This window comes from Taudactylus pleione, unplaced genomic scaffold (genome assembly GCF_031769625.1).
Source record: "Taudactylus pleione unplaced genomic scaffold, aTauple2 ptg000073l, whole genome shotgun sequence".
NCBI classification, from domain to species: domain Eukaryota; kingdom Metazoa; phylum Chordata; class Amphibia; order Anura; family Myobatrachidae; genus Taudactylus; species Taudactylus pleione.
This window is the reverse complement of record NW_028284475.1, coordinates 4538161-4682339: the sequence shown is the minus strand read 5'-3', so window position 1 is coordinate 4682339 and position 144179 is coordinate 4538161. Positions and strand designations below refer to the sequence as shown.

Genomic DNA, 144179 nt, shown 5'->3' with positions numbered 1-144179 from the left:
CACACCCTGAATCAGAGCGAGCGGCTTTGAATCACGCCCAGAGTGCGCAAATTACTCCGTAGTTGCCGAGTGTCAATTCACTCTGCAATGCAGAACTTGGGATCCATGGTGTCCACCTCTGACATGGTGGAGTTCGCTCAATTTCACTCCAGACCCCTACAACACCTGATCTTCTACAGGTGGAACGGCCTGCCTCAACGCATCAGATCCCAGATGATGGACCTCTCTCCATAGGTTCACCTGTTCCTATCCTGGTGGCTACAGATGTCTCACCTAAACAAGGGTCGCCCCTTTTGGAACCCGGACTGGGCACTTCTCACAACAGACACAAGACTCCGCGGGTGGGGCGCAGTGACCAGCCAGCACTCCTTTCAGGGGCGCTTTACTCTAGCCGAGGCGGTCTTACCAGTCAACGTACTGGAACTCCGAGCCATTTACAAAGCCCTCACTCTGGCTCAGGATATTCTTCAGAGCAAGCCTATACAAGTATAGTCCGATAACACCACGGCAGTGGCCTACCTCAATCACCAAGGAGTCACTCGAAGTCGGTCAGCAATGGCAGAAGTGTCCCGCATTCTCACATGGGCCGAACGCCAATTCCACAGTGTTCATCCCGGGGATTCTCAATTCGGAGGCGGAGTTCCTCAGCCGTCACGACGTGCATGCAGGGGAGTGGTTTCTCAATCCAGAAGTTTTTCAGCACCTGGTGGACAAATGGGGTCTACTGGATGTGGACCTCATGGCCTCGCTACACAATCACAAGCTTCCACTGTAAGGGCCAGGACAAGGGACGCAGCCTTCGTGGACTTATCTGTAAAGTGGACTTTCCATTTGGCGTACCTCTTTCCTCCGGTCTCCCTTCTGCCTCGAGTTCTTCAGAAGTCCAAGCAGGAAGGGGATGTGGTCCTGTTGGTAGCTCCGGCTTGGCCCAGGCGGTACTCCGATCTTCAAACATTCCTCTCCAACTTCCTCTATGACCAGATCTGTTGTCTAAGGGTTCCTGTACATCTGGACCTGGCCCGTCTGTCTTTTAACGGCTTGACTCTTGAGACATCCCCCCCCTAAGGTCTAAAGGGTTTTCCAGCTCTGTGGTTCAGACCATGCTCAGGGTGCGTAAACCGGCCTCTGCCAGGATTTATCACAGTGTGGCCTACATATTTCCAGTGGTGCACTACTAGAAACTATGATCCTCCAGGTTTTTAGGGTTTCTAGAATCCTTGCTTTTCTTCAAGCTGGATTGGAGCCAAGCCTCTCTAAAAGTGCACATCTCTGCTCTGTCCATCTGGTTCCAGTGCAGAATTGCTCCTCTACCAGATGTTCACACCTTCCTGCAAGGTGTTCTACGTATAAAACCTCCTGTGGGATTTGTCTGTGGTTCTCCACACACTTGAGGAACCTTCATTTGAACCCCTGGATTCAGTAGATGTCAAATGGCTCACTGTGAAGACTTTCTTCTGACTATAAGCATCTGCCCGTAGGGTATCTGATTTAGAGATGCTTTCCTGTCTCTCCCCATTTCTAATCTATCTTCCGGACAGGGCTGTTCTTCTATAGCGCCCTGGCTTCCTTCACATGGTGGTCTCTCGTTTCCACCTCAATTAGGAAATTGTGGTTCCAGCCTTTCAATCACCAGACCTCTTAGCAGGTGAGGCCTCTTTTGGATGTGGTCTGTGCTCTGAAGATCTACGTGGACCGTACTAGTTCCATCAGAAAATCAGACTCCCTCTTTGTCCTATATGGATTCCATAAGGGATGGCCAGCTAACAGATTCTCTGGCCAGATGGCTTCGCATGACTATCTCACAGGCTTCCTGTGGCGGCTATCGTTTCTACTCATTTTACTCGCTCTGTGGGTCCCTCGTGGGCAGCCCGCCATGGTGGCTCTGCTGAACAATTATGGAAGGCATCCATGTGGTCTTCTGTCCACACATTTCTTATTTTTTAGGTTCTCTGCCCCTTGCTACATTTGTCTCTCAGGATGCTTCCTTAGGGCACCGGGTTCTCACCTCCGCTTAGGAGCATCCCCTCCCTTGAACAACTGCGTTGAGACATCCCCATTGACTCCCTGTGGAGCCCTATGGACCCTGAAGAAGAAAAGTAGAGTTATGGTAAAACTTACCCTTGTTAACTTTCTTTTTGAAGTCCATAGGTTCCGCAGGGCACCCACCCTGACGCACCTGGCTTCTATGGGTTTCTTCTCTTGGTCACTTGTTTGTTTCTCTGTGTGATTCTTCAGTGTACCAGTCTTCCTTATCTCCTATCCTGCTCCTGCCTTGGGCTTGTTAAGAAAACAGAGTTGCCCTCGGGATGTGTAGGGGGAAGGACCGGAGCATCCTGGGACAGGAAAAGCTTTGCCGTTGGTGTCCGGTTCTAAAAGTACCACCTACACCCCATTGTCTCTCTGTGGACCCTATGGATTTCGAAGAGAGTTAACAAGGGTTTTACTATAACTCACCTTTTTAAGTTAATTCTAAAGGTGCCCACACACACACCGACTTTTCATCCAATTTGGCCGATTTCGACGAATCGTGTAAAAAAAAAATGGCCATAATCGTGAGTTTCTACTCTTGATCACGATGCCGATGCTCGTCGTACCTCGCATCTGCAGACCGGCCGTGCTGTAGGGCAGATTAGCCAATCTGGGATACAATGCATTGGCTGCAAGATAGATCTTAGTCAGATTGGACATTTTTAACTCCAAATCGTGACCACGACTGCCTGGGGAGAGTTCAGGCAAAGTTATGGGGAAATTGTGCACATCGGTTGATTGGGAGCAACTCTGTATGTGTGTGAGCACCTTTTACGATTTCATAAGATCAGCAGACCCAGCCAGGCTCAAAGGAGGATAAGTGTGCCCGAGTGGATTCTGGGTCATAAGTAAAATACTTGGATAAATGAGGGTTTATCCGAGAACCCCCCCCCCCCCCCCCCTCCCCTCTGATAATCCCTAATTTTTCCTGATACTATACTTCTGTCCCTCTGTGCACTCGCTGGATGGGCCTGGTTTATACTACCAACGTTCACTCTCCAGTGGTCAGGTCGGCCAGATCTTAATACTACTCACTTTCCTACCCTAACTGTGGGTGGTCCCCTGTTCTCTGTACAACCACATTTGTCTTGAAACTCCTGATCACTCTGTAGCTGGTGACCCGTGAACCCCCAGCATATGGATTATGAAATGCCCTCATACTCTTCTCTCTCTTTGTGCAGCTCCCCAAAGGTCCAGCTCCTCTGCTTGCACAGACCAGGAAGATTACCCAGCATGCACTGCTAAAGGCTGCGCCATACAACAGCTGCTGCTCTAGAAAAAGGTACTAACTTGTGGAGAGGGAGTGAGCACTAGAGGCCCAACCGCTGCCTGGTGCAAGTGGTCCACCATTGGTTAGATGAGCTGTTCAAAATTTCTTTACAGCCTGTACAGTTGGCTAGGATTTACTAAACCTTCCCATGCATGCTATTTGTCCCATCCCCTTGCTGAAATCTCTCATATAAGGTGTATGAGGTGGGGCTTCTCTATCTTCTGTCCCTGTCTGTGTACTGAAGCTATAATCGTCACATGGCTGCGTGCTTGCTCCCCAGTATTTTATGCAGCACATCGGAAGGGATTCGGTCACGTTTAGCATGTTGACGTTTCAGAATACTAAATGTAGTAACTAAACTGTATTAAGAAGAGCACAGATGGTAATGATGACTTTTCAATAGTATAATTTCTATTTATTTTAAATGATGTTACTGTTTGATTTTGACAGATCTAATTTTTATTTCTTTTGCCAATCATTCACTTTTGAGACTTCAGAATAACTTCAGGAAACTATTTGCCAATTAACAATTACCAAAACAATGTCCCTTTTTAATGCCTATTAAAGAGAGAAAAATCTTGTTACCTATGAGTCAGCAAGCATGATTTAGAGTGAAGCCAGCATGCCACCCAAATCTTTACATGTTTAGAAAACTGACAGTTCTTTAATTTGGGAATTAACCTTTCGCCCGAAGTGATGCTGTACGAAGCTTAATAAAAATGACAGCTGTCTGCAAAGGGTTGGGAGCAGCGTATATATAGTGTGTATATATGTGTGTATGAAAACACACACACACACACACACACACACACACGTTTACTTTTATTTTGTTATAGGCCGGATGCCGGAAAGATCGGCTCTTCTGAGTTACCTCATTCTCCTGCCTCCTTATTGACCACAGAGCGCTGCCATCCAGTGACTTCACAGCCCGGTCCCTCCGAATCCACAGCAGGGGTGTCCCATGCTGGCCCAGGTAGCAGCTCAGGTGAGAACACCCAGGATTTATAATTTTCTCTTCTGACCAGTGGAAAATTTTATATTTTGTTACCCCTCAAATTAGCTGCCTATATGGGCATATACAGTACAATATCAGTTGTTTCTACTTCAGGGTCCATAGGGGGTCCACAGGGTTGACCTTGGGGTATAGGTTGGGAACCAAATCCGGGCACCACGCAGTTAAAGCTTTTAGCTCCCAGGATGCACTGGGTCCACTCTCCCTATAACCCCACCCCCAAGCCAGAGGCACCTCAGTTTAAGCTGGTGCCCGGCCGGAGTCGGGTCACCGTTAGCGCAGGGGGAGCTGATTAGCAGCCCCTAAGCTTATTTTATTTTTTTTAGGGACAAAGTTTTTTCCATGGACTTTGGACTCTTCAGAGCGGCAGCGTCGGACTGTCCATAGGACGTCTAAGCTGCCGCTCCGTCACCCCGCTGGCGCTGAGACGCCAGTACAGATCTGGGGATCTCAGCGGGACCCCAGAGTCTGTACTAGCCGGACTCTGTGGGCGCCCAGGACTGCTGCCGGATCCACGGGGAGCAGGTAAGGTCGCGGATCACCGCTTGCGGTGATCCGCGCATTTCAAATGCAGTCCTGTGCCTCCGGTCTCAGGGGACAGACCGGAGGCGCCGGCAGTGGCGGCGGGCCCCCCATACCCCGTGTGTCCACTAGACCACCAGGGACTTAACGATCGGTGCAGGGAGCCGGCGTTCCGGGGGTTAATAGCCGGCCAGGGGAGGCAGCCTTCCCTGTTACAGCGGCTCCTCCCCTCAGCTCAGCGCGCCTTTCAGTATCCATAGTCTGGCGTCGCTGAGCTGCTTCCTCCGCGGGCCACGCTTCCTCTGAGGTCTCCAGCGGCCATTTTATCTCTGTGGTGCAGCAGAAATCTCTCAGGATGGCAGTGAGTCCAGTCCCCCTGCGTACCTCACCATCAGGTCAGTGTACACAGCATTGTAGCCTTCCCAGACACTGAATCTGGGCAGTTGAATGCAGTGTAATAGTGCAGTATATTATATGACATGTTTATGTATATATGTATATATCTGCATTGTATGTGACTTATGCTAGTGCTGACTGTACTTTATTCTCTCACCTGTCAGTGTATATCTATCCCTTTTCTTTATCTGCCCTAATACAGCTGTACTTAGGGTGGTTCTGAGACCTCACATTTATATACTTGTTAATATTTGTGTGGTTTGTCACATACTGTTGCGTGCTGCACGTTGCCATATTTTAGATGGAACTGTGTGTTGCATACGCTGAAAATGGGTCCCTGCAGCTAATTTTTGGCATCAGTCAGGACCAGTATAGCGCTGCTTAATATTTCCGCCAAGATGGGTCAGATATGTCTGACCAGGAGATAGAGCGTTATACTGCACCCATTTTTACTATCCTGCAAGTCATGTGCTGCAGGTGTTAGTGCGGAGGATTTGACTCATAAAGGGTTCTGTATGTGGCGTCATCTGGTGCCGGCCTCTTTCACGACCCCCTTGGGCGGTTTGTTTTCTCGGGATCCTCTCAATTGCGGATCGCCGGGCGGGCCCCATTGTTGTACCTCACTTGGGGTTACTTCACCATACTGCCCTTTTCATCTCAGGGTATCTCGCAGCTTCTTGCTCTCTTCCCCTGTGACACAGACTACCGCTCCCTGCAGGGGTTTTTCGCAGTATATGAATTCCCCCTGGTGCCACAATAGTCTGTCATTCCCCTTGCAGGGATTACCACAACAGCCACCCTGGGTGGATGTCGTTTTCTACGAAACGCTAATTGGCGTGGTTGACGCCCTGTGGTTACTTCCCAGTTGGCTCTGCCGTGAACTGGGTACTGTTCGGGGCTCTTTCCCTCTTATGGTGCATACACACGATCAGATTTTTTCTTCAGATATGGACGATAACGATTTAAAAATCGTTCAGTCGTTCATATCTGATGAAAAATCGTTCATATCTGACATGCCTGAACGATGGACGATCAACGATGCGCGTTCCCGTTTGTCAGATAACGATATCTGACATCTGATGGGTTTGCAGTCAGACTTGGACGATTCCATTCATTTTAATGCAGTTAAAAATCGTTCAATCGTTCAAATCGTTCAAAACTTTGGTCAAATCGTCCAAATCGTTCAAATCGTTTAATCGTTCAGTCGTTCATCTGACAAATCTGACAAGTCTGACAAATCTGACCGTGTGTACGCTCCATTACACGGGGGGAAGCCTATTTCAGGTATTATTATCCCTGCTTTAGGGCTGGTAGCAGGTCCATTCTGGTTAGAGTGAATGTTGACCTGCACCTGTATCATACACCCTCAGTATTGCGTGCCTTCGGGTTCCCTGTTGCTGACTAGCGGGTGGATCGCATAGCGGGACTCTGGCTGTTGCCAGATAGGTGTTACAACAGTGTTTGGCCTCCTGTCCCAAATTCCCTGAGGGTCATCACGAGCCCCTCCTGGGGGGGATGGGCGTGTTACTCGTCTGATTACAGACGTTACTACGCCTCCCATTCCTGCGTGGTCGGATTCTTCGGATCCGTAGGTGGTAACTCTGCCTGAAATCAGTATACTTGCTTTCAGGAGTTGTTATCCATCCTACCATGGCTATAGCATGGTTGGTTAATACTATTGCATATTGGGTTGATGCATTTGTAACGTTTTTTCCCCTCCAACACGTCGGGGGTTCAAATGTATTTGGTCGCTCACGTAATATATGCTGTTGTCATAGGTGGAAATGCCTATATTGGATACCAGTCTCCTAACTTTCAGAGTTCCGGCTGCGACTGTATCCTCCGTAATACCCTATGGCTGCGCTCTGGGAATGCAGAGGTGCAGATACCATCTTTAGGGTTGATATTGTTTGGTCCTGACCTTGACAAGATTGTAGTAACATTGGCAGTATTACTAACGACAAGTTTACCGCTTTCAGCTATGCCCACTACAAGGCCTCAGACTAAGTCTGTTAAGTCTTTTTTGTCCTCTGGGTCAGCCTAAAGGTCTGTTTCTTCGTAGACTGTCGGCATCTACAAGGGCCGACATATCCAGTACCGAGCAGGCCTGGACTGCCAGCCGATCCTGCTTCTGAACCTACGGATATCTCTTCAGCCTGACAGGACAGGCCTACAACTGGGAGATACCGATTTTCTCAGTTCGCCCGGTATTAGTGTCAAGTTGCCGCGGCTACGTGGGTAGGAGGGTACGCCCTCTTTACAAGGGCCTTACAGATCCAGAAAGCTATGCAGTTGTTGCGGTAAGCGGAGCTAATTAGGCCATCCCCACTATCTCAGTGAGGGACTGGTTGTTCTGCTTTCTTTCTGGTGCGGTAGCTGAATGGTCCTCTTTGGCCTATTCTCTGTCTCAATTCCCTGAACCAGTTCTTAAAGCTACCTGGGCTCAGGAGGAAATCCCTATGCTCCATCATACGATGTTTGGAACCTGGGGACTTTATGGTATCACTGGATATACAGGACGCGTGCCTACGGGTACTTACAGAGACCTTTCCTCAGCATGGGCTGAGGTTTGCTGTATCACAGCAACACTTACAATTTTTCGGGCTCTGCCTGTTGGGACTGTCCTCAGCCCCACAGGGGTTTACCAGCGTTTTGGATTTTCTGACAGTTCTTCTGTTCAGTATATCCCAATGCTCCTGTACCTGGACGGCCTCCTGCTCTTAGCGGGATCACCGGGGTACTTTACGGCCAGGTCAGGATGACTGTGGCTTCTTCAGGGTGCAGACGTTTAATCAACGGGGAAAAAGTCCTCCCTGCATCCCTCTCTGGGTATTCTTCATCTAGGATCCCTGCTGGATTCTCAGAATCTGAGAATTCTTCTGGCGTAAGACGGAATCTCCTCTCTTCCATTAGGAGTACATGGTTGTCTGCGCAGTCGACAGATGTCTTTACACTCTGGGATGCATGGTGGAATGGGCTCAGTTCCATTCCAGGCCTTTCCATAATTGGCTCATCTCCAGATGGAATGAGTTTTTTCTGTCGGATAACTGTTCAAACGATGATGCTCTCTCCGGAGGCAAGTCGGTCCCTGTCCGGGTGGCTATGGCCATCTCGTCCAGGGTTTTCTTTGCTATGGACAGTGTCTGGATCGAATCCTTTTCAGTGCAGTTGGACGTCTGTCGATTCCACCCTGTCAATTAACTTACTCTGGCATAACTCTTGTTTCCCGGTGAACCTGAAAAGGTTCAGTCCGACAGGGTCAGGACAGTGGCTTCCTTTTTAGCAACACTGTTCGTTGGGTGGCAATGACAGGTATGTCACATATTCGGACATAGTCCGAGGGTCTCCTCCCGACCATCTCGGCAGCGTTCATTTCAGGAGCTCTCCATTGGGAAGCGGGAGTCCTCAGCCGTCACGACGTGCATCCCGGGGACTAGTCTCTTCCCCAAGAGAGGTTTCATCTCCTGGTGAGCAGGGGGGGCCCCCCTGAGGTGACCCTCATGGCCTTCTGACTTTATCACACTATGGTGTTACAGTTCAGCTTTGGGGATTCTGAAGCAACCTTCAGCGACTCTTTGTCGGTGAAGTGGTCCTTCCACTTTGTGTACCTGTGTTCTCCGGTCTCCCTTCTTCCTCAAGGTCTTTGGAAGTGTTTTCAATCGAGACGGAGATGCTTTCCTGCTGGTGGCTCCTGATTGCCCCAGATGTCAGGGGTACTTGGATCTTCGGAGTCTCTACATCGATACTCCATCCCTGATGCTTCACTGCCCGGACCTGTTGTCTCAGGGTCTTTGGTTTTGCCTTGGACCTGGGTCGTTTGTCTTTGACTGTGTCCTTACAGTGGTCTTACGGCTTCCCTGGCTTTGTCATCGTTGGAATGATTAGAGCACATGGATCAGCTTTTGCTGGGACCTACCACAAACTGTGGCAGCCATAAATCTTATGGTATTGTACCTGTCGATACAATCCTCCGGTGTCCAGGATTTCCAGATATTCTGGCATTCCTTCCGGCTGGCTTGGGTTTCACACTTGGCCTGGTCTTCCTGACAGTGCGGATCTCTACACTGTCAGTATGGTTAAGATATGGAATTGCTCCACTCTGGTATCCAGTTCATCCTTTGGAGTGTTTTCTTGATTATGCCTCCATTTGTCCTCCCTAGGGACTCCTGGGGAGTAAGTAGTGGTTCTTCGTTACCTCCGGGGACAGTCAATGGAACCGCTGGTTGTGATAGCCATTACATGGTCTATTGCTTAGGCTCTCTCTTTCTCTCAGGGTGTTTATATCAACCAGGAGAGTGTCTGAATTGGGAGCGTTCTCATGTGGCTCCCTCTTCTGGAGGGCATCATGTCAGGGTGGGAGTTGCTCTCGCCCTGTGTTGCTGCTTAGTGGTTTTCAGGTTCCATATTGCTCTGGAACTTATGGTACGGCCATTCTGTCCCCAGTCCTCTCGGCTGGTGTGGCCTCATTGACTGTGGTCTGGCCTCTTTGGATTTTTGTGATCCGTTCAGGTTCCTTACGGAAATCGGACTCCTTATTGGTGGTCTGAGATTTCTGGTTTTCACAGGAAAGGATGGCCGGCCTATAACCAAATGTTGGCTGGATGGCCTCGTAGGTCTTCCTCAGGGGCCTACCCATGGGTAGGCCTTCCTGTTGTTGATGCTTGTTTTTTCTCGGGCCATGTGTGCGGCTCGCTGTGGCGCCTCGGCTGTTTTACCTTACTAGGTGGCCACGTGGTCTTCTGTCCACACCTTTTTAAGGTTCTAGGCATTGGTTTCCTTTGCCTCTCAGGATGCTTCCTTTTTGGCGACGGATTCTCCTCTCAGCACAGGAGCGTCCCCACCCTTGGTTGAACTGCTTTGGGACATCCCCAAGGTCAACCCTGTGGACCCCCTATGGACCCTGAAGTAGAAAACAAGAGATATGGTAAGAACTTACCTTTGTTATCTCTGTTTCTACGAAGTCCATAGGGTCCACAGGGCGCCCGCCCTGACGCACCTGGCTTCATATGGGCTGTGTGGCTGGTCACCGGTTTTCCGTCTCCCATTTCGGTGAGTATGGTTATTGAGTGTTCCAGTTTTCTCTCTCTTTTTCTCTCCTCCTCCGGCCTTTGGCTACTTACAAACTGAGGTGCCTCTGGCTTGGGGGTGGGGTTATAGGGAGAGTGGACCCAGTGCATCCTGGGAGCTAAAAGCTTTAACTGCGTGGTGCCCGGATTTGGTTCCCAACCTATACCCCAAGGTCAACCCTGTGGACCCTATGGACTTCGTAGAAACAGAGATAACAAAGGTAAGTTCTTACCATATCTCTTGTTGTGTATGTGTGATCTGACATCCAAGAGGAAGCGCATGATCTGGATCATTATTTGTATTTATTACTCAAATTATGTCTGACCGCCTGGTCTGGTGTAGAACAAATTAATACAATTCGCACTCCTGCATTGTGCTCAATCTTCTGCAAATGGTGGATCATAGGCCACTGATCAGTGTAAGACACATGGGGCTAGATATACTAACCTGTGGATTTGACCTTGACATTTAAAGCAGCATTAATATTAAGTGCAAAGGGTGCTGTTTTGCACTTTGTAATTGCGCCACTATAAATTTCTAGTTTAAATGCGCTGTGATTCTTTCTGTAGAAGGGAAGGAGATGTGTACTGGGGCCACCTATCACGTGGCCTGTCCCTTTATCCCATTGCAGCCACCTTTCTATATAACCGGAGAACGACAATTGTTATCCCTTAATCACTGAGCTATTGTATAGAGGGGAATATGTGAATCTTCAGGAAAAGATGTGCTAAGCTCATTGGCAGATACACATTTTTGAATTGTACAATGTGATCCAGCTTTAATTGCTGTAGATATCTAAAGGTGCCCACACACGGCGATATTTTACACGATCTGGCCGATGAAGACGCATTGGAACGACAGATCGTGTAAAATATGGCCAAATCGTGAGTCCCCACTCACAATCACGATGCGCGTCCCCCCTGGTGGCACATCACATCTTCAGATCTGCTGTGCAGTAGGGCAGATCTGACAATCTAGGACACGATGCACTGTGACAGTCTGGCTGCAGGAGAGATCATATGAAGGTTGGACACCAGATCGTGTGGAGATCGTGTGCAGAGCTGCCGGGGAGAGTTTCAAGGGAAATCGTACACATCGGCTTATCGTGGGCAGATCGCTATGTGTGTGGGCACCTTAACAGACAGGATGATGCTGCCTTACCTAGAGGTGCTGTGCGATCTACCCACTCTGCACAGTGACACCACTTTTCTACCCAAAATACGGAACTCGTAGAGATCACTGATTACCGTGGTGTGGAAAGAAGAGGCAATTATCTTCTAAGCTTATCCTTACGGTCCTTTGTTTGTTTTAGGTCTTGTTTTGTTTTTAGGACGATCAATTGTACTATGCAGTGACCGCTTACAGGTACTGTACCTACATTTAGGTGAATGAAGCACATTTATGTGCCAGGTAGTTTAGAAATGTTATAAGTATTTGTCATTATGTTGTATGGTCCTATAGATTGTAAGCTTACGAGCAGGGCCGTCCTACCTCTGTCTGTTATTACCCACTTTTGTTCTATTAACCTTTTCCAATAGTGAATTGCATCGGAATGTGTTGTGCTGTATAAGAAACTGTTTATAAATAAAATAAATAATAAATGTGTCTGGTGTTGAGGGTACTTGGATTCAGCAGTTTGTATAACCGGTAACTTATCCACAACTATTCCACCGCCCAGGTGTCTTCAAGTCATCTCCGCAGCAGAAATGCAGCAGGCGCAAGAAGACGCGGAAGAGCTCAGAGAAAGCGGGGGAGCTGGGCGATGACCCTGATAGAGGTCGGGCGATGCAGCACTACCTGTTACTGAAGAGGTGGGTGATGGCTTGCTGGGAATGCATTGCTGCCAGGGAATGCTTGTGGTGTCGTTCTTGGCAACGACGAGACACCGGCTTTGGTCTGCCTCTATATATACTTAATCAGATAGTGATATTTAGTTTGGATATGTTGCAGAGTGAATCGGGCAAAAACCAAATACAGCTAGATATATGGGTCATCTCATAGAATTGATGTTTGTGTAAGACAATGAGTGGGCACAGGTGTGGGGGTCTCTTATCTGGGAACGATCTTCAGAAAGATCCAAAATCTTGAAAGTCATGATCACACAGTGGTTCTTTCTGTGGTCACTATGAGGAGCACTGCTAAGCTGTATAATAGATGAATGGCAGGAACAGTGTGGCTTTGTTCTATAGCATGTGTCAAGACTGGATCCCACTTTATACAATGGGGGTGAGGTTGATCCCGCAGCCCTCTTCCCCCTTGAGGCACTGACCTGGTACGGTCCAGAAGTCACACCATCTGTGTATATGAGTTGTTGCCCTTTATTGTACTTTTTCACACGTCAATCCCTTCCTCTGCAGTTCAGGCTGGATCCCGGATGGCACAGGGAAGTGGGTTAAGGATGAAAGCGTTGAGTTTGACTCTGACGAAGAAGAGCCTCCGGCCATAGCGCCACCCTAAAAGCTTCAGGTTGTCCAGGCCTGGCTATGGACGTTTATTACTCTGACCATCGTCTGCTCAGGCGGAGAAGAAGCAGCAAAGATCTTTACTGGAGCAGCCCGCAGACACCCAAGGACAGCTAGCCAGACATGGGCTGTACGGAAGCTCGCTGCCTTGCCTGCAAAGGGGCTGCTGTATGCTCAGGAATTCTGTGTGGCATTTGGTGTTATTACCTCTGACCTAAACAATGCAAATAGAGGATTTATACTTCCTGACTTGTCAGTGCTCCACATCAATGCACAGTACATAAAATACCCTGCCAGGAATAACCGTAGACAGGGGCACTACTTTACAATTTGTATTATTCATCACCATCTCTGAAAAGTTATTGGTATAAGATAATGGCCTTGGTATGACTTTCCTATTCTAGTGTAGGAGTGGGTGTGAGACCTTGCTGGTGGAGGCCTCAGATTCTGTTGCCTGTTTTTATTTTTCTGCTGCCAACATGTCTAGGACACTGGGGTGAGAGCTTGTATTGCTATTGGCTTGTTTGAAGAAATGTATTTTTTTCTTATATCTATTTTGTTCCATTTGTGTGGTGTTTTGTGGTTCTTTATACTGGATAAAGTTGAGCTCTAACAATTTTTTTTCTTTTTTTAACTAAAGGAACATGTCTCTAAACTGCTCTGAATGATGCAGTTAATCTGACACCAAACCGGCTGCCACAGCGACCCCTTTGCTTCCTGTACCTTTTTTAGATTTTTTTTTTTAAAAATATTTGGCCCTTTTATTGTGTCCAGTAGGCCTCCCCTTGTGTCACGTTCCTGCCTTGACTGTAAAGTACCCTTTGTTATTGTCCTGGAATTAATTTACTGGGTGTCAAGGAATCCAGCGTTCCTCCTGCTACAATAATGGTATTTTAGATTTAGTTAGGAGTAACACACCTAAACGTATTTGGCAGGGCCATTTCCTACTGGCTGGATTGAATTACTATTGATGGGTGTAGCTATTTTAACCAGATTCAGATTTTGCTCCCATTACAGCCTGAAGTCTTTACCCAGACCTATTTTGTATCCATGCCACATTCCTTAGACTGTCAGGTGCCCTCATGTGAAAAGGGAGGCCAATGTGTCAGTATGTGGTGTAAAATCAATAGGTGGCAACCCCCATTGTGGGTGACCCAACACCCTGTGTGGATGTGGGAATAACTGACATGATACAGAGAGCATCCTAGTGCCTACACAACAATTCTGGCTGCCCAAGGCTCGTTGTTTCGTGGGTGGGCAGAGGCGAGCGTATCTGGTCCAGATCCACAAAAGCTATAAATAAAAAGTTGAATGCTGCCTATGATACAAAGGTGTCAGAACACACAGTGCATCGCAGCTTGTTGCTAAGTTGCAGACCTGACAAAGTGCCCGTGTTACCCCTGGCCATCACCGAAAGTGCCTTCAAGGGGCTCATAAGCTTCAGAATTGGACCATGGTGCCGTAGAAGAAAGTGGCATGGTCTGATGAAATGAGTTTTCAATTAAATCGTGTGGACCGCTGGCTGCGTGTGTGTCTTTTACAAAGAAAAGAGAGAACTAAGTTGGTGGAGGCAGTTTGATTCTCTGGGCAATGTTCTTCCGGGAAAGCATTGGTCCTGGCATTCATGTAGATGTCAAGAGTAACATGTACCTGGGGCAGGTGCAAGGTTTCTATTAACAACCTAAATCAATCTGAAACATTCAGTACCATTTTACCTTGACCTCTAAGAAAATAAAGTTGACACAAGTTTAGATGAGGCATAGAAACCGCCCCCTCCTCTCTCCCCCCTTTTTGACATTTTCAAACCTCTTGATGACCCTGTGTACACCCCGGGCAATGTAGAACAGTACCACGGAACCCACCTTATGAGCACTCAGACCATCAGAAAGGGTGAGGAGCGGGATGTCACACTACACTGAAAAATCCTCCTTATTAAGTACTTTCAGCAGTAACCCCAAGTAACTTTATCACATCACCCTCCGCCACCAAAGGAACGGTATGACTTTTCATTACAGCCCCATTTCTTTGGCTTGGCCGTAGTTCCTGCAGTCCAGGGCCACAAGGAGATATGTCAAAACTTTCCACAACCTGTGTATATACAAACTATACTGATATATGCCCAAATATGGGTAGGTTACACTAGTCTGTATTATCAAACTATGTAATAAATAAATGTATATATTTATTTGTGTGGTGTTGTTATCTACCTTTTATTGTTTTTAGACCTTATTAGTAGTAGGATCTATATAATGTTATCATATTCCTTTATAAGTAATGTTATCCAGTATACGTGCTTTCATTTACCTCTTTCACACAATAGTGACTTACTACATTAGGGGCTTTGAGCGCAGTTTATTCTTATTTTTAGATATGCAACCAACTGATTTATAATACATTTGTTTCTGGGAAAGTGTTTGTGTTGGACTGATAGAACAACTGTCTTGAGACAACAAGGTAGCACCCGTTAGGTCACTGACAGCTAGGGACCGTGCTCCATGATTGGGAGTCCTGGCTACAGCCAGAAGAGCAGATAAATGATTAGATCTAGCGGCAGGAGTAATGGAGGGGAGTACCAACCCCATAGGATAACCAAAGAATGACGTGTACAACCAAGGAGAGTTCAGAGCCAGGTCCGGGGGAGAGATGGAGCTAGATACCCGGCCAGAAGAAGAAATAAAGCAAGAAAGTGAAGGCTCACCCAGAGAACAAGGCAATAGGCCACATGTAATTCCAGTAGCCTTTTGTTTGTCTGGTCTCTTTGCTGTTATTCCAAGTTCCTCCTACTAATATTGTTAAATTACCCTTGAAGTGTTTGTGTTGGAAACAATTAACCTTTTAAAGCTTCATGCTTGGACATCACTTACACAAACTTGCCGTTACGGGTCAAGCGAAAAGCCACAGGGCAAGTGGCTTATCCGCTGTGCCTGTCAGTGTGCGTCCCTACAAGTGAGTTCTGGTGGGTTAGGTTGTAGTTTCCCTAATCAACTCCTGGCGGAACCGAAGCGTGGAACCCGGATGCTAGTCTAACTGTGAGGCTCCCTCCAGTTACAGGATGTCACCCAGAGGAGCAGGGACTACAATTAATAAATAAAAAACATCAGCGAAAGCTACATGGGGACTAGAATCCAGGTCACCACTAACATCACCTTTAATGCAGCAGAGTATTAGTGCTCTGAGCTATCCTGTTCTTATGTACAGCGCAGCATTTAAATAAATACGCCATTAAATTTTTTTTTTTATTATTTTATTTTAAAGATTTACGCCCAGGTAGGGAAAAGAGTCATATGATAAGGATAGCAGACATAAGAAACAGCATACACAGGCACATATATAAAGGAAATTGGAGAACAAAAGAAAAGAGTAGCCAATAAGACATCGGATATAGAAAAATGTTGAAAAAATAATCGTACCTACAGGATGAGTACTTTACAAAATACCCCACAACCAATGGCGGATGATCGCATAACAACCAGAGGTGCCATTCAGGTGCGCTCAAAAAAAAGGAAATTGAAACAGCATTGGGGTTCATACAATGTACATGATTATAAAAAAAATACAAAAATTATGCACCCATCATAAATATATCAAAAATATTACCTCCTGTAACCCCCCTATCCCACACAGCCCACCTCTACATATAAACGAAACAAATATACAAAAAAAAACCCACCCAAAACAAACCTCCCCATAACCCCGCCACCCTGCCTAACCTATCCCCGACCTAGGTATACCTGGATTTCCCCCTAAATATACTATAAAGGCACACATCCACTTGCAGACATCAAAACGACTGCACGATTAAGACATTGTAATCGTGCAGTCATTTGTCAGTCTATGCTGTGCTTACGCTGAACGTTCAGTGCAGGCTCATCAATCATTCCCTACCATGCTGTACAGCATTTTCATGCGATGATTGATGTCGGAAATGACCAGCAGGTCGTTTCCGACATAAAAGTGCACGAATACTGAGCTCAGTATTATCGCTAAGTGGATGTGTGCCTTAAATTAATCACCCCCAAACTAAAATTCTAAATTACTGAAACCTAACCTAACCCCCCCAAACCCAAATAAAGGATAATATAGCAACATTAATTGACAAAGGCAGTAAAATAAATTGCCTTACACTAGGCTAGACCAACCCCAGCTCTCCCGCAATGCTTTAGAAATGAGTACATTGCTTTTGAAAAATGGTAGTATGTTACAGGCCTAGATATATCCATAAAGGATAAAAGATTTGAACATAGCATACAAAAACAGGGTATACAACATTACAAAATAACACGCTTCAAGATATTAGTCCGGCCAGGTCTCTATCCCCTGGAAAAACAAAGTTGATGAGATAGTCCCATTACAGCACAGATGAAGATAAACAGGGAAACCTCCAGTTTATGTATATAAACAGTAAATCCTGGTATTTTGGCACATATAATAAATGTAGATATCTTAAGTGGTGCAACAGCAGTGTCGGAACACCGAGGAGTGAGGTGGAAAATAAAATCAGGATTAATCACATTCAGTGAGTGAAATATATTCAGGATAAAGTCAGTCGTAAAAGCTGTGAGGGTCACAAACTCTGGAAACTACCGCACAACTGGCTCATCCACAACACAGCACTTCCCAGGAGCAGTACACAAAGGTATGGTGTCCACCCTCAGATTATCAAGCTGTGTGAGGAGCCTTTCAGTACAGGCACTAACAGCCTGATTGGTTCTTTGCAGGGAGATAGCCATATTTAGGAAAATATATCTTGCAACAGGATCTATAGTGTCACTGTAAGTAAATGTAAAATAGCAGGAGAAAGTGTCCCAGTGCAGGAACTCACAACAGGACAACAGCTGCGAGGGAGCCCTGCGGAAAGACGGCGGCGGCTAGCACACCACCAGAGCTCACCAGCAGACGCCACCAAGGAAACAGGTAAGTAAAAGTTACCAGGCTACAAAGAAGGGAAATCCGGAGGTTGAATCGGTGCAGCCGCAGCTTCATCGTTGTTATACAGAGCAGTACACTTCCAAAATGGCGGCCGCATCACTCAGTTTGTCTCACAACGCCCGGGAAAAAAATCAGACAAATCCAGAGATCATTACTAACGGAGAAGGATTGAGGGCACTTCCAGGAATTTAGCTGTCAGCCGGATGTAGCACAAAAGAACAGCCACCGGAGCCAAAGCACCACAGCGCGAGAGCCGGTCGGAGAAATAACCAGGCAGCAGGTAAGCACACAATGGACGGAAAGCACACCGGAGTACCCCAACAACTTTAGGAGAGGATACCCCACAGGTATATCAAGGCTGGATGGGATACTGCCACAGTATAAATAACCAGGATTGAGCAGGAGAACAGCTCAGCAATTTTTAATGTCATTAATCAGCCATGTGCACCATTTAAGGTGATGTAAGGAAGCCGGACTGGGGACTTTGCCCATGAAAAACCCAAATGAGGCTCCTGGCTACATGGATGTACTCGGTTTATGTAAGCGGGGAGACTCTTGTCATCCAGCAGGGTGCAATGTCCACGGTGCTAAAATGATGCCCCTCAGGGGATTTGAACCACAGACACCACATCACTACCAGGAAGGTAGCTGACTATTAGCCTACAAAGCTACACCAGCTTCTGCAAGCTTGTGTGCTTTTTCTCAGTGTCATTAATAAGCCTTGTTTTGCTATATATTGACCATTGCACTGGATAAATTGATGACATTGTGGATTTTGCACTAACCTAAGTGATGAAAGTGGGAAATATCTGTCTGTATGGTTGAATCCCTTGTGGCTTAGTGGCTTAGAAGCTGCTCTCCCTACTGGCAATAGTGGTGGGACCCCCGGTTCTAATCCCCGTATAACTTTGTGTTTTGTATTGTGGATTTTGCGCTAGGCTCGTTGATGAAAGTGGGAAATATCTGCCTGTATGATTGAAGCCCGTGTGGCTTAGTGGGTTAGACGCTGATCTCACTACTGGCAATGTTGGCGGAACCCCTGGTTCAAATCTCCTGAAGGCCTTCCCTTTAGCACAGAGTTTCCCTAACTCTGCTATTACGGTCCAGATGGTTAAATCAAATTGACTGATGTAATATTTCAGTCACATGCACTCATGCATGGCTATCCTTAATACCTGGACTCTAATGGCAGAGTTTCGGAAACCTTGCTTTAGCCCCCTGTATGTCTGCATGCTGTATGTGGATGAATGCGGCATGTGTATGAATGTAGTATGTGGCTGGATGATGAATGGCTCATGTAGCTAGGTGCCTCTATAGGCACGTCGGTGGAGGATGCTCCCAGCAGCTCTGATGTGCATAAAACACAATCAGAGCTTGCAAGGAGTATCCCCCACCAGGAGCTCTGAGACAGGGCATCCGCCAGCATTGCCAGTAGGGAGGTCAGCGATGGGAAGCCCGGGCTTGGTTTTTTAAACTATTTTTTTGGAGTACCATAAAAAGTAACAAACTGCTCCGTACAAGTTCACCATGGGATTAGAACCCCAGACTCCAGCACCATAGAGGACCTGCCAACCAACTGAGCCATCTCAGGTCTTACAGCAAGAAGAAGATTTTTCTCAATGATATCAGTCACCCAAGTGCAATGGGCAATATACAACAAAACAAGACCACCATGGTATTAGAACCCCAAACTCCATCCACATAGAGAACATGCCGACATGCAGACTGAGCTATCTCAGGTCTCAGCATTAAGGAAATATTTTTCTTAATGTCATCAATCACCCCAGTGCAATGGCCGATATACAGCAAAACAAGATCACCATTGGATTAGAACCCTAGACCTCTTCACAATAGAGGGCCTGCCAACATACAGACTGAGCTATCTCAGGTTACATCAAGAAGAGACTTTTCTCAATGTCATCAATCACCCCAGAGCAATGGGCAATATATAGCAAAACAAGATCACCATGGCATTAGAACCCCAAACCTCGTCACCATAGAGGACCCACCAACAAACAGACTGAACCATCACAATTTAGATAGAAATGAAGACATTTTTCTCAATGGCATCAATTAAACCAGTGGAAAGGCCAATATAAGTTCACTGTGGGATTTGATCCCCAGCCTCCATCAAGATAGAGAACCTGCCAACACACAGACTGAGCCATCTCAGCATAGATAGAAATGAGGAGATTTTTCTCAATGATGGATGCTGGGGTTCAAATCCCATTGTGTACCTGTATTGTTATATATTGGCCTTAATTGATGGGTTAATTAATGACATTGAGAAAAACCTCATTACTATGTAACCTGAAGTGGCTCAGTCTGCAGTCAGCAGGTTCTCTCTAGCTGTGGAGGCTGGCGTTCAAATCCCATGGTAAACTTCTTTTGCTATTTATTGGACTTTGCACTGAGGTAATTGATGACATTGAGAAAATTCTTCTCTTCACTCAAACCCGAGGTGGCTCAGTCTATATGACAGCACGTGTTTGATGGGGGCTGAGGTTCAAATCGCATGGGGTACTTGTTTTGCTATTTATTGGCCTTAATTGATGGGTTAATTCATGATATTGAGAAAAATCTACTGATTGCTATGTAACCTTAGGTGGCTCCGTCTATATGTCTGCTGGTTCTCTGTGGATGTTGAGGTAGTGGATCGAATCCCATGATAAGCTACTTTTGCTATCTATTGGCCTTTGCACTGGTTTCATTGATGACATTGAGAAAATTCTCCTCATTTCTGTCTAATCTGAGACGGCTCAGTCTGTATGTTGGCAGGTTCTCTATTGTGATGGAGGCTGGGGTTCAAATCCCATGGTGATGTGGTTTTGCTATATATTGGCCTTTGCAGGGGGTAATTGATGTCATTGAGAAAATAAATGTATTCACTCTTTAACCTGAGTGGCCCCGTTTAGGTTTCCATTTAGTATTATACATTTTGCACTAACCTAAGTGATGAAAGTGGGAAATATCTGCTATTCTGATTGAAGACTGTGTGGCTTAGTGGTTTAATCGCTGATCTTTCTTCTGGCAATGGTGGTGGAACTCCTGGTTCTAATCCCCGTGTAGTTTTGCATTTTATATTGTGGATTTTGCTCTAGGCTCGTTGATGAAAGTGGGAAATATCTCCATGTATGCTCGAAGCCTGTGTGGCTTAGTGGGTTAGAAGCTGCTCTCACTACTGGCAATCTTGATGGAACCCCCGGTTCTAATCCCCGTCTAGCTTTGCATTTTGTATTGTGGATTTTGCACTAACCTAAGTGATGAAAGTGGGAAATATCTGTCTGTATGATTGAAGCCCGTGTGGCTTAGAGGGTTAGACGCTGCTCTCCATACTGGTGATGATGGTGGAACCCCTGGTTCTAATCCCCGTGTAGCTTTGAATTTTGTATAGTGGATTTTGCACTAGGCTCGTTGATGAAAGTGGGAAATATCTCCTTGTATGCTTGAAGCCCGTGTGGCTTAGTGGGTTAGACGCTGATCTCACTACTGGCAATGTTGGCGGAACCCCTGGTTCAAATCTCCTGAAGGCCTTCCCTTTAGCACAGAGTTTCCCAAACTCTGCTATTACGGTTCAGATGGTTAAATCAAATTGACTGATGTAATATTTCAGTCACATGCGCTCATGCATGGCTATCCTTAATACCTGGACTGTAATAACAAAGTTTCGGAAACCTTGCTTTAGCCCCCTGTATGTCTGCATGCTGTATGTGGATGAATGCGGCATGTGTATGAATGTAGTATGTGTCTGGATGATGAATGGCTCATGTAGCTAGGTGCCTCTAGGGGCACGTCGGTGGAGGATGCTCCCAGCAGCTCTGATGTGCATAAAACACAATCAGAGCTTGCAAGGAGCATCCCCCACCAGGAGCTCTGAGACAGGGCATCCGCCAGCATTGCCAGTAGGGAGGTCAGCGATAGGAAGCCCGGGCTCGTTTTTTTAACCTTTTTTTTTGAGTACCATAAAAAGTAACAAACTGCTCCGTACAAGTTCACCATGGGATTAGAACCCCCAACTCCAGCACCATAGAGGACCTGCCAACCAACTGAGCCATCTCAGGTCTTATAGTGACGAGAAGATTTTTTCTCAATGTTATCAATCACCCAAGTGCAATGGGCAATATACAACAAAACAAGATCACCAGTATCATCATCAGACTAGTGCAACATTAAATATACTTAGGGGAATATGTATCAAAGCTTGATGCGAGATAAAATTATGAAATATATATCGCAATTTTATCTCATATCAAGCTTTGATACATATGCCCCTAAAAGCAGGAAATTCAAAGATTAGACCCAGGAAACCCACCTGCCCCACCATCAACACATCTGACTAGCAGCGCACTGAGCCAACCTTTGCTCTTTGGAATGTTTTAGGCATTTGTTAATGTCATTATCTTAACTGGTGCCACAGACAAGGAATAAAAAGGCAGCTACATGGGGATTTAAACCAGGAGCAGCCCCATCACCAGCAGCAGGGGACCTGGTTACCTGATGACTGTGCCAGCTCCTGATTTGCATAATTGGAGACACTGCAAATATTATAGTTATGTAGCATTGAGCAACATACAGAAGTCTAACAGGGAATTGGAAAAAGGCCCCAGAGCAATACTGCTGAGTGGAGGAACTAACTTCTACTATAAATCAAAGGGAATATTCTCTCTGTGTCATCAGTCAGTTTATTGCATCGTGCATGGGGATTCAGTCCAAGGACCCCACTATAATGCCAGAAGGGAACAGCTGCAAGTCAGTGCTCAGTGTCCAGCATCCAAAGTACAATGAAGGAATACAGCTTCTAAATTCAAAGCAGGGATTTTACCAATGCAGTCAGCCTACCTCCATGACCACGGAGACAGACTATGCTCAAGGGAAGAGAGAACTAATGTCATTATCCAATCAGGTGCAATAACCAAGTCTTTCCAGGGGATCAAAGACGGGACTCCACAATTGCTAACCCACTGATCCTCCTGTCACACCTAAGGATGGCAAGTAAGCACAATTTATTTGAATATCATGTTTTAAACATATATATATATATATATAATCATACAAACTCGGCACTCACTTACTGTAATTACTTTGAATACAGGGAATGTTAGTTCCAAAATATTGCAATAATTTGTTAAGCTGACCAAACACTTCACGGTCATTCCCATCTGGCCAGTCCCTACACTGACTCTCAGATAAATGATCTCTGATCGGCCACATTTGGCTCAGGCTTACACACATTTCAATCGTGAATATGGCTCCTGACTTAGAGACAGGACCACACCCAGGAAGATCAGTTAATAAGCACCTGGGGATAGGCAAAGTTTGTCTTGCATTTGAAAAGCAGGTTCCTCTCTGTAAGCCAGGACCCATGCTCATGTGTGTAAGCCTGAGCCAAAGGTGGCTGATCAGAGATCATATATCTGAGAGTCAGTGTAGGGACTGGCCAGATGGGAATGACCGTGAAGTGTTTGGTCAGCTTGACAAACTATTGCAATATTTTGGAACGAACATTCCCCGTATCATCGGAATTACAGCTTGAAAAGTAAGTGAGTGCCGAGTTTGTATGATATTTTTTGTGTAGATGCTGTGGTAATCTAACAAGGGCACCCCAGATTGTTGAGTGCTGTGGATTAAGCCTGTCTCTCTATATATAATACTCATGTGACATTCTATCTGTATTTTATGTATGTGTTTTTTCTCTATGTATATGTCTTATGGAAAGGCCTGATGGCATGTGGTAATAACACAAATCTGCTGGTGCTATATCCTTGTATGCCCTGAAGGATAGGGTATCTGATGGTATTTAGGGAGACCTAAGGGGCAGTAGTGAGGAGGTTTTTAGGGTAATTGGCTACACCCTTGGTGGTGGTGTGGGGCCCTACCTGTGTAATTAGTACTGGGCCCAGCAGTTCTGGTGACAGACCTGCACATGAGGCAAACACTGTCAGCTGCTACATCTAATTACAGGTACATAATGGCTTTCATGTCACTGCTGAGCTTCTCTGATGTGTTTTTTATTTTACTATCAATATTTGAATTTTAGAGAACCGTTTTCAAAGGCAGACATTTATTTGCCCGGGGCGCCATCAACCCCAGTTACGCCTCTTGTCAAATACATTATATACTCATACTTCTCAACTCATACATGGATTATTTGCAATTTAATATTAATAACTTCCTGCTGTCTTTTCCTGGACTCAGAACAGTCTTTTGTTCCTCCTATATAATCTGTACACAAAATTGGGACAAACTAAGTCATACCCTTGATTTGCATTCAATTGCGTCATCCTAGACTGCTGCAAATTGTGACTATGAACAGCAGGGGGTAGGGTCGCAATAATGAGCATGTGCAAGCCAGTGGGAATTAATTTTGGAGAAGTTAGAGCTGCAAAATATAATTGTACCACTAGATGGCGTTGGTGTATGTGTTTAACAAATATAGTGGAAGTTAAAAGTACTGTTCTTTAGGGACCTATTCATCATGGGGGTGCTGTATGAGTGAGTTGCAGCAGTGGATACCTAACTACTGGAGCAACTCAGTATTGCTCTGGTGCGGGGCAGCTGCTCTGGAAAGCTGCGGTCTCCATGATGTATAACACTGCTGCCGAAGTAACAACAGTGATACTTACCACCTGACTTGAGTTCACGCATGCGCACAACCGTTTAGAGACGGCGGAGGAACATGCTCGGATACCTCTTCGCAACCCTGGAGATCCTTCTTATAAGAAGGAGCGGGACAATGGGAATGGTTCCCACAGGCAAACTCTTTATAAAAAAAAAAAAAAAAAAGAAACTCCTTACAGCGATAAGGGATCTTCATTTTTGAGGGTGGACCGCCCTTTATACCAAGTATGCCCCGCCATCCCTCTGCTGATGCTTTGCATTATTGTTCTCCAGGGCATGTGATGGAGATCATTTTGGCAGAACCTATAGATGTTGATATAGGTGCCAGCAGTGTGTGATGGAGGTCAGTTTGGTTAATAAACCAAAACCAGTTCATTGTGCAGACAGAACAGGCTGCAGGATAACACGGGGTTAATGCTGGTGTGCAGCCAGGAACGTATGGGGTTAATGTGGTGACAGAGGCAAATCAGGGTCTCTCGGTGTAACATAGTGTCTCCGCTCAGGTGATGCTCACGGGTACGCCCTCTGCTGTGCAGGACAGAGAACTGAAGATGTGCGGGCAGGCCGCACACAGTAGCGCGTTTTGGCTGGTCGGGTTGGTGGTCAGCGCACCCCCGTGCAGTACTGGCAGGGCAGAGCGCTCTCCTACAACATTGTGCCATCCATCCGCACCAGTATTAATATGAAATATCTTTAACAGAGAAAATGTTTTTTTGTTTTTTTTATCCGACACTCCTCATATAAGTCATGAGATTTTTAATTTATTTATTATTATTTATTGCTTGAGGTGCTACCAACAACTCTGAATAGAATACATCATGTATAGTTGAAAGAAAAGAGCAGAGTGTTAAGTTACGGTGCACTTTCTGATTAATATTCATTTAAATCTGTCAACCAATCAGTCAAATCGTTAAATACTGTTTTACAAAATGTGTTCCATGAAAAAGGCGAATTATTAATTAAAATAACAGGTCGTGCATATAGTAAGAATACAAGCTAAGTAGAAAGAGGTGTTTAACAGAAATGTCCCCTCTCACTGCTGGTTGTATGGATAATCTTTTCAATGCCAATTTAATAATAATCTCAAAATATGGGACCTGCACTTATTCCACATGCTGTAATAGCGGTTTTATATTATTTATAATTCTCCCAGTGAATATATATATATATTTGTCACTGTTATGTCTTAGTTTAATAGGGCTATTAAAAGTGTGATATTAACATTAACCCCATGTAATAATTTCACTACGTTATGTTCTCCCGTGAGGATATAATATCATGCCAACCGTAAACTTTATCATGTGCTGTGAGTTTGTCACTTTGCTCAGTTCACTTCAAGCTATGCAACTTGGTATCAATCACTTGCACAGTATCTGATTCATGGCTTACTATGTATCAATCACACTGGATACAGACTCACACTACCACTGTATCAAATTGCATAACCCTTTTATACGAGTCTCTCTCACAATCCCAGTTTTTACTGCATAGGGCTTGTTCGTTAGTATTGGTAATCATCCAATCACACTGTCCCTATTTTCCGATTCAGTCAGTATTGATATAACAATTATATAATATATGTTCCTATATTAGGAATCGGCAGCTACTCGGGGAACGCCGACGTAATCAATAAAGATTAACGATTTTAGTGATTGGTTGACAGAGGTTTAAATGAATATTGATTGGAAAGTGCACCGTAACTTAACACTCTGCTCTTTTCTTTCAACTATATATGAAACATTGGGGTAGATGTATGATAGCGGCACTTACCGTTCTGCTATACCGCTTCCTGCTTTGCCTCTTTACCGAGGCGCAGCAGGAAGCACTACCGATGAGCTGTAAGAACATCTCATCGGCCGGAGAGGGGGAGCGTTAACTCCCCCCTCCGGCGCTACCCGCTAGAGAACGCAGCGCATCAGCCTAGTGCTGTTGTGCTGTCTCTGTCCCAGCCGGCTCCGCAAGTATCGCGAGATCCCCGCATGCAGCCTGGAGCCGGCAGTCGCCGCAGCAGGGGCAGCGCTGTCCCTGCTGTGGGTATAGGCTAGCGCCAGGCTGTAGCTATCGATAACGACATGCGGTATGACTGTTCGTACAGGGCCCTGCCGCTCGGCGCTGCTATCTAGTAGATGGCAGCGCCGATAATGATAGGGGCTCATAGCACCCCTGTCGTTTACCGCCCAGACCCCCGATCATACCTTGGGGAGAAGTGGTATCAGCACACATAACGTGTGCTGATACCGCTTCTAGGCTTCGTACATCTACCCCAATGTGCCATGTTTATTCAAATCTGTTGGGTATTTTAAAAAAAACAAAACAAAACAAAAAAAAACCCCTGTGGGTACATGCACAGCTCAGAGTGCAGAACACTTCAGGCCAGAATTTTTAAGGTGCCCACACATAGCGATGTGCTCACGATCAGCCGATATGCACGATTTCCCTTGACACTCTCCCCGGCAGCTCTGCACATTATTTGGTGTCCAATCTTCATACGATCTCTCCTGCATCCAGACTTTCACAGTGCATCGCCTCCTAGGTTGTCAGATCTGCCCTACAGCACGACAGATCTGACTCTGCGATGTGCGACCAGCGGGGACACGCATCGTAATCGTGAGTGGGGACTCGCGATTTCCTCATGATTTTGGCATATTTTATACTATTTGTTGTCACGATTCGTTTAAATCGGCCAAATCGTGTAAAATATCGCTATGTGTGTGGCCAGCTTTAGAGTTAACCAGGAAAGAATCTGAAAGAAATTCCACTAGAGAAAACGGGTCACACCGGTTCCTTGGGAGATAAAGAGTGAACTTTAGTTTCGATTCCTGCCTCTCAGCCATGGCGTCTCCTGCTTTGATGGCGGAGCTGAGCTGCTCCATCTGCCTGAGTATTTACACCGACCCTGTAATGCTGACATGTGGACATAACTTCTGCCGGGTCTGTATTACAAAAGCGCTGAAATCACAGAGGGTATTGGGACTATACACCTGTCCTGAATGCAAAGCGGAGTTTCAGAAACAGCCCCAGCTTCAGGAGAACATGACGCTACGTAACCTCATCAAACATTTCCTCTCTACACAGAAAGAGGTGGTCTTCTGTACCTACTGTATCCATCATCCGGTACCTGCTGTCAGGGCGTGCGTGCTCTGCGAGGCTTCCCTGTGTGATCATCACTTGGAATTGCACAGCAAGTCAGCAGAACATGTCTTATTGGATCCCAACACTTCGTTCAGCGGCAGAAAGTGTTCCAAGCACAAGAGGGTCCTGGAGTATTACTGCATTCAGGACCGAGCTTGCCTCTGCCTTCAGTGCATCCCGCATCGCGGACACCTGGTGAAGCCGCTCCATGAGGCCGCAGCTGAAAAGAAGAAGAAACTGAAAAACATTCTGGTGACACTGACTAAAAACAGGGAGAAGGTCTCCGATGAAATCCGCCAGCTGCAAACGGCGCAGAGCAAGCTGGCCAGGAAGTTGTGTCACACCGATCTGCTGCTTAACATGGTCGATCCGCTCAGAGTCTTACAAGAAACTGAATCGGACAGAGATGACTTCTGTTACACTGAGGGGGTATTTTACATCATGTATATTAAGAGATACCGGTGGGTTATACTGATTATATTTATACACATATGGGGTATCATAAGTGGTGTCATCCTGGCAAAGGCTTAATCTGTTACACAGTTAGAAAGGACTTTACAGTGATAAAATTTATTACCACCAGGTGATTGACAAAAAGGAGACAAACCGAGGCATCTGACACTGGAACCAGGTTACAGGGGGGGCACAAAATTAATAAGATCACCAATTGTTTCTGCAACTCATGGTAGGGACCACAACAAGGCCCATCTCCTACAACCAAATCATTAGTGAGGCTGTACAGTCACACAGGTCTATGGCCTGATAGCAGTGTCTGTGACTTTATACAAATACTGCACCTCAATCACATCTGTGTGCAGGGACTGTGGGCACATGTGCAGGGGAATACAATGGCTGGACGGGAGATTGGATGTTTGGCTGAGACTCACTACTACAAAAGAGACTATCAGCCCCAGGAGTACCATCACTACAATGATCTATATTATCATACATGACATATAAGGATGATGGAAGTCACTATGGGCATCCATCATATATAGAAGTGTCTTGTTACTGTAGCTGTTATACAGGTTATGTAACTCCTGGGGGGGCTGTAATCTCCTTTCCTTTTTATTATGCATATTTTATATTATATAAACAAAATCAATGAGCGGTTATAGAAATGTTTTACATAGTAGTGATTGGTACCAGTATACTGTGTGTCCTGTAATCGGGTGTGCTAATCTTATATTTCATGCCGATATATTGATGGATATTATAATATCTAGAACTGCTGACCGCATGTTGTGTATGACAGCAATTTACAGGCCACAAATTTTAATTAGTAGGGTTTAAAACAAAGTGTGTATGTATATAATATATTATGCAACACACCTGGTGTCCCAAACCCGGGGAATGCAGTTAGGAAGCCAACGGTCGAAGTGCCGACCACCGGCTTCACGACTGTCTAATCCCGGCAAGGTACTAATGACAGGCATCGAAATACCGACGCCTGTCATTAGACCTACGCCGGGGGCCCGGCATACCGAACGAAGGTAAGCCAGGCGCGGAGAGTTAGGTTTTAGGGCTCCCGGGGGGACTTGGGGTTAGGCACCCCCCGGGAGGGTTAGGTTTAGGCTAGGGGAAGGGGGTGGATAGGGGAAGGGGGGGGGGAGATAGGGTTAGGGGGCTAGGTTAGCGGTCGGGATCTTCACCCCTGCCGGGCTTCCGCTGTCGTGATTGGGGCCAGCGGTATTACATACTGATCCCCAAGCCTGTAAAATTGACTGAGCAGTGTGTTAAAAATATAACATTAGTTTTATTTAGTAAAAACAAATGGGGCAGAAAATATATTCCGTAAAATATCGCTGTAAACGTAGGTTAGAAATGGGTAGAATACTAAAACAGCACTAAAATAAAATTAGAATCAGACACTTTTGCACTGGTAGTCAAATAAAAACTGTATTTTTCAAATTTAAAAAAAAATAAATATTTTTTTATTTTGTAAGATAATAAATATAAATATATTGATGGTAAGATACTTATCTTTCAGGAGAGGTGCAGTCTGGGAAGGCCCAACATGTCTTGTCAAATACCCTTTATCAAGGGTGTGCTAGTGTGAGTGGGACAGACCTCATATTTATACCCAGACCAATGTTGGGTAATTGTGACATCACTTCCTGTTTGGTAAACATGTGAAATGGGTTCTGTATAAACAGTGGTGAGATACAGGCAAAGTTTGGAATACATAGTGCTGATGAATTTAAAAATAAAATTGATATTTGTATATGAGCATATAAAAGAAGACTTCCTGTCCTCAATTGCAGGAAGCTGTGTATGTCATTTGGTCAGTGCGGCTCTAGTGGCAGCGGCCATCTTGGTGAAGTCCACAGTTGGAGACAGTTTTTCTAAAGGTGCTTATTTTGCTGGTGGCCATCTTTGGGCGGCCCCTCAATAGTGAAAGCATGCTCCCAGCAATATATGTAATATAGAAAACCTAGTATTAGAAAGCAGCAGTGGAATGAGGCTAGCAAATAAAATGAAAATAAGTGACATTCTACTTGTATGTGTTTTTTTTTTTATTTTTTTATTTTTCTCTCTATGTATATGTCTTATGGAAAGGCCTGATGGCATGTGGTAATAACACAAATCTGCTGGCGCTATATCCTTGTATGCCCTGAAGGATAGGGTATCTGATGGAATTTGGGGAGCCCTAAGGGGCAGTAGTGAGGAGGTTTTTAGGGTAATTGGCTACACCCTTGGTGGTGGTGTGGGGCCCTACCTGTGTAATTAGTACTGGGCCCAGCAGTTCTGGTGACAGACCTGCACATGAGGCAAACACTGTCAGCTGCTACATCTAATTACAGGTACATAATGGCTTTCATGTCACTGCTGAGCTTCTCTGATGTGTTTTTTATTTTACTATCAATATTTGAATTTTGGTGAACAGTTTTATAGAGGTTTTACACATGTAGAGGTAGAGAGAGATCTCTATCTCTACACACATGTAAGATGAATTGTATAATATCTATGTCCATGCTTAGAGGTCTGTAGCTGGATACAATGTTTTGCATGACCTGGATGATAACTTGGTTGGTTGTTTATTACAATAAATGTCTATAACAGGGATGGCAGCACAAGAACATATAATTTGGGGGGTGTACATCATGACAGAGGGGTCTATTTACTAAGCAGTTAGGAGCTGATTGGCTGGTACCTCTTCACTTTTCACTCTCCTAAGACTGCTTAGTAAATGATCCCCCCCCCCCCCCCCCCAATTCTCAAGACTTCAGTTAAGCAATTTCCACCAGCATTCTAGGAATGAGCCATAGACATGAACGCAGTTGTGTATGTGTCCCAGTGGGAGTTTGCACAGGAACGCAGTACCGGTTTGGACGCACACTCAAAGAACTATATAGGCAGTGTATGGGACGTTCCTGGGCAGCAACTGGGAGGTAAAGGGGGGGTAACTCCAACAATTTACATGTTTTTGTAAAACAAGGTTCTTAATACAGGTTAGAATAAAAAAAAAATTTGCCCACCTACCTTGTCATGGTGAACCTCATCAGGTGGGTCCCTAACACTGACACTAAAAATAAATAATAAAAAAAAATATATATATATATATATTTTTTTTATAGGACTTGACTTTTTAATAGTGCCCATTCAGATGTGTGTACCGGAATGCAAATCACCTGGGGCAGGTGGGAGGAGTGCTAGTCCAGGAGAAGGGGTTTCAGTCTCACCTTCAAGTGTACCTTCTGAATGGGCACTATAATGTAAGTCCTAGATAAATTTATATAATGCGTCAGTACCAGGGATGTTGGGGACCCACCTGATGAGGTTGGATGGGCAATCATTATTAAATCTGTTAATCAGCTGTATTCTTAGTGCTTAGAGGGCCTGATTCAGCAAAGACTGCGATTGCAGCTGCGATTGCGCACGCAGTTTAACTGCAATAGTATGCTAATCCATTGCGATCGCAAAGCCCTCGCAGCATACAGTGCATCTGGAAAGTATTCACAGCGCTTCACTTTTTCCACATTTTGTTATGGTACAGCCTTTATTCCACAATGAAATAAATTCATTTTTGTCCTCAAAATTCTACACACAGTACCCCATAATGACATTGGCCCTCATTCAGAGCCACTCTTAAGCGGCCGCTTGTTCGTTGTGACCGATGTTTGCACATCTGCGCATGCTTACGGATAGTGCGGTCGAAAATCGTTTGTTCGCTATATAGCGAGTGCCTGCTAATTTGAGTGACAGGAGAAGGCGTATGTGGGTGGTAACGGGAAGGTGCTTGAAAACGGGGAGTGGAGATCAGAACGCAGGCGTGCTTAAAGGTCAAAACGGGCGTTTTATGGGTGTGCATATTTAAAACTGGAGCGTCATTGACCACGTCACTTGGTTTTTTTTACTCAGAACTGCTCGCAAAATAGCGGTAGGAAAAACCAGCCACAAGAATAGCGAGCAGTTCATACGCTGTTCGATGTACTCGAATAATCTCATAAATAGCGGACATGACGTAGGATGCGAGCGGCCAGGGGGCGTTTTTATCAAATAAACGAGCGTATGTTTTGCTCGCTCGTTCAGACATGGAGGCAGCAACAGACCGCAAAGAGCGCACGGTTCATTTGAATAGCCACCCCCTTTTTTTAAACGAGCGCGCACTAATTGCGAGCGGCTCTAAATGAGGGCCATTGTGTACAAAGATTTATTTTATTTTTGTTGCTAATTTAAAAAAAAAAAAAAAAAAAAAGAAATCTCATGTACATAAGTAGTCACAGCATTTGCTCAATACTTTGTTGCTGCACCTTTGGCAGCAATTATCTCCTCAAGTCTCTCTGAGTATGATGCCACAAGCTTGGCACACCTATCTTTTTGGGCAGTTCCGCTCATTCCTCTTTGCAGCACCTCTCAAGCTCCATCAGGTTGGATGGGAAGCGTCGGTGCACAGCCATTTTCAGATCTCTCCCAGAGATGTTCAATTGGATTAAAGTCTGGGCCACTCAAGGACATTCGTCCTGAAGCCACTCCTTTGATATCTTGGCTGTGAGCTTAGGGTCGTTGTCCTGCGGAAAGATGAACCGTCATCCCAGTCTGAGGTCAAGAGCGCTCTGGAGCAGGTTTTCATCCAGGATGTCTCTGTACATTGCTGCATTCATCTTTCCCTCTATCCTGACTAGTCTCCCAGTTCCTGCCGCTGAAAAACATCCCCACAGCATGATGCTGCCACCACCATACTTCACTGTAGGGATGGTATTGGCTTGGTGATGAGTGGTGCCTGGTTTTCTCCAAAAATAACGCCTGGCATTCACGCCGAAGAGTTCAATCATTGTCTCATCATGGTCTGAGAGTCCTTCAGGTGTATTTTGGCAAACTCCAGACGGGCGTCATGTGTTTTTTAATAAGGAGTGGCTTCCGTCTGGTCACTCTACCATACAGGCCTGATTGGTGGATTGCTGCAGAGATGGTTGTCCTTCTGGAAGGTTCTCCTCTCTCTCCACAGAGGAATGCTGTAGCTCTGACATAGTGACCATCGGGTTCTTGGTCACCTCTCTGACTAGGGCCCTTCTCTCCCTATCGCTCAGTTTAGACGGCCGGCCAACTCTAGGAAGAGTCCTAGTGGTTCCGAACTTCTTCCATTTACGGATGAAGGAGGACACTGTGCTCATTGGGACCTTGAAAGCAGATTTTTCTGTACCCTTCCCCAGATTTGTACCTTGAGACAATCCTGTCTCGGAGGTCTACAGACAATTCCTTGGACTTCATGCTTTGCTTTGTTTGTACTCTGACACGCACCGTCAAGTGTGGGACCTTATATAGACAGGCGTATGCCTTTCAAAATCATGTCCAATCAATTGAATTTACCACAGGTGGACTCAATCCTTGATGTTCCTACAGCTTAATTGATCAGTGGAAACAGGATGCACCTGAGCTCAACTCTGAGCTTCATGGCAAAGGCTGTGACTACTTATGTACATGTTTTTTTTTTTTGTTTTTATATGCAAAAATCTAAAAAAGAAGAAAAATGTACACTGTCGTTATGGTGGGGGGTTGTTGGGGTGTGTGTGGAATTTTCAGGACAAAAATGAGTTTTCCATTTTGGAATAAGGCTGTAACATAACAATGTGAAAAGAGCGAAGCGCTGTGAATACTTTCCGGATGCACTGTAACTTAAGGACGCCCACTTTACTTGCCACACATCCGTAATGTTTATAGCAAGCCTGTGACACCATCGGTACCATCGCAGTCTCACGCACACTTGCACAAGCCCTGACCTTACTCGGCATGCGTGGAAGATAGCAATTCCTATCAGGCCACAGGCTGTGTCTGGTATGTGGATAATTTACGCACGCCCATCCAACGGCGTTGAAACACGCCTGCATTCGCCCGACCACCCCAAAACTGCACTTCCTGTCAATCACTCTGCGATGGGTCTGCGTAGCCACTGCGATCGCAATAGCTAGTTGGCGCACTGCGATGCATGTGCAGAACTCAACAATTGGCAGATTACCGTACGCAGCTGCGAATGCGCACGCAATGAATCAGGGACAGAGTGTGCATCTGCATTTTCCCTTTTCTGCATTACAGCGACTGGGATGCAGTTAAACAGATGCGCGTTAATGTTGCGTTGTAAGGGCATGACGCTGAAAGTGGTCACGTACACAACCGCTTACATAGGAGGCTATACTCTGACCGATAATCTTTACCTGCCCTAGGGCTGGCGCAATTTTGGACGGTGTCTGAAGACTCACCACGCAGTAATATAGAGTACGGTACGCACTGATGTACACCAGGGAAGGGTTTTGTGGCGGCAATAGCAAAGACGCTGTCGCTACAGTGGTAAAAGAGGCGGACGTGTCTGGTGCAGCATCAGGCCCTAAAATTTAAGTCCTGAGTAATACGCAATACAGTACTGGGTGGGAAGTAATCCATGGTCATGCTGTTTGCGTCTAGACGGAACTGCGGTCTATGCGGAGCGTCCACGTAACTTACACCAGGGATAGAGCTGGTCCATGTACAGCTGGGAATCTAAGGTTACGGACAGGGCAGGTGCGGTGGCAGATAGGAGTACAATATGTGAGCGCAGAAACGAGAGGGCAATAATAACAGAGGGGGAACATGTACTCTTAGTCACTTAATGGTAGAGATCATCCCCCCCACCCCCAAAACTGACCTAAGAGAACTTGGACTTCTTTCTTTAGTGAAAAAAGTCACGCATAGCCAATATTTTTCTTCAATAAAATATTTAAGGGCAATTAGCACCCCCAAGTCCCATGTAACTGTACCCCGCCCAGTGGCAATAGACTACCAGGTGGCATTGACCCACCCACAATGATGGTAGATCCCCCAGTTGAAATACCCCCTAGCCCCGTGACCACATGTCCCTACTGAAGAATAATCAACCCCCCCAGGCAGTCGGCGAATAGTGCTGAGAGGGGAACATCAAATCTTTTCTTCGCACTTAAATGTAATTTTAATGTGAGACCAAATGGTGGCCGATCCGTTCTGCAGATACACAGGACGGATCTCCTCTGAAAACGTAGGGGGGACAGCACATCAGACAAGGTGGTGGGGGATGGGTCTGTCAGTGGAAGCCCAGCTGCCTGCGGTGGCATCCCACAGAACAGAGATAAAATGTATTTAATGAATTTCCTGTAATTATAGTACATACATACTATGCACATACACTAGCAGATTTGGTTATAGAAGTGTATTTGGGCACCATAAGGATCACTATGATATGGACTTAATTTGATTTGTTCCATGGCTTTGTCCATTAATTGAACCTATTATGTTTCCCTGTGTATCACACAAACCATCTTGAGGAAACCCTGCTGAATTGTTGTGGGTACTTGGCACAGGACAAATGACCACTCCAAACGCTAACAGGTCAAAGTCAATTTATTTACATATTTTAAATACAATTAACTTCACTTTTTTTCCCAGTCTCATCCCCTTATCCCACCAACATGGACCTCTTCAGCAATGAGCAGATAGAGGGGGGTCCGCAAGTGGGGAAAGGGGTTTAAGTCAAACCTGACAGGCAGTGGAGGCAGCCATCTTCAGGGCTGAGAGCACAGCGTATCAAAGTGCTAGGAACCAGGCTCAAAATGGCTCAGTGACGTTGGCTGGATTCCTGTGAAGCTTGGTTCATGTCACAAAATGGCTGCCACCACTCTGTGTAGGTGTTGTGTTCATTTTAAGACCACATTATGCAGTGTTACCAGAAAAGTGTTCACCCAGTGAGAGAGGGCAGGAGATGGGACACTCACATGGGAGGGCAAGATTGGTGGAAAATAGAAAAGCTGAGTAGATGTGTAAGACACAAGGAACGATGGTTGGAGAAGTAGACAAAGATGTGTACAGAGAGAAAAGATGGGTGGAGATGTAGGACAAGAGGATAGATGGGTGAATATGAAGGACACGAGAGGCAAGACTGATGAAGATGAAGGACACCAGAGGCAAGACTGATGAAGATGAAGGACACGAGCTTTCTCAATATATGAATTCCATATTTAAAGGGACATGATAAATGCAATACAAAAGGTAGGCTATTCACTTGTATGAGTATACTGTATGAACGGGGCAAGGCTCGTCATAGGCACCACCTTAGAGATGAATGAGGCTAGATTTGAGTTGAGTGTTGGAAGTCACAGATTCCTTAAACCTTCTTCTTCTTGCGACCTGTCAGAAAGAAGATGTGATTATAACTTGCTGAGAATTTAATTATCTAGTTTGCCCACTGTGCAATAATACACTGATCTAGTTTGTTTTGTGGTTCCCACCAATATCCAGGTAATCAGAGTCTAGTTACAGGACATTCTCTACTACGGAAAGGTCTGCGGTGAAGACGTCATTGCAAACTTGTTAAAATAACCAATCGGGATTTATCTGTACAAATAGGAAAAATTTAAAGGCGATAATCTCTCCAGCTGACCACATTCGGCCACAGTCACTTACAGACCTGGATAATGTTGCATGTTGTGCTTGTGATACCTATAACCCTTCTGAACAAGGTGAGCACTTACGGATCTCCAGGTTCTTCGTGATTGCTGAAGATGCTCGGGCCCTTGGTCCCTGCTGTGTAAAGTGGTACCCATAACGTATTATAGAAGGACTATTCTCCAACATAGAGGCCATCTCCATCTCTACAGTGTCTCCTAGGTTCTGATGCTGAAGGACAAGAGAAATGGAAGTAGATTTATGAATGATGGTATTAGCAGTTTATAATATTTTTTTAAATAATGTTATCATTCATCCTTCTCATAAATGGACTGTCTCTAGAATTAGGTGCAGAACCCATCTCTTAGAGGCCTTGGTGATGTCCGAGGAGATAAGCGATGCCTACAACCCAGGCAAGTGCGTGTAGTCCCATAATGGTCTATGTACATTGTCCTGAATTTTATATGCAAACCCCTTTTAGGTTCTGTCTGAAGCGGCTCAACTGGACGAGCTGGGCCAACAACAGGCCCATGAGCCCTAGAACATCATACTTGCAGAAAATGAGAGGACAAGCTATTTCTGAACCATGATCAATCCCCAGGCATGGTTTCTTCAAGACTGGTTGGCCGAGAGGCGGTACCGAACACTATTGTCTAACAAACCTAGCTAGGCCCGTATCGCTGATCGGCTTAAGATACAAGATTTCCGTATGGACAAAGTGAAAAAGTCGGAGGGCCCTGCCCTTTCCTTTGTCCTCCTGTAGGCACATACCCAGGTGAGGCAATGAACATCATGAATGAGGTCTTACCTGGTTATCCACCTTGAGCTCAGTGAGAGTAGAGTTATGTTTCATGGCCTGAATGACAGCCAGCATTCCTGCGCTGGAGATGAAGTTTGACTCAATGTTTAGGCTCTCAAGAGTTTTATTTTCTTTCAGCATTTCAGCCACTGCCTGCGGGAAGACAGAAGAGGTTACATGATGGTAGGGGGCAGCAAAGTCTCCTTTGCTTGGTGATATTACGCGTACCCATAGCTACTCGCGGGATGGGATCCCGACACTGGGTTCCCGACAGGGTTAGGATACAGACACCTGTTGGTAGGTATCCTAACCCTCTCCGGGGCCTGGATATGACCTCCCCCTAGTGCCTAAACCTAACCCTCCCCCCTTAGTGCCGATCACTAACTTACCTTGGGGATGCCGTCGCCGAGATATTAAGACAATTGCACACTTTCCACTATCCTAACTGGGAATGGGACGATTCTGTGAGCTTTAGGTTAGAGAGAGGTTTGATATTCTCAGCCACACCACTGCGTGCGGCTTTATTGCAGAGAAGACAGTAATCGCATTACAGCCAATGAGTACAGCGTTATCTAGGCCCCTCCTGTTTCATTGAATTATGCTAATTATATTCAATTCGGTTTTAAGGCTGAATATTTTTTTATTTGTCCCCTTATCTGGTAGACTGTGTGAGATCCTGCAATGCGAGTTATGTGCCTTTTTCTTAGTCACAACGGACAGGAAGCCGCCCGGACACAGCGGGAGAAATAACAGATGTTCTTCCCCCGCACACACAACGTGACCTGTAAGATCTATGGAGCAATGCGCCTTTTAGGTAGGATTTCCCAGAAATGTCATTATTAGAAGCACATTAAGGGGGATGTTGCCAAATGGCGATGCCGCACTGACCTACACTGCTGCCCCTCATTTTACAGAATACTATCAGCGACATAACAATTTATATATTTTTTTCAGTAATCGTTATTCACTAATTCACAGATGAAAAGTAATTGTCCTGTACACATCTTCTGCCAAATGGCCTCTATTTCAATTACATTTCTGCATCTAGAAAGGAGCATTTACTTAATGAATCATTACAGATAGGTGATTTAATATGTAATGGATGCAATATAAAATATACATGGTATAGCTGTACAGAGAGGCCATGCCTCACTAAGTCATTACCCTTTCTGCCTCAATTATTATTCTGAAGCTTGACTCCGTACTGCCATCTAGTGGCTTTGTTTGAGTACAGCATGTCTTTTATAAAATGTGATGCATACGTTTTTGGGGGTCAATTGCACCTAACCTTTCAAACGATTGATCGGCAAAAAGAACTTACATTTTGTGGGGCCAATTCAAGACCCAGTCTTATCGCACAGGAATGTTTTCTGACAAAAGTTTAAAATGACGTGAAGCTAAAACTGTTCATCCTTGTGATATCACAACCAAAAAAATAGGGCTTTTTGCGCCGATGTTGTTTCTTTATGGTAGTATAGGGTGGCCAGGAAAAGTCCCATTCAATTCTATATTTGGTGTTTTATTTCAGAATCTATTGGCTGCAGTTCCAGGTGCCAAAAAAATGTTAAAAAATTCATGAAGTGGGATTGAAGCACAAATATGCTTACATTTATCCCTTTTTATGCCATAAATTTATATTGCAAAAAAAAAATGCAAATACTTTAAATGATTAAACAAATCACAAAGTGATTAAACATTGTGGTGATCCTTTTTAAGGTGCCTACATACATAGCAATGTGCTCACAGTACCCACGTTGTGTAAGATTTCTCCCTGAACTCCCCCCGGCAGTCGGGGGCACGATTTGGCCTGAAAAAGCTGCCAATGTGACACCCGACCTATCGTGCCTCCTACACTATCCAGTGCATCGTGACTTGAGATTGTCAGATCCGCCCTACAGCACGGCAGATCTAAAGATGCGATGTGCGACCTGCGGGGATGTGTATCGTGATCGTGAGTGGGGACTCGCGATTTGGACATTTATTACACAATGTCATTCCGATGCGTCGGAATCGGCCAGATAGGGTACAATATCGTCGTGTGTGTGTGTGTGTAGGCACCTTTACCGTACTTGTAAAATATATTTTCTTTGCGGATCCATAGAATCTTATATTCACCCCCCCCCTCCTCTTGTTCTATATTATGAGAGGTACACACCCAATACTCTAAACACTTAAATAAGTGACATCTGAGCAAAATAAGCCCCGCCCCCCCAATCCACACGTGTTTGGTTCTGCCAAGAAATGGCCAATCACAGGCCTTAAACCTCCTCTGAAGTAACTCCCCTCTACATATGAAGTTCCTGGGTACTTACATAGGCCACAGGGTCGTTACTGCGCGTAGCTACCAAGCTGAGTCTTTTTACGTGAGTGTTACTCTTCATGGCCTCACAAATCTCCTTTAGAGTAGGTATGGGAATGTCCTGCAATGAGGGGACAACAAACATTATATGGTTTTGTACATACACCGATTACTGGCCAGTAGGAATTATGTGGCTGGTGCTTACATGACACCAACACATTAATATTAAAGACTGGGATACAATAAGTCCTGCCCTTGATCTGGCCTAAACACCCATATGTGGAGGGCCGTAATTTCTGCCACACACATTCATGCATCTATGGTGATTTTCACACCCATGTTACATTTCTCAATGTACATTAATCCAATGTTTACTATGCTTTTTCCTATTATATGTACAAATGTTTACTGATAGCACCATGCAGTGTTCAAATGCAATGTTACCTCTTAGTGATACATTAAATAAAGCTTTAAAATACAGAATAGTATTCACCCTGTTGGGAGTAGAGCAGCGTTTTTCAGGCACTGTGCCATGGTACACTAGTGTGCCGCCAGCAGTTGTCAAGTGTGCTGCGGGGGTCAGCTCAGCGCACTTGTACTGTAGTGTGTTTTGTTCCTGTGGAGGCCAATATGTGGGAGCCACGGTTTGTTTTTTCATTGGTGACGCACACAACGCATAGCCGTATAGTGTGCCTTGGCAATGATAAAATCTTGTGTAGTGTGCCTCCAGTTTAAATGGTTGAAAATCGCTGTCATACAGGATGGTGAGTACACGGTGTAGGGCTGTACTGGCAGCTGTAGGAGGGAGGTGGAGTCTGAGCAGGGGGCGGAGCAACACAGCACTGTACATCCAGTGCCTGCACCATGGGGGAGAGGAGGGGAGGAGTCCTGACTATCCAGCAGCCTATATGGTAAGATAGCCCAGGTAAGGGGCACTTTATCCGTGTGAGACTGTGTACGCATGCATGTGACATTACGTATGCGTGACCGTGTGTACTAGTGTGATTTTATGTATGTGTATTAGCTTGTGGCTGTGTATTACAGTGTGACTTTGTGTGTGACTGTGTATTAGAATGTAATTTTGTGTGTATGTATATCAGCATGTGATTTTATGTATTTATGGCGGTATATACTGTAGGTGTGGCTGTATATCTATCTTTGGCTGTATGTGTGTGACTATGTAAAGTGTGACTATGTAAAGTGTGACTATGTATGCGACTGAGTATTAGCATGTGAGTTTATGTATGTGTCAAATAATTGGATATGATTGCTTTACCATTATCTGACTATATAGTCTGTGGTCTGACTTATTACGAGGATGCTACTTTGCGTTGGTGCAACCCAATGCGCACAAATGCGAATTCAAAACACGCATACACTGACTCGCATAACACGTGCATATATAATAAACACACGCGCCCCCGCTCATATGCGTATTTACATACATGGACGCTCATCTGTATATATTCACATACATGGACGCACATTTACTATTTCAATACACAGATGCACATATGCGAAAGCATACATATAAAATCCCACACATTATAGATGATGATCAGAGTTATTAAAGGTATTTGTTAGCTAATAATTATGGTGTAAGATGTACTTAAAAGGGATCTAAGGTTCAGAATACAGTTCACGTCATGTTTGGTATCATACTTGTCGAAGCCAGATGATTGGCTGAGACCAGATCTTAAAATTAATATCGAGTGACTCCCATTTTAGGTTGCCCCTGACAACGCCATCTTGCGTCGTCAGCATGAAACCATTGTATGTGTTGCTAGTATGCTATTAGCATCGTGCGATCGCATTGCCATCGCATACTGTTCAAAATCCTATCATACCCCATACACACGGATACACAAATATATATTATTTATATATATATATTTTTTTTTAAAGACTTCATATATTCAGTGATGACAGACATGTCTTGTGAACATGTTTGACAAATAATTAAGAATACACAAAGATACTGTGAGTGTTTGCACTGCATATAGATAGTGTGTCTGTGACAACTGAAGTCGAACACACACTGATATGCTAAATGCGGATATGTAAACAATGGTCAGACGTTTAGCTATCGTTTAACAATTGTAGGCCTTGTATCCAATGCTGATGTGGTTAAGTAGAACTAACAGTTTTATTCTGGATAAACACAGGAGAGCCTTTTGTTAAAATTGTCAGACTGTTTGCCAAAGCTTACTCCATTGGCTGTCATTATTTTAGTTCAGACAGATTAATAATAACCAGTTTGAAGCTATGTGTGTATACATACATACATACATACATGATCACATTTGTATCCACAATGCGTGCATATATATTTAAATTCAGTGCGCAAATCAATCAATGCATAAACACACATATAATACTGTGAGAAGTTTTTTAGAATCCAATAAATAAATGGACTTTTGGAACAGAATCTGTGTCACAGACGCCAGATATAGCACAGGCCACAGGTACCACACAGGCCGGCGTCTTCCCAACGTTAAAACCCGGTTCCAAACGGGTATTGGTTTATCTGGAATTGAGAGCAAGAAATAAGGGGCACCACATAGTGCATGAATCTATAAAACTGATTTTATTGCAGACAGCGGACATAAAACTCGTTCAATGAATATGTGTACCACAATCAGCGGTCAGATACCACCGCAAGTAATAAAAATGAAGAAGCCTGAATATCACCCGAACGTCTCCGGGGACTCCGTCGGCTATTCGACCAGTAATGGAAAGCAACGCCAAACCACGCCCCAACGCGTTTCGTCATCGACTCCTGACGAAGTAATTTGTGTCTCTATCTAGTTTTAAATCAATTAAAGAGAGACAATGTAATCTGGAGAATTGGGACATACCCCTAGTGAACTGTCCTATGAACTACAGCGTACTCCAAAGACCAAGAACCAATGGAATTATGTTTGTCTACATTGTTGTTATCATGATCTGTTTGGATATAAAGCCTGTGTCCCGGTCAGTAGCCATTCTCTTGGATGACCACAGACCTCTGGATAGATGACTGTAACTGGGACCGGTGCGCTTGCGTATGTATCGACTGTACCTTGTTTATGTATAATCTTTTGCGCTAATTGTATTTAGATAACAGCGTGTAACTAAATGCTTTTTATGCGAATAATAACTTTTTGTGCTTTGGAACCACACTCAAAGCCTGGAAAGCAATTATTTCTTGTGCGACTTGCAACGCTAAATAGTGACATTTAGGGTGTATAGATTATTAGGTATTCATATACTAAATCCCTGTTTATCTGCAGACATCCGTTTCTATCGGCAAATAAGTCTCATCATGCGTCCCCTAGTTATGGATGATAAGGAGTTATTGAATAGAATGTTATTACTAGTATGCAGTGTTGTAGCCAGTATTAACCAGTTCTTCGGCGGGAAGCTACACAATGTGACCATTGGAAGACTGAGCCATACCCCTGATGACACCATATGAACTGACCAATGACCAGATTGACCAGAAGCAAGAACCAATGAAAACCTTTCAATTTGTCCCTTTGTTACCTCTGAAACCTGTAAGGTATATAAGCTGTGTCCTGGCCTCAGTGTACACACATCTTGTGACCGCAGACTTCAGGACTGATGACTGTATACTGGGACCAGTGCACACGCGTATGTATCGGCTGTCCTATTTTATTGCTTTTTTACTCTAATTGTTAACTCTTACATTGTGTTACCCCTTTTTACATAATTAACTTTTTGTGCTTTGGAACCACACAATTGGACTGGAAAGCAATTCTTTCATAAGCGACTTGCAGTGCTAAATAGCGACTAAACGGCATTCATAGTATGTGTGGCTGTATGTGACTATATATGTTTATATAAGTGACTATGCATGTGTGAGACTGTATTAGCGTGTGATTTTATGTATGTGTGGCTTTGTGTGATTTTGTGTGTGACTATATGTTATATAAGTGTGACTAATGTGTCATTTTATGTATGCGGGGCTGTATGTAATATTATGCATGGCTTTATGTATGTTTTTGACAATATATGTTTATATAAGTGAGTGTGTTAGTGTTTGATTTTATGTATGTGAGGCTGTATTTATATGTGGCTGTATGTAATATGCATGGCTCTATGTATGTGACTGTATTAGTGTGTGATTTTATGTATGTTTGACTGTTTTATACAAGTGACTATTTGTATGTGACTATTAGCGCGTGGCTGGATGTATGTGTGATTTATGTATGTTTTATATACAGTCAGGTGCATAAATATTTGGACATTGACAGAATTTTTATATTTTGGCCTCTATTCACCGCCACAATGGCACTGAAATGAAACAAACAAGATGTGCTTTAATTGCAGACTTTCAGATTTAATTTGAGGGTAATTACATCCAAATCAGGTGAATGGTATAGGAATTACAACGGTTTCTATATGTGCCTCCCACTTTTTAAGGGGCCAAAAGTAATGGGACTGTCATCTCAAAAGCTATTTCATGGACAGGTGTGGGCTATTCCCTCGTTATTTCATTATCAATTAAGCAGGTAAAAGGTCTGGAGTTGATTCTAGGTGTGACATTTGCATTTGGAATCAGTTGCTGTCGACTTTCAATATGAGATCCAAAGAGCTGTCACTATCACTAAAGCAAGTCATCATTAGGCTGAAAAATCAAAACAAACCCATCAGAGAGATGGCAAAAACATTAGGTGTGGCCAAATCAACTGGTTGGAACATTCTTAAAAATAAATAATGCATCGGAGAGCTCAGCAACACCAAAAGACCCGGAAGACCATGGAAAACAACGGTGGTGGATGACAGAAGAATTATTTTCCTGGTGAAGAAAAACCCCTTCACAACAGTTGGCCAAATCAAGAACACTCTCCAGGAGGTAGGTGTATATGTGTCAAAGTCAACAATCAAGAGAAGACCTCACAAGAGAGAATATAGAGGGTTCACCACAAGATGTAAACCATTGGTGAGCCACAAAAACAGGAAGACCAGATTAGAGTTTGCCAAACAACATCTAAAAAAAGCCATTACAGTTCTGGAACAACATCCTATTGACAGATGAGACAAAGATCAACTTGTACCAGAGTGATGGGAAGAGAAGAGTATGGAGAAGGAAAGGAACTGCGCATGATCCAAAACATACCACCTCATCAGTGAAGCATGGTGGTGGTAGTGTCATGGCATGGGCATGTATGGCTGCCAATGGAACTGGTTCCCTTGTATTTATTGATGATGTGACTGCTGACAAAAGCAGCAGAATGAATTCTGAAGTGTTTCGGGCAATATTATATGCTCATATTCAGTCAAATGTTTCTGAACTCAATAGACGGCGCTTCACAGTGCAGATGGATAATGACCCGAAACATACTGCAAAAGCAACCAAAGAGTTTTTTTTTTTTTTAAGGCTAAAAAGAGGAATGTTATGCAATGGCCAAGTCAAGCCCCTGACCTGAATCCGATTCAGCATGCATTTCACTTGATGAAGACAAAACTGAAGGGAAAATGCCCCAAGAACAAGCAGGAACTGAAGACATTTGCAGTAGAGGCCTGGCAGAGCATCACCAGGGATGACACCCAGCGTCTGGTGATGTCTATGCGTTCCAGACTTCAGGCTGTAATTGTCTGCAAAGGATTTGCAACAAAGTATTAACAAGTGAAAGTTAGATTTAGGATTGTTTAGTTTGTCCCATTACTTTTGACCCCTTTAAAAGTGGGAGGCACAAATAGAAACCGTTGTAATTCCTACACCGTTCTCCTGATTTGGATGTAATTACCCTCAAATTAAATCTGAAAGTCTGCAGTTAAAGCTCATCTTGTTTGTTTCATTTCAGTGCCATTGTGGCGGTGAATAGAGGCCAAAATATGAATATTCTGTCAATGTTCCAATATTTATGCACCTGACTCTGTATATATGTGTACTGTATGTATATTAGCGTGTGACTATATGTGCGGCTGTATGTTTATGTATGTGACTATGGATGTTTAAGTGTGACTTTATGGCTGTGCGTTTTGTATGTGTGTGACTATATACAGTATGTTATGTGTGACTGTGTAAGCGTATGTGTTTTTTTTTTTTTTTGTGTGTGGCTATATATGTTTATGTAAGTGACTATGTGAGTGACTGTAAGCGTGTGACTATGTATGTTTATATGTGCGGCTGTATGTTTGTATATGTGGCTTTATGTATCAGTGTATGTGTGATATATTTATTTTCACACGCTAATACACATACATAGTCACACACACATATAATCACACGCCCATCCAGTCATATATAAACACACAGCCATGCATACACACAGCCGCACACATAAAATCACACGCTAATACACATACTTTAGTTGCACATACAGTATGTATATAGATATATAAGATAGTCACACGCCTATACATATAAGTGTGACTGTGTGGGACTATGTATGTATGTGGCTGTGCAGCTGTATTTGTGGCTGTATATATGTGACTATGTATGTGTGGTTGTATGTTATATGAAAATATAGTCACACATACAGATACATAAAAACAAGAGATATGGTAAGAACTTACCTTTGTTATCTCTGTTTCTACGAAGTCCATAGGGTCCACAGGGTTGACCTTGGGGTATAGGTTGGGAACCAAATCCGGGCACCACGCAGTTAAAGCTTTTAGCTCCCAGGATGCACTGGGTCCACTCTCCCTATAACCCCACCCCCAAGCCAGAGGCACCTCAGTTTGTAAGTAGCCGGAGGAGGAGAGAAAAAGAGAGAGAAAACTGGAACACTCAATAACCATACTCACCGAAATGGGAGACGGAAAACCGGTGACCAGCCACACAGCCCATATGAAGCCAGGTGCGTCAGGGCGGGCGCCCTGTGGACCCTATGGACTTCGTAGAAACAGAGATAACAAAGGTAAGTTCTTACCATATCTCTTGTTTTCTACTTCAGGGTCCATAGGGGGTCCACAGGGTTGACCTTGGGGATGTCCCAAAGCAGTTCAACCAAGGGTGGGGACGCTCCTGTGCTGAGAGGAGAATCCGTCGCCAAAAAGGAAGCATCCTGAGAGGCAAAGGAAACCAATGCCTAGAACCTTAAAAAGGTGTGGACAGAAGACCACGTGGCCACCTAGTAAGGCAAAACAGCCGAGGTGCCACAGCGAGCCGCACACGAGGGTCACATGGCCCGAGAAAAAACAAGCATCAACAACAGGAAGGCCTACCCATGGGTAGGCCCCTGAGGAAGACCTACGAGGCCATCCAAGTCAACATTTGGTTATAGGCCGGCCATCCTTTCCTGTGAAAACCAGAAATCTCAGACCACCAATAAGGAGTCCGATTTCCGTAAGGAACCTGAACGGATCACATAAATCCAAAGAGGCCAGACCACAGTCAATGAGGCCACACCAGCCGAGAGGACTGGGGACAGAATGGCCGTACCATAAGTTCCAGAATAATATGGAACCTGAAAACCACTAAGAAGAAACACAGGGCGAGAGCAACTCCCACCCTGACATGATGCCCTCCAGAAGAGGGAGCTACATGAGAACGCTCCCAATTCAGACACTCTCCTGGTTGATATAAACACCCTGAGAGAAAGAGAGAGCCTAAGCAATAGACCATGTAATGGCTATCACAACCAGCGGTTCCATTGACTGTCCCCGGAGGTAACGAAGAACCACTACTTACTCCCAAGGAGTCCCTAGGGAGGACAAATGGAGGCATAATCAAGAAAACACTCCAAAGGATGAACTGGATACCAGAGTGAAGCAATTCCATATCTTAACCATACTGACAGTGTAGAGATCCGCACTGTCAGGAAGACCAGGCCAAGTGTGAAACCCAAGCCAGCCGGAAGGAATGCCAGAATATCTGGAAATCCTGGACACCGGAGGATTGTATCGACAGGTACAATACCATAAGATTTATGGCTGCCACAGTTTGTGGTAGGTCCCAGCAAAAGCTGATCCATGTGCTCTAATCATTCCAACGATGACAAAGCCAGGGAAGCCGTAAGACCACTGTAAGGACACAGTCAAAGACAAACGACCCAGGTCCAAGGCAAAACCAAGGACCCTGAGACAACAGGTCCGGGCAGTGAAGCATCAGGGATGGAGTATCGATGTAGAGACTCCGAAGATCCAAGTACCCCTGACATCTGGGGCAAGCAGGAGCCACCAGCAGGAAAGCATCTCCGTCTCGATTGAAAACACTTCCAAAGACCTCGAGGAAGAAGGGAGACCGGAGAACACAGGTACACAAAGTGGAAGGACCACTTCACCGACAAAGAGTCGCTGAAGTTTGCTTCAGAATCCCCAGAGCTGAACTGTAACACCCTAGTGTGATAAAGTCAGAAGGCCATGAGGGTCACCTCAGGGGGGCCCCCCCTGCTCACCAGGAGATGAAACCTCTCTTGGGGAAGAGACTAGTCCCCGGGATGCACGTCGTGACGGCTGAGGACTCCCGCTTCCCAATGGAGAGCTCCTGAAATGAACGCTGCCGAGATGGTCGGGAGGAGACCCTCGGACTATGTCCGAATATGTGACATACCTGTCATTGCCACCCAACGAACAGTGTTGCTAAAAAGGAAGCCACTGTCCTGACCCTGTCGGACTGAACCTTTTCAGGTTCACCGGGAAACAAGAGTTATGCCAGAGTAAGTTAATTGACAGGGTGGAATCGACAGACGTCCAACTGCACTGAAAAGGATTCGGTCCAGACACTGTCCCTAGCAAAGAAAACCCTGGACGAGATGGCCATAGCCACCCGGACAGGGACCGACTTGCCTCCGGAGAGAGCATCATCGTTTGAACAGTTATCCGACAGAAAAAACTCATTCCATCTGGAGATGAGCCAATTATGGAAAGGCCTGGAATGGAACTGAGCCCATTCCACCATGCATCCCAGAGTGTAAAGACATCTGTCGACTGCGCAGACAACCATGTACTCCTAATGGAAGAGAGGAGATTCCGTCTTACGCCAGAAGAATTCTCAGATTCTGAGAACCCAGCAGGGATCCTAGATGAAGAATACCCAGAGAGGGATGCAGGGAGGACTTTTTCCCCGTTGATTAAACGTCTGCACCCTGAAGAAGCCACAGTCATCCTGACCTGGCCGTAAAGTACCCCGGTGATCCCGCTAAGAGCAGGAGGCCGTCCAGGTACAGGAGCATTGGGATATACTGAACAGAAGAACTGTCAGAAAATCCAAAACGCTGGTAAACCCCTGTGGGGCTGAGGACAGTCCCAACAGGCAGAGCCCGAAAAATTGTAAGTGTTGCTGTGATACAGCAAACCTCAGCCCATGCTGAGGAAAGGTCTCTGTAAGTACCCGTAGGCACGCGTCCTGTATATCCAGTGATACCCTAAAGTCCCCAGGTTCCAAACATCGTATGATGGAGCATAGGGATTTCCTCCTGAGCCCAGGTAGCTTTAGGAACTGGTTCAGGGAATTGAGACAGAGAACAGGCCAAAGAGGACCATTCAGCCACCGCACCAGAAAGAAAACAGAACAACCAGTCCCTCACTGAGATAGTGGGGATGGCCCAATTAGCTCCGCTTACCGCAACAACTGCATAGCTTTCTGGATCTGTAAGGCCCTTGTAAAGAGGGCGTACCCTCCTACCCACGTAGCCGCGGCAACTTGACACTAATACCGGGCGAACTGAGAAAATCGGTATCTCCCAGTTGTAGGCCTGTCCCGTCAGACTGAAGAGATATCCGTAGGTTCAGAAGCAGGATCGGCTGGCAGTCCAGGCCTGCTCGGTACTGGATATGTCGGCCCTTGTAGATGCCGACAGTCTACGAAGAAACAGACCTTTAGGCTGACCGAGAGGACAAAAAAGACTTAACAGACTTAGTCTGAGGCCTTGTAGTGTGCATAGCTGAAAGCGGTAAACTTGTCGTTAGTAATACTGCCAATGTTACTACAATCTTGTCAAGGTCAGGACCAAACAATATCAACCCTAAAGATGGTATCTGCACCTCTGCATTCTCAGAGCGCAGCCATAGGGTATTACGGAGGATACAGTCGCAGCCGGAACTCTGAAAGTTAGGAGACTGGTATCCAATATAGGCATGTCCACCTATGACAACTGCATATATTACATGAGCGACCAAATACATTTGAACCCCCGACGTGTTGGAGGGGAAAAAACGTTACAAATGCATCAACCCAATATGCAATAGTATTAACCAACCATGCTATAGCCATGGTAGGATGGGTAACAACTCCCGAAAGCAAGTATACTGATTTCAGGCAGAGTTACCACCTACGGATCCGAAGAATCCGACCACGCAGGAATGGGAGGCGTAGTAACGTCTGTAATCAGACGAGTAACACGCCCATCCCCCCCAGGAGGGGCTCGTGATGCCCTCAGGGAATTTGGGACAGGAGGCCAAACACTGTTGTAACACCTCCTATCTGGCAACAGCCAGAGTCCCGCTATGCGATCCACCCGCTAGTCAGCAACAGGTAACCCGAAGGCACGCAATACTGAGGGTGTATGATACAGGTGCAGGTCAACATTCACTCTAACCAGAATGGACCTGCTACCAGCCCTAAAGCAGGGATAATAATACCTGAAATAGGCTTCCCCCCGTGTAAGAGGGAAAGAGCCCCGAACAGTACCCAGTTCACGGCAGAGCCAACTGGGAAGTAACCACAGGGCGTCAACCACGCCAATTAGCGTTTCGTAGAAAACGACATCCACCCAGGGTGGCTGTTGTGGTAATCCCTGCAAGGGGAATGACAGACTATTGTGGCACCAGGGGGAATTCATATACTGCAAAAAACCCCTGCAGGGAGCGGTAGTCTGTGTCACAGGGGAAGAGTGCAAGAAGCTGCGAGATACCCTGAGATGAAAAGGGCAGTATGGTGAAGTAACCCCAAGTGAGGTACAACAATGGGGCCCGCCCGGCGATCCGCAATTGAGAGGATCCCGAGAAAACAAACCGCCCAAGGGGGTCGTGAAAGAGGCCGGCACCAGATGACGCCACATACAGAACCCTTTATGAGTCAAATCCTCCGCACTAACACCTGCAGCACATGACTTGCAGGATAGTAAAAATGGGTGCAGTATAACGCTCTATCTCCTGGTCAGACATATCTGACCCATCTTGGCGGAAATATTAAGCAGCACTATACTGGTCCTGACTGATGCCAAAAATAGCTGCAGGGACCCATTTTCAGCGTATGCAACACACAGTTCCATCTAAAATATGGCAACGTGCAGCACGCAACAGTATGTGACAAACCACACAAATATTAACAAGTATATAAATGTGAGGTCTCAGAACCACCCTAAGTACAGCTGTATTAGGGCAGATAAAGAAAAGGGATAGATATACACTGACAGGTGAGAGAATAAAGTACAGTCAGCACTAGCATAAGTCACATACAATGCAGATATATACATATATACATAAACATGTCATATAATATACTGCACTATTACACTGCATTCAACTGCCCAGATTCAGTGTCTGGGAAGGCTACAGCGCTGTGTACACTGACCTGATGGTGAGGTACGCAGGGGGACTGGACTCACTGCCATCCTGAGAGATTTCTGCTGCACCACAGAGATAAAATGGCCGCTGGAGACCTCAGAGGAAGCGTGGCCCGCGGAGGAAGCAGCTCAGCGACGCCAGACTATACATACTGAAAGGCGCGCTGAGCTGAGGGGAGGAGCCGCTGTAACAGGGAAGGCTGCCTCCCCTGGCCGGCTATTAACCCCCGGGACGCCGGCTCCCTGCACCGATCGTTAAGTCCCTGGTGGTCTAGTGGACACACGGGGTATGGGGGGCCCGCCGCCACTGCCGGCGCCTCCGGTCTGTCCCCTGAGACCGGAGGCACAGGACTGCATTTGAAATGCGCGGATCACCGCAAGCGGTGATCCGCGACCTTACCTGCTCCCCGTGGATCCGGCAGCAGTCCTGGGCGCCCGCAGAGTCCGGCTAGTACAGACTCTGGGGTCCCGCTGAGATCCCCAGATCTGTACTGGCGTCTCAGCGCCAGCGGGGTGACGGAGCGGCAGCTTAGACGTCCTATGGACAGTCCGACGCTGCCGCTCTGAAGAGTCCAAAGTCTATGAAAAAACTTTGTCCCTAAAAAAATAAAATAAGCTTAGGGGCTGCTAATCAGCTCCCCCTGCGCTAACGGTGACCCGACTCCGGCCGGGCACCAACTTAAACTGAGGTGCCTCTGGCTTGGGGGTGGGGTTATAGGGAGAGTGGACCCAGTGCATCCTGGGAGCTAAAAGCTTTAACTGCGTGGTGCCCGGATTTGGTTCCCAACCTATACCCCAAGGTCAACCCTGTGGACCCCCTATGGACCCTGAAGTAGAAACTGTGGCTGTATGTGTGTGTGTGACTATGTACAGTGCATCCGGGAAGTATTCACAGCGATTTTGTAATGTTACAGCCTTATTCCAAAATGGAATAAATGAATTTTTGTCCTCCAAAATTCTGCACACAATACCCCATAATGACAACGTGTGAAGTGTTTGAGATTTTTGCAAATTTTAATAAAAAAAAAAAAAACCTAAAAATCACATATACATAAATAGTCACAGCCTTTGCTCAATACTTTTGATGCACCTTTGGCAGCAATTACAGCCTCAAGTCTCTCTGAATATGATGCCACAAGCTGGCACACCTATCTTTGGGCAGTTTTGCCCATTCCTCTTTGCAGCACCTCTCGAGCTCCATCAGGTTGGATGGGAAGCGTCTGGGCACAGCCATTTTCAGATCTCTCCAGAGATGTATAATCTGATTCAAGTCTGGGCTCTGGCTGAGCCACTCAAGGACAGTCAGAGTTGTCCTGAAGCCACTCCTTTCATATCTTGGCTGTGTGCTTAGGGTCGTTGTCCTGCTGAAAGATGAACCGTCGCCCCAGTCTGAGGTCAAGAGCGCTCTGGAGCAGGTTTTCATCCAGGATGTCTCTGTACATTGCTGCATTCATCTTTCCCTCTATCCTGACTAGTCTCCCAGTTCCTGCCGCTGAAAAACATCCTCACAGCATGATGCTGCCACCAGCATGCTTCACTGTAGGGATGGTATTGGCCTAGTGATCGGTGCCTGTTTTCTCCAAACATAACGCCTGGCATTCACGCCAAAGAGTTCAATCTTTGTCTCATCAGACCAGAGAATTTTGTTTCGCATGGTCTGCCATGTGCCTTTTTTTTACTAAAGAGTGTCTTCCGTTTGGCCACTCTACCATACAGGCCTGATTGCTGCAGAGATTGTTGTCCTCCTGGAAGGTTCTCCTCTCTCCACAGAGGAATGCTACAGCTCTGACAGCGTGACCATCGGGTTCTTTGTCACCTCTCTGACTAGGGCCCTTCTCCCCCGATCGCTCAGTTTAGACGGCCAGCCAACTCTAGGAAGAGTTCTGGTGGTTCCGAACTTCTTCCATTTACGGATGATGGAGGCCACTATGCTCATTGGGACCTTCAAAGCAGAAGATATTTTTCTGTACCCTTCCCCAGATTTGTGCCTCGAGACAATCCTGTCTAGGAGGTCTACAGACAATTCCTTGGACTTCATGCTGAAAGGTGTATGCCTTTCAAAATCCTGTCCAGTCAACTGAATTTACAACAGGTGGACTCCAATTAAGCTGTAGGAACATCTCAAAGATCAGTGGAAACAGGATGCAACTGAGCTCAATTTTGAGCTTTGTGGCAAAGGCTGTGAATAGTTATGTATATGTGATTTCGGATCTAATTTTTTTTTTATTTTTTTTATAAAATTTGCAAACATCTCAAACTTTTTACACGTTGTCATTATGGGGTATTGTGTGTAGAATTTTGAGGACAAAAATTAATTTATTCCATTTTGGAATAAGGCTGTAACATAAAGTGTGGAAAAAGTGAAGCGCTGTGAATACTTTCCAGATGCACTGTATGTTTATAAAATTGTGGCTGTATGTGTGTGACTATGTAAAGTTTTTTTTAAATAATTTTGACTATTCATGTATGTGTATAATCGTGACCTATGTATGGCTGTGTGTTGTGCTTGGCTATGTATGTGTATTAGCATGTGATTTTGTGTGCGCGGCTGTATGTATGTGCGCAGCTATGTGTGACTGTATAGGCGTGATTTTATGTATGTGTCTGTACTTTTATAGAAGTGACTGTGTATTCGCATGTAATTTTACATGTGTGACTGACTATGTTTATATTTGAGTATGTATTTGTATTAGCGTGTGATTTTATGTATGTGTGGCTGTATGTATGTGACTATATGTTTATGTAAGTAACTGATTTATGCATGTGTGAGACTATTACATTTTATGTATGCATGGCTTTGTGTATTAACGTGTGATTTTGTGACTACGTATGTTATATAAGTGTGACTACTTGTGTGTGATTTTATATTAGCGTGTGACTATGTATAAGGCAGTATGTAATATGGATGGCTATGTATGTGTATGACTATTAGCGTGTGATTATATGTATGTGGCTGTGTTTATGTATGTGTGAATATGAATGTTATATAAGTGTGACTATTTGTGTGTATTGGCATGTGATTTTAAATGTGACTGTAGTAGCGTGTGATTTTATGTATGTGACTGTTTATATATGAATGTGTGTGACTACGTATGTGTATTAGCATGTGATTTTATTTGTATGTGTGACTATTTCTATAAGTGACTGTATTTATGTGTGACTGTGTATTAGTGTGTGATTTTGTGTGTGGATGTATTTTTGTATATGTTTGTATGTATCTGGCTGTGAGACTATTGGCGTGTGCTTTTGTGTATGTGTTTCGACTATGTATATAAGTGTGACTTAGCGTGTGATTATGTGCGGCTGTATGTATGCGTATATGTATAATATGCGTGGCTGTATATATGTTTGTGTAGTTGTAGGTTTGTATGCGGCTGTGTATGCATGTGACTATATATGTTTATATAAGTGACTATTTGTGTGTGACTATGGTATTATCGTGTGACTTTTGTAGGTTTGTATCAGTCTGTGTATTAGCGTGTGATTTGGTGTGGGTGTATGTATGCGTATATATGTATATTAGCCATGGCTGTATGTGTGCGGCTGTGTGTATGTATACATGTGTGGTATGTATGTGTAGCAGTATTTTTTAAGTGCCTGTATGTGTTATATAACATAGTCTAAGTGTGACTATATATGTTTGATTACATGCACTAGTGTGTGATTGTATGACTGTATGTTTGTGTGTGTCTATATGTTTATTTAAGTGACTGTGTGTGACTATGTGCTTGTGATTTCATGTATGTGTGACTGTTTATATAAGTGAGTGTATTTGTGTATAAGCGTATGTGCATGTATGTGACTATTTTTTGTAAGCGACTATGTGTATAAGCGTGTGATTGTGTGCGGCTGTATTTATGTGACTGTTTATATACTGTGCGGCTGTAGGTTTGTGTATATATGACTGTGACTGTGTATTTAGCGTGTGATTTTATGTATGTGCTGCTGTATGTATGGCTTTGAGTTTGTCTATAGATGTTTAGGTGTGACTTTATGGATGTGTGGTTGTATGTGTGGCTGTATGTGAGTGTGTAGCTGTGTGTATGGCTGTATGTTTGTATGTACAGGTTGAGTCTCCCATATTCAAATATTCCGAAATATGGAATATTCCTAAACAGATTTTTTTTTGCCATGACTGAGATAATGAAACCTTTGGATTTTTGATGCTTCAATGTACACAAACTTTGTCTAAGGCACAAATTATTAAACCTATTGTATAAAATTACCTGCAGACTGTGTGTATAAGGTGTATATAACATATATACACACAGAATGCATTTATTTGGGTCCAATTCCCAAGATATTTCATTATGGTATGCAATTATTCCAAAATACGGAATATTCAGTTATCCAAAATACCCCTGGTCCCAAGCATTTTGGATATGGGAGACTCAACCTGTATGACTGTATGTTTTTAAGTGCGACTTAATGTATGCGTGGCTGTGTGTTTGTATGTGCGCGGCTATGTATGTGTAACTGTATTAGCGTGTGATTTTATGTATGTGTGGCTGTAGGTTTGTATGTGTGTGAATATTTGTGTGTGTGTGTTTATGTAGGTGTATGCATGGCTGTATCTGTGTGACTGTTTATATCGCTCGCGCTCACATTGCTCATATCTCTCGCGCTCACATCGTTCACATCGCTCGTGCTCACATCGCTCATTGTTCATATCGCTCGCGCTCATATCGCTCACATTGTTCACATAGTTCATATCGCTCGCGCTCACATCGTTCATATCGCTCGCGTTCACATCGCTCGCGTTCACATCGCTCCTATCGCTCGCGTTCACATCGCTCGCGCTCACATCGCTTGCGCTCACATTGCTCACATCGTTCGTATCGCTCGCGCTCACATCGTTCGTATCGCTCGCGCTCACATCGTTCGTATCGCTCGCGCTCACATCGTTCGTATCGCTCGCGCTCACATCGTTCGTATCGCTCGCGCTCACATCGTTCACATCGCTCGCGCTCACATCGTTCACATCGCTCGCGCTCACATCGTTCACGCTCACATCGTTCACGCTCACATCGCTCGCGCTCACATCGCTCGCGCTCACATCGTTCACATCGCTCGCATCGCTCACGTTCACATCGTTCACATCGCTCGCGTTCACATCGCTCGTATCGCTCGCGCTAACATCGCTCATATCGTTCGTATCGCTCGCGCTCACATCGTTCGTATCGCTCGCGCTCACATCGCTCTTATCGCTCGCGCTCACATCGCTCACGTTCACATCGCTCATATTGCTATCGCTCTCGCTCACATCGTTCACATCGCTCGCGTTCACATCGCTCATATCGCTCGCGCTAACATCGCTCATATCGTTCGTATTGCTCGCGCTCACATCGTTCGTATCGCTCGCGCTCACATCGCTCTTATCGCTCGCGCTCACATCGCTCTTATCGCTCGCGCTCACATCGCTCTTATCGCTCGCGCTCACATCGCTCATATCGCTCGCGCTCACATTGCTCGCGTTCACATCGCTCATATCGCTCGCGCTAACATCGCTCATATCGTTCGTATCGCTCGCGCTCATATCGTTCGTATCGCTCGCGCTCACATCGTTCGTATCGCTCGCGCTCACATCGCTTGCATCGCTCATTATTCGTATCGCTCGCGCTCACATTGTTCACATCGCTCGCATCGCTCATATTGCTATCGCTCGCGCTCATATCGCTCGCATCGCTCGCGCTCACATCGCTCATATCGTTCGTATCGCTCGCGCTCACATCGTTCGTATCGCTCGCGCTCACATCGTTCACATCGCTCATATCGCTCGCATCGCTCATATTGCTATCGCTCGCATCGCTCGCGCTCGCATCGCTCGCGCTCGCATCGCTCATATCGCTCACATCGCTCGCGCTCACATCGCTCATATCGCTCGCGCTAACATCGCTCATATCGTTCGTATCGCTCGCGCTCACATCGTTCTTATCGCTCGCGCTCACATCGCTCACGTTCACATCGCTCATATTGCTATCGCTCTCGCTCACATCGTTCACATCGCTCGCGTTCACATCGCTCACATCGCTTGCATCGCTCATTATTCGTATCGCTCGCGCTCACATTGTTCACATCACTCATATCGCTCGCATCGCTCATATTGCTATCGCTCGCGCTCGCATCGCTCATATCGCTCACATCGCTCGCGCTCACATCGCTCATATCGCTCACATCGCTCGCGCTCACATCGCTCATTGTTCATATCGCTCGCGTTCACATCGCTCGTATCGCTCGCGCTCACATCGCTCACATCGTTCGTATCGCTCGCGCTCACATCGTTTGTATCGCTCGCATCGCTCATCGTTCGCGCTCACATCGTTCGCATCGCTCGCATTGTTCATATCGCTCGCGCTCACATCGCTCATATTGCTATCACTCTCGCTCACATCGCTCATATCGCTCGCGTTCACATCGCTCGCGTTCACATCGCTCGCGTTCACATCGCTCACATCGCTCACATCGCTCGTATCGCTCGCGCTCACATCGCTCATATCGCTCGCGCTCACATCGCTCATATCGCTCGCGCTCACATCGCTCATATCGCTCGCGCTCACATCGCTCATATCGTTCGCGCTCACATCGCTCGCGCTCACATTGTTCACATCGCTCATATCGCTCGCGCTCACATTGTTCATATCGCTCATATCGCTATCGCTCACATTGTTCATATCGCTCATATCGCTCGCGCTCACATCGCTCATGCTCACATCGCTCATTGTTCATATCGCTCGCGCTCACATCGCTCATTGTTCATATCGCTCGCGCTCACATTGTTCATATCGCTCGCATCGCTCGCGCTCACATCGCTCGCGCTCACATCGCTCATTGTTCATATCGCTCGCGCTCACATCGCTCACATCGCTCGCGCTCACATCGCTCGCGCTCACATCGCTCGCGCTCACATCGCTCGCGCTCACATCGCTCGCGCTCACATCGCTCGCGCTCACATCGTTCACATCGCTCGCGCTCACATCGTTCACATCGCTCGCGCTCACATCGTTCACATCGCTCGCGCTCACATCGCTCGCGCTCACATCGCTCATTGTTCGTATCGCTCGCGCTCACATCTCTCACATTGTTCACATCGCTCGCGCTCACATTGTTCACATCGCTCGCGCTCACATTGTTCACATCGTTCGCGCTCACATTGTTCACATCGTTCGCGCTCACATTGTTCACATCGCTCATATCGTTCGCGCTCACATTGTTCACATCGCTCATATCGTTCGCGCTCACATTGTTCACATCGCTCACATCGCTCGCGCTCACATCGCTCGCGCTCACATCGCTCGCGCTCACATCGCTCATATCGCTCGCGCTCGCGCTCACATCGTTCACATCGCTCGCGCTCACATCGTTCACATCGCTCGCGCTCACATCGCTCGCGCTCACATCGCTCATTGTTCGTATCGCTCGCGCTCACATCTCTCACATTGTTCACATCGCTCGCGCTCACATTGTTCATATCGCTCGCGCTCACATTGTTCACATCGCTCGCGCTCACATTGTTCACATCGTTCGCGCTCACATTGTTCACATCGCTCATATCGTTCGCGCTCACATTGTTCACATCGCTCATATCGTTCGCGCTCACATTGTTCACATCGCTCATATCGTTCGCGCTCACATTGTTCACATCGCTCATATCGTTCGCGCTCACATTGTTCACATCGCTCATATCGTTCGCGCTCACATTGTTCACATCGCTCATATCGTTCGCGCTCACATTGTTCACATCGCTCATATCGTTCGCGCTCACATTGTTCACATCGCTCATATCGTTCGCGCTCACATTGTTCACATCGCTCATATCGTTCGCGCTCACATTGTTCACATCGCTCATATCGTTCGCGCTCACATTGTTCACATCGCTCATATCGTTCGCGCTCACATCGCTCATTGTTCGTATCGCTCGCGCTCACATCGCTCACATTGTTCACATCGCTCGCGCTCACATCGCTCATTGTTCGTATCGCTCGCGCTCACATCTCTCACATTGTTCGTATCGCTCGCGCTCACATTGTTCATATCGCTCGCGCTCACATTGTTCACAGCGCTCGCGCTCACATTGTTCACATCGCTCATATCGCTCGCGCTCACATCGCTCATTGTTCGTATCGCTCGCGCTCACATCTCTCACATTGTTCGTATCGCTCGCGCTCACATTGTTCATATCGCTCGCGCTCACATTGTTCACAGCGCTCGCGCTCACATTGTTCACATCGCTCATATCGCTCGCGCTCACATTGTTCATATCGCTCGCGCTCACATTGCTCACATCGCTCATATCGCTCGCGCTCACATTGTTCACATCGTTCATATCGCTCGCGCTCACATTGTTCATATCGCTTGCGCTCACATTGCTTACATCGCTCATTGTTCGTATCGCTCGCATCGCTCACATTGCTCACATCGCTCATTGTTCATATCGCTCGCGCTCACATCGTTCACATCGCTCGCATCGTTCACATCGCTCGCGCTCACATTGCTCGCATCGCTCACATCGTTCGCGCTCACATCGCTCGCATCGCTCATATTGCTTTCGCTCGCGCTCACATCGCTCGCTGCTCACATCGCTCGCTGCTCACATCGCTCGCTGCTCACATCGCTCGCTGCTCACATCGCTCGCGCTCACATCGCTCGCGCTCACATCGCTCGCGCTCACATCGCTCGCGCTCACATCGCTCATTGCTCACATCGCTCGCTGCTCACATCGCTCGCGCTCACATTGCTCACATCGCTCATTGCTCACATCGCTCGCGCTCACATCGCTCGCGCTCACATCGCTCATATCGCTCGCGCTCACATTGTTCACATCGTTCATATCGCTCGCGCTCACATTGTTCATATCGCTCGCGCTCACATTGCTTACATCGCTCATTGTTCGTATCGCTCGCATCGCTCACATTGCTCACATCGCTCATTGTTCATATCGCTCGCGCTCACATCGTTCACATCGCTCGCGCTCACATTGCTCGCATCGCTCACATCGTTCGCGCTCACATCGCTCGCATCGCTCATATTGCTTTCGCTCGCGCTCACATCGCTCGCGCTCACATCGCTCGCGCTCACATCGCTCGCGCTCACATCGCTCGCGCTCACATCGCTCGCGCTCACATCGCTCGCGCTCACATCGCTCGCGCTCACTTCGCTCGCGCTCACTTCGCTCGCGCTCACTTCGCTCGCGCTCACTTCGCTCGTATCGCTCGCGCTCACATCGCTCGTATCGCTCGCGCTCACATCGCTCGCGCTCTCATCGCTCGCGCTCTCATCGCTCGTATCGCTCGTGCTCTCATCGCTCGCGCTCTCATCGCTCGTATCGCTCGTGCTCTCATCGCTCGCGCTCTCATCGCTCGTATCGCTCGTGCTCTCATCGCTCGCGCTCTCATCGCTCGTATCGCTCGTGCTCTCATCGCTCGCGCTCTCATCGCTCACATCGCTCGTGCTCTCATCGCTCGCGCTCTCATCGCTCGTATCGCTCGTGCTCTCATCGCTCGCGCTCTCATCGCTCACATCGCTCGTGCTCACATCGCTCGCGCTCACTCTCATATCTCTCGCACAATTAATGGAGGGACAGTTATGGGGTATAATTGTTGGAGGGAGTGGCGCCGTTCTGGGACATAATTAAGATTGTAGGAGGGGGCAGAGTCCAAATACCGCATTATAGCTTAGTGGCCCTCGGGCTTCATTTCATTTTGTTAATGTGGCTCACATTGTTTTAAAGGTTGAAGACCCCTGGTCTAAGGAATGTGCCCAGACCCTTGTATTATCCATGCCACAGAGACTTCAGGTTATTCTGGGGCAAAGCGTCACTACCCAGTACTAGGAAGAGGTACCTAATAATAAAGAGGCCACTGATGGTAGGTGTTCCCCTAACCCACATTCACCTTCATATTGTTCAGATTAACTTCATCCAGATCTCCTGCGTTGCTCTTGATTTTTTGCAGAGTTTCTTCCACATTGGTTGGATTTGGTGGCTCATCGGGGACCGGCTTGTATTTGTCTGGCTTTACTACACCTATAAGGAGATATACAGCGTCTCAGTACTGCAATGTCTATATAATATAGAATAATCTTGTATCATGTGAAATACAAAGATCTGTCTTAGTAATAATATATCATCAGAAATGCAGTAATCATATAGTACATGTGCATTAAAGGGTCCGTATGAGCAAGAGGACAGTGGGGTAACAACGATGGGGCGTGTGTCTCTCTTCAGAGTCAGAGCTGCCCATATAATCTTTTACATGGCCCACATCATCCCTGTCCAGGGCCAGATCCCCCCCAGCAGAACTTTGCTGTTGCTGGATCGGGAGAGGACATCTGCACCTTTTTTAAGAATAAGGCAAACGGCAGCGCTGGAACCCGGCTCCTGTCAGCGTCTTGCAAATGTTGCAATAATGGCGCTACGTTACCTGATAGAGGGGGCAGGGAAAGAGTGCAGGCAAAAGACGGCCTTTCTGTGGCAAGTAAGAATAACTTGGGGTGGCACAATGCGGGGCGTGGATGGGAGAACAATGACTAACGCACTCTGCAGACACATAATGCTAACCACAGATGGTGGCATGGTAATTACATAACATACTGAATGGGGTTCTGGGGGGTTGGAGGGAATGTCAACAAAAAGGGGGAAGACGTGTGGGGTACATTAAGGGAAATAGGGGTGATAAAGGCAGTAGCTCAGACAAAAACATTCTAATGCGGCAATATACAGAAAATACTGATGGCGGCAAAACATTATAAGAGGGGGGGGGGGCGACAGTATACAGAAAATGGGGGGAAGGGAGGGGGGGCGGCTACAACATTGAGAAAATCCAAACATGGAGACGATATAAAGATTTGGGGAGAGCAATACATATTTAGGGCTTATATTGGAAACCCTTGCTGCATAGAAGTACGTTTTGTTTTTTGTTTGTTTTTAACCTTCTCCCTCCCCACAGCCTAACCCACCCCATAGTACCTAATGCGGTCAGGATTCTGACTGCCGGCACTGTGTGTGTGTGTGCCCGGATGCTGACTACATACAAATATAACCTTTTAGGTAGCACCATAACAGGACTTTATTGCACCCTATGCAGACCCTGAGAGCATGACGTCACGACAAGGCCATTAGCGCTGGGAATTATAACACTGCCCAGAGCATCCGCAGAATCCTCCGGGGGCTGTACAGGCTGCAGTGGGCCTGTCTGTCTGGAGCCTCCAAATCTATTTAGATAGACTTACCTCTAATATTACTCGTACAATCATAATATACAGTATATTCTATTTAGGTGTGTGCGCTTATTATACTAACTATTGGGCTATTTTTAGAACCCCTTCTAGAACAGACTGCTACTGTCCAGGAGAACTTGCAATATAACGGTTGCCAAATCCCAGGTACACACTTGGCCAATGGACAGATTGGTGAGTATGCAGGTGTGCTTACACACTTTTATATACGAGGGAATCCATTCTGCTGCGGGTGCAATTAAATCCCTCCTGAAGGATTAAAATACTTTTAAACTTTATTAGATATGCTTTAAAATTATTCGGGCTTTGCAAATCACAATAATAATGCAATTTATTTCTCATTTTGATTCATAAACTTGCGCATCGTTACCAATATGCCAATGTTATTTGTTGCTCACTTGTATTCAATGCTTGCGCAGCGTTACAATATGCCCTGAGAAAGGACCTTTATGAAGCGAAATATAAAATATACAGATAATGTATAAAAATAGAGTGATAAGAAGACTAAAGTCTAAGAACAAGGCCGTGTGCTGTCTTTATTTGTGGATGTATAATATTATTTTACATTGTTATTTAGTTTGCATGAACAAAAACACAGTTTTTTCAAGTAATAGTGACTCCGTTCAAAAATTCTAGATGTTAATAACTCAGTCTGTTCCTAACGGAGAGCCGGAGTATATTTTGACTGCTTATTAATATAAATAATCTCTTATCTTTAGCTGTTATATATTAATATACATGGTATAACCAATACTATCAGTTGGTAAGAACGGATACATATGTTGCCAACATCCCACATTTAAAGGTAAAGCTAGTTGTTGTTTTTGGAAAAATGATCTATTCTATTTATTGCGCAGCTTAAAGCGGCTCTATATTCCCAGATCTAATTCCTGGATGTGTCACATTATTACCAATTACCTAATCATTCTACCTAGATTTCAGTCTTCATATGCTGTAGTGTAGTGTTGGCTAACCTTGACACTCCAGCTGTTGTGGAACTATATATCCCAGCATGCCCTGCCACAGTTTTAGCATGCCCTAATAGCAAAACTGTCGCAGCGCATGCTGGGTTATGTAGTTCCACAACAGCTGGAGTGTCAAGGTTAGCCAACACTGCTGTAGTACATATGATGGCAGTATTTTATAGATCAGGGCAAGGTGATTTGTAGTTGCATTGTATTACCTTTTGCATTGCCTTGTTATACATAAGATGGTAATTAATATATGCGCATTAATTAGACCCTCCATAATGTCAGTTTAATAAATTCAGTAGTACTTTATGCTTTGCTTATACTCCAGCTTGTATGAAGTAATGAGTCGTTGCAGCATAATCCATATACCTGAAGCAGAGGCACATACATGTAATATATCCGTATCACACATCCTCGTGCAGCGCGCCTCTGATGCCAGGCTCGGCATTACTAAGGTGCCACCGCCGGCACGGTTTCTCTGATATCCCCGTGGTCTCTTATGCAACAGGTCTTATTACTTTAGTCATATATAACGGATGGCATTTCCTCGCTCTTTACAACCACAACATAAATGTTATATATATATCTATCTATCACATCAATGGACAAGCACACGGCTGCCAGCCTTGATAAAGTGGAATTAAGAGAAATGTGATAAATGTATATAGGTTGTGTTGTATACATGCAACTGCAAATGGCCTTTCACTGATCTATAAAATACTGCCATCATATGTACTACAGCATATGAAGACTGAAATCTAGGTAGAATGATTAGGTAATTGGTAATAATGTGACACATCCAGGAATTAGATCTGGGAATATAGAGCCGCTTTAAGCTGCGCAATAAATAGATTCATTTTTCCAAAAATAACAACTAGCTTTACCTTCAAATGTGGGATGTTGGCAACATATGTATCCGTTCTTACCAACTGACGGTATAACCGATACCATGTATATTAATATACAGTATATTTTGACTACTTATTAATATAAACTCTTATCTTTAGCTACGGCTCTCCGTTAGGAACAGACTGAGTGAATAACATCTAGAATTGTTTAACAGAGTCACTATTACTTAGTTTGCATGAACACACACAGTAAAATAATATTATACATCCACAAGTAAAGACGGCACATGGCCTTGTTTTTAAACAGACTTTATTGTCTTCACACTTTTTTTTTTTTGTCTTCTCACTCTATATTTTATATTATGAAGCGAAATATAAAATATACAGATAAAGGTCCTATTTCAGGACATATTGTAACGATGTGCAAGTTTTTGAATGAAAATTAACAAATAGCATTATTATTATTGTGACTTTAAAAACTTTATTAGATATGCTTTAAAATTATTCGGCCTTTTCAAGTCTTTTAATCGTTTAGGAGGGATTGATTGCACCCACAACAAAATTGATTCCCTTTGTGTATATAAAAGCATACTATTTGGAATCTAATGAGTGGCACCTGTATAGCACCTATAGTTTAATGTAACATTGGAATATATAGGGATAGCTATAGGATTACCCCCCATTCATTTATTTTCAGTAACCTGGTGCGGGTTTCCTTACATTCTCCAGCGCTCGTCCGTGCACGGCCTACACCATATATATCTGAGCGGCATCTGTCACAGACCGGTCTATGTGTAATACAGTCAGCAGGAAGACTAATAAATAGCAACGGATGTTGTAGAAACGATGGACAATGTAATAAATAAATATTATACACACTTTGTGGTGGTTTATCCCTTTGTTTTTTATGTCAGATTTTGGAAAGGTTTTTTGTGGGTGAAGGATGATGGCAGGAAGTGGTGGTGGGTGAGGGGGTTCTTCAGTGGGTGAGGGGTATATTTTGGATTTGCTGAAGCATTTTGGCGGGATTAAACTCAAAATATAAAGCAGCAATATTTAAATATAGTGTTCACCCTAGGCTGTATCAGAAGGGTGCCACGCCCTGGCCAATTTTATAATGACAACATGCACACTGTCCTTATGGCAGCGTCCCATCTGTATCAGCCTGTCTTCAGCTTTCCCCACGCGTGGACTGCATTGTCCCTTAGGGGGAGTGACCTATGGTAATTAGGCCACACACTGCACCCAAGTGACACTAATTGGGGGTGTGCCCGTTCGGCATGCCTCCCATTTAACGTCAGGCTGGGGGCGAGCTCAACACGCCCTCAGTAGCTCTCACTGCACTGAATTGATGCACGCGGCATCCATTCCTCTTCTCCGGGGCCTGCAGCGGTGAGGGTACCCAACCTCCCGACCACCAGCGGGGCAGTGCCCGAAAAACGGGACTATCCCGCTGAAAATCGGGAGGGGTGCGCTCCCCTGTTCAATTGCCGGCCCTGGGTGAGGTATGGTACCAGGAAATAGTATTGGGTGAGCTATGGGGTCAGAGAGTGACTGTATAGTGGGTGAGGCATGATGCCAGGGAGTGGTGGACAGTTGGGGAATTTGCACTGGATGAGGTATAGGGGCCCCATTTTAACATTCTGCCTAGAGCCCCACAAAACCTAAGGCTTCCTGCGCGATCACCTCCCAATACATACATACCCTGGTGCAGACCTGGCCAAACCCTGGCTCTCCAGCTGTTGCTAGCTGATCGATGGAAAGGTATACTGAGAATTGTAGTTTCACAACAGCTGGAGAGCCACAGGTTGGCCAGGGCTGCCCTGGTCTCTAAGAGACCCAGTCTCTGTATAGAGGCATACTGACACACACACACGTACCCAGCCCTCTGCATAGAGACAGGGCTGGGTAACGTGTGCCAGTATATCTATAGTGGCATACTGGCGCACACTTACACCCCTCTCTGTATGGTGGCATACAGGCATCCGGTCTAAAGATCTACAGTAAAAAGGTAGACAATGTCTAGATGGACAACATATATTAGACAATAGGTCAACATGGTTAAAAGGTCAACATGAAAGTCTAAGGTAGACACAATAACGGTTGACATTTTTTTTTTTTTTTCTAGGATCAGGCACCTACCCTGATGCTTAGGGTGAAGATTAGGGTAAGAAAACAAAACCAAAAAAAAAAAATATATATATTTATTTATTTTTTCTACCTTTTTCATGTCGACCTTTTGACCCTGTTGACCATTTGGTGTCTGTCTAGACAATGTCTACCTTTTTTTTTTTACTGTGGATCTTTCAATCCACACCCCACACACGTACCCAGCCCTCTGTATAGAGCAGTGTTTCCCAACCTCGGTCCTCAAGGCACACTATACATACACACGCGGTCAGATTTTTCTTCAGATCTGAACGATAACAATTTTAAAAATCATTCAATCGTTCATATCTGAAGGAAAATCTGACATATATCGGTCAGATGAACGATGAGTGATCCCGATGGTCAGATAACTATATCTGATGTGTTTGCAGTCAGACTTGGACGATTCCATTCATTTTAATGCAGTCAGAAATCGTTCAAATCTTTGGGAAAAATCATTCATCTGACAGATCTAACAAATCTGACCGTGCGTATGCTCCATAACAGTCCAGGTTTTGAGGATAGCCATACTTGAGTACAGGTGTCTTAATTAGTACCTCAGTTATTTTGATTTAACCAAGACATCTGTGCTCAAGTATGGCTATCCTCAAAACCTGGACTATTAGTGTGCCTTGAGGACCGAGGTTGGGAAACACTGCTCTCTATACAGAGGGCTGTGTACGTGTACGTGTATGTGGGGGTGGATTGAAAGATCTACAGTAACATTTGGTGTCTATCTGGACCATGGGTCTTCAACTTTGGCCCTCCAGCTGCTGTGGAACTACACATCCCAGCATGCCTTGCCCCTGTTTTGATATAACAGCATGCTAAAACTGTGGCAGGGCATCCTGGGATCTGTAGTTCCATAGCAGCTGGAGGGCCAAGGTTGAAGACCACTAATCTAGACATCGTCTACCTCAGTGTTGGCTAACCTTGACCCGCCAGCTGTTGTGGAACTATATATCCCTGCATGCCCTGTCACAGTTTTAGCATGGCCTAATAGCAAAACTGTAGCAGTGCATGCTGGGTTATGTAGTTCCACAACAGCTGGAGTGTCAAGGTTAGCCAACACTGTCTACCTTAATGTCTAGATCAGTAGTCTTCAACCTTGGCCCTCCAGATGCTATGGAACTACAGATCCCAGGCCACAGTTTTAGCATGCTGTTATATCAAAACGGTGGCAAGGCATGCTGGGATGTGTAGTTCCATAGCATCTGGAGGGCCACCAAATGTTACTGTAGATCTTTCAATCCACACCCCACATACATGTACCAGCCCTCTGTATAGAGACATACTGGTACACACAAGTAGCTCCTAATACTGCCGCTTGGACAAGAGGTGGAGGCACCGACCTATCCAGCAGAGAGTGAATTCTGCGATGGCTGCTCCGGGCATTTGAATTGATGGGTCACCTGGTGACAGGGCCAAAGCTGATGCCGCTTTTCTATAGTATGGTACTTACATTTTAATTTTAAATCTTTAGTTTGAGTTTTTCACATAGACTTTCAAACAAAGAGCAGTTCCAAGCATCTAGAAAATCCAATACAGCTGCTGGGTGACTGGAAAATGTGACGTGTGTGGGGTCCTGAGGACAGGGTTTGAGAACTTCTGGTATAGCGTATAAGTGCCCATATAAGCGTTCTTACAACCTGGCTGACCTGTGTAAGTGGCACCATTTTTTATTTATTTTAATGTGCTCTGGGCTCCATCAGCCCCAATCACTCCTCTGTAAGAGGCTCTTCAGAATAACACATGACATGAATGTGTATTACTAATCAGAGACTCGCTCCGTACTTACTGTTGATTCCTTCCTTGTTGCTGATAATTCCAGAAGTAATGGCGTCATAATACTGTTTATTACTCATCAGCGTGTACATCCCCAAGATGGCTGAAATAGAAGAATACATGACGCCATAACCATCACATACAGCGTGTTGTGGGAGTAGCGTTTGGTGGTCACAGTATCTCACACCTGCAGCACATCATCACTGCACTCTCACATGCTCCCTGACGATTAATAGACCATGTCCTGGTCATGGAATAATGGATGTAGTTTGGGCCCTTATTCTTCTGCATGTGTTGTAGAACAGCCGCCAACTAACAACTTGGTTTTGGTTGTAAGGATCAATTACAGAATAACAGCGTCTGTAATGTGGCCTAGGGGGATATTTCCTAAGAGGCAAAGCCAGTTATTGCTAAAGGTTCTGCCTGAGTAATTACAACGCCAATACTAGTGATCACTGTAAGGGGGGTACACAGAATGTCCAGCAAACGTGCCCATGGACAGGATGATTTCCCTCTGCCCCCGGTCCATCGCAGATTGCTGGAACACACTAGACTATTTAATGGAAGACTGAATAATAGGTCGTTCCATCCTTCATTAATATGCACAGCGCCGCATACGATATTGTTTGTTTGACCGTGCTGCACGACATCCACGGTAGTGCGCAATAGTGCATACACTTGACGATATGCACAATTAGTCCTTCCCATACGGCAAATTGTGCAGATATCGTTTTAATGTGTACCCACCCTAAGTGACTGGCATAGTCTGTCAGTCACCAATCTTTAGACCAATGTTTCACCCACAGAAAGCGTTACTAGGTTATATTGATTCTTTGGAGTGGGGATCACCAACACTGGACTCTGCAGTAAAAGGATAAATATACCTCGCTGCCTCCTCGTCCTGTACACACAGGGTAAGACGATACCTCCCATCAGCCTCACACTCGCCGACACTAAACATAGAAGCTGAACAGATTCCAACGCTGCAGCCCTGTGCTGACATTAGGGGAATGTCAGGTATAAAACACAGGAGCACGCAAAAGATTCCCCGCTTGGAATGTGACCCCTATAGATGGACAGTGGGGTCAGTATGCATCTGCTGGAATACCTGTGGCTGACTGAGCCAGGGGATAAACTACTATTTACTTCTACTGCCCTGCAACACCACTCTCAGCTGTATCCAGTGATGCCAGTTTTATGGTACCGCCTCTGCCTGCTGATATAAATGCATGACTGAAAAGCACAGAGACAGTCATGTATATAGTAAAAGTTGAAGGAAGGCAACAATAAGCACCTGCAAACCTTGTGCTTGATACTTTCTGTCATGCCCGCTGCTGACACCAATACTTTAACACCCCCCATCTTTATTTGATGGTTTCAGATTGTAACATCCTGATGGCTCTGCCATGATTGCGCACGGAAATACGCTGTACGCAGGGCACCATTCCAGGGTCTCTGCAGATTTCCACACTGGTAAATGCCCCAGCCTCTGCTTTCATCTGTGTGTCTCACGCTGCTGTCAAGATAGGCTCCTCAGCTGTCTAAGAGACTTGGCGAAGGAGCAGTGCCCGGGAGATGGGCATAGTGTGTGGCCTAAATCACATCGGATGCCCTGACACCTGTCTGTACAGCTAGATTATAAGTTCCTGAGTCACTGTGCCTCATCCTCTTATTATACATGCACGTCCCATGGGCAGCCACTAAAGGTCACTGAAGAACGTTACACTTGTAATTAATTTAAGGTTCAAATGAGGGAGTGTGGAGGAAATACCCGCAGGTGGCATCCTAAGCTGCTGGTAAGATGGACTTTCTTGTGACGTATTCAAATTGGGCATTTTTAGGAGGGCGCGCTCTTTAAAATGCATGGTCTGGAATAATAGGGTCACTTGCGTAACTTAAAAAAGCAGCGCGGGGCCTGAAGTATTTAAAGGAGGTAAACTCTGCCGGCCCACTTTCCATACCCATGGGCGGTGTCTGTGCAGGTGCCCCCTCCATGGTATACCCTGGTCCATAAGAGCTGGGCTACACTGGCACTGCCTCCTGCTGCTCTGGCCTGACACTGACAGGGGACCCTGTGACACATTATTATAACACGATTATCACCCTAAGGTGACACGCAGAGATACTGCACTCATTGCATTCACCTGAGCAATGCACCAAGACACACCTATGGTTTTGCTGCACGTTTGCCATGTGTCCTAATGCTCATCTCTGGCAATCACAATGTGTGCATAACTTCATGGCGACCATCCCTTCTTACCGGCAATGTCACACATCTCAGCGTCGGTGGCATTGGCCAGCGCCTCCTCCAGCTCCGGCTCCAGCGTAATCTGCTCCTCTTTGGGTATTTCGCGCTTTGCTTGCTTTGGTATAAAGGGCTTTCCTGTGGAGAGTGAATAACACATCTGAAAAAAAGATTATCCATTACGGTGTCATTTGCAGCCTCTTTTTTTTTTTTAAATCAGAAGTATTTCAGAAATTACTTACTCCTACCAGCCTTTAATAGGGCTACAACCTCCTGTAGCCAATCAGAGCATTAGGACGCCCATAGTGCTAGACCAACCTGTAACCTACTAGAACAGAGGTTCCCAAATGCAGTCCTCAAGCCTCCCCAACAGTTCATGTTTTAGAGATATCCATGGTTGAGCACAGGTGACTTAATTAGTACCACAGTTAATTTGATTTAACCACCTGTGCTCAACCATGGATATCTCTAAAACCTGAACAGTTGAGAAGCCTCGAGGACTGTATTTGAGAATCTCTGTATTGGAACATTAGGGCGCTCATAGTGCTAGACCAGAGGTTCTCAAACTCTGTTCTCAGGACCCCATATAGGTCATGTTTTCCAGGTCACCTAGCAGGTGCACAGGTGTATTCATTATTCACTGACACATTTTAAAAGATACACAGGTGGATATAATTATTTAACTTGATTATGTGAGGAGACCTGGAAAACATGTACTGTTTGGGGTCCTCAGGACCAAGTTTGGTCTAGCACACAGGGTCTCAAACTGTAGCCAATCAGAGCATTAGGATGCCCATAGTGCAAGACCAGTGGTGTCAAACTCAGGCCACCCAGTTGCAGTGAAACTACACACCAGCATGCACTGCCACAGTTTTGCTATTAGGGTATGCTGAGATGTGTAGTTCAACTGCAGCTGGATGGCCAGAGTTTGACACCCGTGCTAGATTACCCGGTAGCCAATCAAAGCATTCAACGGTATAGGCCAAACTGTAGCCCGATAGCACTATCAGTGTTCTAATTATATCAACCTGTATGCAATCAAAACATTAGGACACCCATAGTGCCAGACTAACCTGTAGCCAGAGAATTAAAACACTGATGCTTGTTCTATTTGTTTATGAAGCTAAAACCATTGGCCTGCACCAGGAACACAGCTGGTCAGCGCAGCAGAGACAGCCAGGGAGCTCAGCAGTGAATATAGTCCGCAGCTGTCTGCGTCTGTCACCGTGCTGGGGGGTGTAGGAGTGCCTAAGGCCTGCACTAGCACAAATAAAGCTGGACTTCTGAACAGAGGCCGGAGCGCTGGTAACTCGCATCAACTGTGTCAGGTCACTAGTGTCGGGATATGGAGGAAGGGCAAGGGGCAAATTAGGGACCAGGAAGCAGAGTGGGAAACTGGCCTCTGCCACCTCTTCGGCTGGCACTGCCTGAGGCCAGACACGCAGGCTTCCTTATAAGACCGGTCCGTACACATCTTCCAATATGTATTATTGTCACCCCTTTGGTTGTTGTTTACACACCGAGGGCAGCTCTCAGTCGGAGCAATAGGTGAACGTCGGGGTAGATATCACACGAGTTTAGAGGATGAAGTCACCATGCTTTCAGGGGATGGTACACTTTATGAGATTAAGCCAACACATACACTAGGGATAATTAAGTAAAAGCCAATTATACCCACCATGTTTTTGGACTGTGAGAGGAAATCCACAAAGATATAAGTGATGGGTATACAGGAAATAAATATTGCATGTGTCACAGCTGGTCCTGTTGGGCCAGGTTACAATGTCCCGTTGTACAGCGTTTCCCCCCAATGCTTGTACGGTCTATGGCAGGTTCAGCTGTTGCTCTAACATCCTGCACCTTAGAGAATCTCTAATGAGCACAGGGGCTAAGGGGATATGTATACAGCAATGTAACTATTATAAACCAGAACAAACAACCTTCAGCGTTGCACACACAACCCCCATCTACAGCTAGAAGGGCACGGGGTTACCTAAAGTCTGAAGCGGTTATGGCACTGTAGTTTGCAGTCTCTACCTACCTTTCTTTTCCCCAGTAAATGGTACCAGGTCATCTCTCTCCTTGGCATCTATGGCTTCTTTCTCTAGATGCTGTAAAAGGGCATCACGGTCGAGTGGCCCGGTGGGGGTCTTCGCGGTATGATCTTTCTGGCGCATCCCGGCTGGGAGGAGGATGTTCTGTATTATGGAAAGAAGACCTGCGTATTAGAATTAGAGCTCACACCGTACCTGCCCTACAACTCTCTGCTACAGGGGAATCTGGTGACAGAACTGGTCTGTGTGCTGATATAATAGCGATTCTGTTTTATACGCAAACATGACCTCTGCACACCAGCAACTTTATAACATCTAGCCCAGTCGTTCCCAAACTCTCTGCTCAAGGCACCCTAACAGACCAGGTTTTATGGATGTCCATGATTCAGCACAGATGGTTAAATCTAATTGATTCAGGTACTAATTAAGCCATGTGTGCTCAAGCATGGATATCCTTAAAGCGTGGACTGTTAGGACTACGAGAGGGCTGAGTTTGGAAACAAACAGATCGACCCTTAAAATGATCAACATCGTCAACTACTATTAGCAGAAGTGCAGTAACATTTCACGGACTGAAGATGGCGGTGACTGACATTCTACAGATAACCTCAATATATTTGTACAACCCTATACTGGGCTTTAGTGATCTATGGCTTATCTGGAGAGACAAGGAAGGTTGCCTAACACTACTCTGTTCGTAGCCTAAAGGAGGCCTTTGAAGTAATGACTTTGCCTGTTGAATTGTCACTATTTATATTTTAGCTGCTCTGGGAGATAAAGACAACATTTGGTGCCGACCAACTGGCCTAACAATGAAGTAGCCAAGGAACTGGCAGGTAACTTGCACCTTGGCCAAGTTCTCTTGGTGGAATTTGTCTGCATGAAGAGACATCGCTCAGGCTGACATGTTCTTAGTATTACCCCGTACCTCAGGGTCCATCTCTTGCAGCTCCAAATCCAGTTGGGCCAGCTCCTCGGCCGACATCCCCCGCATGAGCTCATCCTCATCTATGTCCCGGTACTTCTCCAGCTCCTTCTGGTAAGACATGGTGATGCTGGTGGTAGGAGCAACTATCAGCCCCTTCTCCCGGAGAGAGACAGAAGCAGGAGGTCTAATTAGTAACCTCAACACATCACAGAGGAACGCGCTGCATTACCTCCCAACATAACATCTTTCTACGGCATGACGATCGCACAGAGGACAATTTCATGGTCAGTGCGCAATAAGCCTTTAAGTCATATCTACATCATATCAGCACACTTCATGACTTCTACACCTAGTAGGAGATAGCGGATGACTTCACTTGGTCAGAGATACCCTGGACAGTTCCATCAATAGTCTGGTTATCGCTACCTCACAAGTCATCCACCCACGATTCCCCCTTTTACCGACTACGTACAATACTGAACCTACAGAGAAGGCCCCGGAGTGTGAATACCGCTCCTGTGTGACTCAGAATGAGGCCCTTTAACAAGCATATGAAAGGTGTGGGTGCTTACCCTATAATGTAACACAACACCACACCATGACAACATTCGGGCGATTATTACGTTACAAATGATAAAAAAAACAGGTCCCATTGTAAACCGTGACCACACCTGTAACCTACAAATGTAATAAGAAATGACAATAAAAACGAATGAGACTTAATTGTACAGTATGAAACCGTACACAGGAAAGGTAATATTACCATGGAGGGGCATTGCCCTCCGCAGGCCAGGTGGTACACATAGGGCCGGTGCCAGCTTCGATGATGTGACTGTCAGATTAGCGGCTCAGCAGAAAGATCATTGGTGGCAGCATTATAAAGATGCAGCCAAGTCTACGTGCACCCCTGGGTCAGGCCCTCTGTGAGCTGGCATACACATACATGTCACATGTAATATAGTCCCGGCATTGTGGCGGTACTCCCGGTACATCACATGACCACTTCCAGTCTCCAAATAATCTACACAGTAAATTACAAAGCTGGCAGCGTGGCGAGATACCACCGCAGGCCAATGTGCGAATCTGCGCAGCTTCAGGCGTATAGCCGTACCGACCACTTCTCACTGTTCTCATTAGTATCGGCACTTACACCCGCCCCACGCACCTTGGCCAAAACAGGCGTCCCCTGGCCGTGCATATGGCGTATCTGGGACGTCTGGCTGCACGCCCATGACACGCACACTTCTCCATGTGTCCGCAAGGTTACCTCCCAGAAAAGCCCACAGGTCACACGGAGAGATCCGGCCCCCACAGGGCGTACGCTAGCTGCAGGCATGCCCAGTCTGGAAATAATCACCCGGCCTGTTGCTATTTGGATTGGCGTAGCCCATAAGAGAAGGGATGCAGGACACAGGAGCTACCTTCCTGCTTATTCTGCATTTGCAATTTTTGTTTATAATGCACAAATTGCAAGAGACAAAAACATTTCTAGGGACCAATCTAAAATCCCTGAGTACATCCGCCACCTATGATATCCCCCTTTCTCACTCATGTACCTTCACCCTAACATCACCTTGTTTCAGTTTGCCTTAGGCACAGGTTGGCAGCTGCTCACCCCTACAATCCTTCTATAAGGCAGAGTGACCCCCAGTGGGCAGAGCTGACCCCGTCACCCCGGGCTGGGAAAGCGTTAATCTGCTCTGGATAACGCAGTGACTCAGCTGAGGCTGGGGCGAGACATTGGGAGATCACTATCTAACCAGACAGCGTTTAGGAACAGCCGCCTCCTATCACACCCACATTACTGCTGGCAGCGTTATCTCATAGGACCATTCACCCCACAATGCAAGTTACACTTCCCTAACCCTCACATGTATGTATCGTGTCCTTTCCCCAATCTGTTTGGTCTCAATATTAATATTTAGTAAAAACTGTGACGCTGGAGAAGTGTACAGCTGCCCGCACATAGACCATATAAAGAGTAATGTGCCTAACAAGAGAAGTGGTACTATGTCATTGTACAGGGTCACACAATCACATCCAGATCACAATGTGTAAGTGTACAGAATTACTACCAGCACGCAGAACAGGGGAGGTGATACTGTGCAATTGTTTAGTGATAGAGAATTCTGTCCAGCACACAGAGCAGGGGAAGTGATGCAGAATTACAGCCATCACACACAAATGGTCTCCGGATGCGTTACTGTTGGCATGACACAGGACTGATGGTAGCGCTCACCTTTGCTTCTCCGGACAAGCGTTTTTCCAGATGCCCCAAATAATCTGAAAGGGGATTCATCAGAGAAAATAAGTTTATCCCCGTCCTCAGCGTCCAATCCCTGTACCTTCTGCAGAATATCAGTCTGTCCCTGATGTGAAGTGGCTTCTTTGCTGCCCTTGTTGACACCAGGTCATCCTCCAATAATCTTCATCCTGTGTCATGCCAACAGTAACGCATCCGGAGACCATTCATGTGTGGGTTTGCTTCTCAGCAGAGGGAGTGGGCTCACTCACAATTTTCCCTAAGAACACAGCCATGAATAAAGAATGTTACCAAAACATCCTCCAAGAGCAACTTCTCCCAACCATCCAAGGACAGTTTGGTGAGGAACAATGTCTTTTCCAGCATGATGGAGCACCTTGCCATAAGGCAAAAGTTATAACTAAGTGGCTCGGGGAACAAAACATCGACATTTTGGGTCCATGGCCAGGAAACTCCCCAGACCTTAATCTCATTGAGAACTTGTGGTCCATCCTCAAGAGGCGGGTGGATAAACAAAAACCCACAAATCCTAACAAACTCCAAGCATTGATTAGGCAAGAATGGCCGGCCATCCGTCAGTATGTGGCCCAGAAGGTGATTGACAGCATAAACGTAATGTAATTGTCAATAAAAGCCTGTGACACTTATGAAATGCCTGTAATGTTACTTCAGTATACACAGTAACATCTGACAAATAGGTCTCAAAAACACTGAAGCGCCAAACTTTGTGAAAACCAATACTTGTGTCATTCTCAAAACATTTGGCCACGGCTGTACATCAGATGGGAAGTGGCACGGAATAAGTATCCACTGCATAAATAAAAACAAAACTAAAATGCATACAAAATGGTAAGTAGTACTGTGTAGATGTCCACTTCTGAATTATATTCACAATACAAAACACAGGAAGCAGCACTGAGCCGGTATTAATGGATACAGAATAGTAAGAGATGCTGAGAACGAGCGTGTTCGGTTACATTGGTCAGTGGGTGCACTCTTGCAGCCAATCTCTAGTGGGCAAGGAAAGCCCCAAATCTACCCAACACCTCCCAGCCAATGGTACAATGTTGGCATACCCTGCGGGTGCAGCCATATCAGCCAGTAACTAACACTTCTTGTTGCAGCTCGTACATGGCCCTCACTGATAGAGATATCCCAGCACAGACACAGGGGAGCAGCAGTTACGTATAGAATGAGGGGAAGGGATGTACACATTAGGTCGACAATATCGACATTGCAAAAAATGTTGACAGTTTTGATGTTGACATTGAGAAGGTCTTCATGTTGCCTATTGACATTTTATCAGACTGTCTGCATTCTGCTAATGTCAGATTTTCCCATGCAGACATTAGGGTTAGGCTGCAGGGTGGGAGGGTAATGGTTAAGCACTAGGGGGAGTGTTAGGCTGCAGGGTTAGGCACTAGGGTGGGTTAGGGTTAGGCCGTGGGATGGGAAAGTTAGGCACTTTGAGGGGGGTAGGTGCTAGGGGAGGTTAGGGTGCAGGGTTAGGTACTTGGGGCGGTTTGGGTTAGGCACTAGGGGGAGGGGTATAGGGTTCGGCTGCAGGACAGGAGGGTTCGGCAATAAGGGGAGATAAAGTTTAGGCTGGGGGGGGGTGTTATACAAGTATACGCCACTGGAACAGAAGATTTAGCTGGAACAGTCAGTCACGGACAGTCGGGACCCGGAAGATGCCGCTGCAGCAGTCACGTCTCCGCTGGGCAACCAGGGACGATATGTGTTCACATTCTATATCAGGCCAACATTACAGCGGTGTCTGCCTGATGAATGTCAACAATTCCTGTGAATGGGAAGATGCCAGGATAGAGGCGTCATCACCAGCACCACCTGGGCAGCCCTCCATTACATAGAGGACACCACCTGGGGGTTACATGCATCCTGGAAGTAAGGCTGCTTTATATCCCAACAAAGCTCAAAAGGCGCCCAAGTGTGTGCAATGCCCTGGTGAGGACCAGATGCAGCTTACAGATCAAGAGAAGTGGCACTGTGCACCCATTCATATGTAGAGTAAAAGAAAGTACGGTGGGAATTGAACCCAGGATGTAGGACAAGAGAAGCATCTTGTGATATTGTCACTATAGAATATGAACAAATCTCAACCATACCCCACCCACCCAGAACTCTACCGTACCCACCCACACAGAACTCTACCGTACCCACCACACAGAACTCAACCATACCCCACCCACACAGAACTCTTACCATACCCACCACACAGAACTCAACCATACCCCACCCACACAGAACTCTTACCATACCCCACCCACACAGAACTCTACCGTACCCACCCACACAGAACTCTTACCATACCCCACCCACACAGAACTTAACCATACCCCACCCACACAGAACTCTACCATACCCACCACACAGAACTCTACCATACCCACCCACACAGAACTCTACCATACCCACCACGAAGAACAAGAGGAGCGGTACTGTGTATTTAACCATGCATGCATACATACTGTATAAGTAGAGATACCGCGAATTACACCATGTATATAGAAAGAGAAGTGGTCCTGCGTATTTACCGAGCATACATACTGCATAAGTAAAGATACTGAGGATTACACTATGTAAATAAAGAAAAGTAGTACAGTACTGTGTATTTGACCATGCATGCACACTGTGGATAAAATTAGATATTAAGAATTGCACCAATTATATAAAGAAGTGGTACTGTGTATTTCACAATGCATACACAGTGAATAAATAGAGATACTGAGAATGATGCCCATTATAGAGAGAGAGAGAGAGAGAGAGAGGAGGCTCTGTTTTTTTTCTCTCTCTCTCTAAGACGAAAGGGGAATGTCACTAGGCCCACTGAGTAAGGGGCCTGTGTGTAGGTATTCTCACATGTGCGGTCAGCCAACAGGGGCCCTCCCACAGCTCATACAAGGCTAAGGGATAACTGACCCCTGTACAGAACGCATGGGCCACTCTCTACGGTTGGACGTCGGTATCCGATGGTTTAACACCATCAATGATTTTTGTTTTTTTTTGATGGCTGTGTTTTCACCATGCGATGGCAGCTTTCAGATGGTAGCCGCCGTGGAATGGTGTGGAAGCATTGGCCATCCAATGTTAATGTACAGTTGAATTCAGGCGTTTCATATAAAGAACGGCTGTGGGTTGCCATTACACAAGCACAAAACATTTCTATTGCGCATACGTGACCCATCAGTTTTATTTATCTAATTCCTTTGATGCGATGGTTAGTTACCTCTGCATCGAAAGTTTTCATTGCGGAAACCCAGTCCTCATTTCATGGTGGGCTTCCGATGTCCATCCCCTACCACTCACACGGTCTTTTGGGTGGACGCAGGGATCCATGAAGCACAGACCAGGGAGGAGAGCTACATCCCGGGAAAGTGAGGCCGAGGGAATATCCTGGGATAATATCTGGCCTCAGGTCACATGGCGTCATTCATACCAATCATTTGCATGATCTCATTTGTGAACGCTAAAAAAATTGGGGGGAGGGGGGGGTATTACAGACCTATCATTGATCTGATATACTGTGCGTGCCCAGCGCAGGGAATCCCAGGTCCTGCATTACCTGGCCCTTGAGGTGCATCTGTTATTCAGACACTGCGGGGAGTCACTGTTGCCGGGGGCTATTTCAGGAATGCCCCCAGTTTCACCCCTCCTATGAACGGCTGCAATGGATTTACGGCACACACAAGGTGCAGGAAGGGGGCAGGGGAGAGGGTAGATCTGAAACGAGTTGCGGAGGGTATAAGGTGTCAGAACAGCAGCACCTGTCAGTCATAAACCTCCCTCTCCCCGCAACCCCATCCCGTCTCCAGCACACACTGCCAGCAATCTGCAGCCACAGCCTTAAGAGGCTAATTCATGGCTCCCCGAGGACTACGGGAACACAATGTAGTTTGTAGCTTATTAAATAATTCTAGACGTTACCAGAGAGCCGACAATAACTAGATTCAAAAAACAAAAACACATTTATCACAAAAGTAGGATACACTAAAGTCAATCCATAAATTTATATATATATTCGATAGCGCAGCACTCCAGTCTCACCAGTCAGACAGCCCGGTGTCCTCCTTAGGTACTCCGGCCGGAGCCCAAAACAATGCACACGGAAGGCGGCACTCAGTAATTATAGTCAGACAACTGCAAGTTACATCATCAACGTATCGAAGTTTAATACCTCATCATCAGGAGCCAAAGTAAGTGCAGACGGCAATTCGCTTGGCATTTGGTGACATCACACATTTCACAATTCAATATACAGGTAGAGGACAAATAAAAAAAAATTTCAACGCCTGAAGTAAATGAGGGACACCAGGCATATTGAAAGCAAGGTCTGCACACAGGTTTGTCTCGTGCATTAAGCTAACGACATCCCTTCCTGGCCAGGACCATGTATGTAAGCGCTGGATTACCCCAGCTGTCCTATAATGATGGCAAGCGTCACAGCGGCATGGATAGTGTAGTGGTCAGCATTACTGCCCCACACCAGTCAGAAGTTCAATTATTCCCAGTCTTGGACCATCTGTGTGGAGTTTGTATGCTCTCCAGTTATTTTGCATGCGTTTTCTCCGGGTGCTCAGTTTTCCTCCCACACTTCAAAAACATACTGGCAGGTCAAATGGATTCTGGCAAAGAGAAAAAAAATAAAGCCAAGTTTGCGTGTCTCCATGTGATAGGGAATATACTCTATGTAGACAAAAATGATTGACACCCCCGCGCGAGCGAAATGCTTACCACTGCACACGAGTCCTGAATGGCCACTAATGTGGCGGTGTCAATAAGAACACTTGGTAGAGAGGCCCATGAACTTGCAGTTCTACAGAAACAGCGAATGTTCTTATCAGAACGACAATGCCACCTGTCATGTTTCCAGGGCGACGCTGGACTGGTATACAGAGAATTCAGTAACCCGGATGGACTGGCCAACTCAGAGTCCAGATCTTAACCCCACTGAGAACCTCTGGGACAAATTGGAGTGATGGGTGTGTTCTAGGCCAACTGGACCTTCAGTGTCACAGTACGTAAAGCGGAGTGGCAACACACACCGCCTGCTGCTGTCCAGGAAGTTGTGGACAATTTACCAAGAAGGATCTCTGTAGGCCCACCACATCCAGTGATTACTGCACAGTACTGACATCAATAAAATCTCGTTGATCTATTTGCTGTCAGTGTCCAATCACTTTTGACTACATAGTGTAGATTGTAAGCTCTACTGAGGCAGCGTGAAGCTCCAAGGGAAAAACAATCAGCAGAGTGCTACACATAATCCAGGGTCATGATGTCCCTGTGTTTATCGGAAAAGTAAGGAATTCAGGTGAGAAACAACAGGTCAATTATATGTAAATTTCATCCTGTGCAACCAGACAAGAAGCCAGCAGGTCATGGTATCCCCATAGTCCGATTTGCTGCACCTAAACCGCTCATCACACTCGCCAGTGCCTGCTGGCCAGCTCAACGATGCAAAGAGCGCAGGAGATGGATTACCAAGCAGTGGAAGGTTCTCAAGAAATGGATGAGTGCAGGTGTGGTGCCAACTTAAAGGGGGGTGTATTCCATTTCTGCCAGACGCAAGGGCAAACTTACGATATTGGCACTACCGTCATTGGCTGATGTGCAGCACTGTGCAAAATTGAATTCCACAAGGGCTTTGATTCAAACAGTGATGAATGTTCTGCTGGATCTATGACGCGGGTACATAGTCCTGGCTTTGTGTAGGTGCAATCAAGTAGAAAGCCAGGGAAATGTTCAGCACTACATGGTGGTGGCGAGTGATCGCCTCCATCCCATGCGGCAGTATTGGTTTCCTGATGGGATCGGAGTCTCCCCGTATGACAATGACACACTGAGTAGGCATAGTACCCGTACATGACCCTGGTGTTGCACATACATCATGGAAGCCTTACGTCACTAGATCCCAACATATGCTGGGAATGGACAAGTATCAGGTCCAAAATTAGAGACATTACAGACATTTTTGCAAATTTTGGATGAATATTCGCTTTAAAGAAAAAAAAAAAAAGACCTTGAACGCTAAAAGGTGAACTTCAAACACGCAGATAAAAATAAATGGTTTAAAACGGTGTCTACAAACAAAAATATAAAAAAAATAAAAATAAACTGAATGTGAGCTTTGAGCACTCGCCGCTAATTTGAGTCCTATTTCTTACTGCTCTGCTGGGCTGTACCCATACTTCCAGCCATCGCGTTTCGCCATAATCCATAACGTGACATCGCCAGCCTCCTAATTATCAGGAATCGGAGCATCACTCGGGCCCAGGAAAACAGAAACAGGATTACAAATGAGTGCGGACTACTATACCTGCCTGTAGTGTTACATTACTATTACATTTCTATTCTGGCCACTGGGGGATTCCGATTCACTGGATTGTCTGCAAAATGTAAAATCTTTGTCTTGGCAGAGGAGCTTGCACTCGTCGATAAAACAAACCAAAAAAAAATATTTGTTGTACGAAAAAATATGAGGTATATTTCCCTTTAAGCTAACATGAGAGGCATGAGGAGCAGAACCAAGAGTATATAATGAGAATTACTAACCGTCCGCTCCTGAAAGGGAAACAATCCAGGGACGTGCCAACAAGAGCTGGAGATTATCCCCATTAACTCTGCCCCGATGATTCCGAGTTCACCCTACAGATCACTTAACCCGTTCTATACTATCTGGCCGGCAATTCTACAATACTCTACAGCTCTAACGCAGACCAAAGTAACTGCAAGCCCCAGCTCCGATTGGCCAGGCATACTGGTACTTGTGGTTCCACAGTATCTGCAGAGATTGGTTGTACAAATTGCAGCATGTACCCTGTACAGGATGCGCCGACAAGTGGGTGCAGGATACTATGCAAATACCGTACACAGAATTCTTACTTCCATACTTTCAGGGCTCATTTACACCTTCCCGCTGTTAAGTGCTTTTCTCACATACACACATAAAAAGCTCATTCCTAATAGTACACTTAAAAGTTTTCCTGGCTTCCTTGTCAGAACAGGTCTGCCTAGTGGAACCGGTATGATTAACCGCCGGCCTTCCCCACAGCGAAGATCCCGTCAGGTAAGTATATTTTCTATTTACTAACCTAACCCTCCCTTAGGGGTGCCTAACCCTACTCTAAGTGCCTAAACCTAACCCCCTCCCTTCCCCGCTGCCTAAACCAAAGTCTCCCGGGGGGTGCCTAACTCTAACCACCCCTTCCCCAAGCCTAACCCTAACCTCCCGGGGAGTGTCTAACCCTAAACCCCCCCCGGGAGCCCCTAACCTAACCCCCCCCCCCCCGCGGCAGTCTGCCCCCGGCTTACCTTCGATCGGGCTCCCGGCGTAGGTCTAGTGACAGGCGTCTGGACTTCCACGCCTGTCATTAGACACTTGCCGGGATAAGACAGTCGGGATTCCGTCCATCGGCTTTCCGACTGCTTCCATGCCAAGCCAGGAAAAAAAAATTATGAGTATCTCAATGCACACTTCCATAGTCCGGTGACAGTCCACCCCACATGCTGGACCACTGTAGGGAATTAACAAACTGATCTGTTAGCAGCAATTTGTGATGCCAGAGTGTTCTGTACCCCATCTCGCACTTTTTAAAACAGCATTATCCAAACTCCACTCAGGAAAAGCCACAAGGAAATCAAACAGAGCAGCCCAGGCTCCACTGCCCAACGCAGACAGCAGACAGCAGTCATATAAGCATGATGGTCTTCAATCTCCTGGGTACTGGGTTCAGCCCAAAACATGGCCCCTCCATCTTGCACTTGTAGATACACATTGCTCAACACTCTGCTACCCCCAAACGCTACAATATATATATATTTTGCATTGCATCCATCTTAACCTTAACATAAAATGCTGAATATATGTGGATGAACTATATTCCCCATTATCAGATGTTTTTCATTACACACTGCCCCGATAGTTATAAAACAGGTATTGTATATAAATAGCCACCAGTCACTGACCCACCGCAGAGGGGCCCTTGTTAATGGTCCGATGAGCAAGCCCACTAAAGCTCTAAGACAACACAGCGGCTGCATTGGGGATAAGCGAGCTCGTCCCATAGGGATAGTTTTAAAGAGTGGGATTTACGCCAGCTAGACCATCACACGGCACTTTCGCCCGATGTTAAGGAATAAAACGGATAAAAGAGAAGTCAAATAAATCACAAAAAAAATAAAAAAATTCCCCCCACTAATTATAAGTATTAGCAAGCCCAAATTCTGGAGATTGCAAGCTCTTTGGTCCAGGGATACCGAAGCTATTTCAAGTTTATAACTATGCAGTACAGGTGTGAGGGGGTCATAAAAAATAAGACTACTCGTACATGCCCTGTTTTGAGCTACACAGACTAATATGGTGCTAGGCTGCCTGAGGACCCTAAACTGGGATATTTCTGGCAACGAGCCCCCATCTAACCCCCTATAGTGTTACCACTTCCAGACAGACACATAAGAGCTCACAGTCCTCAAGTAGTCGTCACTGCGCCCAAAAACTTAGGTTGAACAATGAACAGGTCTTGAACCAATTTATTACGAATGCAAAACTAAAAAAAAAAAACAACAACAAGAAGTGTCGCACTAGTTTCTATACACAACACAACACAACACAACACACAGCGCACTGGACAGCAGTTACTTCATTGTAAAGAACTGCAAAGACAAGCTACAGACACAGTGGTCGAAACTGTTTAAGGAGACCCCTACCTCTGCACCGTCAGGATCTACAAAAGCAGCCCCAGGGCCATGCTTACCTTGTGACTTCCCTGCCTGCTGTATGAGAGGTCTCACTAGGCTGGAACAGGGATACTTTTGGAAGGGGTGTGACCCTGCCTGTCATTAGCCTACACAGCTGGTGCTTAGATCTCTGTGTCCCAGGCAGACACCTAGTGGCCAGTTTGCAGAATTACATCTTGCTCACCCCCATCACCTGCTGGAAAACCTCATCAACGCACGTGCCCTGGCTATCTGCTAAGGGGGGGATATTCCATGAAAGAGAAGGAGCAGAAAAGTGGATTAAAAAAAGAAAACTTGTCACATCACATTCTATAAATGAAATAACTAGGTGACCGCCAGGCTGGGTTTATATTCTGGGAATTGCCAGCAGCGGAGGAAACCATTAAGACAAAATGCATTACACAGGTGGGGTAGCTGTTGTGGCACTGCAAGTCCCAGCACGAGTATTGGCTTTACCATTGTTAAACGGGTTGAATTTATTGTGCGCTAGAAAATGCACAGTTGCAACCAGTTTGCAAACAGACATCTCCATGTGAGAGACAGTCGTGGCTTTGGCCATTACTTCGGGAGCTAGCGTGATTGCCCGTCAAGTCGCAGAATGTTTGTGGAGCTGCCTCTGGGGCACCTGCCCTGGCAGCAGCTGATCAGCAGAGGGGGAGGGATTGGGAGAAATGCTGAACTTCATACACTCAAGCCAAGCCCTAAGCCCCGCCTCTCCTGTGACATCACACAAATGCGCAAGAGTGGCCAGGCTATGTACAGAATTTATTTGAAGAAAATGCTTTCACTAATAATACAAAAAAGTTTGGGTATGAAGTTGAACTTACCTTTGTTAACTCTCTTTCTTCGAAGTCCATGGGGTCCACAGGGAGACCTTGGGGGTGTGGGTGATGGATCTGGAATCCAGGCACCACACAGTTAAAAGCTTTCAGCTCCCAGGATGCACTGGTCCAATCCAGAAGAGCTCCCAGATGAGCCATCCTCTGTGAGGGGATCAGGGAGGACTTTTTACAATTGATTAACCACCCGTGCGCCTGTAGAAAACCAATTGTCAGTTGCAGGTGCTGGCGAAGCACTTCTGGAGAACCCGTTAACAGGAGGTCGTCGTCCAGGTATGGTACTAGCCGGATACTCTGACTCGTAGATGGGCCCCCATGATTGCCATAACTTTGGTAAACACCCTTGGAGCTGTGGACAGGCCCAAGGGTAGCGCCCGAAACTGGAAGTGGTGCTGTAGTATAGCAAACCGGAGATAATGGTGGTGAGAGGGCGTTATAGGAACATGAAGGTATGCGTCCGGAATATCCAGCAATACGATAAAATCCCCAGGTTCCCTAGCCAGTATGATGGAATGTAGGGTTTCCATCTTGAACCTGGGTACCCTGAGGAATTTGTTCAGGGATTTGAGGTTGAGGATACGCAAATGAGACCCAGAAAAAGAGTAGAATAATAACCAGTCCCTCGCTGGGATAGTGGGACTGGCACAATTAATAAAAACTAATAAAATCATTAAATAAAAATAATGCAGGGGGCTGCTTAAATGCAGCCCCAAAAGGTAACAGTGACCCGATCTGGCCGGGCACCAACTAAAACTGAGGTGCCTCTGGATCGGGGGCGGGGTATAGGGAGGATGGACCAGTGCATCCTGGGAGCTGAAATCTTTAACTGAGTGGTGCCCGGGATCCAGATCCATCACCTACACCCCAAGGTCTCCCTGTGGAGCCTATGGACCCTGAAGAAGAAAGTGCTAATTACATTGGGAGCTTGGTAAACTGGGTCAGATGGCAGCCCCATTGAGAATAATGGCAATGGCGGTCTGCAGTGTTAGTTTGCCTAATGACAGAGATATATCTGACATCTCCTGAATTAGGCTCTTATATAGCCCCGGTACTTAGATCGAGGTTAGTTACAGTCATTGGCAGCGTCTCTGCTCTCCATGCAAACTAGTACAGCAGCATCTGTAGGCGATACTTGGGGGCACATTCATTACAGTGGGCGCAGAAAAATCCACCACGCACCCAGTTGTCAATTACCGCAGGTAGGCGCACTCCCCATAGCCGCGGGGTTCAATTTAAAAAAAAAAAAAAACAACAAATGGCTGTGAAATATTTTGCAAGCAAAATCCTGTGGAGGAGAAGAAACCAGTTGCAGCCATGGAACACTGGGTGCTCACCAATGTGCTCTGACCGCTTCAGTGCCCAGCTGCCGACTGACACTGCTACACACTGCCAACTGACTAGGGGACACACACACACACACTGAATAATGCTGGGTACACACTGCCGAATGACTAGGACACACACACACTGACTAATGCTGGGTACACACTGCCGACTGACTAGGACACACACACTGCCAACTGACTAGGAAACACACACACTGACTAATGCTGGGTACACACTGCCGACTGACTAGGACACACACACACACACACTGACTAATGCTGGGTACACACTGCCGACTGACTAGGACACACACACACACTGACTAATGCTGGGTACACACTGCCGACTGACTAGGACACACACTGACTAATTCTGGGTACAAACTGCCGAATGACTAGTACACACACACTGATTAATGCTGGGTACACACTGCCGACTGACTAGGACACACACACTGACTAATGCTGGGTACACACTGCCGATTGACTAGGAAACACACACACACACACTGACTAATGCTGGGTAAACACTGCCGACTGACTAGGACACACACACTGATTAATGCTGGGTACACACTGCCGACTGACTAGGACACACACACACACTGACTAATGCTGGGTACACACTGCCGACTAACTAGGACACACACAAACTGACTAATGCTGGGTACACACTGCCGACTGACTAGGACACACACACACACTGACTAATGCTGGGTACACACTGCCGACTGACTAGGACACACACTGACTAATTCTGGGTACAAACTGCCGAATGACTAGTACACACACACTGATTAATGCTGGGTACACACTGCCGACTGACTAGGACACACACACACACACTGACTAATGCTGGGTACACACTGTCGACTGACTAGGACACACACACTGACTAATGCTGGGTACACACTGCCGATTGACTAGGAAACACACACTGATTAATGCTGGGTACACACTGCCGACTGACTAGGACACACACACACACTGACTAATGCTGGGTACACACTGCCAACTGACTAGGACACACACACACACACACACTGACTAATGCTGGGTAAACACTGCCGACTGACTAGGACACACACACACTGACTAATGCTGGGTACACACTGCCGACTAACTAGGACACACACACACACTGACTAATGCTGGGTACAAACTGCCGAATGACTAGGACACACACACTGACTAATGCTGGGTACACACTGCCGATTGACTAGGACACACACACACACACTGACTAATGCTGGGTACACACTGCCGACTGACTAGGACACACACACACTGACTAATGCTGGGTACACACTGCCGACTGACTACGACACACACTGACTAATTCTGGGTACAAACTGCCGAATGACTAGTACACACACACACACTGACTAATGCTGGGTACACACTGCCGATTGACTAGGACACACACACACACTGACTAATGCTGGGTACACACTGCCGACTGACTAGGACACACACACACTGACTAATGCTGGGTACACACTGCCGACTGACTACGACACACACTGACTAATTCTGGGTACAAACTGCCGAATGACTAGTACACACACACACACTGACTAATGCTGGGTACACACTGCCGACTGACTAGGAAACACACACACACACTGACTAATGCTGGGTACACACTGTCGACTGACTAGGACACACACACTGACTAATGCTGGGTACACACTGCCGACTGACTAGGAAACACACACACACACACTGACTAATGCTGGGTACACACTGTCGACTGACTAGGACACACACACTGACTAATGCTGGGTACACACTGCCGACTGACTAGGACACACACACTGACTAATGCTGGGTACACACTGCCGATTGACTAGGACACACACACACACTGACTAATGCTGGGTACACACTGCCGACTGACTAGGACACACACACACACACACTGACTAATGCTGGGTACAAACTGCCGAATGACTAGGACACACACTGACTAATGCTGGGTACACACTGCCGACTGACTAGGAGACACACACACACACTGACTAATGCTGGGTACACACTGCCGACTGACTAGGACACACACACTGCCAACTGACTAGGACACACACACACACACAGACTAGTGCTGGTACAAACTGCCGAATGACTAGGACACACACACTGATTAATGCTGGGTACACACTGCCGACTGACTAGGACACACACACACACACACACACACACACACACTGAATAATGCTGGGTACACACTGCCGACTGACTAGGACACACACACACACTGAATAATGCTGGGTACACACTGCCGACTGACTAGGACACACACACACTGACTAATGCTGGGTACACACTGCCGACTGACACTGCTACACACTGCCAACTGACTAGGGGACACACACACTGACTAATGCTGGGTACACACTGCCGACTGACTAGGGGACACACACACACTGACTAATACTGGGTAAACACTGCCGACTGACTAGGACACACACACACTGACTAATGCTGGGTACACACTGCCGACTGACTAGGACACACACACACTGACTAATGCTGGGTACACACTGCCGACTGACACTGCTACACACTGCCAACTGACTAGGGGACACACACACTGACTAATGCTGGGTACACACTGCCGACTGACTAGGGGACACACACACACTGACTAATACTGGGTAAACACTGCCGACTGACTAGGACACACACACACTGACTAGTGCTGGGTACAAACTGCCGAATGACTAGGACACACACACAGACTAATGCTGGGTAAACACTGCCGACTGACTAGGACACACACACACACACACACACACACACACACAGACTAATGCTGGGTACAAACTGCCGAATGACTAGGACACACACACACTGATTAATGCTGGGTACACACTGCCGACTGACTAGGACACGGACACACACACACACTGACTAATGCTGGGTACACACTGCCGACTGACTAGGACACACACACACACACAGACTAATGCTGGGTACAAACTGCCGAATGACTAGGACACACACACACTGACTAATGCTGGGAACACACTGCCGACTGACTAGGACACACACACACTGACTAATGCTGGGTACACACTGCCGACTGACTAGGACACACACACACACACACAGACTAATGCTGGGTACAAACTGTCGACTGACTAGGACACACACACTGACTAATGCTGGGTAAACACTGCCGAATGACTAGGACACACACAAACTGACTAATGCTGGGTACACACTGCCGACTGACTAGGACACACACACACACTGACTAATGCTGGGTACACACTGCCGACTGACTAGGACACACACACACACTGACTAATGCTGGGTACACACTGCCGAATGACTAGGGGACACACACGGACTAATGCTGGGTAAACACTGCCGACTGACTAGGACACACACACTGACTAATGCTGGGTACACACTGCCGATTGACTAGGACACACACACACACTGACTAATGCTGGGTACACACTGCCGACTGACTAGGACACACACACTGACTAATGCTGGGTACACACTGCCGACTGACTAGGACACACACACACTGACTAATGCTGGGTACACACTGCCGACTGACTAGGACACACACACACTGACTAATGCTGGGTACACACTGCCGACTGACTACGACACACACACACACACACACACACTGACTAATGCTGGGTACACACTGCCGACTGACTAGGACACACACACTGACTAATGCTGGGTACACACTGCCGACTGACTAGGACACACACACACACTGACTAATGCTGGGTACACACTGCCGACTGACTAGGACACACACACACACTGACTAATGCTGGGTACACACTGCCGACTGACTAGGACACACACACACTGACTAATGCTGGGTACACACTGCCGACTGACTAGGACACACACACACTGACTAATGCTGGGTACACACTGCCGACTGACTAGGAAACACACACACACACACCGACTAATGCTGGGTACACACTGCCGACTGACTAGGACACACACACTGACTAATGCTGGGTACAAACTGCCGAATGACTAGGACACACACACACACTGACTAATGCTGGGTACACACTGCCGATTGACTAGGACACACACACTGACTAATGCTGGGTACAAACTGCCGACTGACTAGGACACACACACTGACTAATGCTGGGTACAAACTGCCGAATGACTAGGACACACACACACACTGACTAATGCTGGGTACACACTGCCGATTGACTAGGACACACACACACACTGACTAATGCTGGGTACACACTGCCGACTGACTAGGACACACACACACACTGACTAATGCTGGGTACACACTGCCGACTGACTAGGACACACACACTGACTAATGCTGGGTACACACTGCCGACTGACTAGGACAGACACACACACACACACACACTGACTAATGCTGGGTACACACTGCCGACTGACTAGGACACACACACACTGACTAATACTGGGTACACACTGCCGACTGACTAGGACACACACACACACACAGACTAGTGCTGGGTACAAACTGCCGAATGACTAGGACACACACACACACACACACTGATTAATGCTGGGTATAAACTGCCGAATGACTAGGACACACACACTGACTAATGCTGGGTACACACTGCCGACTGACTAGGACACACACTGACTAATTCTGGGTACAAACTGCCGAATGACTAGTACACACACACTGATTAATGCTGGGTACACACTGCCGACTGACTAGGACACACACACACACTGACTAATGCTGGGTACACACTGCCGACTGACTAGGACACACGCACACACACACACACTGACTAATGCTCGGTACACACTGCCGACTGACTAGGAAACACACTGACTAATACTGGGTACACACTGCCGACTGACTAGGAAACACACTGACTAATGCTGGGTACACACTGCCGACTGACTACGACACACACACTGACTAATGCTGGGTATTCAACTCTTCTGTGTAGTTCTCATAAATGGTATCCCATAATCAAGAGCAGAAAGAGATAAACATAGTGAAGCACAATTTATTACAAAAACAGAAAACAAGACATAAATGGCTGATCCTTTATATATGCTTTCCCCAAATGGGATAATCCACAATGACATATAAATGCAATTACCGGATGGCAGAGAGTCCTGTCAACGGATAGTCCTCAATGAGCGTGAGTTGTTAAAAACGTCAGCATATATCCCGGGAATACTGCTGGGCACTGCTCACCTCCTCAACCGTCCGGGCTCTGCAAGGTGTCTGCCAGCATGGATGTCCCCCGTGTGTACCGACGCGTTTCGATCCCTAAGTTCTGGGATCTTTCTCAAGGTAAGTTCCAATGGTGAATGCTGAATAAGTCCCCCCACAGTCCTTAAGTACTGCCTTTTGTCTCTTTTGTGTACCCAGACACCTTGCAGAGCCCGGAGGGTTGAGGAGGTGAGCAGTGCCCAGCAGTATGTTTATCTCTTTCTGCTCTTGATTATGGGATACCATATATGAGAACTACACAGAAGAGTAGAATAAGATTGGGGGAATACCACCCCTGTTTGGATTATTGTACTAAGCGCAGGTCATGTGATTTTTGCTTTTTTATTTCACATGTTTCACTAACACATCATTTATTATAAGGCAGACTATGGGGAGCAGAGGTCTCAGGCCAGGCCCCTGGTGCTCAGCAGGGCCACAGTCATTCAGTGATGTCATAAAGGACACAGAGCCCTATGTAAGAGCTGGCAAGTCAGTGGCAGCCATTTGTGGTGATAGCTTATCCCACAGCGCTACAGAGTATTCTCTACAATTCATATTCATTTCTGACCACCACTATATTTAACGGATTTTGACTACGATTTCGGATTACGCTTCTTACAGTCTTCATACAACAGCTGGTAAGACTATGTATCCCTATTATACACAACGCATAGAGCCCTTATAACAATGGATAGGACTCTGCCGGATGACCAGAAGAGCCTGGCCATCATGCCGCCTTCTAGGGAGTTTATACAAACCATGGAGGATGATCTTCAGGCACCTCAGCTCCTCTCTTCCTCTCTGTTGCTGGAAAGTTTGCCTGAGATCATAGAGAACATGGCATTGGGAAAACTGCTCTGTACAGTAGATCAGCTAAGTAATGTCCTGGGGTACAAGTGGCTGCCTATTCATCAGGCGCACATCATCCTGGACTTCTTCTGCCATGTCCTAGAAATAAGGAAGGACGCGGATGGTTTGTTTACAGAGCGTATAATACCTATTGTGCTACGTTTCATGCTGGAGGCAGAGCAGGTAGACAGTGGCGCCCCCTGGCTTGCAGCAAGTAAAGTTCTGTTCCTTTTAGCCAAACATTACACGGAGATCATCATCTGGGAGCTGCAGAACTGTATACAGGCCGCCTCGCGCTTCCCTCCGCTGTCAGCACTTACCACGCTGGCGGCTGCCATGTCATATACCAGTGTGCCGCTCTCTTTCCTGTTTCACATGCTGCCAGTCATATGTACTTTGATGGAAACTGCGACTGATCCCCGCACCCAAAGAGCTCTGGCTATAATGATCCATAATGCTGCTCTGACCATGGAAGGTGCGGCTGTGCTAGAGCGAGGAATAAAAGGATATCTCACCAAAGCCTGCGTGCTGCTCAGCACCTGGGAAACACAGAGCAGGAATAATCCTGATAGTGAGGATATAATGATAACCGCCATAGTACAAGTAGAGTCTGTGCTGGATGTCCCATGCAGAAGATCTATGTGGAGTATAGAGCAAGGAGGCCCCAGCACAGCACTTCTCCCTTATAGCACAGGAGCAATATATCAGCCAGTGCTAAGTGACACACACAGCAATACATGTGCTTCCCCTGAGGACTACGTTACAGTGCTTGTCCAGATCAGGCACTGGAAGGACATTTTGGCTCATCTTATGCCTTTATGGAAATCCAGCGACATGCACAACAAAATGACCATCGTCAGTATCTGCGCTGCCCTCCTGGCATACCCAGATTGTGTCACTGGGCACTTGTATGATCTGGTTATTGAGGAGATGTTACGCATGTTGGATGACATTGATATCAACATTTGCATGAAAGTCCTAGAAGGCATCACAAATTCCGCCAGGGGATCACCAGACCAGGCCCTGAGATACAGAAATGTATTTATAAAAACTATCCTGCAAAAGCTGAACAGGCGACACCAACAGCTACTCCCTATGATGCTAAAAACATTACTGGCGGTAATACAGATGCGTCACCATAAAACATGGAAGAAGTATGACCGAGTTCTCCTCCACATCATAAGATATATGGATTATGGCCTCCGTGACATCGAACTGTATTCAACTATACTATTTGGGGAGATAGTGGACAGATACAGCGTGTTCCCATGGAGTCCCATTAAGAAACTGATAAAAGAACAGTGCTTATCGCTGATGATAAAGCTACAGAGCCAGGACACGGACATTTTATCTGCTGCCGCCGTCTGTCTCAGCCAATGCCTTCCTCACCTGGGCTGCACGGCCATGGCGCTGGAAGAGGGCAGCGAGTGGCAGGACACAAGGTATGCACAGGCGGTGTATCGTGAGCTGGCAAGAAAACATCTCCTTAAGCCCATGCTGTTACGGGCAGCAAACCATCTGCTCACAGCTATGGATATTTGGGCAGCAGTGAGGCAGATTAATGCTATGAAGGAGTATATCGCCTATGAGGAGCTCACTGTGGTTGACTTCAGGGACTTGTGGCTTAGTCTGCAAACAGCAAATCGCTCATATTATCCTGATAGACGGGCGGCTGTCAGGAGGGCATCGCAGGACCTAGGACTGAAGTGGAGATGTCTGGCAACAGTGACAGACCCCTGAGCTCGTCTACGTGGGTCAGCTAGGTAAGCCACAATAAGATATAGCAATGTTTGTATAAGTGGCTCTGATGTCACCAACAATATATATTGGTCTCTTTAAAGGACTTGACTCATAGGGGCAATCAATATAAACCATTTGATTGCGGAGCGTATCCCCCCCTTCCCCCTCGGATGAGGCAACAGGGAAGAACAAAGACCTTTCTACCCAGAGGTATTTATTTTGTTATAGTAATGCAAATGGTAGATGGCTGCTAGGGGTTTGCAGGTGGCATTTGGGTATAGCGGGAGATGGTATGTCCATAGGCAGAGAGGTGCAAAACTGACCCACTGCCTGTGGCACAAACAGGCTCTGCCATTTCCTAATGCCACCTGCTGCTGTACCCTTCGGTCTTACTGCAAAGGTTTAAAATAGCTCATTGCCAAATTATTATTATTTTTTTTATTTTCTTCATCACTTTTGTAATATGCGGATTTTGAGGTCTTCTTTATGTTTTGTTAGTTTTGGGCTGTGTTTGTTTTAAAAACAAAAAAAACCCCTAAGTTTTAAGCTGCTGTAATCATGACATTGATAGGATTACAGGAGGATCCGCATCAGGAAAGTCCTGGGCTCAGGAGAGTGATGCGGGAGAGGGAAGCCGCGCGTCTGGCCTGCATAACTAGATCCAGCGGCATCTGAGTCCAGTTCTTGTTGGGGGGAGTGTTAGAGACGGTGCACGCTAGATTGGAGACCTCAGAAAGGAAATCACACAGTGCAAGTCACACAGGTAATAAGATCAACCTAAACTTAATAACTAATACAATAGTAATTAGTAATCAATGAAACACAATTGCTGCTATAAAGAATTTCCTCTAAAGAAAAAATAATTTCCAGATCTGCATGCAATACCCTCGTCTGCAGATAGACATGCGTCACCCACAGGCACAAGCTGCCCACCGCAATCCTGTATGCCTGTAAGGGGCCTAAAGACGATGCCCCTCAATCAGATTCCATTTCAAACTTTGCAAGAGATCTGGATAAAAGACAAGAAATCCAGAGCAGGAGAACCAGATGCAGCTCACCAGCCATTGCCTCTGCCATAGGCCGGCGCTCCAACCAAATGTCTCTTTATGTGGCTCACCTTTCTATGGAAGTCTGAAGATCAACTCATTGGCTACACAACATGCTGGACAGTCTGACATAAGGAGAACAGATAATGATATAACGGCCAGATTACTGTATTACCTATACAACATGCTGGACAGTCTGACATAAGGAGAACAGGTAATGATATAACGGCCTGCTTACTGTATTACCTACACAACATGCAGGACAGTATGACATGAGAACAGATAATAATATAACAGCCTGCTTACTGTATTACCTACACAACATGCAGGACAGTCTGACATAAGGAGAACAGATAATATAACAGCCTGCTTACTGTATTACCTACACAACATGCAGGACAGTATGACATAAGGAGAACAGGTAATGATATAACGGCCTGCTTACTGTATTACCTACACAACATGCTGGACAGTATGACATAAGGAGAACAGATAATGATATAACGGCCTGCTTACTGTATTACCTACACAACATGCTGGACAGTATGACATAAGGAGAACAGATAATGATATAACGGCCTGCTTACTGTATTACCTACACAACATGCTGGACAGTCTGATATAAGGAGAACAGATAATGATATAACGGCCTGCTTACTGTATTACCTACACAACATGCTGGACAGTCTGACATAAGGAGAACAGATAATGATATAACGGCCTGCTTACTGTATTACCTACACAACATGCTGGACAGTCTGACATAAGGAGAACAGATAATGATATAACGGCCTGCTTACTGTATTACCTACACAACATGCTGGACAGTATGACATAAGGAGAACAGGTAATGATATAACGGCCTGCTTACTGTATTACCTACACAACATGCTGGACAGTCTGACATAAGGAGAACAGATAATGATATAACGGCCTGCTTACTGTATTACCTACACAACATGCAGGACAGTATGACATAAGGAGAACAGATAATGATATAACGGCCTGCTTACTGTATTACCTACACAACATGCAGGACAGTATGACATAAGGAGAACAGATAATGATATAACGGCCTGCTTACTGTATTACCTACACAACATGCTGGACAGTCTGACATAAGGAGAACAGATAATAATATAACGGCCTGCTTACTGTATTACCTACACAACATGCAGGACAGTATGACATAAGGAGAACAGATAATGATATAACGGCCTGCTTACTGTATTACCTACACAACATGCAGGACAGTATGACATAAGGAGAACAGATAATGATATAACGGCCTGCTTACTGTATTACCTACACAACACGCTGGACAGTCTGACATAAGGAGAACAGATAATAATATAACGGCCTGCTTACTGTATTACCTACACAACATGCTGGACAGTCTGACATAAGGAGAACAGATAATGATATAACGGCCTGCTTACTGTATTACCTACACAACATGCAGGACAGTCTGACATAAGGAGAACAGATAATGATATAACAGCCTGCTTACTGTATTACCTACACAACACGCTGGACAGTCTGACATAAGGAGAACAGATAATGATATAACGGCCTGCTTACTGTATTACCTACACAACACGCTGGACAGTCTGACATAAGGAGAACAGATAATGATATAACAGCCTGCTTACTGTATTACCTACACAACACGCTGGACAGTCTGACATAAGGAGAACAGATAATGATATAACGGCCTGCTTACTGTATTACCTACACAACACACTGGACAGTATGACATAAGGAGAACAGATAATGATATAACGGCCTGCTTACTGTATTACCTACACAACATGCTGGACAGTCTGACATAAGGAGAAGAGATAATGATATAACAGCCTGCTTACTGTATTACCTACACAACATGCAGGACAGTATGACATAAGGAGAACAGATAATGATATAACGGCCTGCTTACTGTATTACCTACACAACATGCTGGACAGTATGACATAAGGAGAACAGATAATAATATAACGGCCTGCTTACTGTATTACCTACACAACATGCTGGACAGTATGACATAAGGAGAACAGGTAATGATATAACGGCCTGCTTACTGTATTACCTACACAACATACAGGACAGTATGACATAAGGAGAACAGATAATGATATAACGGCCTGCTTACTGTATTACATACACAACATGCAGGACAGTATGACATAAGGAGAACAGATAATGATATAACGGCCTGCTTACTGTATTACCTACACAACATGCTGGACAGTCTGACATAAGGAGAACAGATAATGATATAACGGCCTGCTTACTGTATTACCTACACAACATGCTGGACAGTCTGACATAAGGAGAACAGGTAATGATATAACGGCCAGATTACTGTATTACCTACACAACATGCTGGACAGTATGACATAAGGAGAACAGATAATGATATAACAGCCTGCTTACTGTATTACCTACACAACATGCTGGACAGTCTGACATAAGGAGAACAGGTAATGATATAACGGCCTGCTTACTGTATTACCTACACAACATGCTGGACAGTCTGACATAAGGAGAACAGATAATGATATAACGGCCTGCTTACTGTATTACCTACACAACATGCAGGACAGTCTGACATAAGGAGAACAGGTAATGATATAACGGCCTGCTTACTGTATTACCTACACAACACGCTGGACAGTCTGACATAAGGAGAAGAGATAATGATATAACGGCCTGCTTACTGTATTACCTACACAACATGCTGGACAGTCTGACATAAGGAGAACAGATAATGATATAACGGCCTGCTTACTGTATTACCTACACAACATGCTGGACAGTATGACATAAGGAGAACAGATAATGATATAACGGCCTGCTTACTGTATTACCTACACAACACACTGGACAGTCTGACATAAGGAGAAGAGATAATGATATAACGGCCTGCTTACTGTATTACCTACACAACATGCTGGACAGTATGACATAAGGAGAACAGGTAATGATATAACGGCCTGCTTACTGTATTACCTACACAACATGCTGGACAGTATGACATAAGGAGAACAGATAATAATATAACGGCCTGCTTACTGTATTACCTACACAACATGCTGGACAGTATGACATAAGGAGAACAGGTAATGATATAACGGCCTGGTTACTGTATTACATACACAACATGCAGGACAGTATGACATAAGGAGAACAGATAATGATATAACAGCCTGCTTACTGTATTACCTACACAACATGCTGGACAGTCTGACATAAGGAGAACAGATAATGATATAACGGCCTGCTTACTGTATTACCTACACAACATACAGGACAGTATGACATAAGGAGAACAGATAATGATATAACGGCCTGCTTACTGTATTACATACACAACATGCAGGACAGTATGACATAAGGAGAACAGATAATGATATAACAGCCTGCTTACTGTATTACCTACACAACATGCTGGACAGTCTGACATAAGGAGAACAGATAATGATATAACGGCCTGCTTACTGTATTACCTACACAACATGCTGGACAGTATGACATAAGGAGAACAGATAATATAACAGCCTGCTTACTGTATTACCTACACAACATGCAGGACAGTATGACATAAGGAGAACAGATAATGATATAACGGCCTGCTTACTGTATTACCTACACAACATGCTGGACAGTCTGACATAAGGAGAACAGATAATAATATAACGGCCTGCTTACTGTATTACCTACACAACATGCTGGACAGTATGACATAAGGAGAACAGACAATGATATAACGGCCTGCTTACTGTATTACCTACACAACATGCTGGACAGTCTGACATAAGGAGAACAGATAATGATATAACGGCCTGCTTACTGTATTACATACACAACACGCTGGACAGTATGACATAAGGAGAACAGATAATGATATAACGGCCTGCTTACTGTATTACCTACACAACATGCTGGACAGTATGACATAAGGAGAACAGATAATGATATAACGGCCTGCTTACTGTATTACCTATACAACATGCTGGACAGTATGACATAAGGAGAACAGATAATGATATAACGGCCTGCTTACTGTATTACCTACACAACATGCTGGACAGTCTGACATAAGGAGAACAGACAATGATATAACGGCCTGCTTACTGTATTACCTACACAACATGCTGGACAGTCTGACATAAGGAGAACAGATAATGATATAACGGCCTGCTTACTGTATTACATACACAACACGCTGGACAGTATGACATAAGGAGAACAGATAATGATATAACGGCCTGCTTACTGTATTACCTACACAACATGCTGGACAGTATGACATAAGGAGAACAGATAATGATATAACGGCCTGCTTACTGTATTACCTATACAACATGCTGGACAGTATGACATAAGGAGAACAGATAATGATATAACGGCCTGCTTACTGTATTACCTACACAACATGCTGGACAGTCTGACATAAGGAGAACAGATAATGATATAACGGCCTGCTTACTGTATTACCTACACAACATGCAGGACAGTATGACATAAGGAGAACAGGTAATGATATAACGGCCTGCTTACTGTATTACCTACACAACATGCTGGACAGTCTGACATAAGGAGAACAGATAATGATATAACGGCCTGCTTACTGTATTACCTACACAACATGCTGGACAGTCTGACATAAGGAGAACAGATAATGATATAACGGCCTGCTTACTGTATTACCTACACAACATGCTGGACAGTCTGACATAAGGAGAACAGATAATAATATAACGGCCTGCTTACTGTATTACCTACACAACATGCTGGACAGTCTGACATAAGGAGAACAGACAATGATATAACGGCCTGCTTACTGTATTACATACACAACATGCTGGACAGTATGACATAAGGAGAACAGATAATGATATAACAGCCTGCTTACTGTATTACATACACAACACGCTGGACAGTATGACATAAGGAGAACAGATAATAATATAACGGCCTGCTTACTGTATTACCTACACAACATGCAGGACAGTATGACATAAGGAGAACAGATAATATAACGGCCTGCTTACTGTATTACCTACACAACATGCTGGACAGTATGACATAAGGAGAACAGATAATATAACGGCCTGCTTACTGTATTACCTACACAACATGCAGGACAGTATGACATAAGGAGAACAGGTAATGATATAACGGCCTGCTTACTGTATTACCTACACAACATGCAGGACAGTCTGACATAAGGAGAACAGATAATGATATAACGGCCTGCTTACTGTATTACCTACACAACATGCTGGACAGTCTGACATAAGGAGAACACATAATGATATAACGGCCTGCTTACTGTATTACCTACACAACATGCTGGACAGTCTGACATAAGGAGAACAGATAATGATATAACGGCCTGCTTACTGTATTACCTACACAACATGCAGGACAGTCTGACATAAGGAGAACAGATAATGATATAACGGCCTGCTTACTGTATTACCTACACAACATGCTGGACAGTATGACATAAGGAGAACAGATAATGATATAACGGCCTGCTTACTGTATTACCTACACAACATGCTGGACAGTATGACATAAGGAGAACAGATAATGATATAACGGCCTGCTTACTGTATTACCTACACAACATGCTGGACAGTATGACATAAGGAGAACAGATAATGATATAACGGCCTGCTTACTGTATTACCTACACAACATGCTGGACAGTCTGACATAAGGAGAACAGATAATGATATAACGGCCTGCTTACTGTATTACCTACACAACATGCTGGACAGTCTGACATAAGGAGAACAGATAATGATATAACAGCCTGCTTACTGTATTACCTACACAACATGCAGGACAGTATGACATAAGGAGAACAGATAATGATATAACGGCCTGCTTACTGTATTACCTACACAACATGCAGGACAGTATGACATAAGGAGAACAGATAATGATATAACGGCCTGCTTACTGTATTACCTACACAACATGCAGGACAGTATGACATAAGGAGAACAGATAATGATATAACGGCCTGCTTACTGTATTACCTACACAACATGCAGGACAGTCTGACATAAGGAGAACAGATAATGATATAACGGCCTGCTTACTGTATTACCTACACAACATGCAGGACAGTATGACATAAGGAGAACAGATAATGATATAACGGCCTGCTTACTGTATTACCTACACAACATGCTGGACAGTATGACATAAGGAGAACAGGTAATGATATAACAGCCTGCTTACTGTATTACCTACACAACATGCAGGACAGTATGACATAAGGAGAACAGATAATGATATAACAGCCTGCTTACTGTATTACCTACAAAACATGCTGGACAGTCTGACATAAGGAGAACAGGTAATGATATAACGGCCTGCTTACTGTATTACCTACACAACATGCAGGACAGTATGACATAAGGAGAACAGATAATAATATAACGGCCTGCTTACTGTATTACCTACACAACATGCAGGACAGTATGACATAAGGAGAACAGATAATAATATAACGGCCTGCTTACTGTATTACCTACACAACATGCTGGACAGTCTGACATAAGGAGAACAGGTAATGATATAACAGCCTGCTTACTGTATTACCTACACAACATGCAGGACAGTATGACATAAGGAGAACAGATAATGATATAACGGCCTGCTTACTGTATTACCTACACAACATGCTGGACAGTCTGACATAAGGAGAACAGATAATATAACGGCCTGCTTACTGTATTACATACACAACATGCTGGACAGTATGACATAAGGAGAACAGGTAATGATATAACAGCCTGCTTACTGTATTACCTACACAACATGCTGGACAGTCTGACATAAGGAGAACAGGTAATGATATAACAGCCTGCTTACTGTATTACCTACACAACATGCTGGACAGTCTGACATAAGGAGAACAGATAATGATATAACGGCCTGCTTACTGTATTACCTACACAACATGCTGGACAGTCTGACATAAGGAGAACAGGTAATGATATAACGGCCTGCTTACTGTATTACCTACACAACATGCTGGACAGTATGACATAAGGAGAACAGGTAATGATATAACGGCCTGCTTACTGTATTACCTACACAACATGCTGGACAGTCTGACATAAGGAGAACAGGTAATGATATAACGGCCTGCTTACTGTATTACCTACACAACATGCTGGACAGTATGACATAAGGAGAACAGATAATATAACGGCCTGCTTACTGTATTACCTACACAACATGCAGGACAGTATGACATAAGGAGAACAGATAATATAACGGCCTGCTTACTGTATTACCTACACAACATGCAGGACAGTCTGACATAAGGAGAACAGATAATGATATAACGGCCTGCTTACTGTATTACCTACACAACATGCTGGACAGTCTGACATAAGGAGAACAGGTAATGATATAACGGCCTGCTTACTGTATTACCTACACAACATGCAGGACAGTATGACATAAGGAGAACAGATAATGATATAACGGCCTGCTTACTGTATTACCTACACAACATGCTGGACAGTATGACATAAGGAGAACAGGTAATGATATAACAGCCTGCTTACTGTATTACCTACACAACATGCTGGACAGTATGACATAAGGAGAACAGATAATGATATAACGGCCTGCTTACTGTATTACCTACACAACATGCTGGACAGTATGACATAAGGAGAACAGATAATGATATAACGGCCTGCTTACTGTATTACCTACACAACATGCTGGACAGTATGACATAAGGAGAACAGGTAATGATATAACAGCCTGCTTACTGTATTACCTACACAACATGCTGGACAGTATGACATAAGGAGAACAGATAATGATATAACGGCCTGCTTACTGTATTACCTACACAACATGCTGGACAGTATGACATAAGGAGAACAGATAATAATATAACGGCCTGCTTACTGTATTACATACACAACATGCTGGACAGTATGACATAAGGAGAACAGGTAATGATATAACGGCCTGCTTACTGTATTACATACACAACATGCTGGACAGTATGACATAAGGAGAACAGATAATGATATAACGGCCTGCTTACTGTATTACATACACAACATGCTGGACAGTCTGACATAAGGAGAACAGATAATATAACGGCCTGCTTACTGTATTACCTACACAACATGCAGGACAGTCTGACATAAGGAGAACAGGTAATGATATAACGGCCTGCTTACTGTATTACCTACACAACATGCTGGACAGTCTGACATAAGGAGAACAGATAATAATATAACGGCCTGCTTACTGTATTACCTACACAACATGCTGGACAGTCTGACATAAGGAGAACAGATAATGATATAACGGCCTGCTTACTGTATTACCTATACAACATGCTGGACAGTATGACATAAGGAGAACAGGTAATGATATAACGGCCTGCTTACTGTATTACATACACAACATGCAGGACAGTATGACATAAGGAGAACAGATAATGATATAACGGCCTGCTTACTGTATTACCTATACAACATGCTGGACAGTCTGACATAAGGAGAACAGATAATGATATAACAGCCTGCTTACTGTATTACCTACACAACATGCAGGACAGTCTGACATAAGGAGAACAGATAATGATATAACGGCCTGCTTACTGTATTACATACACAACATGCAGGACAGTATGACATAAGGAGAACAGGTAATGATATAACGGCCAGATTACTGTATTACCTACACAACATGCTGGACAGTCTGACATAAGGAGAACAGATAATGATATAACGGCCTGCTTACTGTATTACCTACACAACATGCTGGACAGTCTGAAATAAGGAGAACAGATAATGATATAACGGCCTGCTTACTGTATTACCTACACAACTTGCTGGACAGTATGACATAAGGAGAACAGATAATGATATAACGGCCTGCTTACTGTATTACCTACACAACATGCTGGACAGTCTGACATAAGGAGAACAGATAATGATATAACGGCCTGCTTACTGTATTACCTACACAACATGCTGGACAGTCTGACATAAGGAGAACAGATAATGATATAACGGCCTGCTTACTGTATTACCTACACAACTTGCTGGACAGTATGACATAAGGAGAACAGATAATGATATAACGGCCTGCTTACTGTATTACCTACACAACATGCAGGACAGTCTGACATAAGGAGAACAGGTAATGATATAACGGCCTGCTTACTGTATTACATACACAACATGCTGGACAGTCTGACATAAGGAGAACAGATAATGATATAACGGCCTGCTTACTGTATTACCTACACAACTTGCTGGACAGTCTGACATAAGGAGAACAGGTAATGATATAACGGCCTGCTTACTGTATTACCTACACAACATGCTGGACAGTCTGACATAAGGAGAACAGATAATGATATAACGGCCTGCTTACTGTATTACCTACACAACATGCTGGACAGTCTGACATAAGGAGAACAGATAATGATATAACGGCCTGCTTACTGTATTACCTACACAACATGCAGGACAGTATGACATAAGGAGAACAGGTAATGATATAACGGCCTGCTTACTGTATTACCTACACAACATGCAGGACAGTATGACATAAGGAGAACAGGTAATGATATAACAGCCTGCTTACTGTATTACCTACACAACTTGCTGGACAGTCTGACATAAGGAGAACAGGTAATGATATAACGGCCTGCTTACTGTATTACCTACACAACATGCTGGACAGTATGACATAAGGAGAACAGGTAATGATATAACGGCCTGCTTACTGTATTACCTACACAACATGCAGGACAGTCTGACATAAGGAGAACAGATAATAATATAACGGCCTGCTTACTGTATTACCTACACAACATGCTGGACAGTATGACATAAGGAGAACAGGTAATGATATAACGGCCTGCTTACTGTATTACCTACACAACATGCAGGACAGTATGACATAAGGAGAACAGATAATGATATAACAGCCTGCTTACTGTATTACCTACACAACAAGCTGGACAGTATGACATAAGGAGAACAGGTAATGATATAACAGCCTGCTTACTGTATTACTTACACAACATGCTGGACAGTATGACATAAGGAGAACAGGTAATGATATAACAGCCTGCTTACTGTATTACCTACACAACATGCTGGACAGTCTGACATAAGGAGAACAGGTAATGATATAACGGCCTGCTTACTGTATTACCTACACAACATGCTGGACAGTCTGACATAAGGAGAACAGGTAATGATATAACAGCCTGCTTACTGTATTACCTACACAACATGCTGGACAGTCTGACATAAGGAGAACAGATAATGATATAACGGCCTGCTTACTGTATTACATACACAACATGCTGGACAGTCTGACATAAGGAGAACAGGTAATGATATAACGGCCTGCTTACTGTATTACCTACACAACATGCAGGACAGTCTGACATAAGGAGAACAGATAATGATATAACGGCCTGGTTACTGTATTACCTACACAACATGCTGGACAGTCTGACATAAGGAGAACAGATAATGATATAACGGCCTGCTTACTGTATTACCTACACAACATGCTGGACAGTATGACATAAGGAGAACAGATAATGATATAACGGCCTGCTTACTGTATTACCTACACAACATGCAGGACAGTATGACATAAGGAGAACAGATAATGATATAACGGCCTGCTTACTGTATTACATACACAACATGCTGGACAGTATGACATAAGGAGAACAGATAATGATATAACGGCCTGCTTACTGTATTACCTACACAACATGCAGGACAGTCTGACATAAGGAGAACAGATAATGATATAACGGCCTGCTTACTGTATTACCTACACAACATGCTGGACAGTCTGACATAAGGAGAACAGATAATGATATAACGGCCTGCTTACTGTATTACCTACACAACATGCTGGACAGTATGACATAAGGAGAACAGATAATAATATAACGGCCTGCTTACTGTATTACCTACACAACATGCAGGACAGTATGACATAAGGAGAACAGATAATATAACGGCCTGCTTACTGTATTACCTACACAACATGCAGGACAGTCTGACATAAGGAGAACAGATAATGATATAACGGCCTGCTTACTGTATTACCTACACAACACGTTGGACAGTCTGACATAAGGAGAACAGATAATGATATAACGGCCTGCTTACTGTATTACCTACACAACATGCTGGACAGTATGACATAAGGAGAACAGATAATGATATAACAGCCTGCTTACTGTATTACCTACACAACATGCTGGACAGTATGACATAAGGAGAACAGATAATGATATAACAGCCTGCTTACTGTATTACCTACACAACATGCTGGACAGTATGACATAAGGAGAACAGATAATGATATAACGGCCTGCTTACTGTATTACCTACACAACATGCTGGACAGTATGACATAAGGAGAACAGATAATATAACGGCCTGCTTACTGTATTACCTACACAACATGCAGGACAGTATGACATAAGGAGAACAGATAATGATATAACGGCCTGCTTACTGTATTACCTACACAACATGCTGGACAGTCTGACATAAGGAGAACAGGTAATGATATAACGGCCTGCTTACTGTATTACCTACACAACATGCTGGACAGTCTGACATAAGGAGAACAGGTAATGATATAACAGCCTGCTTACTGTATTACCTACACAACATGCTGGACAGTCTGACATAAGGAGAACAGATAATGATATAACGGCCTGCTTACTGTATTACATACACAACATGCTGGACAGTCTGACATAAGGAGAACAGGTAATGATATAACGGCCTGCTTACTGTATTACCTACACAACATGCAGGACAGTCTGACATAAGGAGAACAGATAATGATATAACGGCCTGGTTACTGTATTACCTACACAACATGCTGGACAGTCTGACATAAGGAGAACAGATAATGATATAACGGCCTGCTTACTGTATTACCTACACAACATGCTGGACAGTATGACATAAGGAGAACAGATAATGATATAACAGCCTGCTTACTGTATTACCTACACAACATGCTGGACAGTATGACATAAGGAGAACAGATAATGATATAACAGCCTGCTTACTGTATTACCTACACAACATGCTGGACAGTATGACATAAGGAGAACAGATAATGATATAACGGCCTGCTTACTGTATTACCTACACAACATGCTGGACAGTCTGACATAAGGAGAACAGATAATGATATAACGGCCTGCTTACTGTATTACCTACACAACATGCAGGACAGTATGACATAAGGAGAACAGATAATGATATAACGGCCTGCTTACTGTATTACATACACAACATGCTGGACAGTATGACATAAGGAGAACAGATAATGATATAACGGCCTGCTTACTGTATTACCTACACAACATGCAGGACAGTCTGACATAAGGAGAACAGATAATGATATAACGGCCTGCTTACTGTATTACCTACACAACATGCTGGACAGTCTGACATAAGGAGAACAGATAATGATATAACGGCCTGCTTACTGTATTACCTACACAACATGCTGGACAGTATGACATAAGGAGAACAGATAATAATATAACGGCCTGCTTACTGTATTACCTACACAACATGCAGGACAGTATGACATAAGGAGAACAGATAATATAACGGCCTGCTTACTGTATTACCTACACAACATGCAGGACAGTCTGACATAAGGAGAACAGATAATGATATAACGGCCTGCTTACTGTATTACCTACACAACACGTTGGACAGTCTGACATAAGGAGAACAGATAATGATATAACGGCCTGCTTACTGTATTACCTACACAACATGCTGGACAGTATGACATAAGGAGAACAGATAATGATATAACAGCCTGCTTACTGTATTACCTACACAACATGCTGGACAGTATGACATAAGGAGAACAGATAATGATATAACAGCCTGCTTACTGTATTACCTACACAACATGCTGGACAGTATGACATAAGGAGAACAGATAATGATATAACAGCCTGCTTACTGTATTACCTACACAACATGCTGGACAGTATGACATAAGGAGAACAGATAATGATATAACGGCCTGCTTACTGTATTACCTACACAACATGCTGGACAGTATGACATAAGGAGAACAGATAATATAACGGCCTGCTTACTGTATTACCTACACAACATGCAGGACAGTATGACATAAGGAGAACAGATAATGATATAACGGCCTGCTTACTGTATTACCTACACAACATGCTGGACAGTATGACATAAGGAGAACAGATAATGATATAACGGCCTGCTTACTGTATTACCTACACAACATGCTGGACAGTCTGACATAAGGAGAACAGATAATGATATAACGGCCTGCTTACTGTATTACCTACACAACATGCTGGACAGTCTGACATAAGGAGAACAGATAATGATATAACGGCCTGCTTACTGTATTACCTACACAACATGCTGGACAGTATGACATAAGGAGAACAGATAATAATATAACGGCCTGCTTACTGTATTACCTACACAACATGCAGGACAGTATGACATAAGGAGAACAGATAATATAACGGCCTGCTTACTGTATTACCTACACAACATGCAGGACAGTCTGACATAAGGAGAACAGATAATGATATAACGGCCTGCTTACTGTATTACCTACACAACATGCTGGACAGTCTGACATAAGGAGAACAGATAATGATATAACGGCCTGCTTACTGTATTACCTACACAACATGCTGGACAGTATGACATAAGGAGAACAGATAATGATATAACGGCCTGCTTACTGTATTACCTACACAACATGCTGGACAGTATGACATAAGGAGAACAGATAATGATATAACAGCCTGCTTACTGTATTACCTACACAACATGCTGGACAGTATGACATAAGGAGAACAGATAATGATATAACAGCCTGCTTACTGTATTACCTACACAACATGCTGGACAGTATGACATAAGGAGAACAGATAATGATATAACGGCCTGCTTACTGTATTACCTACACAACATGCTGGACAGTATGACATAAGGAGAACAGATAATATAACGGCCTGCTTACTGTATTACCTACACAACATGCAGGACAGTATGACATAAGGAGAACAGATAATGATATAACGGCCTGCTTACTGTATTACCTACACAACATGCTGGACAGTATGACATAAGGAGAACAGATAATGATATAACGGCCTGCTTACTGTATTACCTACACAACATGCTGGACAGTCTGACATAAGGAGAACAGATAATGATATAACGGCCTGCTTACTGTATTACCTACACAACATGCTGGACAGTCTGACATAAGGAGAACAGATAATATAACGGCCTGCTTACTGTATTACCTACACAACATGCTGGACAGTATGACATAAGGAGAACAGATAATAATATAACGGCCTGCTTACTGTATTACCTACACAACATGCTGGACAGTCTGACATAAGGAGAACAGATAATGATATAACAGCCTGCTTACTGTATTACCTACACAACATGCAGGACAGTATGACATAAGGAGAACAGATAATGATATAACGGCCTGCTTACTGTATTACCTACACAACATGCTGGACAGTCTGACATAAGGAGAACAGATAATAATATAACGGCCTGCTTACTGTATTACCTACACAACATGCTGGACAGTATGACATAAGGAGAACAGATAATGATATAACGGCCTGCTTACTGTATTACCTACACAACATGCTGGACAGTCTGACATAAGGAGAACAGATAATAATATAACGGCCTGCTTACTTTATTGGCTACACAACAACAAGACAGGAGCGTTTTGCTGCAACACAGGAGGCTACAGCTGCAGGTGAAGATGTTCTGACGTCTTACCCAGTACATGATAAGCACCAGAGAACAAATGGCAGACAGCACTCCACAAGCTGAACGTGTCTACTCCTTGCTACATATCTCTAATGTAAGTATCAGACATCATTTATATGTGACTGTGCAGTGACTGAGGGACATTTATCTTGTCCTGCATTTTACCCCCGAAAAATCATTTATTATTGCCGCAATATGCAGGGATAACAAATGATACTTTTCTGGAGCATGTATTATAAAGGTCTTGCAGGGATTTCGGGTCCTATCAGAGAGATGACAATGATGTAATAAATAGTACCCATAGGGATAGCAGCTCCGATAGGAGCCTGACCCTGCGATGTGCTTGAAGTGATGGACCACATCAGCGGTCTCCTCACTCCTGAGCATGCACAGTCTATAGACCACATGTGCGCGGCGGCTCTCCTGGTAATTCTTGCAATTAGTAGCCCATAGGCTACAGCAATACAAAGCGTAAGCTGCGGGAACCCAACTCAAAAATGCTTCCAGAGCTTGGTAAATCTGATAGCATTGCATCCCCAATAGTAATCTATGGCGTCTGCAGCTGGAAATGTAGGGACCACAGCAGATATCATACAAGTGGGAAAGCCTGAGCACGGTCACTCAGTGAGGAGCTGTATGACGGTACCAGCAGATATACAAGTGGGAAAGCCTGAGCACGGTCACTCAGTGAGGATCTGTATGATGGTACCAGCAGATATACAAGTGGGAAAGCCTGAGCACGGTCACTCAGTGAGGAGCTGTATGATGGTACCAGCAGATATCATACAAGTGGGAAAGCCTGAGCACGGTCACTCAGTGAGGAGCTGTATGATGGCACCAGCAGATATCATACAAGTGGGAAAGCCTGAGCACGATCACTCAGTGAGGAGCTGTATGATGGTACCAGCAGATATCATACAAGTGGGAAAGCCTGAGCACGGTCACTCAGTGAGGAGCTGTATGATGGTACCAGCAGATATCATACAAGTGGGAAAGCCTGAGCACGATCACTCAGTGAGGAGCTGTATGATGGTACCAGCAGATATACAAGTGGGAAAGCCTGAGCACGGTCACTCAGTGAGCTGTATGATGGTACCAGCAGAGATCATTCAAGTGGGAAAGCCTGAGCACGATCACTCAGTGAGGATCTGTATGATGGTACCAGCAGATAGACACATTGGTCAACCCTTGTGCACCTACTCAGAGGTAACCAGTTTCTCTCTGTTCTAGAAGCCTTAAGCAGTCATATCAATCTATCCCAATATGCTATGCAGTATTTGTGTTACTCAGTGTAAGTTGTCATAATGGTTGTATTGGAAATTACTTTTTGTTATGAATAATATCTTCATGTAGTTACAGAGAGACCACCATAGAGACTGCCCTAATGATCAGGACCGCTGAAGCTGAAGCCGGTCTATCCCAACATAACATCAACTCTATGGTCACACGGTCTCACTAATGTCAGTGAGACACAAATACAGGACATTGGTGCAGATCTCTTTTTGGAACAGCTGAAATATATATATATATATATATATATATATATATATATATATATATATTATATAACACCTGACAACCAGCACTAATTAAAGTCCTTGTTTTATATAACAATTAGTCCAAGTTTTGTCCAAACTCCAATCAATATGATACTGGTAATCACAGCCCCATCCATTACAGCCCCTTCCATTACAGCCCCCCACTCACCTGGCGGCTGGCGGGGGACTGGTCTGACGGCAGCAGGCGCACCTGCCCAGGCAACTGCGTCATAGAGACAGTCTGCACGGTGACCGCTTTGCCGCTTTCTAATTTGAATGTCACTGGCCGCGGCTGGGTCAGGACGCCCTCCTCTATGTGGTGCCCTACTCGGCAGCGTAACCAGCGTATATGTACAACCGGCTCTGGCGCTGGGGAGATTACAATGCAGCCCTGCGTAGACCGCCGCTGTGAGAGGACAAGGATAGGGGAGGGACAGCTCATCCCAGACGCAGAGGGCACCTGTAATAAATCTGCGTTGCCAAACTTGTGTCCCACTTCTGCAGATGAATAACATACAGCATTATTCACTAACACAGGGCTCCTGTTATCTGCTGGGGCCTTGTAGGACAAGTACAGCATTAGTAATAATACGGCCATGACTAGGCGCAGGCTACATCAAGCCCTGATAGGCTGTGGCAGGCTCCAAAGATCTCAATGGTACCCAGCCAATAGGGAACATGTCCCCCGGCCCAGAGCGCCACTGATCAGGTCATGCTGCGATAAAGGGGCAAATTTAAAATTTTCTTCAAAAAGGCCCCCAAAAACACTTATCCTTGACAATCACGGCAATAAGAAATGATTTGTTCTTATTTATAAAAAAAAACGCTCTGGCCATTCCAGCAATGATGGCCTGTCCCACCAGCAGCAGCATTACCGCCTGTGTGACATCGCGCATTGGGCACTATCACTCTGCAATAACAACCCGGGGAGAAGCATGGAGGCTGCTGGGGACAGATCAGACCCTTCTTGGGTTATACTGCCTCCATAGGGACAGAGTGGATAGCGCCATTTGAAGGAGGCATTAGTTAAAGGGGCCACAAAATTAGCGTTATGGTAAGAACTTACCTTTGTTAACTCTCTTTCTTCGAAGTCCATAGGGTCCACAGGGAGACCTTGGGGTGTAGGTGATGCATCTGGATCCCGGCACCACGCAGTTAAAGCTTTCAGCTCCCAGGATGCACTGGTCCATCTTCCCTATACCCAGCCCACGAGCCAGAGGCACCTCAGTTGATAAGAAGCCAAAGGCCAGAGGAGGATAAGAGAGAAGGAAGACTGGTACACTCAAGAATCACACTCTCACAGAGAAGGAGACTGAAACCGGTGACCAGCAAGACAGCCCATATGAAGCCAGGTGCGTCAGGGCGGGTGTTTTGTGGTCTCTATGGACTTCTAAGAAAGAGTTAACAGAGGTAAGTTCTTACCATAACTCATTTTCTTCTTCAGGGTCCATAGGCTCCACAGGGAGACCTTGGAGATGTTCCAAAGCAGTTCTTTTAAGGGTGGGGACACTCCTGCGCTGTGAGGAAAATCCGGCGCCCAAAGGAAGCATCCTGAGAGGCGAAGGTATCAAAGGCATAGAACCTTAGGAAGGTCTGGACAGAAGACCACGTGGGCGCCTTAAAAAGTTAAAACAGCCGAGGCGCCACGGAGAGCTGCCCATGAGGGACACACAGACAGAGTAGAATGACTATTAACAGAAGACGGAACAGGCAGACCTGCCTGCGTGTAAGCCTGAGATAGACATATACGAAACCATCTAGCCAATGTTTATTTATTGGCTGGCCATTCCTTCTTATGAAATCCATAGACGCCAAATAAGGAGTCTGATTTCCGAAGAGAACTGGTATGGTCCACAGAAATCCTGAGGGCGCGGACCACATCCAAGGAGGCCTCAGCTGCCGAGAGGTCTGGTGATTGAAAGGTCGGTAGTATAATTTCCTCATTAATGTGGAAACTAGAAACAACTTTAGGAAGGAACTCAGGGCGAGTGTAAATAAACAGCCCTGTCCTGGTGAAATATCAGAAAGGGAGAACGACAGGAGAGCGCTCCCAATTCTGACACCCTCCTGGCAGATACAATAGCCAGAAGAAAAGAAGTCTTCGCTGTGAACCACTTGAGTTCCACAGAATCCAGGGGTTCAAATAGAGGACCCTGGAGGGCCCGAAGAACTACTGCCAAATGTGAAAGAGCCACTGGGGGGACAAAGGGAGGGTGAATCCAGGTGACACTCTGGAGGAAGGTGTGGATATCCGGTAGCGGAGCAAGTCTACGTTAGAACCATACTGACAGAGCAGAGACATGCACTTTCAAGGAGGCAGAGGTCCAATCTAGCTTGAAGGAAAGCCATGACTCTGGAAATCCGAAACACCTGAGGGTTGTAATTTCTGGGACGACACCATTGGAAATATGTATGCCACACACTTTGGTAGATTCTAGCAGAAGCTGGCTTACGCACTCTAAGCATCGTGTTGATGACCGAGCCAGAGAATCTTTTGGACCTTAGGAGTGATGTCTCAAGGGCCATGCCGTCAAAGACACACGATCCGGGTCCGGGTAAAGGCAAGGACCCTGAGACAAAAGATCCGGACGTTGAGGCAACAGGAACAGAGTGTTGATGGAGAGATTCTGAAGATCTGAGTACCAATGACATTTGGGCCAAGCTGGTCCCACCAGCAGGACTGTGCCTCTGTCTTGTTTGAACTTCCGAAGAACTCAAGGAAGAAGGGAGACTGGAGGAAACAGGTACGCAAACTGGAAGGTCCACTTCACTGACAGAGCGTTCACCAAGGTTGCCTCAGCATCTCTTGTTCTGGATTCGTACACTGGTAATTTGTGATTGTGTCGAGAGGCCATGAGGTCCACCTCTGGGAGGCCCCATTTGTCCACTAGGAGTTGAAACAACTCTTGGTGAAGAGACCATTCCCCTGGATGCACGTCGTGACGGCTGAGGAAGTCCGCTTCCCAATTAAGAACTCCCGTAATTAATACTGCCAAAATGGCCGGGAGGTGACACTCTGCCCATGTCAGAATGCGTGACACTTCTGTCATTGCTGCCAGACATCGAGTGCCTCCTTGACGGTTGATGTAAGCCACTGTGGTGGCATTGTCGGACTGAACCTGCATGGGTTTTCTGTGAAGTATGTGCTTGGCCAGCTTGAGGGCCCTGTACACAGTCCGAAGTTTCAATATGTTGATTGGAAGGGTTGTTTCGACTGCTGTCCAACGCCCCTGAAAGGAATGCAGACCAGTCACTGTGCCCCAGCCCCGGACACTGGCATCCGTTTTTTAGGAGTACCCAGTCTGGGATCCAAAAGGGGCAACCCTTGGTTAGATGAGATGTCAGTAGCCACCAAGAAAGACAAACGCATCTCCGGAGAGAGCACCATTGTCTGAGCTTTGATCCGATGGGGTAATCCGTTCCACCTGGAAAGGATCAGCCCCTGCAAAGGCCTGGAATGAAACTGAGCGTATTCCACCATGTCGAAGGTGGACACCATGGATCCCAGAACTTGCATCGCTGAGTGGACTGACACCCGGCGACTGTGGAGGCATCTGCGTACTCTTAGTTGTAATGTGAAAATCTTGTCTGCAGTCAGGAAGATTTTCTGCTGTTGAGAATCCAAAAGGGTTCACAGATAAACCATTCTCTGTGAGGGGATCAGGGAGGACTTTTTCCAACTGATTAACCACCTGTGCGCCTGTAGAAAACCAATTGTCAGTTGCAGGTGGTGGCGATTGTCGCCCGTCTGCGCATGCGTATAAGTCGCAGTGCGCGTGCTCAAGCCAGTCATTGCGATCGGGAATCTTGCGCTCATTGTACACAGACTGAGCGCTACTTTGAGTGACAGATAGCGCCATTTGTGGGTGGTAACAGGGGAAGGTGCTTGTGAACGGGGAAGTGGTGCAAACGCAGGCGTGTCTGGGTGTCAAAACGAAGTTTAATGGGCGTCCATAATTAGCATGGAGGCATCATTGTACACGTCGCTTGGTTACATTTCTGCCTGCCGTGATCGCAGTGCTTGCGGTGGGGTAGGCTCCACCTCAAGCGCTGCGTGCAGCTCCGTTGGCTCTCGATGTTACCGATTAATCATACACTTCCTGGAGATGACCTGTGCTAAGTAGGAAAAGTGGGCGTCATTACACCGGCGTGCGTTCACTCTGCCGTCGCTCTCTAAAACATAGAGGGCGTCCTTGAGCCAGACAGTGCGATCACAGAATTTGCATCCCCTGCCCCTGACGGCTGCGAGAGAGCGCAGCTTAGCGTCCGGGTCTGAATCGCCCCCTGAGCGCTGTGTGGACGGAGATGTCAACACAGGACCCTTAGCTGGCTTTAGGGGTTTCTCACCCTGCAACATGGTCTGAAGGGCAGTAGAAGAAGCCGCCAGGCTCTGCACTGAAGTAGAGAAAACATCTACCCATGGTGGAGGCATAACCTGTGGAAGTCCCTGTGAGGCAATGACGGTCTGCTGAGGTAACCCCATAGGGGTATAAACAGCTGGGACCGCCAGGCGGCCCGCAATGGAGGCCAGGACCTGAGAAAAAGCAGCCCAAGGGGGCTCCTGTACCGGTGTTGGGGGGGGGTTTGAGGTGCATGGAGGATTATAACACCGCACACATAACCCATCCCAAACCAAATCCTCCTCACTTCAACCTGCAGCACATAATCTGCAAGATAGCAGAATGGGTGCAGAAGTGTGCTCGCTACCCTTGTCAGACATATCTGCAAAAGTAGTATGACACACAATATGGCATTGGGTACAATGCAACCACGAGTACAGTATTTAGGATACTAGTAGGAGAGCAATACACTGGTCCTGTCTGATGCTTGGGTAAGCTGCAGGAGGCCACTGTCTAAATATGGCACAGTGCAGCACACAACAGTATGTGACAGACCTCACAAATATTACTTTTTTATATATGTGAGATATAGGAACCACCCTAACTACACCTGTATTAGGGCAGCATTAGAGAAAAGGTATAGATATATGCGGACGTTAGGAAAAAAAAAAAGGCAGACAGGCAGCGCTAGCATAAGTCACATACAATGCAGGAATCACACTAGTGTCTGGTGGGCTATAGTGCTACATACGCTGACCCCAGGGAGAGGTATGTAGGGGGACCGGACCACGTGCAGTCCAGGGAGAGCTAACACTGAACCACTGAAGAAAATGGCCGCCGGAGACCTGAGAGGCAGCGTGGCCGAAGGAGAACAGCTCAGAGAAGCCAGACCTCAGAGGAAAAACGCCCTGAGCTGAGGGGAGGAGGCGCTTTAATGGGGAAGCGGTCTCTCCTTACTGATTATTTCACCCCCCGGGATGCTGGTTCCCGCACCAATTGTCCCTGGTGGTCTAGTGGAGCATGGTGACTAGAGCCTGCGTCCACCCTCAGCACCTCCGGTCTGTCCGCAGAGACCGGAGGTATGACTGCTACCCTGTCCCCTTAGCGTCCGGCTGCAGTCTGGATCCTACTACGGGGCCTTGGCTAGCACCGACCGCGGGATGCCCACCGAGATCCCCAGCTCTGTACTGGCGTCGCGGCACCGGAGGGGTGACGGAGCGGCAGCGCAGACGTCCCACGGACAGTCTGCTGCTGCGTGCTCTAATGAAGTAAATGTTAAAATAAAAAAGCTTTAGGGCTGCCTAAGTGGACCCCCCGCGTAATGGTGACCAGCCTCCGGCCGGGCACCACCAAAACGGAGGTGCCTCTGGGGCGGGGTATAGGGAGAATGGAACAGTGCATCCTGGGAGCTGAAAGCTTTTAACTGTGTGGTGCCCGGATTCCAGATCCATTACCTACACCCCCAAGGTCTCCCTGTGGAGCCTATGGACCCATTGTATGTTACTTAGCAAGAATAGAGGTGGTAATTAGACATAGTAAATAAAATGGATTTAGATGCAACAAATTCTAATATTAATGCAAACACTAAAGTTAAACGGACACTAAATGTTCTATTAGAACTTGCTGCTAAAACCAGTCTTGCTATGGTCACTTCGGACCGAAGCAGAGTTTAATGTAAGCCACTTGCGCAGAAGGATCTTCCGCAGTTTTGCATCGCCGCTCTAAAACGTAGGGACGGAGAAAAGATTCCATATTCGCACTTCAGAATTTGCAATAAAAATAAAAATGTACTTTTATTAATTATATGTAAATATCAATGTACAGCTATATGCTTAATATCACAGATTTCCATCTCTCAGTGTTGGGTGGATATCTGCAAGAGATCTAGGCGTCCAAAAACTGGGAAACTACAAATTAAATAAAAATCTTTAATATGATCAAATATTCTGAAGTCTGTCTTAATTTTTAAAGAGGCAATCATTTAAAATGCAAAACCAACCTGGTGTTGCCTAACAAATGATTGCCGCATTGAAAATAATGGCAGACTTGCCGGATTCACACCTATCACCTCACAGGCAACTACATAAGGCCCCTGGAGTCCTCTCAGGGCCTGATTCAGAGCCGGACGCTCTGACCAGAGCGCTCGCTCTGAATCAGGGCCGGCCTACCTAAAATTGGAGCGGCTCTTGGATGCTCGAATAGCTGTGGGTTACCACCCACAGCTTATGCGAGCGTCCATGATGATGGCCATCGCGACCTTCGGGCTTGCGACGAGACCCTTGCGGTAGGGTCTCGATGCCGCAAGCCCTGGAGTGATTTTGGCTCTATCAGAGCCAAAATCACTCCCACTGACATCACTAGTGATGTCAGTGGGGCCGGACCCAGACGGTAGGCGTTCCCATGGGAACGCCTCCGTCTGGGCAGCCACGCCCCCGGCACGCCCACCAAAGGGGGCGTGCTGTCACTCAGCATCGACAGCACGCCCCCTTTGGTGCGAGACCCCGAGCGACGGCTTCCCCGTCGCTCGCCGAGTCTCGCGCATGTGCACGACGGAGCTCCCTCCGTCGTGCGCATGCGCACTTGGGCACCATCGACCCGCTTGCGAGCTTACAGCGCTCGCGAGTGAGTCTGAATGAGACCCTCTGTCTCTTGGTTTAAAAAAAAAAAAAAACACATTTGTACAGTTAGCGCTAGGGAGCCACACCCACTAACAGAACATTCATAACAATATCGGAGCCAACAGATAACAAGAGATATGGTAAGAACTTACCTTTGTTATCTCTGTTTCTACGAAGTCCATAGGGTCCACAGGGTTGACCTTGGGGTATAGGTTGGGAACCAAATCCGGGCACCACGCAGTTAAAGCTTTTAGCTCCCAGGATGCACTTGGGTCCACTCTCCCTATAACCCCACCCCCAAGCCAGAGGCACCTCAGTTTGTAAGTAGCCAAAGGCCGGAGGAGGAGAGAAAAAGAGAGAGAAAACTGGAACACTCGATAACCATACTCACAGAAATGGGAGACGGAAAACCGGTGACCAGCCACACAGCCCATTTGAAGCCAGGTGCGTCAGGGCGGGCGCCCTGTGGACCCTATGGACTTCGTAGAAACAGAGATAACAAAGGTAAGTTCTTACCATATCTCTTGTTTTCTACTTCAGGGTCCATAGGGGGTCCACAGGGTTGACCTTGGGGATGTCCCAAAGCAGTTCAACCAAGGGAGGGGACGCTCCTGTGCTGAGAGGAGAATCCGCCGCCAAAAAGGAAGCATCCGGAGAGGCAAAGGAAACCAATGCCTAGAACCTTAAAAAGGTGTGGGCAGAAGACCACGTGGCCATCTAGCAAGGCAAAACAGCCAAGGCGCCACAGCGAGCCACCCACGAGGGTTACATGGTCCGAGAAAAAACAAGCATCAACAACAGAAAGGCCTACCCATGTAGGCCCCTGAAGAAGACATACGAGGCCGTCCAGCCAACATTTGGCCATAGGCCGGCCATCCTTTCCTGTTAAAACCAGAAATCTCAGACCACCAATAAGGAGTCCGATTTCCGTCAGGAACTTGAATGGATCACATAAATCCACAGAGGCCGGACCACAGTCAATGAGGCCACACCAGCCGAGAGGACTGGGGACTGAATGGCCGCACCATAAGTTCCAGAATAATATGGAACCTGAAAATCACTAAGAAGAAACACAGGGTGAGAGCAACTCACACCCTGACAAGATGCCCTCCAGAAGAGGGAGCCACATGAGAATGCTCCCAATTCCGACACTCACCTGGTTGATATAAACTCCCTGATAGAAAGAGAGAAAGCCAAAGCAATAGACCATGTAATGGCTATCACAACCAGCGGTTCCATTAACTTTCCCCGGAGTTAACAAAGAACCACTCCTAACTCCCAAGGAGTCCCTAGGGAGGACAAATGGAGGCATAATCCAGAAAACACTCCAAAGGATGAACTGGATATCAGAGCGGAGCAATTCCATAACCTAATCATACTGACAGTGTAGAGATCTGCACTGTCAGGAAGGCCAGGCCGAGGGTGAAACCCAAGCCAGCCGGAAGGAATGCCAGAATATCTGGAAATCCTGGACACCAGAGGATCGTATCGATAGGTATAATACCATAAGAATGATGGCTGCCACAGTTTGTGGTAGGTCCCAGCAAAAGCTGATCCATGTGCTCCAACCATTCCAACGATGACAAAGCCATGGAAGCCGTAAGACCACTGTAGGGACGTAGTCAAAGACAAACGACCCAGGTCCAAGGCAAACCCCAGGACCCTGAGACAACAGGTCTGGGTAGTGAAGCATCAGGAATGGAGTATCGATGGAGAGACTCCGAAAAACCAAGTACCCCTGACATCTGGGGCAATCAGGAGCCACCAGCAGGAAAGCATCTCTGTCTCGATTGAAACACTTCCCTCGAGGAATAATGGAGACTGGAGAACACAGGTACGCAAATTGGAAGAACCCCTTCACCGACAAAGAGTCACTGAAGGTTGCTTCAGAATCCCCAGAGTTGGACTGTAACACCATAGTGTGATAGAGTCAGAAGGCCATGAGTGTCACCTCAGGAGGGCCCCCCCCCTGCTCACCAGGAGATGAAACCTCTCTTGGGGAAGAGACTAGTCCCCGGGATGCACGTCGTAACGGCTGAGGACTCCCGCTTCCCAATGGAGAGCACCTGAAATGAACACTGTCGAGATGGTCGGGAGGAGACCCTCAGACAATGTCCGAATGTATGACATACCTGACATTGCCACCCAACGAACAGTATTGCTAAAAAGGAAGCTACTGTTCTGACCCTGTCGGACTGAACTTTTTCAGGGTCACCAGGAAACAAGGGCTATGCCAGAGTGAAGGCCCAAGACAGGCTAAAGTTCCAACAAGTTAATTGACAGGGTGGAATCGACAGACATCCAATTGCACTGAAATGGATGCGAACCAGACACTGTCCTTAGCAAAGAATACCCTGGACGAGATGGTCATAGTCACCCGAAAAGGGACAGACTTGCCTCCGGGGAGAGCAGCATCATTTGAACAGTGATCAGACAGAAAAAAACTTGTTCCATCTGGAGATAAGCCAATTATGGAAAGGCCTGGAATGGAACTAAGCCCATTCCACCCTTCCAAAGGCAGACACTGAATAGTGGACCATGCCTCCCAGAGTGCAAAGACATATGTCGACTGCGCAGACATCCATGTACTCCTAATGGAAGAGTGGAGATGCCGTCTTACGCCAGAAGAATTCTCAGATTCTGAGAATCCAGCAGGGCTCCTAGGTGAAGAATACCCAGAGAGGGATGCAGGGAGGACTTTTTCCCCATTGATTAAACTTCTGCACCCTGAAGAAGCCACAGTCAACCTGACCCGGCTGTAAAGTACCCCGGTGATCCTGCTAAGAGCAGGAGGCCATCCAGGTACAGGAGCATTGGGATATACTGAACAGAAGAACTGTTAGAAAATCCAAAACGCTGGTAAACCCCTGTGGGGCTGAGAACAGTCCCAACAGGCAGAGCCCGAAAACCGTAAGTGCTGTGATACAGCAAACCTCAGTCCATGCTGAGGCAAGGTCTCTGTAAGTGCCCGTAGGCACGCGTCCTGTATATCCAGTGATACCATAAAGTCCCCAGGTTCCAAACATAGTATGATGGAGCATAGGGATTGCCTTCTGAGCCCAGGTAGCTTTAGGAACTGGTTCAGGGAATTGAGACAGAGAATAGGCCAAAGAGGACCATTCAGCCACCGCACCAGAAAGAAAGCAGAACAACCAGTCCCTCGCTGAGAAAGTGGGGATGGCCCAATTAGCTCCGCTTACCCCAACAACTGTATAGCTTTCTGGATTCGTAAGGCCCTGTTCGGGTCCGAATAAGGGCCTGCGTACCATCACATGGAAATAGGCCGCCTGAGCAAAGAGAGGGCGTACCCTCCTACCCACGTAGCCGCGGCAACTAGACACTAGTACCGGGCGAACTGAGAAAATCGCCATCTCCCAGTGGTAGGCCTGTCTCGTCATGCTGACGATATATCCGTAGGTTCAGAAGCAGGATCGGCTGGCAGTCCAGGCCTGCTCGGTTGAAAAAACAGACCTTTAGGCTGACCCAGAGGACAAAAAGACTTAATAGACTTAGTCTGAGGCCCTGTAGTGGGCATAGCTGAAGGCGGGAAATTTGTACTGCCACTGTCAAGGTCAGGACCCAACAAGATCTACTCTATAGATGGTATCTGCACCTCTGCATTCCCAGAGCGCAGCCATAGGGTATTACGGAGGATACCGTCGCAGCCGGAACTCTGAAAGTTAGGAGACTGGTATCCAATATAGGCATGTCCACCTATGACAACTGCATATATTACATGAGCGACCAAATACATTTGAACCCCAGACATGTTGGTGGGGAAAAAACATTACAAATGCATCAGCTCAGTATGCAATAGTATTAACCAACCATGCTATAGCCATGGTAGGATGGGTAACAACCCCTGAAAGCGAGTATACTGATTTCAGGCAGAGTTACCACCTACAGATCAGAAGAATCCGACCACGCAGGAATGGGCTGCATAGTAACGTCTGTAATCTGACGAGTAACACGCCCATCCACCCCATGAGGGGCTCGTGATGACCCTCAGGGAATTTGGGACAGGAGGCCAAACACTGTTGTAATACCTCATATCTGGCAACAGCCAGAGTCCCGCCATGCGATCCCCCCGCTAGTCAGCAACAGGGAACCAGAAGGCACGCAATACTGAGGGTGTATGATACAGGTGCAGGTCAACATTCACTCTAACCAGAATGGACCTGCCACCAGCCCAAAGCAGGGATAATAATACTTGAAATAGGCTTCCCCCCGTGTAAGAGGGAAAGAGCCCAAAACAGTATCCAGTTCACGCAGAGCCAACTGGGAAGAAACCACAGGGCGTCAACCAGTGGCGTCAACCACGCCAATTTGCGTTTCGTAGAAAACGACATCCACCCAGGGTGGCCGTGGGAATCCCTGCAAGGGGAATGACAGACTATGGTGGCACCAGGGGGATTTCATATACTGCGAAAACCCCCTGCAGGGAGCGATAGTCTGTGTCACAGGGGAAGAGTGCAAGAAACTGCGAGATACCCTGAGATGAAAAGGGCAGTATGGTGAAGTAACCCCAAGTGAGGTACAACAATGGGGCCCACCCGGCGATCCGCAATTGAGAGGATCCCGAGAAAACAAACCTCCCAAGGGGGTCGTGAAAGGGGCCGGCACCAGATGACGCCACACACAGAAACCTTTATGAAACAAATCCTCCGCACTAACACCTGCAGCACATGACTTGCAGGATAGCAAAAAATGGGTGCAGTATAACGCTCTATCTCCTGGTCAAACATATCTGACCAATCTTGGCGGAAATATCAAGCAGTGCTATACTGGTCCTGACTGATGCTAAAATTAGCCGCAGGGACCCATTTTCAGCGTATGCAACACACAGTTCCAACGAAAATGTGGCAACGTGCAGCACGCAACAGTATGTGACAAACCTCACAAATATCAACGAGTATATAAATGTGAGGTCTCAGAACCACCCTAAGTACAGCTGTATTAGGGCAGATAAGGAAAAGGGATAGATATACACTGACGGGTGAGAGAATTAAAAACAGACAGTCAGCACTAGCATAAGTCACATACCATGCAGATATATACATATATACATAAACATGTCATATAATATACTGCACTATTACACTGCATTCAACTTACCCAGATTCGGTGTCTGGGAAGGCTACAGCGCTGTGTACACTGACCTGATGGTGAGGTACGCAGGGGGACTGGACTCACTGCCATCTCCGGAGCTCTGCTGCTGCCCCACAAGAAAATGGCCGCTGGAGACCTCAGAAGAAGCGTGGCCCGCGGAGGAAGCAGCTCAGCGACGCCAGACTATACATACTGAAAGGCGCGCTGAGCTGAGGGGAGGAGCCGCTGTAACAGGGAAAGCTTCCTCCCCTGGCCGGCTATTAACCTCCCGGGACGCCGGCTCCCAGCGCCGATCAGTAAGTCCCTGGTGGTCTAGTGGACACACGGGGTATGGGGGGCCCGCCGCCACTGCCGGCGCCTCCGGTCTGTCCCCGGAGACCGGAGGCACAGGACTGCATATTAAATGCGCGGGTCACCGCAAGCGGTGATCTGCGACCTTACCTGCTCCCCGTAGATCCGGCAGCAGTCCTGGGCGCCCGCAGAGTCCGGCTAGTACAGACTCTGGGGTCCCGCTGAGATCCCCAGATCTGTACTGGCGTCTCAGCGCCGGCGGGGTGACGGAGCGGCAGCTTAGACGTCCTATGGACAGTCCGACGCTGCCGCTCTGAAAGTCCAAAGTAAAAATAAAAAAACTCTGTACTTAGAAAAAATAAAGCTTAGGGGCTGCTAATCAGCTCCCCACTGCACTAAACGGTGACCCGACTCCGGCCGGGCACAACTTAAACTGAGGTGCCTCTGGCTTGGGGGTGGGGTTATAGGGAGAGTGGACCCAAGTGCATCCTGGGAGCTAAAAGCTTTAACTGCGTGGTGCCCGGATTTGGTTCCCAACCTATACCCCAAGGTCAACCCTGTGGACCCCCTATGGACCCTGAAGTAGAAATACTTATTTACCATTACCACATCTTGTGTGGAATCCCTGCCCTCCTTTTTTTTCTTTTGCCTAGGTTTGAACTTCATCAGGGCCACACACTGTCACACAATCCCTAAAAATTGGTCTATTCCACTAAGGACAGGGCTGGTGCAATGCGCACGGATGAGGACGGCTATATGACGGAGTGTACTGGCAGGGGCGGTGTGTGTGTACACCTCAGGGTATATCCACATTCTTATCTGTACACACAAATACAGAGTCCAATTCTGGATTGCACCCTAAGACAATTCTTCCCACTCCGCATTAACAGAAACACCTTGGCCCTCATTCAGAGCCACTCGCTATTTGCGGTCGTTCGTTCTAAAACAAGGGGTGGCTATTCAAATGAACCGTTCGCTGTTTGTGGTCTGTTCACGCCTCTAGGTCTGAACGAGCGAACAAAACTTGCGTTCGTTTTTTTTAAAAATACGCCCCCTGGCCGCTCGCATCCTACGTCATGTCCGCTATTTATTAGATTAATCGAGTACATCGACCAGCGTATGAACTGCTCGCTATTCTTGTGGTTGGTTTTTGCTACCACAATTTTGCGAGCAGTTCTGGCTATAAAAGAACCCAGTGACGTGGTCAATGACGCTGCTGTTTTAAATATGCACACCCATAAAACGCCCGTTTTGACCTTTAAGCACGCCTGCGATCGGATCTCCACTCCCCGTTTTCAAGCACCTTCCCCTGTTATCACCCACATACGCCTCTGTCACTCAAATTATCAGGCATTCGCTATTTTGCGAGCACATGAATTTCGGCCGCACTGAGTGGTTCGCGCATGCGTATAACGATCCGTACGCATGCGCAGTTGGGCAAACATCGCTCGGAGCGAACGAGCAGCCACTTGCGTCCGGCTCTGAATCAGGGCCCTAATTTGTTAGCTGGGGACCGATTAGATTTTCATTCATGGAACAGAATGGGCCCCTCAGAGACCTCTGCGTATGCAACAGGCTGCACAGGTGACGGCCCACAGGCCACAAATGGCGGGTTCATTGTGGTATCAGCTGCTCCCTAAGGACTAAACGGTCCCCTTACAGGGCACCCAGTCTGCAGCCCAAACACAAATATGTTCATAAAGCAACAAGATTCGCTGCAAAACAGTCATAAAACAGCATATTTATTTCAAATTATAAAGGACATTAAGGAGCCACCATGAGCAAAATGTAGATCGGGACAATTCACCAATACCCTGGAGGGTATTAATCAGCATGGGAATTACAGCTTTACCCTACATGGGGGCAAATATGAATAAAGAAACCGGTCACATAGTCCGTGTAACGCACGATCAATGGACCTACAGCTATACGGTCAGCTGAGGCTCCAGGACGCAGTGGGGACTCGATATCCTGGAAATAAATAGTAAAGTAACATAACACTTGGGATGACATAACCTAGAATGTCAGCGTCTATATAATCATGTTGCTGACATGCTTTGTTTGATAACTATTTTCTGCCGAGTGTTGCGCTGGCTGCTGTCGGCTGTAGAGGTGGTCGGTCCCATGGTGGCCGCCATGGCGGCGTTGGGCAGGCCGTGAGCAGTGATGTACTTTTTGTAAGCCTCCCGGATGATTTTGAAGGCGCGGGCGTTGTAGTAGGGAATGTCAGTGATGGGGTCCCTGTACTGGGCGGGCTTATGGGTGACCGGACACAGGTCTCGGACGGAGAACTTGGCTTTGTTCTTGGGGAAAATCCGGTAGAAGGCCTCGTCGTCGGAGAAAGTGATGAAAGTGCGGGAGGATTTGCCCACAGGGGGCGCTGTGGAGGTTTCGCCGGTCTGCTCCAGCTCTAACCTGGAAGGGCACAATAGTGTGTGGTTCAGTCTTTGCATCTAACCACATGACACAAACAGATAAAACGCACAATCTTCCTAGGAGCAAGAGAAAATGGCGGCAACTAACGTTGCTTTGCTGTCCGACTGCACACAATGGGCTATAGCCTTGTGTATGACCGCTCTGCTGCTTGTAAATATGGTGTCATTTAAATGATATAGGATTCTTTTTTTTTTGCTAGTTAAGGTTAAACCAAACAAAAATGGAAGACTCCATGCAAGACGATTCAAGACACTAATCTGCCAGTTTATGTAAAAATGCCAAATCATGCAAACGGTATGTGGGCTAGGCACTCAGAGAAAAATGGCAACGTGCAGGGGGTCCTCCGATTCGGCTGAGCTATTCGGAGTTTCCTTGTCGTGCGAGAACAAAGCTCGGCCTCCTATATAGATTCTTTAAGGATTAGCTCTTCTCTAAAACGATTACACATCGTCACCGTGTGGCAGCCATATTGTGGGTGGAGACATGCAAATGAGGGCCCGCATAGAAGCTATGATTACTGATGCATGCGACAAACGTCACTCACCCTTCCACGTCCACATTTTCTTCCTTTATGCTGACGTCGGTGATCAGCGGCATAGCCACGGAGTGGTAGCGAACGGTCGGCCCAACGCAGCGTCTCTTTTTCTGCACCTGCTTCTTTTTGTCAGCCTCCAGGCGCTCATAATTCTCTGCCAAGGATAGAACGCAAAGCTAAGCATGCCTAGGCTTCTCAATTCGCAGAAGGGGCATTAGCCTGGGCATCAGGCTTCAATAGTGCCTGGATGAAGCTGGTCCATCTATACCCAAACCATGTGGAGTAGCAAGTCAAGAGCCCCCTCTTAATTAAATATTTGGTCATTTTCAGGGTCAATATTAAAATGAAAGCCAAGGTAATATAGTTACGTTACCTCTCAGGAGAGCAGCATTCTCCTCCGATACATAAACGGAGACAATCGCTGATCAGGAGGCAGCTGATAAATACCTAGAGAGCGGATGTTGATCTCTTCGGTGATCTTGGCCTCCTTCAGTAGCTCCTCTTGGGTCAGAGGCCGGTCTGGGTGAGGACCTTTCTTCTTGCGGGACTGGACCTGTCTCTCCTGCACGCGTAAGAAAGTCTGGCGGGTGTGCTCGGTGGTGGACTGGCGCATCTGCTTCCGGCCTGAGGGGGGAGGAAAGGGTACACATGCTCAACACTTTCTATTTTCCAAACCTCAGCTATATACAGACTCGTATCATCCATAGGTCAATGAGAACCTATGGCCTGAAAGCCACTGTTTGGACTACACCAAATATATATGATAGAGCAATCTTTGATGTCACTCGGCAACCGTCACATATAGTCCATCGTTCGGACCCGATGGTACAACACCACAAAGGGGATCTGCCTTAAGAAAATGAGGGGTGAAGGAGACACCAGAGATGGTTATCAACTTCCTCTCGAAGCAGCTTTGCAGGCAACCAGTGTACCACCAGCAGTGAGAGTCACCTCAGTTTACTGAGCAATAACCATGCTGCAACCTGTCAGCTAGTTCTTAAAGGCTTAACACTCACTGTCCACGCTGTCTTCAGGGGTCTCCTGGGGAGGGGGCTTCTCTGGGCGGCTCTTGGGTGCGCTGGGGGTCACGGGATCTGGTTTGGGTTTCGGCTTAGGCTTCAGCAGCTGAATTGGCTCCTGGTAATGTCAAAGGAAACATAAAGGTAAAGGAGTGTCCTACGAAAGATCCCATCAGCCCTACTATATGCCACTGGAACCACCATTTACCTTATAGGCTTTGGTTACTACCCTCCTCTTCCTTTTGGGCTCATCGTCCTCGTGGTCGCTAGTCGGCTCATCCCCTTCATCAATGTCAAAGTCCGAGTCCACCTCATCCTCACTGGCAGACCGGTCCTCGTTATACTCGTCGTCGCCAGATTCCTGGGAACAGGGGATGATGGTGTATTTTACTGTAAGGGTCTCAGCAAGAGGAGGATAACTATTATCAGCATTACTAAAAGTAATGTTTAATTGGCCAGAGAGAGCAGGACCCAGTGCGGGGAGATACGGTTACTGGGAGGGTGCATACTGCACGTCCATCTCTCTCCCGCCTCTCCAATGCAATGTTATGTGCTGGATGTCACAGCACAGTACAGGGAAGCCTAAAATCTAACCCAACGACTTGTGAGTTGGAAACATGATGGATCCTCACTTGGCCAGAAGGAACCCTTGTGAATTGCTAGCGCAGTGGTTCTCAAACTTGGTCCTCAGGACCCCACATAGGTCACGTTTTCCAGGTCACCCAGCAGGTGCACAGGTGTAGTCATTACTCACTGACACATTTCCCAGGTCACCCAGCAGGTGCACAGGTGTAGTCATTACTCACTGACACATTTCCCAGGTCACCCAGCAGGAGCACAGGTGTAGTCATTACTCACTGCCACATTTTAAAAGTTCCACAAGTGGAGCTAATTATTTCCATTGTGAGGGGTGTAGCAGAAAAGCGAATTTGGCATCAGCATGGGCATAACTGCACATTATTATGTGTTAATAGAAACCTGTAACTTTGTCTTGTGTGTAGCATCCTTTGTATGTGGATAGGTGACAAAACTTAGCTGGACTAATTCCCTTTTGAAGGATGAGCAAGAGATTATAGGAAGATCTGTTTCCCTGCATCAGCCATAAATATGTCCAATTGTATATGGCAGTAGTTCTTAAACTCGGTCCTCAGGACCCCACACAGTTCATGTTTTCCAGGTCACCCAGCAGGTGCACAGGTGTACTCATTACTCACTGACACGTTTTAAAAGTTACACAGGTGGAGCTAATTAGTTTACTTGTAATTCTGTGAGGAGCCCTGGAAAACATGCACTGTTTGGGGTCCTGAGGACCGAGTTGGGGAACCTGTGGTATATGGCATATAAGAAAAATGTCTGTGAAAATTACAGGACATCTGGTCAGGCCCTTGATAAACTGTCATCAAGAGCCCTGTGTTCTGTGTAGGTTCAAAGACTGGAGTCTGGTTATAGCCCCACAGGTAGTCAGGCTTACAGGCCAACGAGAGACAGACAGACCAGCAAGGTGTCAAGTATTTCTCTTAACCCCTGCTCAGAAGACCCTGTGTCACCTAACAATGGAAGAATAATGGAAGGATTAAACTATCCCAAGGGGTAGTAATCCAGAGCAGCCTGTGAAAGGGAATAAAAATGTGTGTTTGATAGGAAACATTGTTCATTCTGCGTGAGGCTATCAAAGGATACAGATGTTCCGGAATTCTCCATTGGGACGGCCTCATCCCAAAACTAGTCAATTCAACTGATAAATTGGATAAACCACCAATTACTTTATTTTGGTTTGGAAATTCTAAGTAAACTGTGCGATTCCTTTTAACCTTATTATATTCTTTGTAACTTTTTGTAAATAAGCTTTGAAGATATTCTTGAATTAAACATTAATTCTATTTCTGGATCTGTGTTATTATGACCCAAGGCCTCATAGTGTTCACTCTAGCTCTGGCAGCAGGCAGGGCGCCGAACCTAGAGATAGGGCCGAAAAGGGTAACCCCAAAGAAAAGGGGGCGTGTCTTTATGGTGCATCCCCTTTTTGTCACTCCTGGGGACATGCCGGGCAGTCCCCAAGCGCTGCAGTCACTGTGAATGGATGCAGGGCGCATTCACCAGCGGCGACCGCTGCGCCGCCATATTGACCACCCACAGGACATTGCGACTCGCGGGTGGAGACAGAACCCGCAGGCTGCCGCACTGGAGGGCAGGGTGCTTTCTGCCCTTCAGAAATAGGGCAGAGCGCGGAGCCCCGCTGTAACAGCCTAGCAGGAACGCTAGCCTCATATGGCTCATGTTACCTATTTTTCTAAGTATTGATAACTGTGTATGCAGGTGAGAGCAGAAGCTTACCTTATGCTTTAGCATTATAGTTTTCTGCTGCTGGTGGCCGTTACCAGGTTTATTTAACAACACATGCTGAGGTAACCTGTAAAGTCACAGGCAGCGATTCTCAGATTGGGTGTATCTGGAGGGTCGGTTCGCAGGACCGTGACAAGGGGGGTATCCAATTAGCCGCGGGAAATTACCTTGCCCAGGGCTATCCAATTAGTCCCGAAGTTGGCCTGACACCGGCACTTAACGGGGGTTTTTGTTCGGGACCTGATGTATCCCGAAAAAGAATCCACGATAACTGCAGTTTTTTCACCTGAAAAAAAGGCGAAAACACATCGGTCCGTGATAAACTCGCGGACCTGTGTGTTTTTGGGAGAACTATCCTATTATTTAGATTGAAATAATAGGATAGGGTGAAAAAAAAAACCATCAGGGATAATAGTTGAAAAATCCCAGTTTTTCGCCGATCGCGGGAGTCAATTAGCGCCCGAACAATGTTCAGAGCAAATTGGATACCGCTCTGATTCTGTGAGGAGACCTGGGAAACATGCACTGTTTGAGGTCAGAGTTTGAGAACCTGTGTAGTAGAACAACAGACATGTGGACGTGCTGTAGCCGGTGGGATAAATATGCCCAGAGCTTCTAACACTGCAAATCTCTAACACACAGTAACACTCAGCAACCACCCCAGTGTTTTGTTGTTGTTTTTTTAGGGGGAAGGGGGGGGGGGGGCGAATGTGACACAGAAGCTACATTATTATGTTTTATTTATTACACTTTAATTCTCCACATCCAGGTTGAAATATTAAAATACATAAAACAAAAATCATATAAAAGCAGCATCTTTCAGTACTGTCTGTATCACTGCCCTGCTGTCAGCCAAGAGCCACCCAGCCGTTGGCAGGGAACAGCAGGTGAATTCCTCCATACAAAGAGTCACTCGGTATAAGGAAGAGAAGGGATCTGGTTCCAGCTGTTGTGGAACTACAAGTCTCAGCATGCCTAGCTCGACTCTGGCAACCTGTGGCATGCAAACAGTTTCCTCTCTGGTTAAACTTCTGCATACTGGACTTGTGGAACTACAAGTCTCAGCATGTCTTGCTAGAACTTAGCAACCTTTAACATACTGGTAACTGTGGGACTGGGACTGCAAGTCTCAGCACCACTCGCACAGGCCAGCTGTTGAACTACAAGGCTCCGCATGTTTTGTTTGTATACTGGTACTTGTAGTGCCACAGCAGCTGAGGAGACAGGTTATTAGAGCCAGGGCAGAGCTGAGGAGACAGGTTGTAGGCAGGACAGAGGAGAGCATGCTGGGACTTGTAGTTACACAGCAGCTGAGGAGACAGGTTATTACAGCCAGGGCAGAGCTGAGGAGAGACAGGTTGTAGGCAGAGCAGAGGAGAGCATGCTGGGACTTGTAGTGCCACAGCAGCTGAGGAGACAGGTTATTAGAGCCAGGGCAGAGCTGAGGAGACAGGTTGTAGGCAGGACAGAGGAAAGCATGCTGGGACTTGTAGTGCCACAGCAGCTGAGGAGACAGGTTATTAGAGCCAGGGCAGACTGAGGAGAGACAGGTTGTAGGCAGAGCAGAGGAGAGCATGCTGGGACTTGTAGTTACACAGCAGCTGAGGAGACAGGTTATTAGAGCCAGGGCAGAGCTGAGGAGAGACAGGTTGTAGGCAGGGCAGAGGAGAGCATGCTGGGACTTGTAGTTACACAGCGCGGGGGAGACAGGTTATTAGAGCCAGGGCAGACTGAGGAGAGACAGGTTGTAGGCAGAGCAGAGGAGAGCATGCTGGGACTTGTAGTTACACAGCAGCTGAGGAGACAGGTTATTAGAGCCAGGGCAGAGCTGAGGAGAGACAGGTTGTAGGCAGGGCAGAGGAGAGCATGCTGGGACTTGTAGTGCCACAGCAGCTGAGGAGACAGGTTATTAGAGCCAGGGCAGAGCTGAGGAGAGACAGGTTGTAGGCAGGGCAGAGGAGAGCATGCTGGGACTTGTAGTTACACAGCAGCGGAGGAGACAGGTTATTAGAGCCAGGGCAGAGCTGAGGAGACAGGTTGTAGGCAGGGCAGAGGAGAGCATGCTGGGACTTGTAGTTACACAGCAGCTGAGGAGACAGGTTATTAGAGCCAGGGCAGAGCTGAGGAGAGACAGGTTGTAGGCAGGGCAGAGGAGAGCATGCTGGGACTTGTAGTTACACAGCGCTGGGGAGACAGGTTGTAGGCAGAGGAAAGCATAGCGGAGAGGGAGGAGCCCCGGGTTCTGACCTCATTGAAGCCCCCATACGTGGTCTTATAGAAGTCGTCCTCCTCCTCCCGGTCCAGCAGACCGGACATGCGGTTTCCCGCCGTCTTGCGCGGGGCTCTGCTCTCCGCCAGACTCATCCTGCTGCTCCCGGGACCGGTCAGGACTGAGCGGCCTGAGTGCTGCACTGTGCATCCAGCCCGAATGCTAAGCACTGAGAAGTGGCCTCCGCCAATCACCGCTCACGTTACAAGACAAGAGGCGGGAACCAGCAGCACCGAACACAATGGGCCGTCTCTTGGGACGTCATCCAACGGCGTCAGGCAGTATGCGTGTGACTGCCAACCACACCATGACAGTCCTATTACAGCTGCCAAAGCAAGGTAGTGTCTAGAATTGTCAGACCCATAGCAATACTTTTTACTTCAGACTCTCCAACATGACCCCTCCATCAGGTACACAATGCTCTGCACCTGGACTTCCCTCATAATGTATGGCTGCAGCCACCTGTGTAGTAGCACTAGGTCACTGATTAGACAGGTGTCACCACAGGTGGCTGCAATCATACAGTATGTGGGAAGTCCAGGTGCAGAGCATTGTGTACCTGATGGAAGGGTCATGTTGGAGGGTCTCAAGGCCCCCATACATCAGCATTCTGAAAACCACAATTGAACAATTTGAAGATTTATTGCCCGATGTTAGGATTTCCCAATCGAGCAATCTGCGCCCATACACTACAGATCTATTTCAGTGATTTGCAGATCGATTGCAGCAAACACAGATCTGGCAATCTTGAAAGGCCCATCATTAGAAACGGTCTGCAAATCTGCTGATCATGTCCATACACTAGCAATCTACAGCCCCAATCCATCTGTCAAATCCAACATGTTGGACAATCTGATTAAACAATTCCAATCACTTTTTGGGTGCAATCTGCGATCTGTGAAGCCCATACATTGCAGATTTTTATACACAATCGATTGCAAATTGCACGATTGCTGCAATCCATCTCTGATGTATGGGGGCCTTCAGGCCCCATACATTTTCCGCGATGCTGCAACCCGGCATCGCAGAAATCCAAAATTTTGGATTTTGACGATCGCGATCAAAACATGATCGCAATTGTTTAGGTGCCCTAAACTTCTGCGACGGATCATATGAAATTTCTGATCGCCCACCATCGATGTTCAGCGATCAGTCACCGGAGCACTGACATTTGACGATTGCGATAATTTTTGGATCGCGATCGTCAAAATCCAACATGTTGGATTTCTGCGATGCCGGATCGCTGCAATCTGTCGCAGATGTATGGGGCCCAATATCGGGGACATTTAACATGTCAAATGTCAGCGATTTGGCGACGGATCACTGAACATCGATGCTGGGCGATCGGAAATTTCCGATCGCATCCCAACGATCCTTCGCAGATGTATGGGCACCTTTACACAGAAGTACTGCCAGACACCCACTATTATCCTGACAGAAGTACAAACTTAATGATATGCAAGCTAAAGGACACTGATTTTTAAATTGGAAATAAAGGTTAAAAGTCTCAACCACATGTGTGTAAGTGCGCATGTGAAATTTACTAGTGTAAAGGTAGCCAACGATGCGACCAACAATCCCTGCGATGACATATTGGGCGGTCCGCACACTGGGTGATCTGGTGACCGGCCGATAAGCCGGCCGCCGCCGCATGGGATAGTCAGCCGCATCGGCCGATATTCCTGCATGTACAAATGATCAGGCGATGCGAATGACAACCCCACGGGAGCACGCAAATGCACGGTATTGCCCATTTGTCCTTCCGATGCGCCAGAAGCAGGCAATTCATTAGCAATATCGTGTAGTGTGTAGGGGCCTTCAGTTCAAGATTTTATTTTCCTGCAGATTATTGCTGACATTTGGGACCCCTTCTCATGATCTTCATTTTATTGTGTTCCAGCAATCATACACACCAATCACTACCTTTAGCAAATGTTATTGAAGGTGTAAAATACACGGATAAAGCAGAATTGTTGCGCATTATTGGGCTCTGTTGTAATCCCTGACTGACCCCAACAAAAGTCATATCCAAGGACAATGAAAATAAACAAATATGACTCATGATATAAATACATCACTGAAAAGCACAGAAAAATAAGGTTATTTTAACCAAAGTTGCAGGAGGGTAGGTGGTGCCAGGCAATAACATTAAAAGTAACATGGTGGCTGAAAACTGCTTGAAATCTAATAAAAGAGAAGTTCCATTACTTGGTGGGATGGAGGGTGAAGAAACGATGGTACCTTTCTGTGAGCCAGATCACACAATAAAAGGGCAGGCAGTACGGACCACTGCGTATTAGAACGCAGAGCTGGACCATGAGACAGATAGCCAGTTTGTATTTGTGGTGATTGTTATATCTATTAAACGTTATTCCCACTTCTCTGCCTGCTTATGTCTTCAGCACTGCTGTCCACACACGTCGCCCCCTATATATATCCACTATTTTCTGCTTGCCCCCATATGTCCCTCACCTGCACCAAAATTCCATCATATATCACTCAAACCCACCATGCCCTCAGATCCCCACACGCCCCAAAAAAGGCCCCACATGTACTCTCAAACCTCATCACATGCCCCATTCAGTTCCCCACATAGGCCCATAAACATCCACATATGCCCCCCAGACTTGCCCCTCGTATGCCACTCAACTACCATATTCCTAAAAACACAAACCTGCACAATCTGAACCCATAGAGAAAGGAGAGAAAACATGTGCTGCATACAGTAACCGCCCTGCCTTATACAGAAGTCATGTGGGGCGGATTCATTCTCTGCTTTATATCACAGCCGGGCACTGAGCTCCGGTCGCTGGTCACCAGTTGCTCCACACTGAATTAAATCATTAAACTCCTTTCCTTAAGCTTGATCAACGCATATATTGTTGGCAACACATTGTGCTACTTGCATCATTGTATAAAACGAGTTTCTGGAAATAGCTCCTGAAAACAATGAACTACGATGATTCGGTCAGCTAGAAACCCAAGTGCTGACCAGCTTACAGCAGACAGGATGGCAGAGTGCGGCATAGAACCTAAATGTTAAAAATGTAAGTATTTTAGAAAGGTCGTAAAGCAACTAACAAACAAATTTAGATAAAATATTTTATCATAAACATAGATCAAATTCCTTATACACAAGTCCTGTATGAGGGAAGGCTGGGTGTTATGTACAAAGAAATAGGACATATGTTCTCCGGAGATTTAACTGCTAAACACAAACATAGAACAACACAGCTCCCATCTTCTGAAATAAACCAGCAACAGACGTAACAGGGAAACTAGGCCTTCCTCACCCCACCATGGGACCTTCGCCCATACAGAACCCAACAATGAGGCCAATCTGAATCCTCTCTGCGGCAGGACAGTTCTGGGAATGGGAGAGAAGATCTAAAACCTGAATAGTGGACTGATGGAAGTTCTAACATCAAAGCTCCACCCAGTCCAAGTTCTAGAAGTCCCACTGAAAGTAACCCAATTAGGTAAGGTGGCAGAACACGGCATGTGGGTCAGGGAGGTGGAGAGGACCAGTAAATGGTAGACAGCGTTAGAATATCATACTCTGTGTCACTGGTGATTGGCTAGGTGGTACATTGCTACAAGAGTCCAGGGCAATGTAAGACAGCCCAGCATTTGGAGGCCGCCACCAGCCATCTTCTCAGTCTTCCAGGAAGTCGGCGAACAGCTTGCGGCGCTTGTTCTCCGCCTGCTGGTGCTCCTGCCAGTCTTTCCGCCGTTTCACGAAGTGAGTCAGAGCAAAGTTGCGGGCGATGTGGTGTCCGATGGGGTCGTTCTGCAGCTCACGGAGTCTTTCAACTGCAAGAGGGGGGGAAGTGAAAAGAGTAAATGCCACACAGATTCTCTCCCATGGCGCTAATGGAGGTCGGTCACAAAACTGGCAATTGCGCCAAGATTTCAACCAAGACGGATGGTTTTGCCGAGAAAGGTGGCAGTATGTGAGGAGCAGCAAAAAAAAGGGGGGGGGGGGATGCCAAGTACCAAGGCCCGCTGATTAGGTACAGCCACAACCCTAACCTCAGCATGGTGTGGCCACACCTCCCTTTAGAGGTATACCACCCCTTTGGGGCTTGGCAGTGACAGCAAGGTGTAGCCACACCCTCAAACAATCATTTGTGGAAATCCCTCCAGAGACTAAAACGTACTTTAATCGGAAGCAGCAGCCAAACATACATTAACTTCATCACATCTAACCAACACGCTCTAGCATGTTCCTTTCATAGAACATGTATGTGCAGTAACACTAAGCCCGACGCAGAGCTGTTGCTACAGTGACAGAGATTATGCAGGAGCTTCTCTTCTCTATATTCTTATTTTTCCCATTATTTACGCCTGGAGAAGTATCCGCGCTCTTACCCAGTTTCTGAGCGATCTCTTCTTTAACCCCCATGGTTGACACGTTCCAGACACGGTCCAGCACACGGCTTCCATACTTGTTACACGCTAACTCCATAGAGTGAGCCTGCAAGAAATGGGGACATTGATGTGGACTCATTTATATCAACAAATCAGTGACTGACCGAGACATTCCATCATCAATACGTGATAAATGTAGATCACTGGGCATTCTAAACCAATACATCCGGTTGTTACTGAAAGACTGGAAAGAAAGCAATGTCTGTACAGACCTAATAGCCATTAGCCAAACAAGATTTAAGAGAGCCAGTGGTCAGGAGAACTATGGTTTGTTTGTATCTTAGCAACCAATGAGAGGTTTGCTTTCATTCTGGAATTTGCCCTACAAACCTGACAGCTAAATTCGGATTGGTGGCTACAGTCAACATTTCAATGCAATTTAATTATATGTAGAACTTTTGCAGAATGCGTAGTACCTCATACACTGTACAGTGCTTGAATATTTACTGTTTTAATGGGGAAAACAAGAAGGGAGAGTCTTCTTTTTAACCTACTATATTATTACGGAAAGAAAAAGAAAAAAAAGTTGAATATGTTCTTCAGTTAACTCAGGAGGAGTCCTGGCCATTAGAGTAACTAGCCTGCTAACCATCCTGACTAATATAATAATCGACCAGCCGGGCAGAGTTTTACTTTGGTACTGCAACTCACCAAGTGCTGTATGTTCCACCAAAAAGGGTGGAGAGGCAGGATGCTGGCCAGCTTACTGGTTACCATGCTGGGTTCTTCATTTACCAGAGCTCCTCCTGGGCTCATCGTTTTGGCTTAAAACTACATCAGGGCGGGTTCATGAAAGAAAAACTATCAACCCCCCAACTCACACTACTACCCCCAAGTTCCTGTGCTAAGCTGGAGAGAAACACCTCAGGAGGCCACAGCTGGTCTTACCCTCAGCTTCCACAGAACCTTCTTCCTTTGTTTCTCTGTTATGGTGGAACTGCTGAGCAGAGCGTTGAATACGTGGCTCCCAGCCTGGCTACAAGCCACCGTCCGTAGGTCGGCTTCAGTCATACTCGCCAAACTGTGCAGAATTTGAGTGGGACTTTCAAAATGGAGAAGGTGCTGTACCAGTAAGGAGCCATGATAGTTCACCGACGCCAGTTTTATCTCCACGTTCTCCTAAACGACAGACACAGATCAGCGGATGAAGCTTATCGGCAATTAGGTTTACCACCAACAAGGAAAAATTGCAAAACAATGACAAAAATAGAGACACGAAGGAAAACTGTGCAGTAAGGATATTGCAGTGCGCTTTTGTATTCTATAAGCAGGCCCCGCCCATGTGTCACATGACTGAAGTGTCCAATGGTGCACTGCATAACATACATAGACAGGCCACCCTGAGACATTGTCAGCTACTTACTTTGTGTTCAGATGGCTCCCCCTCTTCCTCGGTCTTGTAATAAACCTCGTAGGTCAGCAGAGACAGGAACAGCGGCACGCAAGTGACGCGGCGAGAGGCTGGAGCAGCGCAGTGGAAGGCCTGCGGAGTTGGGAACACTACTTAACACCGGTTGATATAAAGTAGACATGTGCTACAGTCTCGGGACACGCACCTCCATGAGTTGGGAGATGAGCTCCATCTGGTGACTCTGAAGCCTCTTACAAGCCTCTGCCAGGGTTGTGATGATCCCCATGTGACCTTTGGCCAAAACATCCTCGATCGCCGGTGACAATTCATCAAACAGCGTCGAGAACTGAGAAGACAAATCATTTCACCAAAAATGTTTTTGGTTCCATTATACGGACAACTGTGGGCAGTGATGGGACCAACTCTTGAACCAACATGGAGAAATAGCATCACGTTGACATGTGAAGCAGATGCAGGCGTTCGGCAATAGCGAGGAGCAACCAGATCACCTCCAACATAGAATGGACCCTGTTTCTATATTCAGGAGATGACCAAACACACAGGCCAGTATCAACCTATGGCAGCATTTTCCAACAAGCCTGACAGTGATCCAACTGGACCATCGTTGGGTATTACGCTCATTTTGGGGCCCAAACACTTGGTTAAAACTCATCATGACATTTTTCACAATGTTCTTCCAAATGAATATAAATATAAGCATTATTTCCTCAGCGGAAACCTCCGTGTTACCAGTAGAAGGCTATCTTGGTGTCTTGTTAACTCCTCCACCCTACCATTAAATAGATACTTACCAGTTTCGTGGTCTGCGTGGCACAGACAAGTCTTTGCACTGTGTAGTTGCCAATGGGGTGGGCTGCGAGCGCCTGCAGCTGGCCTTGAAAGTGGGCTTTAAAGAGCCGGCGCAGTTGTTTTTTCTCAGACACTTCCAAAATCCTCTCCAGTAGCCGACTGCTGGTCTCATCCTTCAGGAAGACCAAGAGGGAGCTGAGAGGGGCAGCAAGTGTTAATAGAGGACTTATCCGGAGACAGGAAAACAGCAGACAAGACAGCCCTAAGGAATTAGGGCCTGATTCAGAGCCGCTCGTTCGTTCCGAGCGATGTTTGCCCAACTGCGCATGCGTACGGATCGTAATACGCATGCGCGAACCAGTCAGTGCGGCCGAAAATAGTTTGTTCGCTATATAGCGAATGCCTGCTATTTTGAGTGACAGGAGGAGGCGTATGTGGGTGGTAACAGGGGAAGGTGCTTGAAAACGGGGAGTGGAGATCAGAACGCAGGCGTGCTTAAAGGTCAAAACGGGCGTTTTATGGGTGTGCATAATTAATACAGCAGCGTCATTGACCACGTCACTGGGTTATTTTATAGTCAGAACTGCTCGCAAAATTGTGGTAGGAAAAACCAACCACAAGAATAGCGAGCAGTTCATACGCTGGTCGATGTACTCGATTAATCTAATAAATAGCGGACATGACGTAGGATGCGAGCGGCCAGGGGGCGTAGTTTTCCAAAAAACGACCGCATGTTTTGTTCGCTCATTCAGACCTAGAGGCGTGAACAGACCGCAAAGAGCGAACGGTTCATTTGAATAGCCACCCCTTTTTTCTGAACGAGCGAGCGCTAATAGCGTCCGGCTCTGAATGAGGTCCTTAGTACATGGCTTCCATTATGTTTAGCTCAAGGAACAGGCAGGCGATAAAATAACCAGGAACGATATAGATCACTGGCACGTCAAGTGTTTTGGAGCTACACATTAGTTTGCAGAGCATCATGGGAGGTGTAGTTTGGTAACAATTTAAGTGGAAGAGATTGAGGTCTATACATTGCTATTTCCATATTCTGATGGGGGCTGCTCAAAAAGCAAGATACAATCATTTATACTGTTTTTGTGAATAAGCCCCACTGCGATATAACACTGAGGATAATCCAGATGATTGGGCTCACTGCGCAATGAGGCCCATTACTCTCTTACCTGCCATCGCTAGCAGCATTCCTAGAGGACAAAAAGTTGATGACATCATCACAAAGCGCCGCACATGCGGACGGCGATTTCCTCTGCAGAACCTGCAAGGCCACCTGCATCCCCAGACTGGCGAGTTTATTGGTGGCAAACACTGGTGAGGAGACAGAAGTAAGAGGCAGCTCAGGACCGCGCGGAGATCAGAAGCAGGATACTAAAAGGGGAGGGGGTGCCTTCATCTCACCTCCGATGTGACCACTGAATAATCCGCTCAGCTCCTTTAACTGCTGCAGGAAACTGTCTGGGATCTCAAATACAGATTTCACTGCAACAGAGATGGGAGAAAGAGGTGAGAGAGGGAACGGAAACCGGATAATATAAGAGGAGACAGGGGGACCCTGAAGGACGCGGGGGGAACAAACCGACAATAGACAGAGGTGGCAGAGTAACAAGGAGAGAGACAGGAAAGTGATGGTAAGAGGTGTCAGAGCGATGCGAGAGAGCAGGGAACTGTATTAGAGATCAGAGACGTGAGCCAGGAAAGTGACGGTAAGAGGTGACAGAGCAATGCAAGAGAGCAGGGAACTGTATTAGAGATCAGAGACAGGAAAGTGACGGTAAGAGATGACAGAGCGATGCGAGAGAGCAGGGAACTGTATTAGAGATCAGAGATAGGAAAGTGACGGTAAGAGGTGACAGAGCGATGCGAGAGAGCAGGGAACTGTATTAGAGATCAGAGACAGGAAAGTGACGGTAAGAGGTGACAGAGCGATGCGAGAGAGCAGGGAACTGTATTAGAGATCAGAGACAGGAAAGTGACGGTAAGAGGTGACAGAGCGATGCAAGAGAGCAGGGAACTGTATTAGAGATCAGAGACAGGAAAGTGACGGTAAGAGGTGACAGAGCGATGCGAGAGAGCAGGGAACTGTATTAGAGATCAGAGACAGGAAAGTGACGGTAAGAGGTGACAGAGCGATGCGAGAGAGCAGGGAACTGTATTAGAGATCAGAGATGTGAGACAGGAAAGTGACGGTAAGAGGTGACAGAGCGATGCGAGAGAGCAGGGAACTGTATTAGAGATCAGAGACAGGAAAGTGACGGTAAGAGGTGACAGAGCGATGCGAGAGAGCAGAGAACTGTATTAGAGATCAGAGACGGGAGACAGGAAAGTGACGGTAAGAGGTGATAGATATGTTATAAGTTTTTGTCTTCATAACGGTCACATTTTATCACAGGATTATATTCAAACATTTAATTTGCCATTTTATTGTACAGCCACTAAATAATTTTCAATTACGTTTAACCCAAAAGAGATTGTACGACTGTTGTAAGTACGGTGTGGATGAGGCATCTGTGTAAGGTATTTACCTTTTATTGCTTGCGGTCCTTTCTTAGTGGTCTCCTGATTCAGGATGGTCCCGCTAAGAACTTGGAACAAAGTCCGTACAATGAAGCTTCCATGCGTGTTCTGGTTATACAGTAAAAACTTTCCATTCACTTCCGAGCACAGACTCAATATGATGTCCTCCAGGTTACTGCCAAGCTCACACTCCTCATCTTCCTCCTCCTCCTCCTGCTGGTTCTCTGCACTTCCCTGGCTCTGGAGCCGAGGGTACTGGAGCAGGGCAGTCTGGATGACATGTGCCCCACTGCGGTGCCAGCACACCTCCTGCCAGTGCCCGCTGAGGACACTCAGAACTTGGCACAACTGGGATGACGTGGCAACTGAAAGCAGCTTCTGCAGCACTATACTCCCCGACATGTCCGTGGCCAGAGCCAGCTCGCTCCCCTTCACCTCATTAAAGACGTTCCGGACAAAGAGACCTGCGAGGAATGAGAGGCACCAATCAATCACACACCATCGGTGGCCAGTAGCCTGTGTAACAAGTGTCCCTACTATGCAGTCTATGAACATGGCTTTCCCGAGACTGTCCTGTTTATTGATACCCTTCCCCCAAAACCCCTACAGCTACAGCCAAAACACTAAGGGGTATGTTTACTAACCCATAGTTTGTCTAAGCCTGCAATGATCGGCAGCTTTAGCCAATGGATTTTAAAGCAGCAACAGAAATAGATGCTAACCCGGGCTGGTTTATGGTTGATTTTGTTTGCCACTTTAAACCTATAAGCGGCTTTGAAAAAAGCGCAAGTTCGTAAATATTCCCCTAGGAGAGATAGGGAGTTGTTTTACAAATCTTAAATGTCATCTCTGTAAACAGCTTATTATACAAATATACTCAATAGTTTAACGGTCTAAAAAACATTCTGACCTCTGTCATCATCAGACTCAAATTCTTGCTGCAGAGTTTCTCCCACCCTGCGAAAATACCCCACAGATTTGGGGTCTAGGCGTGGAAGTAGATTCTTTGGTGGACCTTTACTGTGCTGCCCCGTGGGTGTGTTTTCGGGCTGGGAGTTAGGGTCCCTGCCCACTTTCTTCTGTTTCTTTGGTGGACCTTTATTGCGCTGCCCCGTAGGGGTGTTTTCGGGCTGGGAGTTAGGGTCCCTGCCCACTTTCTTCTGTTTCTTTGGTGGACCTTTATTGCGCTGCCCCGTGGGCATGTTTTCGGGCTGGGAGTTAGGGTCCCTGCCCACTTTCTTCTGTTTCTTCGGTGGACCGTGTTCTTGGCTAAAAGACCCCCGAGACGTCTCCTCCGCAGCCTGTCGATCTCTTTTCTTTCCATTCATTTTCTTCTTATCGGTGCCCATCCCGGTTGCTCTCTTCTATTATCTACAATACCATGGTCATAAAATCATATATTTGAAAACAGCTAACGAGGCACATTTATAAGTTTCTGTCAAACTATTAAATGGGTTGGGTACGTGATGCCGGCGGTCAGAATTCCAACACCGACAGGGTTAGGATACCGACATCTGTCAGTAGGTATCCTAACCCCCCAGCCTAAACCTAACCCTACCCCACTACTTACCATCGGGATGCCGGCACCGGGATTGTGACAGGTGTCGGGAATCCTGCATCCCGCACACTGGGATTATTACTACATCCTCTACTAGATGGCTGATGTGCTGCCGTAACTATGCAGAATAACTCCCATTGGCAGCTGCTATGCAGACTGCACGTGAGGGGAGATCAGGACAATTTCAATCACACAAAGGGGTGAATGCAATTAACCAAAACGCACCGCGTTGTGCTGCTGCTGCAACGGCGTGTAAAAGCCAGCAGTCGCACATAGGCTCGCCCCCATCACGCCACGATAACGCATATTTCTGTACACAGCCATATGAGGCTATAAATACGAACCCATAAGGTCAGGGCTACAGTAAGTGCCGTATATATGGCTCACACACAAACTGACTCCCATGAGACACTGCGTACTACTTACAGTAATGATGGCAGCCAACCATTGTTACATTACTGACAACCTGCCAAAGAGAAGCGACTTTGTGTGTATCTAGCTGCCATAAGCAGAACTGCTGTCACTGGCTTGAGAGGAACCCACGGCTCCTGGATGAGGACTGGGTGCAGGAACGGTAGGGACTATTCTATGCCCACTTGGATGGTAGGGAATGACGTTGGACACTGGCTGATGACGTCATGGTCAATCTACGGAATGGGATCTAGCTGCTTCCGTGCAGGAACGGACTCCTGTCACTCACAGGTGACCATATAACACTTCAGGGGGTAAATAGCTCTCTCTCACCTCTGCAGCAGCAGCATCCAGCAATAGTACTGTCCCAGCAGCAGCAGCAGCAGCACTCTCCACGGTAGTGGATCAGATCCCCTTCAGGCTTCAGCACTCTCCACCACCCTCCTCCAGTTGCCCATACATGTGCTGCTACCGGCGCCGTGTGATGACGTTATCATTGCAGGCCCGCCCCCTCACTAGCTCATTGATACAATGTAACGATCTGTAATAGCTGCT

The 144179-nt window shown here is 46.1% G+C and overlaps 5 protein-coding genes across 8 annotated transcripts in view; 2 read left to right on the top strand and 3 right to left on the bottom strand.

The window, feature by feature from the left end:
• SCNM1 (sodium channel modifier 1) overlaps positions 1–14942 on the top strand; it is a 29047-nt gene extending 14105 nt beyond the window's left edge. The window contains exons 5-8 of one of the 2 annotated variants that reach the window (XM_088467607.1): positions 3210–3310; positions 4135–4283; positions 11974–12106; positions 12653–14942. In XM_088467607.1, coding sequence (XP_088323733.1) covers positions 3210–3310; positions 4135–4283; positions 11974–12106; positions 12653–12752 — 483 coding nt within the window. In that variant the 3' untranslated portion in view covers positions 12753–14942. The remainder of the gene's footprint in view (positions 1–3209; positions 3311–4134; positions 4284–11973; positions 12107–12652) is intronic. The other variant, XM_088467608.1, reaches the window with a different exon arrangement.
• A 12194-nt stretch (positions 14943–27136) lies between these two features.
• LOC148532563 (E3 ubiquitin/ISG15 ligase TRIM25-like) lies at positions 27137–29009 on the top strand. Its single transcript, XM_088467722.1, has one exon. It carries the CDS (start codon positions 27137–27139, stop codon positions 27965–27967), a length of 831 nt encoding a protein of 276 aa, XP_088323848.1. The 3' UTR covers positions 27968–29009.
• A 6257-nt stretch (positions 29010–35266) lies between these two features.
• TMOD4 (tropomodulin 4) lies at positions 35267–84208 on the bottom strand. Of its 2 annotated transcripts, none has more exons than XM_088467605.1 (10): positions 84131–84208; positions 73094–73246; positions 72153–72309; positions 70127–70249; positions 67880–67969; positions 60773–60903; positions 39437–39544; positions 37134–37277; positions 36412–36556; positions 35267–36067 (listed from the first exon to the last, which is right to left on the bottom strand). In XM_088467605.1, exons 2-10 carry the CDS (start codon positions 73211–73213, stop codon positions 36045–36047), a joined length of 1041 nt encoding a protein of 346 aa, XP_088323731.1. In that variant the 5' UTR covers positions 73214–73246; positions 84131–84208; the 3' UTR covers positions 35267–36044. The 2 variants fall into 2 exon arrangements, with proteins under 2 accessions (XP_088323731.1, XP_088323732.1); XM_088467606.1 differs by having other exon boundaries at positions 73094–73249; positions 84131–84163.
• Positions 84209–125643: 41435 nt separating this feature from the next.
• Positions 125644–132858, bottom strand: VPS72 (vacuolar protein sorting 72 homolog). The gene is made up of 6 exons (XM_088467721.1): positions 132513–132858; positions 128131–128283; positions 127920–128040; positions 127351–127527; positions 126913–127057; positions 125644–126347 (listed from the first exon to the last, which is right to left on the bottom strand). The coding sequence occupies exons 1-6, from the start codon at positions 132627–132629 to the stop codon at positions 125972–125974; spliced, it is 1089 nt and encodes a 362-aa protein (XP_088323847.1). The 5' UTR covers positions 132630–132858; the 3' UTR covers positions 125644–125971.
• Positions 132859–135064: 2206 nt separating this feature from the next.
• On the bottom strand, positions 135065–144174 carry NOP9 (NOP9 nucleolar protein). Of its 2 annotated transcripts, none has more exons than XM_088467603.1 (11): positions 143958–144174; positions 142566–143026; positions 141664–142119; positions 140540–140620; positions 140308–140449; positions 139129–139321; positions 138522–138662; positions 138329–138448; positions 137854–138084; positions 136906–137011; positions 135065–136347 (listed from the first exon to the last, which is right to left on the bottom strand). In XM_088467603.1, the coding sequence occupies exons 2-11, from the start codon at positions 143002–143004 to the stop codon at positions 136190–136192; spliced, it is 2067 nt and encodes a 688-aa protein (XP_088323729.1). In that variant the 5' UTR covers positions 143005–143026; positions 143958–144174; the 3' UTR covers positions 135065–136189. The 2 variants fall into 2 exon arrangements, with proteins under 2 accessions (XP_088323729.1, XP_088323730.1); XM_088467604.1 differs by lacking the exon at positions 143958–144174 and adding an exon at positions 143640–143821.
• Positions 144175–144179: the final 5 nt, after the last annotated feature.

What these genes read in the sequence shown, in the direction of transcription:
- VPS72 (XM_088467721.1), bottom strand. Translation starts at nt 132,629, where the DNA reads ATGAGTCTGGCGGAGAGCAGAGCCCCGCGCAAGACGGCGGGAAACCGC. An exon ending in CCCTGAAGACAGCGTGGACA is followed by an intron (nt 127,528 to 127,919) that starts GTGAGTGTTAAG and finishes CTCCCCCCTCAG; the next exon opens with GCCGGAAGCAGATGCGCCAG. An exon ending in GAAAATGTGGACGTGGAAGG is followed by an intron (nt 126,348 to 126,912) that starts GTGAGTGACGTT and finishes GTGCCCTTCCAG; the next exon opens with GTTAGAGCTGGAGCAGACCG.
- LOC148532563 (XM_088467722.1), top strand. Translation starts at nt 27,137, where the DNA reads ATGGCGTCTCCTGCTTTGATGGCGGAGCTGAGCTGCTCCATCTGCCTG.
- TMOD4 (XM_088467605.1), bottom strand. Translation starts at nt 73,213, where the DNA reads ATGTCTTACCAGAAGGAGCTGGAGAAGTACCGGGACATAGATGAGGAT. An exon ending in TTAATCTGAACAATATGAAG is followed by an intron (nt 39,545 to 60,772) that starts GTGAATGTGGGT and finishes CCCTCATTGCAG; the next exon opens with GACATTCCCATACCTACTCT. An exon ending in GTAACGACCCTGTGGCCTAT is followed by an intron (nt 37,278 to 39,436) that starts GTAAGTACCCAG and finishes GTCTTCCCGCAG; the next exon opens with GCAGTGGCTGAAATGCTGAA.
- NOP9 (XM_088467603.1), bottom strand. Translation starts at nt 143,004, where the DNA reads ATGGGCACCGATAAGAAGAAAATGAATGGAAAGAAAAGAGATCGACAG. An exon ending in AATGCTGCTAGCGATGGCAG is followed by an intron (nt 139,322 to 140,307) that starts GTAAGAGAGTAA and finishes TGCCCCTCTCAG; the next exon opens with CTCCCTCTTGGTCTTCCTGA. An exon ending in GGGAGCCATCTGAACACAAA is followed by an intron (nt 138,085 to 138,328) that starts GTAAGTAGCTGA and finishes TCTGTCGTTTAG; the next exon opens with GAGAACGTGGAGATAAAACT.